The sequence below is a fragment of the Pyrus communis genome, chromosome 14 (assembly GCF_041283825.1).
Source record: "Pyrus communis isolate YQ-2024b chromosome 14, ASM4128382v1, whole genome shotgun sequence".
Taxonomy (NCBI): Eukaryota; Viridiplantae; Streptophyta; class Magnoliopsida; order Rosales; family Rosaceae; genus Pyrus; species Pyrus communis.
In genome coordinates this window covers 26,428,268-26,568,136 of record NC_142578.1, presented here as the reverse complement: position 1 = coordinate 26,568,136, position 139,869 = coordinate 26,428,268, and the positions used below count along the sequence as shown (strand labels likewise).

The 139,869-nt window shown below is 37.2% G+C and overlaps 16 protein-coding genes across 39 annotated transcripts; 10 read left to right on the top strand and 6 right to left on the bottom strand.

Annotated features, from left to right (window-relative positions):
- The first annotated feature begins 34 nt into the window (after window positions 1–34).
- LOC137713265 (uncharacterized) lies at window positions 35–586 on the top strand. Its single transcript, XM_068452555.2, has one exon. The coding sequence runs from the start codon at window positions 35–37 to the stop codon at window positions 584–586; it is 552 nt and encodes a 183-aa protein (XP_068308656.2).
- Window positions 587–2,067: 1,481 nt separating this feature from the next.
- Window positions 2,068–4,409, top strand: LOC137713407 (uncharacterized). Its single transcript, XM_068452701.2, has 4 exons — window positions 2,068–3,115; window positions 3,220–3,342; window positions 3,751–3,979; window positions 4,151–4,409. Coding segments are annotated over exons 1-4 (960 nt in total). The 5' UTR covers window positions 2,068–2,509; the 3' UTR covers window positions 4,153–4,409.
- A 23,199-nt stretch (window positions 4,410–27,608) lies between these two features.
- Window positions 27,609–29,917, top strand: LOC137713784 (NAC domain-containing protein 87-like). The gene is made up of 3 exons (XM_068453135.2): window positions 27,609–28,091; window positions 28,208–28,530; window positions 28,785–29,917. Exons 1-3 carry the CDS (start codon window positions 27,875–27,877, stop codon window positions 29,688–29,690), a joined length of 1,446 nt encoding a protein of 481 aa, XP_068309236.2. The 5' UTR covers window positions 27,609–27,874; the 3' UTR covers window positions 29,691–29,917.
- A 4,515-nt stretch (window positions 29,918–34,432) lies between these two features.
- LOC137711922 (uncharacterized) lies at window positions 34,433–36,192 on the bottom strand. The gene is given in 4 exon segments (XM_088684409.1): window positions 34,433–34,557; window positions 34,768–35,089; window positions 35,092–35,498; window positions 35,500–36,192. Coding segments are annotated over 4 exon segments (1,380 nt in total). The 5' UTR covers window positions 36,060–36,192; the 3' UTR covers window positions 34,433–34,466.
- Window positions 36,193–37,206: 1,014 nt separating this feature from the next.
- LOC137712740 (thioredoxin-like 1-1, chloroplastic) lies at window positions 37,207–40,021 on the top strand. Of its 2 annotated transcripts, none has more exons than XM_068451889.2 (3): window positions 37,207–37,858; window positions 38,797–39,138; window positions 39,434–40,021. In XM_068451889.2, the coding sequence occupies exons 1-3, from the start codon at window positions 37,589–37,591 to the stop codon at window positions 39,683–39,685; spliced, it is 864 nt and encodes a 287-aa protein (XP_068307990.2). In that variant the 5' UTR covers window positions 37,207–37,588; the 3' UTR covers window positions 39,686–40,021. The 2 variants fall into 2 exon arrangements, with proteins under 2 accessions (XP_068307990.2, XP_068307989.2); XM_068451888.2 differs by having other exon boundaries at window positions 37,329–37,858; window positions 38,794–39,138.
- Window positions 40,022–42,819: 2,798 nt separating this feature from the next.
- Window positions 42,820–47,736, bottom strand: LOC137712664 (uncharacterized). Of its 5 annotated transcripts, none has more exons than XM_088684696.1 (9): window positions 47,579–47,726; window positions 47,324–47,425; window positions 47,101–47,215; window positions 46,189–46,455; window positions 45,819–45,998; window positions 45,665–45,716; window positions 45,269–45,327; window positions 43,705–43,750; window positions 42,820–43,117 (listed from the first exon to the last, which is right to left on the bottom strand). In XM_088684696.1, the coding sequence occupies exons 5-9, from the start codon at window positions 45,942–45,944 to the stop codon at window positions 42,990–42,992; spliced, it is 411 nt and encodes a 136-aa protein (XP_088540822.1). In that variant the 5' UTR covers window positions 45,945–45,998; window positions 46,189–46,455; window positions 47,101–47,215; window positions 47,324–47,425; window positions 47,579–47,726; the 3' UTR covers window positions 42,820–42,989. The 5 variants fall into 5 exon arrangements, with proteins under 5 accessions (XP_088540822.1, XP_068307888.2, XP_068307887.2 ...); XM_068451787.2 differs by having other exon boundaries at window positions 47,324–47,354; window positions 47,579–47,716; XM_068451786.2 differs by lacking the exons at window positions 47,101–47,215; window positions 47,324–47,425 and having other exon boundaries at window positions 45,819–46,072; window positions 47,579–47,736.
- A 14,918-nt stretch (window positions 47,737–62,654) lies between these two features.
- LOC137713769 (myb-related protein 2) lies at window positions 62,655–65,131 on the top strand. Its single transcript, XM_068453119.2, has 6 exons — window positions 62,655–63,086; window positions 63,211–63,287; window positions 63,533–63,593; window positions 63,729–63,828; window positions 63,957–64,026; window positions 64,117–65,131. The coding sequence occupies exons 1-6, from the start codon at window positions 62,831–62,833 to the stop codon at window positions 64,888–64,890; spliced, it is 1,338 nt and encodes a 445-aa protein (XP_068309220.2). The 5' UTR covers window positions 62,655–62,830; the 3' UTR covers window positions 64,891–65,131.
- A 591-nt stretch (window positions 65,132–65,722) lies between these two features.
- LOC137713056 (Golgi SNAP receptor complex member 1-1) lies at window positions 65,723–70,331 on the top strand. Of its 7 annotated transcripts, none has more exons than XR_015955938.1 (8): window positions 65,723–66,063; window positions 67,725–67,964; window positions 68,519–68,686; window positions 69,003–69,116; window positions 69,519–69,737; window positions 69,849–69,876; window positions 69,979–70,081; window positions 70,166–70,331. XR_015955938.1 is itself a non-coding variant. In XM_068452293.2 (5 exons), exons 1-5 carry the CDS (start codon window positions 66,025–66,027, stop codon window positions 69,630–69,632), a joined length of 675 nt encoding a protein of 224 aa, XP_068308394.2. In that variant the 5' UTR covers window positions 65,723–66,024; the 3' UTR covers window positions 69,633–69,813. The 7 variants fall into 7 exon arrangements, 1 of the variants encoding a protein (XP_068308394.2); XR_015955937.1 differs by having other exon boundaries at window positions 69,846–69,876; XR_015955936.1 differs by lacking the exon at window positions 69,979–70,081.
- Window positions 70,332–72,446: 2,115 nt separating this feature from the next.
- LOC137712885 (glucan endo-1,3-beta-glucosidase 8) lies at window positions 72,447–75,616 on the top strand. Its single transcript, XM_068452068.2, has 2 exons — window positions 72,447–73,630; window positions 74,313–75,616. Exons 1-2 carry the CDS (start codon window positions 73,302–73,304, stop codon window positions 75,430–75,432), a joined length of 1,449 nt encoding a protein of 482 aa, XP_068308169.2. The 5' UTR covers window positions 72,447–73,301; the 3' UTR covers window positions 75,433–75,616.
- Window positions 75,617–77,002: 1,386 nt separating this feature from the next.
- Window positions 77,003–95,853, top strand: LOC137713680 (protein SWEETIE). Of its 8 annotated transcripts, none has more exons than XR_015955763.1 (48): window positions 77,003–77,412; window positions 77,752–77,959; window positions 78,207–78,313; window positions 78,708–78,944; window positions 79,046–79,135; window positions 79,231–79,318; window positions 79,439–79,500; window positions 79,808–79,912; window positions 80,471–80,560; window positions 80,681–80,761; window positions 81,009–81,077; window positions 81,245–81,370; window positions 82,077–82,180; window positions 82,559–82,691; window positions 82,876–82,982; window positions 83,213–83,323; window positions 83,497–83,664; window positions 83,826–83,912; window positions 84,066–84,159; window positions 84,305–84,373; window positions 84,454–84,576; window positions 84,746–84,814; window positions 84,908–85,012; window positions 85,135–85,223; window positions 85,752–85,908; window positions 86,550–86,699; window positions 86,926–86,975; window positions 87,103–87,202; window positions 87,301–87,357; window positions 87,441–87,508; window positions 87,658–87,751; window positions 88,075–88,274; window positions 88,771–88,915; window positions 89,016–89,084; window positions 89,719–89,775; window positions 89,971–90,057; window positions 90,161–90,289; window positions 90,391–90,594; window positions 90,715–91,176; window positions 91,999–92,064; window positions 92,864–92,961; window positions 93,065–93,155; window positions 93,318–93,404; window positions 93,703–94,013; window positions 94,110–94,244; window positions 94,333–94,497; window positions 94,593–94,718; window positions 94,925–95,853. XR_015955763.1 is itself a non-coding variant. In XM_068453012.2 (48 exons), exons 1-48 carry the CDS (start codon window positions 77,245–77,247, stop codon window positions 95,717–95,719), a joined length of 6,645 nt encoding a protein of 2,214 aa, XP_068309113.2. In that variant the 5' UTR covers window positions 77,003–77,244; the 3' UTR covers window positions 95,720–95,853. The 8 variants fall into 8 exon arrangements, 5 of the variants coding, with proteins under 5 accessions (XP_068309113.2, XP_088540419.1, XP_068309111.2 ...); XR_015955762.1 differs by having other exon boundaries at window positions 93,062–93,155; XR_015955761.1 differs by having other exon boundaries at window positions 93,062–93,164.
- Window positions 95,854–96,368: 515 nt separating this feature from the next.
- Window positions 96,369–100,879, bottom strand: LOC137713681 (TATA-box-binding protein 1). The gene is made up of 9 exons (XM_068453014.2): window positions 100,357–100,879; window positions 99,566–99,653; window positions 99,226–99,297; window positions 98,389–98,439; window positions 98,001–98,045; window positions 97,820–97,912; window positions 96,953–97,054; window positions 96,793–96,866; window positions 96,369–96,651 (listed from the first exon to the last, which is right to left on the bottom strand). Coding segments are annotated over exons 1-9 (606 nt in total). The 5' UTR covers window positions 100,437–100,879; the 3' UTR covers window positions 96,369–96,650.
- A 3,196-nt stretch (window positions 100,880–104,075) lies between these two features.
- LOC137713655 (NADPH-dependent aldehyde reductase-like protein, chloroplastic) lies at window positions 104,076–105,242 on the bottom strand. Its single transcript, XM_068452980.2, has one exon. The coding sequence runs from the start codon at window positions 105,138–105,140 to the stop codon at window positions 104,313–104,315; it is 828 nt and encodes a 275-aa protein (XP_068309081.2). The 5' UTR covers window positions 105,141–105,242; the 3' UTR covers window positions 104,076–104,312.
- Window positions 105,243–106,211: 969 nt separating this feature from the next.
- On the top strand, window positions 106,212–109,160 carry ING2 (PHD finger protein-like protein). Its single transcript, XM_068452645.2, has 7 exons — window positions 106,212–106,386; window positions 106,501–106,572; window positions 106,698–106,903; window positions 107,089–107,152; window positions 107,540–107,796; window positions 107,925–107,963; window positions 108,860–109,160. Exons 1-7 carry the CDS (start codon window positions 106,341–106,343, stop codon window positions 108,971–108,973), a joined length of 798 nt encoding a protein of 265 aa, XP_068308746.2. The 5' UTR covers window positions 106,212–106,340; the 3' UTR covers window positions 108,974–109,160.
- Window positions 109,161–110,586: 1,426 nt separating this feature from the next.
- Window positions 110,587–114,362, top strand: LOC137712979 (ARM repeat superfamily protein). Its single transcript, XM_068452198.2, has 3 exons — window positions 110,587–110,926; window positions 111,446–112,790; window positions 113,521–114,362. Exons 2-3 carry the CDS (start codon window positions 111,453–111,455, stop codon window positions 114,046–114,048), a joined length of 1,866 nt encoding a protein of 621 aa, XP_068308299.2. The 5' UTR covers window positions 110,587–110,926; window positions 111,446–111,452; the 3' UTR covers window positions 114,049–114,362.
- Window positions 114,280–117,268, bottom strand: NDF5 (NDH-dependent cyclic electron flow 5). The gene is made up of 3 exons (XM_068452199.2): window positions 115,720–117,268; window positions 114,835–115,302; window positions 114,280–114,756 (listed from the first exon to the last, which is right to left on the bottom strand). Exons 1-3 carry the CDS (start codon window positions 116,314–116,316, stop codon window positions 114,562–114,564), a joined length of 1,260 nt encoding a protein of 419 aa, XP_068308300.2. The 5' UTR covers window positions 116,317–117,268; the 3' UTR covers window positions 114,280–114,561.
- A 12,804-nt stretch (window positions 117,269–130,072) lies between these two features.
- LOC137713589 (glutamate dehydrogenase 1) lies at window positions 130,073–134,369 on the bottom strand. Of its 6 annotated transcripts, none has more exons than XM_068452906.2 (10): window positions 134,170–134,369; window positions 132,686–132,864; window positions 132,183–132,296; window positions 131,845–132,066; window positions 131,599–131,673; window positions 131,331–131,447; window positions 130,967–131,217; window positions 130,763–130,838; window positions 130,570–130,656; window positions 130,073–130,455 (listed from the first exon to the last, which is right to left on the bottom strand). In XM_068452906.2, the coding sequence occupies exons 2-10, from the start codon at window positions 132,791–132,793 to the stop codon at window positions 130,270–130,272; spliced, it is 1,236 nt and encodes a 411-aa protein (XP_068309007.1). In that variant the 5' UTR covers window positions 132,794–132,864; window positions 134,170–134,369; the 3' UTR covers window positions 130,073–130,269. The 6 variants fall into 6 exon arrangements, with proteins under 6 accessions (XP_068309007.1, XP_088540918.1, XP_088540917.1 ...); XM_088684792.1 differs by having other exon boundaries at window positions 132,686–132,860; XM_088684791.1 differs by having other exon boundaries at window positions 132,686–132,860; window positions 134,166–134,367.
- Window positions 134,370–139,869: the final 5,500 nt, after the last annotated feature.

Here is a 139,869-nt window from a genome sequence, read left to right as displayed (position 1 = left end):
AAACAATGCATTCTCTCAAGATCGGGCAAATGCTATGATCTTTATCTGTTGCCACCTTGATGAAGGACTGAAGAGCAAGTACCTAACGGTTGAAGATCTATTAGCCCTCTGGAAGGCATTGAGAAATAGATACAATTACCAGAAAACGATGATTCTTCTAAGGGCTCGTTATGAGTGGACACACCTAAGGATCCAGGATTTCAAGTCAATTGCTGAGTACAACTCTGCAATGTTCAAAATTAGCTCCCAGATGAAGCTTTGTGGGGAGACTATCATTGAGGAAGATATGCTGGAAAAGTTTTTCAGCACCTTTCATGCCTCCAACGTGCTCCTACAACAGCAGTATAGAGAGCGAGGCTTTATTGAATACAACCACCTGATATCAGTGCTCTTTGTCGCTGAACAAAACAATGAGCTCCTGATGAAAAATCATCAGTCCCGACCTACTGGATTGAAGTCATTCCCAGAAATGAATGTTGATTCCCTTGAAGTGAATACCACATCCTCTCGTGGCAATAATTACAAACGAGGACGTGGCCACATGCAAGGTCGGTGGAACGAGAAAGGCAAGAATCATGGTGTCTAGTTTTACAACCAAGGTCCAAGGCATAATTTAGGCCTGAGCTTCAAAAATGTAAATCGCAAAAAAGGTAAAGGTCATATGAATAACACCCATAGAAATCCTGAAGAAGCCTGCCATAGGTGTGGTGGCATTGGGCACTGGGCACTGGGCACGTATTTGACGTACCTCAAAACATCTGGTGGACTTGTATCAAGCTTCCCTCAAGGAGAAGGGTATCGAAACCAATTTCCTCGACCAAGCTAAACCAATGGATATACTTGATCCAGTGTTCGATTTATCAGGGCAATTGAACACAACCCACCTGGATGTCTCAGACTTCATCGTGAAAAATTTACACCAAAACATGTCTAACAGAACCTGAATGTTCTACTCATTGTGTATGGACAATTGTTTCTCCATTGCACTAACCATAATCTTGTTCCATTTTGTGACATCGACATGTCAAATTTGAACAAACCGACTTTACCCCTATGGAAATCTTTGGAAAAAAAAAATGCCAGAAATGGGTCCAAGATGTGAAGCTCCACTCATTGTAAAAAGTCTTAAGGCTAACATTGAAACTGAGACGGATAACTCGGTTGGCGAATCTGACAAAGCAACCACCATGATCTTCATATGAAGGCATATGTATGATACACTGCAAAAACCAAGTACATCATTGAACAGGATCTAAGAGCTTTATGGCTCACTCTAGAAAAATGTTTTGATCATCAAAAAGATATCTTCTTGCTTGAAGCAAGACATGACTGACAACATTTACGCTTCCAAGACTATAAATATGTGAATAAACACAATTCTGAAGTTTGTCAAATCCGATCATTTCTCAAGTTCTACAAATAAGGCTTAATTGAACAGGATCTCGAGAAGATCTATTCAACTTCTCATGCCACCAGTATTGTCCTACAGCAACAACTTTTCATGGCACGGAAAGTTAGAAATTTTCGAATTTGATCCTTGTCTTATTAAAAATCAATTGTTGATGAAAATCATCAAGTTAGACCTAAAGACTCGACCGCTATGCTTAACGCACATGACAACACAAATCGAGGGCAAAACTAACACTCTAGGCGTGGTAGGCACTACAAGGGTTCAAACCCTAATTCGAAGACCAAGGTCGACAGAGCAATGGCCAATTTAAGGGAGGAAACAAACCTTGAAGTGCGACAACCTTCAAGAATAAAGGTAAAGCACCCGCCACCATGGTAGCAGATATGTGCTACCGTTATGGTTCCAAGAGCCATTGGTTGCGTGTTTGTTGAGCTTTCACTCATGGTGTAGTTAAGTATCATTCACGTGGTCAGAAGATTGAGACCAATTTTGCTCAAGTGGAGAATCCCGAAGATACTATCATGTAGATTTCTAACTTTCAGGATGTATTTGCCCAGTGGAAGATTAGATTTTTAGACATGGGCCCATATGTTGGCCAAATTCTCCCTCTTGGTGAATTCTATATGTTTTTGTGGTTTAAGTTTTGGACAATCTCCTTTGTTTTGATTATTTGTTTGGTGTTTGTTTTAGGTTTTTGGATATTAATTCATAGATATTATTTCGCGAATGATTAATTGAAGGAATAAATTTTACTTTTGTGTTTTTGAACTGTGTTAGTTGAAGTTAAGTTAAGGACATGTATCACTCAATTAGACAAGGCACAAAGAGGTCATAGACAGTTTTGGACGTAAAAGATTTTGACTCAAAATTTTAAATCAAATAACGTGTCATCAATAAAAAATAAACACGTTAATTAACAATTAAATCATAAAAACCACATCATTATTATTTTTTTAATTTAAAATTTTAGTGTTCTTAACATTAAAAAAAAAAAAAAAAAATTATGACTCTCCTCCGCTGCTTGAAAACATGAAGGCAGATCATAAAGGGAGAAGTCCCCCAGAAGATACCCACAGAAAAAAATCAGAGCATTGAGCAATGGAATTCCCAAATCAAAGAAACCACCATCACCGTCATCATGATCAGAGGGACGAGGAAGAAAGAGAGAATTACCCACCACCGGGAACTAGGCTGTCTCCTTTTGATCAACCTCCACCTCCTCCGAGACCTTCCTACTATGGAGAGGATCAACATCCACCACCACCACCTTCCTACTACAGAGAAGATCAACCACCACCGGATTCATACTACGAAGCAGATAGACCACCACCATCCCGTGTGAGCCATGTGTCCCACTCTTCCCATGGTTTTGCACCTCCAAGTCCACCCTCCCAACCCCAAGGCTTTCTCCACCACCCACCACCAGTGCAGAATTACAACTACCCATCGTCACAAGCTACTCCAAGTCCACCGCCTGTTACCGTGCACCATGTTGCTCACCAAGTTCACCATGAATCCCCTGCTGCTCAGTTTGGAACTGAAACCCATCAGACTTCTCATTTGCCCTCTTCCTCTCCCAACAACTCTTACCTCTCGAACAAGCCCACTTTTAGAATCTTCTCAAAGGCCGATCCCAATTTCTCTCTCAGCATCAGAGAGGGCAAGGTCATTCTTGCCCGATCCCAACCAACCGATGACTTCCAGGTCTCTAGCCTCTCTCTCCTTCCCTCCATTTGATTTAATTATTCTCCCTTGCGTGTGAATGTGATTGGATTTGCTAATTCTTGTGGGATTGGATTGGATTGCAGCGGTGGTACAAAGACGAGAAGTACAGTACACAGGTGAAGGACGAAGAGCGCTTTCCTTCCTTTGCTCTCATCAACAAAGCCACTGGCCACGCCCTGAAGCATTCCATCGGAGCCACTCAGCCTGTATGGTTCTTGTTTCCAAAACTCTATAATTTGCTGAATCCGTGTATTTTGTTTGCCATTGCTAATATTAACATTGCAGGTCTAGCAGTTGTTTAATATGTTACAAACTTGGACAGTTGTGGAGTTCAAAGCCTTTCTCTTTAAGTTTTTTCTTGTCCTGCTCAACATTCTTTCTTTGATTGGTATATATGCCTTGCTCTGTGTTTGAGACTTGCAAAAGTACAAATTTCTATGAAAAAACAGAAATTTATAAGCGGTAGAAAAAGACTCTTCACAAATACCCCTAGTCTTGTGCACATGCAAATTATATTCCTTGTGATTCTAAATTTTTCATTGCTTTTTGTGGAGCCTAAAGATGCTATGAGTTTTAAACAATCAATAGTAAATCTGTCTTGTTTCATCTTGCAGGTGCAGTTGAGACCTTATAATCCCGATGATCTTGATGAGTCTCTACTGTGGACTGAGAGTGCAGACTTAGGTGACGGTTTCAGAACTGTTAGGATGGTTAATAACATTCGCCTTAATCTGGATGCTTATCATGGTGACAAGAAATCTGGGGGTGTTCATGATGGCACTACCATAGTTCTGTGGAATAAAAATAAAGGAGATAACCAGAGATGGAAGATTGTACCCAACTGTAAGTTGTCTACATATAACTCGAAAGACCAAGCAATTTCCTTGGAGATTTTTCATTTGCTTACTTCAATCTTTGGATTTCTTAATGGTTTTCCCGAGCAATGTTATCTCCCATTAAGTCATAAGATTCCTAATAACTAATTTCTTTCCCTTTTAATGATGCTAAATGCAGGATCCTTTTGCAGTAATGCTGCTATGAGTTATTGCAACATCACGTGCTTAAAAAAAGTGTTAAAGTTTGGAAGACTCCTAGTTCTCATGGTGAGGGATGTGAGTTTTAAGTTTATCTGTGTGAAACTATTAATGTGTGTTTAAGTGTCAAACTGTCAACTACTACTGCTGTGGCTCATATTTATAATGTGTTATCGAAAATAGAGAGTTAATTATGTATTTATAATCTATCGAAATAATTATCTACTAATTTTCAACAATTTGTGCAATGCCTAAAGTTTTTCGCTGTCATTATTACTTGTTTCTTTACTTAGGATGCTTTTAGTTACACCTCAGAGGTATCAATGATAGAGGCATAGGTTGAGTGTAGCGCGTAAAAGATAAGTATTGAATTCTTGAGGTGCGGTTGCACTTGATTATGGATCACACATTAACAAATGTTCCTTGGGCCCTCCCAAGTGCATGTGCTTAGGTTGCCTAAATCTCTCCTAAACCAATGGTTCCCAAGGTTCGGTTGAACCACAACAACCAAGGTCTTGTGACTGGAACAGTTTGGGTTAGGAGCTCATGCAGGCAGACTATTGAAATTTTCAGCAAATGGGTAGTGAAAGTACGGGGCTCATGAGATTTTATTGAAATTTGATGCTTACCCAATTAGGTTAGTAAATTTTTCTGTTTATGGTTTTAGAGTCTCTAACGTATGAGAAACTATGGTGTTGAATCAAGAAAGATGATCTTTCAATTACTGAGAGTCGGGGTCTGTCCCTTCTTTGAATTCTTTTCCCTTTTGAAGTTAATGTAGTAGAAAATGTCATGAGATGAAACCATGCCCTGGAATGTGTTCGTTCTCTGTTTTACCTGAAAATCTATCTTGGTTACATGGTACTTTTTGAAAAACACTACAAAGCGATCTGCCACTCCTAATTCTTTCTTTTGAATTGGGATAACGTACGGAAGACCGACTGGTGAGCTCTATTGTCATATGATATACATGTAAAAAGCCTCCTACTTGACTAGAGTCGGGTCCAAAGCAATCTTGTTTATTCATAATTTAGCACCCACCATTAGTCCCTGTGTGTGGTTACACTTACAGCTTGGCCAGAGTCGGGTTGAAAGCAATCTTGTTTATTCATAATTTTGCGGCCACCATTAGTCCCTGTGTGCGGTTACACTTACAGCTACGAGCATCATCTATTTGTACATGAATGAATCCCAGAAAAAGATGCCTGAAACGAAAGGATGGATAAGTTGGAGTGTTCGTTTACCCGTTACGAATTCGGACCCATACATGGCATGATCCATATCGGACCTATATATCGGTCGGGATGTGGACTAAGGTTAGAATCGTTAGATATAGTTAAACTTGATGGCATTTGCTATTTCTCTTCTCTTTGTAATGTTGGAACAAGTCGTAAAATGGATTCACCCCTTCCCCACTCACTGAAACGAGCACGCTAGAATTCTAAAGAACTGATGCATTTGTTTCATCCAACTATCTCGGAATCGATTAGCTTTAGAGACTAAGTTATTAGCTTAGCTTGCACTAAGCAAAATAAGAATAATAAAGTGTTTGGTGTAGTTCCAAACTAGAACTTGGACTAAAATGTTTTAGACTCAATAGTTCTGTTAATAGGACAAGAAGATATTAAGAAACAACTGCAACGCCAAATTGAACACGAGATTTTCAAGGCTAACTACTTTGAAATTTCATTAATCATGGCAGCATTCCTCATTGCTAAATCAATCAAGGAGGCCACAAAACAGACAAGCAACTAAAATCAACATAAACACCCCAAAATATTTATTACAAATAGAACAAAGCAATGAAATTACATAAGATATAAGAAAAACAAGGAAAAAATTGCAATCACTAAGAAAATGTAGGAAAATAATAGAGACCAGAATCTCGAACTTTAACCAAGCTCCATAGTTTCCCAATTCTAGGTTTGCAATCGAAAATCCATGTGCTTGATAACAAACTACAGCAAGCACATAACAAACACAAAAGATTCAATCTTCTCTTAGTTTTCCTACCAACCAAACAAAATTAAACAATAAAAAATAGAGGAACTGCTACACTTTAGTTGAGACGTTGAGAATATCACCAAAGATCTCTCAAATTTAAGACAGAGCTCGTGGGTTCTCAAATTGAGGTTTGAATATGAGGTCTCGTTCATGGTTCACGGCGAGGAGAGAGAGTGTGTGGTGGTGGTCTGGCAATGTTATCTCTTTAGAGTTGGTGAGTGTAAGCGATGGTGGTTCTCGATCTTCGTGAGAACAAAGAGCAAAGAAAGGACACGAGCAGACGAAGCGAAGCGAAGGTCTTAACAGTCCCTTGGTTTTTAGATGGTCTTGCTAAGACGTTCTAGCGAGGGAGTTAGTCGATGCGAGTGCCCTTAGATCCCTTTAAACTTAATTCATGCACGTAACAAATATGGGATTACACTAATAAGTAGTCTAGTCCATTTTAGTGAAATTCAGCAAGGCCGAACAAATGCTCCTTAAAGGCTTGCTATACGAGCCCTAGCAGCCCAACCTTATAAGGCAACTCTAATTCACCTGCCCATCTGCCACTAGATATTTGAAATTTTGTTGCTAAGTCGTCGAAACACCTAGAAGGAGGGAACAACAATCCTTCCTCCACTGTTATAAAACAATTGTTGTGGCCTATATTAACTGACAGGGGAAGGGGCCAGCGGCATAGAGAAATAATAGAGAGACATATATGTTTGTAGGGTTGTGTAGAGGAATGTGTGCGTTATTCCCCCTACGCAGTGCCTTTATTTATAGTAATAAGGGAAAGAAGAAATCTTTCATCCCCAAGGAATACAAGTCCATATAAGAAATAATAACTAGAATCAAATCTAATCTATGATTTACACAATCACACTTAAACTAGAAGTTTACAATACTCCCCCTTAAGTGTGTAAATACTCAAGTCGATTTGGCATCATGTAGAGGTTGAGGAAGTCGACTTGTTAGCACTGATTTTGGAAACACGCTATTCTCAATAAGGTAGGAACTTGCATAAGGAAGTAAGTCTCACAAAAAACCCTATGGCTATGGCAAAAACCTTATTAGGGATAAAATCCATAGTCTAAGGTAAAATGCAAGAGAAATGCAAAATCAAATTAAATGTTTACGGGATGTCATCAGGGATATGATCAACCCAAGGTAAAGGTGGGTGCCTCATTAAAACCTAGTTAGGTAGCAAAAAACCAATGGGAAAAATGCTCCTAATGGTATAGAAAAAGAGTTCATTAAGATCAAGCAAGTATTCTTCAGGATACTCCCCCTGAGTTTGACACAATTTCAAATAGAACTAGCAATGTTACAACTCAGAAATTTTACGCATACCAATTCCTTGAACAAGCTTCTGAAACATCGCCTTCAGTAGTGATTTGGTAAATAGGTCGGCCAAATTGTCTTGTGAACAGATTTGCATGACTTCAATCTTCTGATGCTCTTATTGTTGATGTGAGAAGAAGAACATTAGCGCAATGTACTTAGTGTTGTCTCATTTGATGTAACCCTTCTTGAGTTGTTCGATGCATACTGCGTTATCTTCATAGATCGTCGTCGGGACATCAACGACGGGGTAAAGATTGCAGGAGCTTCGAATATGGCCCACAAATGCTCTCAACCAAAAGCATTCCCAAGTTGCTTCATGTAAGGCAAGAATTTCAGCATGGTTTAGTTGACCTCCAAGATATTGCAGTGCCTCCAACGGTAAAAACATAACCCGTTTAAGAGCGCGCCTTATGCGGATCAGATAAATATCATGCATCAGCATAACCAATAAGGTGAGAATGCGTCATCACTCAAGGATCCATAAGGATAAAACAAGCTCAAATCCGTAGTACCCTTAAGGTAACGAAAGATGTCTTTAACACCAATCAAGTGTCTGCGTATTGATGCATTATTGTATCTTGCCAAAAGATTAACAGTGAAGGAGATGTCGGGTCTAGTGCATTGAGCTAAGTACAATAAAGCGCCTATCGCACCTAGATAAGGAACTTTAGGCTCCAAAATCTCTTCACCATTTTCCTTCGAACGGAAGGGATTTCATTTTCCATCCGAACGGAAGGGATCTCGTTTTCTATCCAAACGGTGCTCTATCTCGAGACCGAGATAGTATCAAGTATTTCCTAGATCTTTCATCTCAAATTCTGACTTCAGGTGCGCAGCAGTTCTCGCGAGCTCTTCAGGAGTTCCGATAAGGTTCATTCATCAACATATACTGCAATTATCACAAAACTGGAATATGACTTTTTAATGAACACACAAGGGCATAGTTCGTTGTTCACATATCTTTGGCTTGTCAAATACTCACTCAAGTGGTTATACCACATTCTTCCAAATTGCTTCAAATTGTATAATGAACGCTTCAGCCGAGTTGAGAGTGTGTTCCGGGGTTTGGAAATATTTGATCCAATCAATGTAAGTCATTCGGGAACTTTCATATAATTTTCCATATCAAGATTCCCATAGAGATACGTAGTTACTACATTCATCAGCTGCATACTCAGTTTTTCAGAAACTACTAAATTGATAAAGTAACGAAAAGTAATCACATCCATAACGGATGAATAAGTTTCATCATAGTCAATCCTGGGGCGTTATAAGAAGCCTTGCACAACAAGACAAGCTTTGTAACGCATAATTTCGTTCTTCTCATTACACTTCTAAACGAAAACCCACTTATAGCCAACGAGCTTCACATGTGGAGGAGTGGAAGCTACAGGTCCAAACACCTTACGTTTCGCAAGCAAATCAAGTTCAACTTGGATTACTTGTTTCCAGTTTGACTAATCAGTTCTACATCAACATTCATCAACAGAACAGGGTTCAATGTTATTGTTTAATATGATCTCAGTAGCTACTTCATATGCTAATGCATCATCGACGATCATCTCATTTCTACACCACATATCATCTAAGCTAGCATAATAGACTGAAATCTCACAATTTTCGGGATGTGGGTTCGTCTCTTCAATGACACTTTCATAATCTAGAATTTCCTCATAAGTTGGATAGAATGAGTAAATGACAGTCGGATTCATGGTAGGTTTTTCAGGTGCCTGTGCAGTGGGTTTCCTCTTCCGGGGGTGTGAATCCTTTGAACCAAGAGGTCTATCACGCTTATGTGTAGAGGCAGATGATTGGCTAGCCGCTAATATACGTAGATCGCCAAAGTTGGCATCCCGGGCGTCCAGGAGGGAAGTTCGTCATACATTTGGTACATCCATTTTTGCAGGCACATTCGCAGCTAAAATATGTGATCTTGTCACTCGAGTTAGATCGGTGAAAACATATGACAATCCGCGAAACGAGTTGTAAACAGATCCTCTGTCAAAGGTACTAAGTAATGAATAATCGAAAGAGAATCATATCCGAAATGGATTCTCATCTTTCACTGAGGCCCTGTTTTTGTACGTAAGGACAGTAAAATTAGCACATAGACCGCACAACCAGAAATGTGCAGATGCAATTTGTAGAGTTTGTATCTAGTAGCCAACTGAATGGCTCTATATGGTTGGGTCGCAACAGCCTCAAGCGGACCATTATGGCTGCGTGCAATATTGCATGGCCCCAAGCAGCGATTGGAAGCTTGGAATGTATAACCAACGATCGAATAATCATTTGTAAGCACTTAATGAATGTCTCTGCCAAGTCGTTCTGCGGGTGAACATAGGGTACATGATGTTCAACTTCAACCCCAACCGACATGCAATAGTCATCAAAAGTTTTAAATGTGAATTCTCCAGCATTATCCAATCGAATAGATTTGATCAGGCAATCAGGGTGGTAAGCCATAAGCTTGATAACATGAGTCAATAGATTAAAGAATGCAGCGTTCCTTGTGGACAACAAGCACACAGGTGACCAACATGTGGAAACGCCAACCAAAACCATAAAATATCTAAATGGTCCGCATAGAGGGTGAATCGGTCCACAAATGTCCCCCTGAATCCTTTGTAGAAAAATATAAGAAGGCTTAATAATAAGATTTCCCATGGAACCTTTTTGACATGCGATTCCTTGAATCGAACCTAAACTTCGGGTTAATGGATGCCCATGTGTTGATTCAAGGATACAGCGCATAGTTGTTCATCTAGGGTGTCCCGAACGATCATGCCAAAGGGTAATTTTATGTGTGGTCCCAGAGGTAGGGCTGGCAACATAGTGGCTTTCTATAGGGCATATGGCCATAGTAAACAGACCACTCGGGATACGTTTCATCTTCTCTAGAATACGCTTCTGGCCGTATTCATAGGAAGTTATGCACAAAAATTCAACTCCATTTTCTACATAGATTTCAACGTGATAATTATTATTTTTAATGTCCTTAAAACTCAACAACATTCTTCTGGAACGCGGAGAATAAAGTGCCTCATCAAAGGTCAAAATTGTACCATTGGACAACATTATAGTGTCTTACTGTATCCTTCGATTAGGTTGGATGGGCCTAAGAAGGTTGTCGAAGGTGCATTTCAGGTATAAAGTTAGTGAAATAGATGCGTTCACACAAAACGGTTTGCATGGTTCAGCCATGGTTTTAGGTGCTTTGCCCTTATACTTGAATGAAAATTAATTTGAATCGGTCACATGCATAAAAGTTCTAAAAACCAATATCCATTCAAAATAATTTTAGGTATTCAAAGGACAGTAATTAATTAAAAACTTAATATCCATAAAACAAATCACCAACAAATAATCCAAACATAAAGGAAAAATTGTTCAAAATTAACCAAAAACACATGGAAGGGTTCAGCCATTAGGTGGAATTCGGCCCCAATGTCTAAATTTCAACTAGAAAAATAGAACGTTTAAGATTCTAATCTTCCATAGGAGTAATGGCCTCTTAAAAGTCAGAAACCTCCATCTTGGTACTCTCCGGTTCATCTACTTGCATAAAGTTTGATTCAAACTTCTTACGACGAGAATGATATTCAGCTACAAGCTTCTGGGGAGCTCGGTAAACACAGGACCAATGATCTCTTGAACCATAGCGATAACACATATATGCATCCATGGTTTTAGGTGCTTTGCCCTTATTCTTGAAGTTTGGGGCCTTGGGAGCGAGGTTAGGGTGCTTCTGGGCTTTGTTTCCTCGCTTAGATGGGCTTTGTCTCTATTGATTTTGATGGGGTGGCTTCTGGCCATCCCTACCATACCTATTATGGCGTTTTGGGAGCCTGTTTGTGTTATAGTGTGTTTCAAGGATAGCAGTTGCCCTAGTAGGTAGAGCTTGATGATTCTTCATCAACAGTTGATTCTGCTTTTCAGCGATAAATAAAACAAAGATCAAATCCAAAAACTTAGTGAACTTCTGAGCTCTATATTGCTGTTGCATGACAATATTAGTAGCAAAGAATGTCGAATAGGTCTTCTCTAGGAGATCATCTTCAGTCAAAGTCTTGTTACAAAACTTGAGAAGTGATCGGAATCGACAAGCTTCAAAATTATATTCATTCACAGACTTAAAGTCTTAGAAGCAGAAATGCTGCCAGTCATGTCTTGCTTCAGGCAAGAAGAAGTCATTTTGGTGATCAAAGCGATCAGCCAAAGCGACCTAGAGTACTCGTGGATCTTCCTCAGCAAGGTACTCGGTTTGCAGTGCATCATGAATATGTCTCGGATGAAGATCATGGCAGTGGCTTTCTCAGCTTCACCCACCAGGCTGTCCGTCTCATTTTCAATGGCGGGACGTAAATTCTTTGCAGTGAGGTGGAGCTTCACATCTTGGACCCACTTGAGGTAGTTCATTCCAGAGACCTCCAAAGTGGTAAAGTCAAGTTTGTTCAAATTAGACATATTCCTATCATAAAATAAATGGACAAGATGTGATTAGTGTAATGGAGAAATCAATCCATTCATATAAGAGTAGAACATTTAGGTTCTAATAGATATGTATTGGTTTAAATTTATATGAAAAAGCTTCAGGTTTTCATGGGTGATGTTTTTAAGGAAAACTTTAGGTTTTCAAATAAGGCATGTTTCAAGAAACTTCAGGTTTCGAAATATTTATGAAGTTCAGGTTATATGTTCCTGCAGACAAACACAAAAATATATACATAAATATGCAACAATAAAATATGCAAATGGAACTTTAGGTCTATAATGGTACTTGAATTAATTATTTGGACTTGGGGCCAAATTTAAAGTGTGGGTGAAAAAATTATAAAACCCATAGGGCCTAAAAAAAAAAAGGCATTTAAACTCGGGGCCCAAAAACTTGGACCAAAGCCCATGGGTGGGCTGAGTAAACTGGTGTCGTGAGGTCTAGGCCCAAAGCTGGGCTAGAATGGGAAGATCAGGCCAAAGGGGTTCGGGCCTAAGGCAGCAAACCGGCTACCAAGGAGAAACTGGGCCCAAAATAGGCCCAGGCGAGGTGCAGGTGCACCGATACACCAACTGCAAGTTGGGATCGTGTGCGGCACGGACAGATGAACCCAGGGGGATGCAATCTAGTGCGTCGGGGACACCATAGCCATAGGCTGGTGTTGGATTTGGGCCAAGCGTGGGTTGCAATATGCAAGCCCAAAACCAAAAGTTTGGTTTTAGGTTTGGGCCGAGAGAAACCAAGCCCTAATTAGAGGTGGGTTTAGACCAAAAACACCTCAGTCGGAGCTGGATGAACTCGTTGGGAAAGAAGACCGGCACCGCCGTTTCAAGCGGCCTTGTTTTGGAAGATGGTTCTTGGTGCAAGGTCATGGGTTCGACAGCGAGCCAATTCCTAGTGACGGAGGGAGTACCTCGACATCCGTGCCCGCGCGGGGGGGGGGGAGAAGGAAAAAGGAAACCCATGAAATTCAAACTTGAATTTCAGCCAAATTCGATGGAATTCTTCTGGAATTTTAATGATTTTGGTTCAAAAATCACGACACCATGTCAAATTTTGCCAGAAAATTGCACGGCAAGGTCATGGTCTTGTTGTTGGCGAGTTGGGTTTTCTGGGTTGGACACCATAGGCGTCAGGTTTTAGTCGAGCTTGGTGCTCTATGGGTAGCTCGGGTCACGGGTTCAAAGAACCTTTAAAAATCTCAATCAATTCAATGCATATTTAAACAAATAATTTAATGCGTGAGCATATATTTAATGCAATTCATGGCAATATCAAATTCACATAATTCAACAGTTATGAATATAATGCATACATAATTTATGTAGAATCTAAAATTCGAAAAACGTAAAGTTGGGTCATACATCATGGTGAATGTTCATGCTATTAGAGCTGCAAAAATATCAAGATAAAAACCGTTGTTTTGGAAGAACTTGATTGCGTGATGATATGGATGAACTAGATTAATCCAGAAAACTTCCACGTCAGATTCCTAAGCGCAGCGGTAGGAACGTGCTGATAACGTGTTGTGGCCTATATTTAACTAACAGAGGAAGGGGGCCAGTGGCACAGAGAGAATAGAGAAAGATATGTGTTTGTAAGGTTGTGCAGAGGAATGTGTGTGTTATTCCCCTACACAGTGCTTTTATTTATAGTAATAAGGGAGAGAAGAAATCCTTCATCCATAAGGAATACGGACGCAGATGATATCATCACAACCTCTCTTTTCGTACCGCTAGGGATGCTTAACGTCATATAGGAAAGAATAACTAGAATAAAATCTAATTTAAAATTTACACGATCACACCTAAACTAGAAGTTTTACATCGACGATCATTTTATCTCTAGATAATTAAGAATGAATTTATTGCAACTAGAAAATTTTGTATTTGTCAGTGTTTACTTTGAGTTATTTACTTGCTAATTCCAACAGCCTAATACAAAGACATTTTATTCATCAAATTGATTTCGACTCTGAATCTTTCAACTTAATATTATTGTAAACAAGTGTCTATTTGGCTACGTTTGTTATTTTATCAAATATTGAAACAAATGTAAAACTACCCATACATTTTTTTGTTCTCCAATTATTTGATCCCTAGAGAATATGTATCAATGTGACAACCCTTGTGTATTAATGAAAAATTGTCATCCCTTCTGTAGGGCCAACCCTAAGGGTAATTGATGAGTCAATATTATATTATATATTTTACCTTATTCTAAGTATTAGTTTATTGATTATTTTGGTAGAATTTTGATATTTTGCTTTATATTTTCAACATAGGACATTCAACTTCCTCTGGACCAAAATGTGATTTAAATTGGAGGATGTTCATGTGTCTCTTTCCATCTTCATGTCAAATATTGGGATTTTTCTACCAAGCGATTATTTTCTGGCGATCAAATAAAGAAGCAGTGCGCGTTGCTGAAAAGTGATGTTTCTGGACTTAAACTGAGTTTTTGGAGCCCAAGATGACCTCAGATGGGTTCATGGTCTTCTGGAAGTGTTTAGAATAGTTCAAGCTTTAAACTCAACTATTTTGGGCCAGTTTTGTAGCTGATTTGGGTCCAAAACGTGGCTGTGCAGATTTTTGGGCGAATTTACCAAGTTATTTAGGATTATGTTTCCTATTTTATTTCAATTTATTAGGTTTCCTAGTTTTATTCTAAGACCTTTTACTGGGAGGATTTTAATTAGAGTAGTATAAATAAGGCTTGTTAGCCATTAGGGTTCTCTACACAGCAGAGGAGGAAGAACGCAATACTTTGGCTTTGGAGAGCTTTTAATGATTTAAGTTTATTTTCAAGGTTTTTTCTATCCATATTCTAAATAATATTTTGTTTTATGGTTGTTAGTAACTAGTTTCGTTTGCTAGGACGATGCCTTAAGCCATAGTGTGAATATGTTGTCTTTATTTAATTGCTTATGATATTATACATGCATACTTTGAATTATTAATCATTGTGCTTTAAACTATCTCTATATCTTAATGCTTAGCTACCATTATGATGTGTAGGTAAGTAATTGGATGCAATTCGGTCGGAATGCCATCGGGGATTTGAGTATTGCTTCTTGTGATTGATAGTTGTAATTTCACCAAGGTGAATGCCACGTCTTAGGGGTTGCATGGTTTTTCAAAGGGTTTTCACAAAGCGTAATGAGTCATGCATGTTTATATTTGATCTAAATGGCACAGACGGATTGCATGTTTGATATATGTTCTAATTTGAATGTCACAAGTAGAATATGCATAAGAAAAACCTAACCTTCAAAGTTGCATAGGTAATTCATAAGTAATTGGTAAATTTACATAGGATTGTTAAGGGGACAGCGGAACCCTAGGCTTTTACAATTTGGTTTTCAAAACGTTTTCCTTTGTTTTCTTTACTTTGTTAATTTCTTTATTCATTTTAATTAAATTTGTTTTTATTATTTTTAAATTCAAAATCAACTTTTTCCAATCCTTGTTTTTAAATAATTAACTAAGAATTTGGTTTTGCATAAATTATTCATTTAATCCCTGCGAAAAACGACCTTACCTGAGCTGCTTATACTACAACTACCTTGTTCTCTTGCAGTAATGAAAATAGGCACCAACCTAGAGGCCCCACTCTAGACAGCCCCTAATTTATTTTAAATACATATATAAAATTTTACAATTTAAATTCAATAAAAGTATCAAAACTAATATCATACACAATGATATAATTTTTCAAAAAAATAATTTTAATGTTTTTTTTACCCACATGTAACTATAGTTCTACTATTCCAAATCTAATTAAAATTTAAAAACCAATATGCCAATCCTTTTTCTCGATAAAGCCCCGCACTTTCTCTCTTCATTTACACAAAAACCATCGTTCCTCTCTCGGTCTTCACATGGTGGTGAGCATACTGATATTGATGGCAAAGACTTATTTCTAGAGGTAAGAATCTTGAGTAAAACTTTTACGAAAGAATTAAATCGAGCAATGGAAGTGATGAAATATCTAAGACAAATGAACCGTTCTTTCCCAAACGCATGGGTTGCTTATAGAATTTTGTTAACCATATCAGTTGCAGTTGCCTCTGCAGAAATAAGTTTTTCAAAATTAAAGTTGATCAATTCTTATCTCCAATCAATTATATCAAAAGAAATATTGAATGGTTTAACTATTTTATCAATTGAAAAATAATTGGTTGAAAATTTAAATTATGTAAATTTAATTAGTACATTTGCATTTAAAAACGCAAGACGTGTAATATTCAAGTAATGTTAGTGTACCTTTCTTCTTTTGATATTAATTTTTAATGATATGTAATTTAGAATTAGACCCTTTCATGTAATTAGTGAATTCTTTTTTATACATATCAATGTACAAAGGGTTGGAGGACTGATAACTCTAGAGATTCATTTTGAAGGCTCACCTAGAGCCCCCAAACTCCCAAGGCTGGCATGGGCTTCAGATGAAAAAAAAGTTTGGTAAGACCTCAAAACATTTTATTCACAATATTCCATTTTACATTGCTACCACACATGTTTCAAGATTTTCCTTTTAGAAAATCTTTATTGATTAAACTACCAAATTCAATGTAGATATTTTTTTTTTTTTTGGACAAACAATATTATCTACACTAAGGGGAGGGGGTAGTCTTAGTCTCACAATAGGCTAGCAATAATGTGGTTCAAATTCGCCTTTGGCGATAATGGATCCTAAGATCTCTCATTTACAAGTGAAGAGGAATATCATTAGACCGTAGTACTAAGTGACAATTCAATGTTGATTTTGACAATTCAATGTTGATTTTGAAAAGGAAAAATTATATTTCTTGTTTTTGTTATAATTAACATTGTGTTATTGTGTAAATCCTTGATAGATTTGGTTTAGGATTCCTATATAATATAGTGATTCTTTCTTATTAGGTTTTGTATTACTTGGAGAGTAAGTATCTCTTTCCTCATGCTTTACTAAAATAAAGATGTGGATGCAAATTTCTTCCTTCTTGTTGTTGGATGAAAATGCACTGCAAAAACAACTAACACCTTAAGTTAAGGCCAAGAGCCTCACGCGCCCACGATGAATAAGGGGGGCTTTGGCCGAAGAACCTCCGATGCCAAAGTTAGAATTTCGAGGGAAAAGTATTTGGAGAAGGTAGAGAATTTTGCAAGAGGATTCAACTTAGGTTTCAGAGAAAATGAGGGGCTATATATAGGGGTATGGCCGGCCCTATTATGAGAATGGGGACGGGCCATATGTGGAATTTTTTGGTGTTAATTGTAATCAATTAGCTAATTAATAAATTAATTGAGTAATAAATCAAGTAATTAGCTAATTAATATAATTTGGAAGAAATAATTTGGGAGTTACCTTGTGAGGAAGATTTGATGAGGATGGATGAAATGGGTTTTGAATAAATACCTATTTTGATCACTATTGACCTTGATTGAGCCATGATTATCCATTGCTAGCGCGTAGAAGTTTCAGTATGCCTCGAGGGTCATTTTATCTTTTTACCTTAGAATCCACATGTTGCCTCCATATTTTTCTTAATTATTTTTTGCGCCACAGAAGGCACTGGCATAAGGAAAATACATCTACAACTTTCCTGAGCCATATTTTCTCTTTTTTTTTTCTCTCTCTTTGTTGCCACACGTTTCTCTCCCTTCAGTAAAATAGGGTACAACACGATACCAAACACATTCCTGATGTTGTGCTAAGGAATTTGAAGAGTATTTTTTGCTACGAACTAGTTCACAATCCTCATCACGCAATCCAGATTCTTCTGAATACAGTCTAAATTGTAGACAATTTTTTAGCCTTGATTGCATGAAACATTCAGTGTGGTGCATGAACCCCAAATCTTCTGGGTTTCAAATTTATAATCTACTTAAATTCGCATTATTTTATATAGGATTTATATCACAAATGGTCTCTAAAATTGAAAATCAATCAATGTAGTCCTTGAAAAAATGTGTCATAATTCAATGTGATTCTTCTGTCACAATTTTGTAAAAAATTATGTTATGTGCTGATGTGGTAAATGAGGCGATTTAACAGTTTTTATCAAATGGTTCTTGAAATCAACCCACACGATCAAGATGGCCCTTGAAATTGAAAATCGATCAATATAGTCCCTAAAAATAGTTGTCACAAATTAATGTGGTCATTCCGTCACAATTCTGCTAAAAATTTTGTTATGTGCTAATGTGGGGTTAATAATTAATTTAAAAAGTTGTTAAAAGAAAAAACCTTTTTGCACAATGAGATTATTTCAAGGCAAAGATTGTCGTTTTCTGCATCATCAGGAGAACACGTAACAAGCTCTTCAAGATTAAGATTGTGAGGCTTTCGATTGCCCAAATGTTGTCGTTGAAGTCACAAAAGTTGTCACTAATCCAACCCGTCATAAAAGGTGGTCTCGATCCTGGTCCAATTCGACGAAGGGTGCAAAGATGGGTATCTAGATAATTTTCTTTTTCAAAGAAGAGACGGCGATGAAGGTAGAAGAGCATAGGGTGGGATCGGAGATGATTGTGGGACTGGATTTATGGGTTGATAACTTTTTTAAATAATTATTAAATTATTAGCCCTGTTTCTAATTCTTTTTTATTTAGTTTGACTTGTGGGTCCATTTATGTGTCACATCAGCACATAACAAACTTTTTTACAAAATTATGATGGAATGATCATATTGATTTGAGACATCTATTTTAGGACTACATTGATCAATTTTCAATTTCAGGGATAATCTTGATGGCCTGGGTTAATTTCAGGGACCATTTATGATAATAGAAAAAAAGACTTGTGGACCCATTTATGTGTCACATCAGCATATAACATAATTTTCGACAGAATTATGACGGAATGACCACATTGATTTGCGACACCTATTTCAGGGACTACTTTTATCGATTTTCAATTTCAAGGACCATTTTAATGGTGTGGGTCAATTTCAGGGACCATTTGTGATATAAACCATGTTATATATTGTATTGTGGAGATGATGATTGTCTGAGAACTAAGAAAAATAAGCAAAAAGATTAGGTTTTTTTGCCTTAACTCGAGTGAGCCACAGCTTGAAGTCATTTGAGTCGCTCCGCTCTAACCTGTTGCACTCGCCTAAAACCCTCGAACATAGATGTTTTCACGTCGTCCCTTGTCCTAGGACATAGGCCACTGTTTGAGCTTCGCCAATAGTCGAGCCCAAATCCTTGGTTCACCAATTTCTTGTGACACCTTGTCACTTTGATAACCTATAGTCATCCTCGACGAATGTGGCCGAGATTTCCTGTCAAAATCTCACCTAACTTTTGAAGATTCAACTTCAAATCTTCTATGTTTTAGACCCCCGATGTTGAGAAACCCTTCTCTGTCGCAATTTTAAGGATCTAGTCAAACCCCATGGCTCACCCCGACCATCTCAAATTGAGATCACAACCGCCCGTGGCATTCGTGGTGACTCGTGTTGCTCCTCCTCTCGCGGTGGTTGTGGCCCGAGTGCTGCCATTCCTTGCGGCATGGCGTGGAGCAGTAGTTGTTGCTGGTGTAATCGATTCAACCTTGCAATATAGGCAGCTAAATCCGGTGGTGGTGCCGCCGTTCCGGTGTTTTTTACTTGACGATCTTCGTGTTTCCACCATTCTTGAATTGAAGAAAACATTGAGGAAGGAAGTTTTGTGTTTATGGTTTTGCATTTTCTCAATTGAATGAACAATCGTGAGTGTTTTTCAAGAACTCTCAATGAAAGCACTAATTTGTAGAAGGAGATCTTCGCCTCGGATTGAATTAATGAAACCTACACACACAAAAAGGACAAACGGAGTTAGACTAACACCGGTGTGGTGTTAGCCAAAAGGCCTCTGATGTCTAAGTCAAAAAAATTGTAGGAGGTAATAAGAGTGTGGTGAGAATTCTCGGTTACTGGGATAAAGTGGTTGACCTTGGCTATTTATCGAGAATTGAGGAGTTAACCGTAGCATCCATGTTCATTGAACCTGTTAGCAAAGTGTTACTTAGTCTGCACACTTATGGAGGAATATTCCTCTAAGATTCATGGAATATGCTTCAAAGAGTCTTGCACTGTTAAGAGACTGATAGGCAAGCACATTCCATATCAAAGTAATCTGCATAGGTTGTGTGGCAATCAACTTGGACATTTGGTGATAAACTGGGCCCAGGGGCCAGTTGATTGTGGGCTTCTAGGACCTTCGTAGAGAATGTAGCTTGTTAGCCCATTAAGGTTTGAGTAACGGTTTGCGTATTTTGTCAAGGACAAAGTAATATTTGATAAGTTGTATTCAAGGCGTGCTCACGGTTTGCGTACTTTATCAAGGACAAGTAGTCATATTTGATAACTTGTATTCATGGCGTGTTCATTGCTCGGGATATTTTATGGTTCCACAAACAATGACTATGAATTTAAAGAGCAACTATTTACTTTGCTATTATATAGTCTTTATAAAGTCTCCTAGAGATGAGTTTTTGAGATATGGCTTTTTAAAATACAATTTTAATAGTTTCTCAGCTTCTCTTGGAGCTGCTTTTTAGTCAGATATATTTGGGGCGGTTAGGTGCCATAGGATTTTGTTTTGAGAGAGAAAGAGAGAGAGTTGGGTAGGTTAGCCTATAATATTGACTGCATAAAAAAATAGATACCAACCCAAAGAGAAAAGGAATAGTCAGTATTTTAATTAATTAAACAAAGATACCAACCCAAAGAAAATAAAGAAATAGTGAGTATTTTAATTAAACAAACATGAATGAATCACAAGGCCACACCCAAAGAAAAGAAAGAAATAGTGAGTATTTTAATTAATTAAACATGAATGAATCAAAAGGCCACATTAAATTCTTAATCAGCAACTTATATAATAATGGATCGAATTCCCTTATCTAAATCCAACTATATTATACTATATCCAAAGTTTGTTTTTTTATATTTGTTTCCGGGAAGTATTATTGACACTCTAAAAATCTCATTCTACACTCCTCATAAGTGTATTTTTATTTTTAAACATAGAAATTTTAGAATGTAGAATGAAAATTTTGAAGTGCCAATAACAGTTCTATTGATTCCCTCTCTCAACTCAACTCAATGAGATAGACATAAGTGGATTTGTCATACCATATCTGTCTGAATGAGAGCCTACTGTCTGAGTCCATGAAACAAACGTTTATAATTTAGAAAGATGGCAAAAGCTGATGATGATGGAGCTACGTTTTCATAAGTAATTAAGAATAACTAATAGTCTAGTATTAGGTGATGCTGATGCAGATCCTACTTACCTAATCATACGAAAGAATAATATCAAGGTTTTAGATTCATCATATGGCGTCCAGCATGTGAATTCTCAATTCTCGAGTTTTACATTGCAAAATTACACATTTGTGAATATATATATATATATATAAGGTTAATTCAGTGGGGAAAGGAGACGAACAATGTGGCACATGGGCTAGCATGTATAAGTTTGAGTTATGGTAACATTGTGACTTGGTTTGAGGAACCCCTTGATATAATCATTGATTTTTTCTTTGAGGATAGCAATTCCTAATTAATTATGTTGGTACGGGACAATTTTTTTCCCTTCGACCGGTTTAAAAACCCTGGCAAGGTTTTTATCGAGACTTTGTGTTTGCACCATATCCTCATTAATGTATGTATTTCATTTGTTATTAATGAATATCGTACTTTTTCTAAATAAATAAAAAAAGATCTATTTAGTAGGTTTCCAATGTGAAAACTACATACTCTAATAATTATAACCAATGTTCTAAAAAACGGCCTAAGCGCTAGGCAGTGGTGAATCGAGGCGTTTTCTTGCAAATCGGTTGGAAAAATCAGATGTGCTCTAAGCGGGCTAGGCAGTGCTAGGCGATTTTTTTTTTTTTTTTTTTTGAAATTGAAAAAAAAAATCCTATCTACATTACTATATTTCCTTATTTTCCTCCTATTTTGCATTTTATGTGGTTTTAAATTGTGAATATATTGTACATGTGTCATCCTACAATACTCCTCACTATGGTTATATGGCATGCTTAATTTTGGACTTGTTGGATACTTTTTTTGCATTTTATCATCTTTTTATTATCGTATCTATAGATTTCATACAAATATAATTTTTTGTAAGTGTCAATATGCACTTGTTCATAAGATATATAAAAAATTTATGTAAATCTGCCTAACCAACTGCCCAACTTGCGCCTAACGTTTTTTATTATAACCAACTTAACTAAAATTGTTGGTCATAGAGAGAGAGACAGAGAGAGAGAGAGACAGGCAAACGCAAAACTAGCTTGCCGCACTTTCTCAAGCCTTGTATTCCAATCCAATATATTCGAGGAAATGAGTATTCCCTCCTGCTACTAGTAATAATGTCGCATGGCATGGTTTGGTGGGTCCACGCTTACGCGTTTCTCTTGAACATTTCTTGTTTGGGTATTATTAAAAGGATTGTTTTCTTGAGAAGATTATTAAAGTGATTTAAACTGCCGGGATTACTTCCGTATTTTACGTCTTTCTACGATTTTCTAATCTGATTTAGTACAATTTGGGTTTTTGGGAAGGTGATAACTAATGACTCGATGAGGTGGCAGAGGATGAAACTCAGGCTAAACAGTAAATAGAAACTGTGGGATGTCAATTACGGAATCAATTACTTTTACTTAATTAGGGGAATTGGTTATGATAAAATAAAAATATATACAGCTCAACTTGTGGAAAATTTCAACAGAAGAATGTCAACACGTGGTGTGGGATGGATTTGGTTGGCCCTGGCCCATCGTAACAGCATTCTAATATAAAGCCCAGAAGTTTTTTTAAAATGATTAAAAATGCCTTTAAATGTATATTTTAAGTATTGGCTTGCATTTTCATTGAAATTTGTTTTAAAAATACCTTTATTAAAAATGTTTTAATTATTTTAAAAACACTTCTAAACATGGATTAAAAAAACCATTTCTAAAGAAATATATAACTTCATAATAGTATGGGTAGTGAACGTCCTTGATTAATTTATTGTCAATTGTAGTGGTAATTACTAATAGAGATAATTAAGCAGTCCTTATTTAATGACGTAATTGATTTGAGGCCGGTAATGAGTTGGGGCCTGGGGGCATTTTCGATGCAAGTGCTTATTTTTGATACACGTGCACGATACACCCCAGAAAACGAGGTGATGTTTGGTTTTGCAAAGCCGCTGATTTCTCGGTCGGCGCCCTTCATCTTTACTTTTTTCTCCGTTTTACATTTCATATTTACCAATAGATTTTATAGTAGAATATTAATTTTCTTATAATGTCATAATCACATCCCCTCGTCATTTGATTTATATTGTTTATGTATTTGGTTTAAAAAATTTGTCACATATAATGTGAAAGAAAAAGTCTCACATTGGTGATGGATCAAACTTACAATGACTTATAAGAAGTTAAGTTACTTCTCATATTGTCAATTGATTTTAAGAATGAACCTCAATATTTTTTATAGTACCAGAGCGAGCGCAGGTTAGTTAGTCACCACACTTGCTCCACGTCACTTAATACATTACATAATTTGTGTTATCCACTTATTTGATTTAAAAATTCATCAAACGTGAAGGGACATGTGCGAATGTAAAAAACACTCAGACGTTAACGAGGCACCACAACTTGCACATGAGATTTAAGCCAATGTTTTTCTGACTCTCAGACTTTTAAGCCATATTTGATAAAAATGAGTTTTGAGGCACTTGTCTCTGTTAATTAAGTTCCGTCAGCCACCCATTGTTTTGTTGATGAAAGAAAAAAAACAGCCAAATCCATTTAAAATGTTGCTTATCAGATTTAGTCGGCGAAAATGCATGGCTACTCTGAAGTATTCAGACAAATACATAAAAATAGCATATTGAATTCTATTTATACTAACAGTTGTTCCAATTTAATTCATTTTGCTTTTCTTATAGAGATTTGTACTTTTTTTTTTCTTTTTTTTTTTGCACGTTTTTTCACTCCCTTATGCATTGATTGCTTCTATAATTTTATTGGATCTAAAGCTAACATAATAACAAGAGAATATCTGTAAAAAGAAAAAAAACGAGGATACACAAATCACTTCCCGTTCGATTTCAAGTTTTTGCTACTTCAACGCATACAGTATAGGAGAGATACAAGAAAATTTGACAAACAAAAGAAGAAAAGATTTGAAAGGCTAAAGATTTCACATATATTCATTTCATCATGGTGATTGGTAGATCATGTTCTCCCTAGAATGCCAGCTATTAATAAGCTGGAAAATTATTAGAAAATTCGTTATTTTTGACTTATGGGGGTGAGAGGTATGACGTATGAGCCCCCTAGCTAGATTCGGTCTGTTCTGTTGGGTACTCGTTTTCCTGATTTGCATTTTGTGGAGAATGCATCCATGATCTATTTATTAATTAAGAGAAGTGTTATTGGCATTTCAAAAATCTCTGTAGACATCGAAATTTCAGTAAAACAAATGTTCACCAATGCATTAAAGTTTTGACGTGTCAAGGCATACGCCATGTGTTGTACAAATTGTACACATGGCGTGTGACTCAACAAAATAGGAAGAAATACCCTTGAAGGATTAAACAAGTTTTTCTTCTCATTTTGGGCAATGACAAGGCAAGTACATTTCAATCCATTGAGGATCAAAACAAGTTTTTCTTCTCATGTTGGGCAATGACAAGGCAAGCACACTTCAATCCATTACGGATCAAAGCAAGTTTTTCTCATTTGGGCAATGACAAAGCATACACATTTCAAGTTTAAAATGGTATTAAGTGGGAAATTAGGCCATAAGTTAGACCACTTCAAGTTTAAAATGGTATTAAGTGGAAAATTAGGTCATAAGTTACACCACTTCAATTTCAATATTGCATTAAGTGGGAAAATTAGGCAATGGTGCTTGGAAAGGAAAAAAATATTTTGTGGTGGTGATTCATTCTCAAAGCCTATAAATAGGCTTCTCCATCAAGGTATCAAGCATCAACCAATTCACAAATACATTTCTCTACTCCCAAATTGGAAGAGAATTCCCCAAATCCTTGAAGCTTTGAAACTCCAAAGCTTCCAACCATCCAAATTCCCAAGAAAAGCCAACACACACCAAAACCAATTCACAAATACATTTCTCTACACACCAAAACCTTGAAGCCTTAAAGTTCTAAAGCTCTCAAGAAAATCCCGAAGGATCAAGAAAGCACTCTTTGTTTCTTCGTCAAATCCTTCTTCAAGATTAAGCTCAAAAGCCCTTGAAGAACTCCCACCAACTCAAGATCAAGCCCCGACGGTCCTTGGATCAACAAACAAATCCACACATCTATTCTTCAAGATCAAGCCCAAAAGCCCTTGAAGAAAACTAACTGTTCATTCAAGATCAAGCCTCGACGGCCCTTGAAGAAAACCAACCGTTCTTCAAGATCAAGCCCAAAAGCCCTTGAAGATCCGCTCATCCATCAACATTCAAGATCAAGCCCCGAAGGCCCTTGAAGAAACTTACAACTGTTCATCCAAGATCAAGCCTCGACGGCCCTTGGATCAACAAATCTAGATCTTACGGAGATAGAATCAGAGGACCAAATTTAAGAGAGATCGTAACCCCAAAAAATCATAAACACAAAAATATTATTTTGTACACGTTATTCTGGTTTCTTGTTTCAAGGAATCTTTCGTGTTCACAATCTCATTCTACACTTTTTATAAGTATATTTTTCTTTCCTAATATAGAAAGTTTAGAGTGTAGAATGTGATTTTTGAGATGCTAATAACAATTTTCTTAATTAATTAATTGATTGATTGATTAATTTCATGGTATGCATATATATGATTGTCTGTACACACCACACATTAGAGATCGGGGCATATGTACGGACCGATTGATATTCATACTTAATTTACTTTTTCGAAACTGTATTTGTGTGCGAATGACACATTGATTTACACACTGTTCTAAAAATTCCCACTTAGCGCCATTTAGGTCCCGTCTAGGCGCTAGGCGATTGATTACAACTCCGATTAATGTTTAGGCAATTGAAAATTAAGAAATTGTGCCTAAACCTACTGAGGTGTCTGCCTAGACCGCCTAGGCACTCGCCTAGACCACCCAGACCCGCCTAAATTGCGACTCACTTATACAGAAAATAGATAATTTTCATTTTAAATTTTATTTTTTTGATAAATTGTAAGAGACTTGTTGAATACTTATATGAACATACATTATATGTTTGTTCCCCATATTTTCATTATGTTTCAATACTTCATAATATATATATGTCATTCTATTTTGTAGTTTATGATAAAATTATATATTTTTTAAGTATAAACAGACACTTATTTATATGAATTATAATAAATTTAGTTAAATCCGCTTAGGCGCTAGGTCCTAACCAGCCGTCCGGTTAGTGCATAACGTCTTTTAACATTGGATTTACATGAGTTTTGAAGCAGCCGATGAGCTAGCTAGCCGAGTCAGTGAGTAAGCCACTAATCGAGCACCTACTAAATTAAGTACTAATTTGAATAATTCATAATTGAAGCTGATAAGTAAACGTGTATACGTATATATTCATGAACGTGTCGTATATGTATACATTGTTGTAGAAAAGAAACGAATGAACGAAAAGAGGAAGAAAGATGCGAACCTTTTCCAAAGCTTTCAATAGGGAGAGACTTTTTGGATGGATCGGTTATAACGGATTGGAACATGCAATGCAATTCCAAAAGATGTTACATTCAACTATTCAGTTGAAGCTTCCGATAGAAGCCCCTTTTTTATTTGTTTAATTAAATTAATAGCCAATATGAAAGGCTACTGGGTACTCTGGGAACGTGGGTCCCTCCAACATAGAAAGTTCCTTTTTTTTTTCAAGGAATGTGATATTCACACACCACTTTTTACTTATCTCATATATTTTTGGTTTTCGGCCGTCAGATCAGATAAATTAAAGAAGATCAACGGACAGAAATTAACAAAGAATGTGTGAGAAGTAAAAAAATGTATGTGGATAGCACACCTCTTTTTACAATTCATTAATTTTTGTTCTTATTTCTAATTTAGCCAAAGGATAATACTTAGTTATTTAAAATGAGAATTCACTTTTTTATTTAATCCAATAATATTCTCACACCGTTTTTTATTATTTTAGAAAATAATAGCATGCTAGTAATTCTTTTTTTTTTTAATAAGAAACACGTGATATCTTTTATTGTGCCGAATTAAAAAATAAATACTTAAAGAATAATGTTAAAAAGATCGAAATTTTAAATTAAATTTCGTAAACCAAATGATGTGAATATTGATAGTTAAATTATTACAAATTTTGATTACTGTGTTTATTAATTTTTTGTAACACATTATTTAATTAAAAAATTTGTCTCCATATTACCATCGATATATAGAATACTCACTTTGATTACTCAAGTATTATCTTCGCAAAAAACCAAAACAAACGGTACATAAAATAATGGAGATAAAAATAATAAGAAATAATAAAAAAATTATGTGGCTTCCTCAGTAGGTGCCTTGCGGACCACGGATCTTGATAATATGAGCTGTTTTGAAGAAGAAACCGGTCTCTTCCCTTCCCTATAAAAGCTCTTTTTTTTCCTTTGTTCTATTTTCTTAACTGCTCTCTTACCCTTTCTTTCTTTCTTTCTTTCTTCTTCTCTGACTTGTCTCTCTCCCTCCTTCCTCTTCAATACTAACCTCCCTCTCGATCGATCGGCTAGCTGCAGATTCATTCGTTAATTTTCTTTCTTTTCTTCGGTTTGTAGTTGAAATTAATTGTTGGATTGAGAATACTTTGTATTCTTGAGCTTAGCTGGCTTGCTGGGCAGCCCTTGTATAAAAAGAGAAATTGTCGGCGTACATATACATATAACAAAAGAGGAGAGATGGATCCGTCGATGGAAGCACAAACAGAAACAGGCATGGTGGTGAATAGAGGAATATCAGACGAGCTCAAGGGGTTGCCTCCTGGTTTTCGGTTTCATCCCACGAATGAAGAAATCATAACTAGCTATCTCATAAAGAAGGTCATCAACAGCAGCTTCGAAGCTGTTGCAATCGGCGAAGTTGATTTGAACAAGTGCGAACCTTGGGATTTGCCTAGTAAGTATTACTTGTCTGTCTTCCGGGGGTATTTCGTGTCGTATGTATATAGATATATTTTGAATTACTTGAAATAACTTAGTTTGCATATATGGATATGTATATTCCTTGAGCAGAAGAAGCAAAGATGGGAGAGAAGGAGTGGTACTTCTTTTGCCAGAGAGACAGGAAGTATCCGACGGGGATGAGGACGAATCGAGCGACGGAATCAGGGTACTGGAAGGCCACAGGAAAAGATAAAGAGATATTCAATAAGGTTAAAAAGCAGCAACAGCAGGGCGGCAAAGGTGCAGGAGGAGGGTGCCTGGTTGGGATGAAGAAGACTCTTGTGTTCTACAAAGGGAGAGCCCCTAAAGGAGAGAAGACCAACTGGGTCATGCATGAATACAGGCTTGATGGCAAAATCCCACTCTACAATAACCTCTCCAAGGCTGCAAAGGTAATTAAAAATTTAAAATCATATTCCTACCTATTTTAATACCTATTAAACATCCGTGGCCCCCTTTTGAATTTTGTTATGTTGGTTGGGAGTTTCCTTTCAAGGAGGGGTTTGGGCTTTTAGCTAGCTTTTAATTTTCTCTTCTTTTTTTTTTTTTTTTTTTTTTTTTGGCAAGTCATCAATATTTGAAGATCAATCAATTTTACTTTTAGTTTTAATTTTAATCTTAATTTTGTATATATATGTTGGCGTAGGATGAATGGGTTGTGTGCAGAGTTTTCCACAAGAACATGGGGCTCAAAAGAACCCTTACCCCAACTCGGATGAACTCTTTTGGGAATATTGGGGATCACGATCTCTTGGATTGCTCTTCCCTCCCACCTCTTATGGATCCTACTCTTAATACTTCCAACATCATGACCAACAAACATTCTTCATGCTATGGAGACAATGACTTCAAGCCCGATTCCATTATCACAGCGCCACCCCCATCGGATTATCATGGAATCAACACTAACAGCTACCTCAACTACTTTTCATTGGGGGGAGGCGGCGGCGGTGTTCAAGGCCTCAAGCAGAGTTGCAACTTTCAGCTGCAGCCTAACAATAACTACAACAGTTACCAAGCCAGTAGTCTCAGTAACCCTTCCAACATGTTATATCCTCCACCTCTTCATCATAATCATCAGCATCATCACCAGTTTCAAAATCCTTCTAGTTTCCCAAATTTCCAGCCAAATCAGATGATGAGCGATTCTGATTATTTTCAACAAGGGATGATGAGGGGTACTCAAGGGCAAGGGTCGGTGTTCCAAACAAGTACTATTACTAGTAGTGACCGTGATGACGATGATCAGGCCATTCTAAAAGAAATAGCTGCAGCCAACAACAACAACAAGAGGAAGAATAATAATGAAACATCATCGTCTGGCTTAAGAGGAGGAGGCTTAGACAGGCACTGCAAGGTCGAGCAGTTTTCGTCCAACCAGTCTATGTTTAGCCTCTCCCAAGACACCGGATTGAGCACGGACATGAACACTACCGAGATATCATCATCATTTATTTCAAAGCAAGAATTGGGCAGCACCAACAACTCTTCCTATGATCAAGATCCATCTGTTGTCCCCCTTTCCGACATTGAAGGATTGTGGGACTTTTGACATTCATTCAAAAACAAGTCCTTCTGCTAATTGGGATTATTAAGGGTTTAAATTTTTTCTTTATTTTGGTAGGGAGATTAACTAGTCAGAAATTGATGTTGTTGCATACACGAATACTGTATACTGCTTTCATGGTTTCCGGGGCCATTTTAATTTTCATGATTATTGTGAACTAAACTCATGTAAATTTTCTTTTTTATTATTTAAATTTATTATTACTACGGTTACTGCAATTCTTCATGTTGTAATTTTGATTTGTTAATTTGCTTTCATCCTTTTTCCTGCATTTAAATTTTTTAATTTGTGATTAATTGTGTTTGAATGGAATACACAAGGTGATTATCAATTGAACTGTTATCTTGCATCTGCCAACCCAAAAATTTGTGGCACAACTTTTTTTATATAAGTTTTTGCTGGACTCATTCAGTGATATATTTTAATGATTTGAACCGTTTATCTTTTATAATATAATTCATAGATCATTACTACAAAAAAATGGTGTCACGAATTCTCTCCCGTATATATATGTATGTAGTGTGTGTGCGTGTGTGTAAAGTTAAGTAAAACAAATTCTAAATTAGTATTGGAATGCCAGTACTCCATATATATGTATATAGACCTGGTGCAGAAACCTAGCTCGTTGAAATATTTGAGAGAATTAGTTGAGATGAAAGAAATGGTGATTTAGATATATCCATTATGAATCACGTGCATTGTTCCCTGAATATTTGCTCATGTCATGCAGCAGATGCTCTTGGCCACGAGAAAGGTTTATTCGAATTCGTTTCGTTGAAATAATTGAATTAGCATCAGCCAGCTAACTTGTTCGTAACAATCATTGGTTTCTTGCTTCAAAAACGTACGCCATAGTAAATCTTTTGTCAAACGAAACTCAATTAATTATTACATGTACCTTAATTAAATGACTTGGACTTCGATCTTTCTTCACACATGTTATGCTTGCTTTTTATCGTGAGCTCATCTGTCCATTTAACGTGTTTTTCAGATGTATATTGCTCGTTGGCATGCATGTATGTTGTTGCTAAAGTGATTAATTGTGTATCAAACTCATCATCTAAGTAAATCGAGCTTAAAATCTCATATTTTTTTGAGGCATAAAAATATTAGTAGACCATAATATTTGTGGCATGTATATAAAATTACTTTGTTAATTTGTATGCTTTTTTTAGTATTGGGAATTTTGTGTAATTAAATAGTTAATTAGAATAAAATTGGCTTGATTTGCATGTTGCATATATAACTTGCATGTATGGCGTCATGTATATGCTTTATTTCATCCGGCTAAAAGCTAACAGAAAAGAAAAAAGATAAAGATAGGAGGAAGAGATAGCCCTAACTACTCACTCGTTATATTTTATTTAAATTAAATTTTGTAAACTAAACAATATGTTTATTAATGATTGAGTTATAATTGAAGTGTTGATTAACGTACTTAATTCATACTGGTAACATATCATTTGGTTTAAAAATTTGGTCGACTTAGCATTACCTATGAACTCATTTGGATGTGCTTTTAAAATGACTGAAAGCTCTTTTGGTAAAAATATTTCTAGAACCAATCTTTATAAAAATGTAAGTAAATCCTAGAAAATCACGTAAAGTGCTTCTTGGAATAAGCTTATAACCCAAAAACATTTTTTGTAAAAACGCTTTCAGTCATTTTAAAAACACATCCAAACGAGTCATATATCACTTTGTTGACTTTAACTTTTCAATCCCTAACTGTTCACTTGAACACAAATGCTTTCAACAAAGACAAAGCAAAAAAGAAGAAATTAACTTGCTGATTGAACAAAACGAATTATATTAGCATTACTGAAATCACACTTTTAATCGATATTTAGAAACGGAAGGAGAAATGTTGATGAACGATGAATGCTTTTCATCATGAATGATGCATGATGAAGATTACTTTTCATGTGATCGACATTTATCCAAAACTTATTTATGCAATGGAATTTGCTTTGCCGCTTTTCATCCCGGAAAAAAACTTAACTTTTCATTCAAAGCAAAGCGTCCGTTGGATTTTGATTCTTGCAGGCAACTTAACCGCCCTTTTATAGCTTTCTTCGCTTGTTTGCACTTTACATTTTTAGACAACGATGTGTGTGTCTGTATACACTTACTATTTTTGTTAATTAATTATCTTCCACTACTGAAATAAAATATAGCAAAATTATATTGTGTTGAGCAACAAAATATTTCAAACGAAGAAACTAGCTATTTAGTTTCTAGCAGCAGCAGCAGCGTAGGCTGATTTGTTGCATGAGAACATGGAGATGGGGGTGGCTGGCTGGCCCTCTACAACCAATCCCCCTCCCCTGCAAACTCTTCTTAGTCCTTGCTAGGTCTCTCTTCTATTTCCTATTGGAATATTTTTGCTCTCACCCTTAAGTGATGGTAATGTTCATCATTTTATTTATTATTGTTGAATAAGCTTACTCTGTTTAACAGATAAACACAAATTTCAAAATTGAAATTCATCCCACGATAATAATTAAGATGATGAGTATTACTACCACTTGAGAGTAGTGAGCAAAACTGCACCCATTTCCTATATGTATTGTGAAAACCAACTTCTTAATTGGAAAAGGATCCTCTTCAAATCCTTTTTATGGGGATCCGGGGATCAATCAATCATGTCTATTCATCGTACATCGTGCGGTTAGAAATCATTTTAAATTTTAAATTAAATATAAATAATATCTAACGAAAATTGACTGCACGATATACAATGAACGAACATAATAGATTGATCTCTCGAATTCCCACAAAGAGGATCTAGAGAATATCGTTTTCCTCTTAATTGTGCTACATATTTGGGGTTGACATATAGTATTATTATATTATGCATACTTATAATTTATCATGCCACATGCCTACCCACATCTGCTTATGTCATATCATATGCACCATCACATCATCTTTTCATTTTTACAATCCCACCTACTTTAACATTCATCAGTCTGCTACACTCAACTAATTACTATATTGCTTCAATCGTCCCATAATTTACCGAAATCTAACATACGTTTCTCTTAAGAAATTAACCAGCGACTTGTTCCTAGTTAAAACTGTTACAAACAATGTTCATACACACTTAAATTTGTATACAAAATGCAAGGGACACTAAACTCTGTAAATCACAACTCAATTATCTCTTTATACGCGACTTTGCAGGATTATTAAAGATGGCTGGTGGGATGGGGGGAGAAGTGTTCCACAGAGCTGCAATGGCAGAAGCGGCGGTTATTCGTGCAGCGTTGGTGAAGTGTAGGGACCTGGGTAGCGACAAGGTGGAAGTAGAGCCTGATGCCCTTTCTATTATCCAAATGTTGAGGGGAGAGCGCTCTATTGATGCAAGTTTGGAGTGTTTGCTATTTGATATTAAAGCCTTGGCGTCTCAGATTAGGGAGGTGAAGTTCATGTTTGTTCAGTGGAGTGGTAATCTCGCTACCCATGCCGTGGCTTCATATGCAACCTTGCCTGGTGGCTTTTTCCTATGGAATGTCTATGGCCCTGAATTTCTATATAATATTATTGCAGAAGATGTAAACGTTATTATTACAATTAAATAAAGTTTACCTTTTGGCCACAAAATTAAAAGTTCCAATCCTTAATGATGTATGCTTCGATCCACATGTATCTGTAAAAACCTCATCCATCAAAAATTTAGGAAAACTAACGAAAAGTCCAAAAACTTCTCTTTTAATGAAAAGCCTTTTTTAAAGGTATAGTGAATAGTACAGAGAAAGTTATAAATGTGATTTTTTGTTAAAAGTGAATAGTACTGAGAGTGTTTTGTTAAACATCTCTAAAAATTTTCACAAATAATCTTTATTTGAGGGATTTAGTAGGGGTATTTATAGGTTTGAAACGATTGAAATGTAGCCCATCCGCATCTAACAAACGTACATTGGACTGTTATTTTTACAATTCTGCGATCCAATCCAACCTAATTCAACTTTACATTGGATAAAAAATAATTACTTGATAGGTCTTTTCTTAATAGTCCTTCATCCATGCCATTGGGCTTTTGCCTGCGATTGATGAGATAGGCCCTATCCAGCATCGATCCCTATCCTAGCTAACGCATTTAATTTGTTGGTCCTCTTTCTCTAAGATTTGATAACATTTTGTTATTTAATTGTATCCTCTTTTTTTTTGGGTAACCATTTTAATTTTTATTCTACATTCCTCTACATACTTAGGAAAAACTAGAACACAAAATGCAGAGAATTTGTAGCTCACATGGTTTAACAACTCAACCAAAGTCTTAGGTTTGATTTTCCCGTATTCTCCAATATGAATTGCATCAAACCGGCCCTAATATAATCCACTACCGGCAAGACACGCAGGTTTACGCAGCTAACCTAAGGGATGAGGAGATATATACTCGGGAGAGTCTCAAGCATTCTGCGTTCAGCAATGCTATGCTATGCTTTTGTTAAGAGTATCAGGTTCCTCGACTCCAACTCTTCTTTTTCATGTCTTTTACTTGTCTATGCATAAATATAATCAACCCCGACCCCGAGTGACTACCTCTGCTTCTTTTTTCCACGTGTGTGAGAGTGAGAGGCAAATTACAGATTTGATATGCATAAAAGAAAAACACAAACAGTTTCCGCATCAGTGAGGAACCGACATGCTTATTCAATCAGACAAGTTGAAAATGTTTACCGCGCGCAGGCAGGCCAGGCAGAGGCATGTACTAGAACAAATGAGTTTGTAATTTCTTCAAGTGATTAAATTTAGCTAATGCCAAATCCCCAGAATGACAGCAAATCCAAAGAGGATTGCAAGTGTAGCATTTCCCCCTGGTAAAATGTTGGATGACCTGCACCAACTGCGTAAACCAAAACATTTAAATTAAACATGCACACACATACACTCTCTAGTCACTCGGTACTGTTAGTCTGTTACTGTACAGGGAAAGCATTATCCATGTAACAATTAGCATTATCAGCCATAAGCATAAACAATGTTCATTCCTTATATCCTTTTAATTTAGACCAATTTTGAGTGTCAAATCTCATCTAGGAAACGCTGGCGCTACCTTGATTTCCTCCTCGATTGGTGTATGTAAGCCATTGCTGGAGGGAGGATGCCAAACAGAAAACAGTTTGCATAAAGTCCGGCGAAATCAAGAGCTCTGGAAAAGGTGGAGGGAAAGAAAGATGCTATGAGCACTGGAACGCCGAGCACCAGCGGCATTACTATCATATTAATGCTCGATCCCGGTTTAGAATCAGAAGCATCAATACAACGCCCTGAACCTGAACCGGTGGTAAAAGAAGCCCTCCCTGCATTTCCAATATTATTATCATCATGCCTCATTTTTGAATAAACAGCAAACCCAACTCTTCCAAGACCCCTACTCCTAGTTGTTTATTTTTGAGGTTGATTTTTACAATCAATTCCACAGTATCAAGAAGCTGTTTCGGGAATCTAACAGCGTACCCGATCAAGCTCGTTGCCAAAGCGGAGAAGGCAAATGCTTGCACTGCAGACAGTGCAGATGGATTAACGGAAAGCAGAAGGGATATAGGGTCTCCGGCTGCTGCTGCTGCTGCTGCGGTGTTGGTTCCGGATCCAGAAAGCCCCAACACAATCAAATTCCATGACAAGACCATGGTCAATGGAACAGCCCCACCAATGAGTATGGCCTTGCGAGCGTCGGCTACAGTGTTGCCAGCAATCTTGCAAATGAAAGGGGTGATGACATGGAATCCGAGTGTAAGGACGGGGACCGGAAAGGGGGGCAAAATGGAGGAAAGACGCCACGAGGGAAGTTATGGAGAAAAGCATGAGCAAGCACAGAACACGGTTTGCAGCATCAATGGCATTGCAAGGAAACAAAAGAATGAGCGATCCGGCCGCAAGGGGAAATAAAGCGTGAGCGAGTACAAGATTGATGCGGGGAAAGCACTGGGAGACAATTGAGCCGATGCCGGAGACGCAAGCGACCAACAAGGCAAAGCTCAAAGAGGCATAGACGACAGCAACAAATGCGCCAAAACGACCACCGAATGCTTTGGAAGCAAGGGCGGTAAAGCTAACCTCTTGAAGGGCGTCTTGTTCCATGGCGAAAAAGCTGAGCTCGGCGACGAGGATGACGGAGGAGATGACATAGAGCCAACGGAGGAGGATGGCAAGGGTGGAGGGGAGGGGGCCGGAGCGGATGGTAGCAGCGGGCAAACCGAGCATGCCGGGACCAACGGCAGTGCCGATGATCAGAGTGACAGCACCCCAGATCATTACTATTGGCTGCTGCAGTTGAAGTAGAAGAAGGAGTAACGTTGTGAATGCGGCGGCGGCGGCATTTGAATTTGAAGGTGGTTTTAGCATTGATGAAGTTGCAGTTGTGAATGCGAGTGAGATTGGGATTAGTGGTGTTGGGATCAGTTGGAGTGAGAAGGGGATCGACTATTCTTGCAATTGGAGTTGTGGTGGTAGTAGCAATTGGGTTTGTATTAATGGATGGGTGGGGAGGAAGTCCAGCACGAAGCTGAAGGTGGAGTTGGAGCATATTTGGAGTCGCACCAGGCATCACCACAAACTTACAAATGCACGCACACGAGGGATTCTGCTTTTTGTCCAACGCTCCTCTTTCAGCATCTCATTATGGTGTGGGCTGTGTGCTTCTTACCCACCGGGCTTTAAAATGACACCCCCTTCCCTCCGAAAGAAAATAATGAACGGGCCTCACCTCAGCAAATCGTGTTTGGTGTCCTTCGCCTTTTTTGAATTTTCTCTTCTGCTCAGTACAGACTTGTTTTTACACACTTGTTTCTCACAAAAAAAATTTGAAAAAAAAAAAAAAACACACACACTTGAGTTACACATTTGAATAAGAGTTGTTAAATTATTTTAGGTTAAATGATGTAACAAATCTTATTCATATGTCAAATGCGGACTTTTGATGTGCACTAAAAAACCTTTCTTGTTTAGATGTGTTTTTCCATTGAGAAGTTGTTAAACTTACACACTCAATGATTTAATCAACACACATCCTCCTCAAATATTTTAAAAGGGCATGGTAAGCGGTTATATGTGCTAATTAAAGTTTTAACAAAAAGACCACGATATTGTTCATTTTAATGAAAAACCACATTTTTACACTAAAAAATCAATTCTGATACTATTCACTTTAGCTTCTATTTTATCCTTATCATTAAAACTCAAAATTTTCAAATCATTTTTATTAATTTTCCTTACATTTTACGCCCTCTATAAATCTATATTTTAGAAACCCCTTCAAACCTTGTAAAATATAATTAGCTCTAATCGTTTTTTATACAATATTCCATGATAAAATTGACTCGTGGATTGAGATAGCGAAGAAGCGACCTTGAAAGATATTTATCTCAAAGAATATCCAATTTTCCCTTCAAACTCATTTCCAAAGATGGAGGATTCAAAGGATGAGGCGGTGTGAAGTATCGCCACGTGTTTCAAAGACAAATACAAAGTAATCCTTATCCAACATCTCTGTCTACAATTTTATTTCCGAGTCTACACCACAAGCTACGTTGAACCGCGCACACAGACCACAACTCCTGTTAACGTTTTGTAACCGTCCGATTAAGTAGCGACGACATAACGTACGGTTAAACAAGGATCCAGACAAGAGCGTAGATTTTACTGTTGTTACGTGGAAGGAAGTTCTCCTCCCTTTTCGTTTCTCCTTTTTCCCCTTCCCCTTTGAAAACGCTCTCAAGTTTCCCACCCTTGTGCTCTTTGCTTCAAACTTTGAGCCCTTTCCTTCCTTTCCCTTTTTCGAATCCCAAATTCTCAAATCTCAAGTCAATCAAATCAAAATTCGCTCAATTATTATTTGTTGATTGTTTGTTTGGGGGTTTTGTATCGATCGATCGATGGCAGAGGTTTTGACCAAAACCAGTCTGTTGTCGTCCTGGCATCATCATCAGTATCATCAAAACAATCAAAGCAGCATCTCCGTTTTCCCAAAGAGTTGTAATTACAATAAATCAAGGTCTTTCTCTTGCTCTCTCAAACTGAATCCGGAGATTTCATCACTATCGTTATCGACAAAGAGTGATTTTCACGGCAAAAAGATTGCTTTTCAAGCCACCAGCATCAGGAGTTCCCAACCCCACGCTTCTTCTGCCGTTAATTCCCAGCAGGTTCGTTTATTTCTCCTCATATCCTTGTTCTGGATCTGATTCCCCTGCTCTGCTGGATTTCAGATTTTATTGGTCATGAGTAATGATTTTTCCCCAAATTTAAATCGATTTTCCGATCAAAATTTGATCTTGAAAGTCACGAGGAGATTAATGGTTTTTTTTTTGGAGTATTTATCAAATATAGCAAAAAATTAACCATTAATTTCAAAAATGTCACTTTTTATAAGATCTTTCAAAAATCTAAAATTCCACGTAAACAAACCCAAACTCTCTCAAATTTTAACAATCAAATAAATGAAAGGCTTTTTAGCCAAATAATTCGTGATATTGACATAACTCTTTAATCTAATTCTTAATAATTAAAATTTAATGATAATTAATAATAATGTTATTAAATTTGTTTATTGTGAATTATTTTAGTCTTTCTCTGAATCTGTCTATCATAATCATTTTAGTTTTTTTTTTTAAATATATCAATTGCTTTAATGATGTGATGTCACGTGGATCTCATAGATACAATCATATACCGGCATGTGATTAACTTTGAAAACTATTTTTATATTTAAAATTAAAAATGATATTTGTAAGAAAAAATGCGTTGAAGGCGTGATTGAAATTCAGCTGCTCCCACTTGCGCAATCGCGGCGATGCTTAATGTCAATGATGAGCGGGGTCAAAGGGGATAGGGTTGTGGACTTGTGGTGGTGGAGTGTAGAAGTGAAGGTGAAGAGCTTGAGACGACAGTAACTAAAAATCTTTAATTTTAAGAGTATTTATGTATATTTAAGTAAAATTTTGAATATATTTGAATTTTTTTATAAAAAGTGATATTTTTGAAATTAAGGGTTAATTTTTGGCTATATTTGATAAATATTTGTTGGATAAAGTTAAAAGACCGGTTTGTTTGTTTTTGTTGTGGGGGGAATGGAATTTAGCAGTCTGGACTTCGGATTGGCAAAGCTCTGAAATGGTGGGAGAAGGGGGACCAGCCCAACATGAAAGGGGTGGCATCTGCGGAGGACCTAGTGGAATCCCTTTCAAATGCCGGGGATAAGCTGGTGGTCGTTGATTTCTTCTCTCCTGGCTGCGGTGGCTGCAAAGCTCTTCATCCCAAGATATGTCAGCTGGCAGAGATGAACCCAGATGTTCAATTCCTTCAGGTGAACTACGAGGAACACAAGTCCATGTGTTACAGTCTCAATGTTCATGTCCTGCCCTTCTTCCGCTTTTACAGAGGTGCTCATGGTCGCCTTTGCAGCTTCAGCTGCACCAACGCCACGGTTAGTATTTGTCTTTCCTTCAATTGGTCTCTGTTGAGTTTACTATTGAAAGTTCGAAACCCTATCTATTGGTATTGGGGTGTTTTCCAAATAGCTGAATTCGAATTTAAATGCCACTTCCTCAAGAGCATTTTGTGTGTCTTATTCTATCTTATTTATTGGTTAGCTGTGGTTTTTTCTCTCTCTGGATAATGCTTGTTGGTCGGATGGCATTGGCAAATAATGTGTGTGTTTGTGTTGGTGTTGTTCCCTGAGGGTTGTTGTGATAACATGATGAATGGCATTGACTTGGCAGATCAAGAAGTTTAGAGATGCATTAGCCAAGCACAAACCAGAGCGGTGCAGCCTTGGGCCAACAAAAGGGCTGGAGGAGAAAGAGCTCCTAGCTCTTGCTACCAACAAAGACCTCTCATTTACCTACACTCCTAAACCAACAGAAGATGTGCCTGCCAAGGAGGAAGTGATCGTGGCTGAAGAGGCACCATCTCGTCTTCCTCTTGCGTCGGCAACCTCAAAGTCTGCTCAAGTGGTCACTGCCTGGAGGTAACAGTGGCACATACAAGCAGTTGAGAGTTGAGAGCTGCGGTTCTTTGGAATTGGTTTTTGGGATCCAAGCCTGCGTGCAAAAATCATGTGTTGTAAATTTGAAGAGAGCAACCAATTGTATTTCGGAATGTTGGTCCGCTCTTATCATATCCTGTGTGCAAGTGTGTATGTAATTAAGAGCTTCTTGGTCTTCTTGTTCTATAAGTAGTCTTGAGCCAGTGGGAAGATGGAAGATCCTTGACACTCCTCTCCTCACCTGTTGTTTTTACTGGGGTGTGGCATCATCATATGTATGTATGTATGTATACAAGTTAATATTTGGGATTTGAAGTTTGAATGCAATGTTGACTGCTGATTTTATGCTGCACTGCACCCTTACCTCCGCATTATGCACATACTAAAACTAGAGAGAAGATAATGAATGAATTAGTGAATGCGGTAGATAGACTAGTTCTTGATAAACACACACACACTTGGATTGAATGCAGAGCGGATCAAAGTGTTTGATAAAAACTTTTGTCTGGAAACAGCTGGAATGCAAAGATTGACGCTTGCTCCCTGTTTGCTTTGCAACATTGGATTGGATTGGATCACATCACATGAATACAATTTAAGCTGAATTGGGTGGATAAAGTAATACAGAAACGAAAAAGGGCAAAGGAGAGATGGATGGGATAAGACTTTTTGTGTTAGTGGAGGCATCAACGTGGCCTTTTTTAGTTTATACACACAATGACACAAACACATGAACGAACGAATGAAGGCGGATAATGGTGGGGACGGTGGGTTCCTGCCAGGCTACCCACCGCATAAGCTGACCATAAAGTCATGGTGACTCATTCAACAAAATGCCAAGCAACAGAAAGAGGAGGGAGAATGTGCTTTTTTTCCGTTGGGCTTTATATGTAAGACGTGCCCGGGGCATTTAAAGAGGGCAAGGGATCCTTTCCATCAAGTCCTAAGAATTTAAAAATCTGAACCATTAAAATTTGATCCAACAGTTACAATTATTATAACATTTAAAAAGATTTTCTGTTTGTAGATGTTAGATTAACTTTTAAAATATCGTATCTTCGGATTCTTAGGATTTGATGGAAGAGATCCGGAGGGATCTCTTCCTGAGAGAGAGCGAAATAGCACTTCCATTCGTTGTCATCGAGAGATTTTTCAATGTTCCCGTTATAATAAAAAAAATCTCGTTGTCTCCAAACTTTTAAAAGCAACCCCCGGTTCGCCATCCTGTGTTGTTTTCCCTCCTCTCACGCTGTAATCATTGAACTCTTAACACGTCATATGGTGTCATCATGGAAAACTAAAAATTTCTTCCTCTTCTTTTACGTTTTTTTAGCAGCAGGGGGTGAACCAAAGATTAAGGATCAAATCTACGATTTCTTTACATACAAGGCTATATATTTACATCTCCAATAAACAAACAAAAAAACCAACACGCCAGAGATCCAATCCAACACCTTACCCATGTAATTTACTTCCCCACGTTATTTTAAGTTAATTACATTTTGCACCATGTAACATAAAGCACGAATCAGTTTTGCTGTTCGACGTTCCGTTCCATTTGTCAAACTATCAAAAGCTACAACCGGGACAAGTTACAAGTTTTTACATTAAAAGCAGAGTAGTGATATTCACATTTATTTATTGAATGAATTAAAAAAAATTAATGATCAAAAAATAAAAGTAAACATGTGCGTATTCTTATTTATCTCAAATTGTAATCTTCATTCATTGCCTATAGCCCACAATACAACGCAATCAACTAAACCATAAACCCTAAAGATTTTCATCTGTCCTTGCTGGTGCTGGTGCTGGAGCTGGAGATGCTGCCGCTGGCGGCAGGGCAGACCCACCCAAATTCCTAATCCAAAGCACAACCGGGCAGCAGGGCTGGTGAACAATACAAATTACCAAGGCACACTAAAAAGAAAACAAAACAAAAAAGTAAAGCAAGCAAGGTGCTAATGTATATATGTCAAACAGCACTACCCTACCAAGTAGCAACTCAACCGCCCACATCAACCAAGATACCAAAGTAACATATCATTCATTCAATAATAAGAAATGTAAACCAAGTATCTGAACGAAATTCAACTAAACAACAACCGCACATCCAATATAATCAACACTCAACTTTCATCTCTCATCTCATCCCAATGCATTAATAAACTACCAAAACAATCATAAAATGAACAAATCAAATTAAAATGAAAAATTTAGTTTGGATTGGGATGGGGTAATATCATATCATATGGAATGAATTTTAGAGGGCTCTGACTGCGGGCAGTCTTCACTGCAGGAGGGTTAGGGGCACCAAACCAGCCAGTGAGAGTCCAGAGCCGCCAGCAGCCCTAAAACCCTAAACTACGATGAGAGGCCCAAGGGAGGGTGGCTCGGCCTCAGCCACTCGATTCGATGCCCAGTCCCTGCTCAGAAAAGATCAAGTAGTTGAAGCTCTTAGGGTTTCTCTCCTCCTTTTTTACGTAGTCCTGAAAGGCAGTTGTTTACAGTCGGCCCCTTCTCAACCCACTTTTGGCGGCCCAAAACTAAACGCAGCCCGCGTCTTCCTGTTTAAGCCCATCCTCAATTTTTCATTTTTTTTAACCAACTGAAAATTAAATCAGAAAAGAAACCCAATACCCAACATTGTGGGTGCGGCATTCACATCTCAACCTTGTCGTCTACATTGTCTCCCTCTGCAGCTTGACCATCATCCTATCCCATTATTGGCTCTTAATCCTCCAGTAACTTAATTGTGCTCATTCCTCAAGTCCTAAGGGTACAGACCTCAATTGACAACTAGTTGCTTGGCGTATACGGTACATCTCACTCCTCATCCGGAGTCAAGAGGGGAAGAGAGAAACACCGGGACGGGGAGGGTATTTCCTCAGCCTTGGCCCTTGGCACGATCTCGGTTGAGTGCCATTTAGAATAAATATTAAATTGACAACCTTGTAATTTGTTCCAAGAATAAAATACGAAACCTACGGATACTGTCATTGGGATAAATCCGTGTTCAGCCTTGTATGTATTTCCTGTTTAACAGCACCTACTAGCATTAACATGTACATGAAAGATGGAGAGAAAAGCACCAGCGTTTGAGGAAACTAAAAAGCAATCCAGTATGAAACTGACAATTTTATTGACGGCATAAATAATTATCAAACAATAGTTTGCACACATGTACTTGTGTCTGCCTCAAGCCGACAGAACCTTGATCTGGTGGGCAACTACACAGGTCAAACCTCGATGTTTCTCTCACATGTCTTTTGCGTACATAAAACTATACAACATTACAGAATCGAGGAAGTTCTGGACTTGTGCATCTTCTCATCTTGAGAAGTTGGAGGCAACGAGGATGATGAGACCACTGCATGATAAGATGAAGAAGCAAGTTGGGCCAACGCTGGAACGGCACCCCCTGTAAATTTTCCAAAAGGCATCATTAGATGGCAGTCAAACGGACTTGCAGAACTGTAAGATAAGACCTATGTTTTACATGCATTGGATATTGTCCTTGCCTTTGAGCCAGATAGTTTATACCAGCCATTGCATCACTACTATTGTTTCCTGTTAGACTAGACATTAATTCAAAGTTCAAACCAATCAACATCTGAAAGCACCATCTCAATTTGCACCAGTGACAAGCACTAATTTCAAAACTATGCTGTGGTTCACATAGCTGCAGAACTTTTAGTCTCTTTTGTAAGTTCAGTATTTTTGTTCTGGCATATGTCAGATGTACTAACTCGACCATATAATCCAAGTCCCACATACTACTATCAAGTCACTACCTGAAGATTACATTGCACAACTGGTTCCTCAATAATAAACATGTGGTAACAAAGAGGCATGCTGTCTCAGAAACCTAGACATTTACACATGAAAGGCGTTTTCAAAAAATATTTTCTCTAGCAAAATTTAATCATTAGACATTGGTCAAAGTGAAAACTAACCAAAAAGCTCACATCTCATGAACATAGATAATATAACAAGACAATCACTGACCTGCCAAACCTGCACAAGCTGAAGAGAATACAATCACAGGCGGAGCCTACAGTTGCAAAAGGGAGATCTGTGTTATTCATTCTAGCCATTGAAAAAATTAGCAGATACAAATAGTGCAACAAAGAAACTTCAGAAACAACCCAATCCTTCCAAAGTTTTAGGAGCATAAAACCCAATCCATGTCCAACTGATAAAATATAGTCTTGGCAAAGTCTTATTTGCTTTCCTAACCATGATAAATATTCATCACCTGATAATGTGTGCGTTTGTGCGCAAGCGTATAGTTCTATTTATTATAATATACCAACGCACTTATATGCTAATTAGTAACTTAATACAGTGCTATCCACTCGTTTGGGTCCACTTAACAATTTGGCACCAACTAACACAATGTACTATTTTCTATGTTGACATCAATATATAACCATAAATATTGTAACTATATAAGTTTGGACAGTTCATTTGGTCGACCATAAAACAACAATGTGTACTGAAACTAAGACATCAAAAATAGCCTCTGACAAAAACATTCCTTGATCTGGTCAAAGTGAAAGAAAGAAAAACCTTGAAATGTGACAAATACAATTTGGATGCATTAGTTATATTCTTGTCCACTTGAACACTCATTCCCCACCCCCCACCCCCCTCTCTTCCTCCTCCCTCCTCCCTCCCTCCTCTCTTCTTCTTCTCTCATTGTTTTATTGTGTTTTTTTTTTTTTCAATCAAATAGTATCTTTATCAGACATTACAATTTATATCCTAGCTAACTAAGTGCATACGTTTTGTGGCAAATGTACCAGTCAAGAGGGATATAAGTGCTACCAAACCTACTTCCAAAAATACTTTTGTCATGAAGGTAAAGCGTAATTTTCAATAGAAGCACCAGAAATTGTGTCTATCGACTAGCCTCGAAATTGGGACAAGATGTCCGTGAAATCTAGAAGGTAAACATGGCTTCCTACATTCTAATTACGAACAAGATGATTTTTCTCATAAGGAAATCTAATTTATGACAAAACCAATAGTAAGATCAAACAGGGACTTAAATCAAAAGGAAAATCTCATTGTGATCCAGAAGGACGAAATACACAAGATCGAATGCTAAAGAACACAAATTAGGACTTTTCATTCCCATAAGAAAACCCTCCCAAAGGATAGCATTATATTCACCCATAGAACACCAACAAAAAAAATGTAAGGTCAGAGACTGCAACTAAGAGGCCACCTATTTCTCTTTCAAAATTAAACTTTATCCTCAACCGTTAGTTCTAATGGTTTGGCAAAAAGAAACCACAAGAAAATCATGTCAGCGAGCACACTATTTCACACTCTACATGCATATGTTTATCATGGACGTACAATTTCATGACACTAGCATGTTCATTTGAGGCGTCAACAATTGGTTTAGCATTTCTAAAGTTTAATTTGAAATCTATTTAACAATGAGAAACTTTTGAAGTTTAAATAATCTGAATTACTTTTAGTTCTACTGATACTGGCATTTTCATCCTTAGTTATATGCAGCAGGATAACTTGTAAAATTGTAAAACATTAAAGAACTTACACCAACAAAAAAATGCAACCACATGGGTCCTTTTACCCATCTTCGAACAATAGGCATCACTGCACCAAGAGACAAAATAATAAAGGTATTAGGAAACAAGCTAAGGAGGGAAACAGTTAACGAGGATGATGTCCATCCTATCCTATGCCAACAGAATAAATAAATAAAACACTGTAACTACAGCAAGGTAAGAAGAGAGCAAAGTTATTTTCAACACTCCACCAGGTCTATAAGAGAAGGATGTTTCACATACATTAGAATGAAAAACAGAAACAAAATTATAGACATTGAAGCCTAAGAAGAGGCCAAAAAGCAAAATTTATTGCACAATCCTTGTCAAAGCATTTAAGAAGTTATGCAAATAATCTTTAATAAAGAAAACGAATAATGGATTACCATGGTTGAATCCATAAAAAGCACTTGCTGTGCCACCAACAGCAGAGCCAATCTGTACCGTAAAACCGAAATAAATTTCACTGACAGTCGACAGACCATATATTGAATTTGAGATGAGGGAGGCAGATAAAATTAGAAAAGAAGAAAAGATTACCATGGAAAAGCTATCCCTAATAAGAGGTGCAACAGTCCACTCACTCGTTTCCATCTTCTTAGAAAGAGGACCTGCACAATGGTGGCATCTCATGCCAGTACTAGTTTCAGGTTTGGAATCGACCATCGCTCTTTTTCTCTAATAGACAGACTTCTTGAATTTAAACAGGCACCAGATCTCCTGTAAAAAAGTTCATCATTCACTAAATAAAATATGTTATGTTTCTGCCTCCGTCCATGATGATTCCTTAGGCCCTTCAAACAAAATAAATCAAAGAAATTTGAACCTCAATCCAGCTATTGCTAATTTTCTGTACAAGAATCAAACTATCAGATACAACCAGAAAAGTGACGACATTTGAGATTTCTACCTGCCACTCTGAATAAGGAGTGGGGTCGCCACCGATGCGATCAGATATTCAGATGGCTCCGCTCACGGGGTTGGGTCATGCTGTGCTGTCACGTTTGTTTTACTTTGTGTTTTTTTTTTTTTTTTTTTGCCTTTGCCGAATCGATAATCACAAGGAAGATCACAAGCTCTGCGTTTGGGGTTTCTCCACCTCCAGAGAAAGAATCGACTCTGGAATCGGAATTGTTTGGGTTCACAAGCTCTGCGCACTTCTTTTCATATATAATCTCTGTAAAATTCAATTTGAAAGGTAATAACCATGAATTCGTTCGTAAGAGTCGGACTAAGGACGTTTAATCCCCATAATTATATTCAGAAACAACGCTCCATGGAAAAGGTCGATAGAGATTTATTATCACAAGATTTGTATCATGAATTTCCAAATATGCAAAGAAGCACACAAATGCCCAGGGTGTCACAATTAACATGGAATATGGATACAAAAATGTCCAGAAATCATACTAAAATACAATTCTGCAAAATCTTTCAAAAAGACAGAACCTAGAATTAACATACTAAAAGAAGTTCCCGAAGGTCCTTGCACTCTACACCCAATCCAGCAATGCTGAGAATTAGTTACTATATAACCATCCAACTGACACTCAACTCAACTAACCACTTATCCAAAATGATGGGATCGGTCCTAAACCATTTTTATTCCAATGATTTATCCAGAGGAAATGAACAACCCCATAACATATATGAAAATCGTTTGCTTCCTCGCCAATTAGATCCTTAAGAAACTCAAATCAAATCAACTAGACCTAGGACACAAAACCATCACTTCTTCCCATAACCATTACTATATGGTCTCTATTGCTGCTCATTTAGTCTACTGGATACGATTGATCAAACCCTAAATTAGAAAGCAAACCTGAGCCGGATAACTGATATACTTCAACACTTCGATCCCCATAGCGGGTCCAATCGTATTAGTAATTCCGGCATAGGTGCGCCTCCAGCATTACTGCTAGACCAAAGCTTTAACACTACTCAGAGAAAACCACATGACAATATTATCGCTCAATTCATTTTTTCAGCTCAAATCAATCCACATTACAAGAAATTCAAGATTTTTCAGAAAGATTGGAACTTACTTATATATGACCAGATTAGACAAACCACATTCTGAGCCAGGTTCAGGAACGCAAACCACAAACAGACCACTTATCAAATACAATTCCCAAGCACAAGTTCAACTAGTGAAACCAAGAAAACTAACTTATTTTCTCATAATCATCCTATTTTCCCAGAAAATTGAAAATTTCCATGGAAAAATCAAGAAAACGAAAAAGTAAAACCCAAACAAAAAAAAATAAAAAATCAAAGATCTACAGAGAGCAAGATCGAACCTGAAACCTGGAGATGCAGAGCTTTGAGTTCCACTCCGTGGGGAAGAGAAAACAGAGGCCACGGGAGAGGACGAGGAGGAAGGTTGCGAGAGAACTGGGAGAAAGAAGGCAGCGGCAGAGAAGATGGAAAGAACATTAGGTAGAATTTTAGGGTTTGTTTTAAGATTTTGATAGTGTAAATATTAATAAAGATGAGGGGTATTTTTGTCTTAAAATTTTATAATGGTGTTCCTCCGGGTGGAACGAGTCGTTCCAGGGGAAAAGGTGGAACGGAAAAAGGTTCAAATTTCGTTCCGTGGGATAGCGCATCCCATTGTCTTTGGCGCACCAAATGTGGGACGAACATGTTCCGTCCCACTGTGTTCTGCCACATCCCACGTATCAAACAGTATCATAGGGACAGATGTCAACCAATTAGGCTTGTGAAGTTGGAGGTGGATTGTCTGCCCTCCCATTTCCATACTCTCCCCATGCCCTCCTGTTTGTGTGGTCACGGTTAAGCCACATCAACATTTTATATTCCTATTACTTTTTGTTTTATTATTTCTATAAAAAAAATTAATATAAAATGTTGACGTCGCTTAACCGTGACGACACATCATAGGAGAGCATCGGGAGAGTATGGAAATGGGAGGGCAGACAATCCACCTCCTGTGAAGTTGGTCGCGGCAGAATTGAACTCGACTGGGACAAGGCCGGGCCTTGAGTATTTCAGTGAGCTGGCTAGGACTGGGCTTTGAGTTCTTGTATGGTTGGTACAACACTTTAGGGAAAAACTTTACAGAGAAATTTTTCCAATAATCAGTATTCAAGCGAGTACTTTATTTGTTATAAAATAAGTGGAGCAACATAGAAAAATTACCTCCTCTTGTATTATGACATGTGAAATACCACTTAAATTCCTAGTACTTGAAAAAATCCTTCATTTTTATGACCCTTTGATGATTTTTAGCTCCTTTTTTGGGATCGTGAAAGCATTGAGTTGAAATATCATCCCCTTTTTTAGGGATCATGAAAACGTTAGTTGAGTTCAAGTATTGTTTGGGGACTGAAGTTGTTAGATCATATAATATGACAACGTTTTATCTCAAGAGAAGAAGTAGGCCCTAGATTTGTCAAGAAAAATTGCTATGTTGGACTACAAGTACTCCAGTTGATCCTAAATACAAATTGGCATGTGGGGAGATTCATCTATCTGTGTCATACCTAGTCTGATAATGGCTTATGCAGCTAGTGTGATGACTAAACGACCATCGTTCCAAATGAATTTTTTTGTAGTGAATTTTTAAATGATGATAAGAAAATAAATGTCTGCAATTATGTAATTTTGTAGAGTGAAAATACAATAATCGTCAAAGATAAATAATGTGGAGTCAAAAATATTCACAAGGCGACACGTGAATTTTTGGATGAAGAAGACAAAAATACCATTGGGGTGTATCAAGATTCCTTCGCGCGAGTAGCAGACAATCATCCTCAACCAAGTCAGAAATGCCCAAAATAGGTAACAATTCAAAACATATTTCATTCCATATATTTCTTACCTCTTTTTCCCTCTTTTAGCTAATCAATTAGCTATCATTACATAACCTTCAAAATATTAATTCCAAAAATATGTTAATTGACTAATTAATGGATTAATTACCTAATTAATCCATTAAATGTCAATTAAGTCACCCAATTAACCACAAAATATACCCCAAAATCCCAAAAGGCCGGCCACCCTTGTTGATCTCATCATATTTACCTATTTAATCATACTAATTAGCTAGTTAATTTGGCAATAATTCTATTTGCTAAATTAACTAGTCAATTATTCCCATAATTCCTAAATTCAACCTAAATCAAGAACCTAGCCCACAAAAGAAGTTAGGTGGCCGGTCCTCTCTCACCCAAAGAGGCCGACCATTCACCTATAAAAAGCTTTCCATACTCTCCCAAAAAGCACCTTCCAATTCTCTTGCTAAAATTCTCTAAAATTCTCAAATACTCTCTCTAAATTCTAACATTGGCATCTGAGGTTCTTCGGCCAAAGCCCCCCCCCCCAATTTATCGTGGGCGCGTGAGGCTCTTGGCCTTGACCAAAGGTGTTAATTGTTTTTTAGATGCAATTTTGTCCAAGATCAAATATGAAGAAATTTGTATCTACAAATAAATGGCTTGCCAATAGGTTGAATGTAAGTATCATCCTTAATTAGTTGTTTCTTTCTAACTGAAGTGGACATAATACCTTTAATTTGTACTTACCATATATACACATCAGCTCTTTTGTAAAAGATGAAAGAAAAAAGAAAAAAGAAAAAAGAAAAAAGAAAAAGGTAAAAGAAAGATAGATGCGGTTGGACCAAAAGCCAAAATCAACAACTTGGTTTGCCCCAACAGGTGAAAATATTGTAGAGAATATATGCAAGAAATGGACATCTTGACTCAATGGATCAAATAAAAGAGAAAGTGTCAATTAAACTTTATACTATGATTCTGCACCTTATTCCGATATATAGAACCATTTTTAATTAGGAATGGAGCAAGAGTACCAACCATATATCCAACCATTTGCACGTATATGGTTTTGGAGTTAACTTTTGGCTGAAGTACCAAAAACTGAATAATTAATTAGCGTGCTGCTCTATGCATACATGAATATCATCATGACGAACACATGCAGGGTTTGTGTGTGTGTGTGTGGCATGGTGCGCTCGTATTCTAACTAGATAGATAAAATGTAAAAGTGTTTAGTATTGGTTTGGTAATGATGCACTTTTATAAAAAGTGGGTATCAAAAAAAGCTGAGCTCAAAAAAATGTTTGGTAAACACTTAAAAACAACTTATTTTCATAAATTTGGATGAAAAAAAACTGAAAACATGAAGCAGCAAAAATGAGCTTATTCTCACAGCACAACAGAAGCAGTTTTTTTTTTTTTTTCAAAGCACAACAATATCAAGCTAGCCCTTAGTGTTACAAAGAAGTCCTAGCTAACAATAACGAAATCCCTACTTATACCCGAATTACAATAATACATTAAATATAAAGTTGCTGACTCACGTCAACATTCTCTCTCAAGTTGGTGCGTAGTTATCTCATAAACCCAACTCGTTGAGTGAATCATGAAAAGCCTTCACAAACACCACATGTCAAAACATATGTGAATTACTCTTCCGACTTCACATAAGGTATGTGACTCATATTCACTTTCAACTTTTCTTGGATGAAGTGTTGATCCACCTCAACATGCTTAGTACAATCATATTGAATTGGATTGTTCGTAATTTCTGAGCTGCCTGGTTATCACAATAAAGCTGCTTGAAAGCTAAGTATTCATGAAGTCTCTTAATTTCCTATGTATCATCACATGTAACAACCATATCATCCACATATCTAATTAGCAAGGTTGCCTTACCATCCTTGCGTTTGATAAACAGGGTATGATCAAAGTTTGCTCGTCAATGACCCTACTTCCTCATGGCTTGTGTAAACCTCCCAAATCAAGCTCTCAATGACTGATTCAGGCCATAAAGCACTTTACGAAGTCGACACGTCTTCCCAAAGGTATCCTACCCTCCATATTCAGGCGAAATATTCATGTACACATCTTCCTCTAAATCTCCATGTCTAAAAATAAATAAATAAATATTAAACATCAAACTATCTCAATGGCCAATTGAAATTAGCTGACAAAGATAACAAAACTCGGATGTTATTCATTTTTGCAACTGGTGCAAACGTTTCTTGATATATGTCATAGGTTTGTGTATACCCCTTGACAACCAACCTCACTTTATATCGATGAATGGTCTCATCTGCTTTGTGTTTGACAGTAAATACCCACTTGCATCTCACTGTTTTCTTCTCCTTTGTCAGTGATACAATATTCCAAGTCTCATTTTGCTGCAGTGCTTCCATCTCTACCTGCATAACGTATTTCCGCTTCTAATCCTTCAAAGCTTCTTCAACTTTTGTCGAGGATTTTATTCCTTTCATTTGATTCACCATGGATTGGTAATGTGGCGAAAGTCTCTAGGTGGATACATAATTTGCAATATCATACTTATAACCGTCCCTTTATGGAGAAAATCTTACCGGTGATTTCCCTTGATTCCAGGCAACTGATAAGCACGCTCAACAACATCAAAATTAGATAATGTTCTAGTTCCGAAATACTTACATCGGGGATATCCATGGAATCGCGAGCCGGTACAAGCTGGTCAGAATGGGAAGTTAACGCAAGAGCTGATTGTTCGGCAGATATAAGGAATTGATCAAGTTGTTGTTCGACAGAATGCTGCTATTCTGTCGACTGTTGTTTGGCCGGCTGTTGTTCGGTAGTTGTTCCTTCTAACCCCGATGATGCATACCAAATCGTTCATTCATAAGTTGTCTTCTCTTGAAGGACATGATTTGGTTCATCAAAAGAAAAATAAATAAATAAATAAATAAAATCTCTGATTGAGAGAATGTAGCATCTATTGTTACAAAGAGTCTACTAAATGAATGATAGTAGCACCGGCATGCTTCTGTTGTGGAGCAAAGCCTTAAAACGCGCATTTCACTGCACAAGGATTTGGAGCGTTGATTCTTGTGTAGCGCACATACGCCTCACGCCTAAAAATGTGAAGGGTGAAACTGAGAGAAAATATAAATGAAACATGATCTGCTAACACCGTCAGAGGAGTGCGAAAATCAAGCACTTTGGAAGCCATTTGGTTGATCAGGTAAACGACATATGTAACTGCATTGGCCTAGTAAGATTGTAGAGCAGTCGATTCAATGAGAAGTGTCATTTCCGTATTAAGAATATGTCAATTCTTCCGTTCAGCCATCCTATTTTGTTAGGAAGTTTAAGGACAAGTAGTTTCATGTTGGATATCTTGCTCTTCAAAAAGGTGAGACAATTCAGTATTATCATATCACCCCTATTATCGGAGTGAATCACCTTAATAGTAAGTGAAAACTAAATTTGAATCATCTAGTGAAAATTCTTGACAATAGTAATAACATCGTTCTTGTGTTTCATTGTATAAAACCAAGTCATCCTACTATAGTCATCCACAATAATACAAACCATCAAATTCCTTGCCGGGTTGAAACAAGAGAAAGACCTCACAAATCAGAATGTATGTGCTAATTCAAAATGAACAGTTCTTTTAGTGGAACTCAAAGGATAAATATTTCTGTGACTCTTTGCTAGAGTACTGAGTACATACATGACACTATAAATCAAAGCCATAACAAAATATTCTTAACTTTGTAACCATTTCCACTACGCACTTGATTGACCCTGCCCAATGCCAGATTGTAGACATAATACAACCCTCTTCTCTTAGTACCCCAATTATCTTTGAGTCTGAATATCTTGAAGTAAGCAAAAAAATGTTAACATTAGTACAATACAAATTCAGTAACTTGACTGACTGATAAATACCATGAGCCATGTCTATATACCATGAAGAAAGTTGGGGTTCCACAATAAAATCAATTTGTGATAGGGGGCGTAGCCTAATTACTTTATTCGATATGGGATTCATACTCTCAACACGCCCACGTGTGATGAATTTTCAAGTCTAATACATGATAACACAAATCGGATGACATAGAACACGCGTGATTTGACTTCACACGCAGGGCAACCGACTATGATACCAAAATAAAATGTAAAAGTGTTTAAAGAGTTTGAATAATTGTATTGTATTCTTCTCTCAGGGAGAGAATATATATACAAGTTACATAGTTGAATAGGGTTACAAAGAAATTCCTAACAATAAGGAAGTTTCTACTAATACGAGATCTGCAATAATCCATTAAATATAAAACTGCCAACAGATTTAATATGCAAGGAAGATGAGTTGTACTGTCTCAAATTCTTAGTTCACATAATTGTAATCGTAGGCCACTTTTCTGTTTTGGATATACGTGTTTATACACACACAAATTCTATGCGCAAGTGCAACATTATTGTATTAATTGATTTTTTTTTTTTTTTTGAAGAACATTATTGTATTAATTGATTGACGACAACGGAGATGCGCATCAGCGCATGCAACAAAAATCGGAATCCGCTTAATAAATTAAGTTTGTTAATCAACAAAGGTGCACAATTGCAAACCTATCTCCAGCAAGCCCATCAGCAGTCTTTTGGTTGGAATCATATTCTTAATCTGCAACGATCGATATTTTTGTCTTCCAACACGAATAGGATAGTTTTGTTGGAAGATACAATCGAATAAAGCCAACTTCAAAAGTACTAGATATTGAAGCAAAAGAAAGAAGTTTGAAGAGAACTCCAATTATATGTAATTCAGACTCGGATAAGATGTAAGACAATAAGCTTTCCCTTATTTCTATAAATAACAGGGAGGTGTTGTTTGACACACCCCGATCCCGATATCCTCCAAACACTAGGATGGGCACATGTTGGTTGACACCCGATAGCCATTTTAACATGCATGCAAGTTATGAAGAAAGAACACAAGTAAAATATGTAAATTTAAATATAATGAAATATGCAAATAAGGGAATGTGTTCAGGGCATACAACTAATCAAGAATATTGTGAAAGGAATATTATAAAAATGTACGATTGCAACGAAAGGAGTCCTACATTGAGAGGACTTGAAGATACTGATATGGGAGTGCCTCAACGCAGAGAACGTACGCCTTGATTCTAAGTCCTGAAGGATACGCAAAACAAAGTATGAGTGGACCAATTTAATATAAATAATAATTAAACCCACTTTTCTTTCAAACATGCTAACCCTTTGTTTTGAAAACACTATATAGCATAATATGTAATAGGTTTTTCGAAAACCCTAGCATGCCATAAAACATTCGTAAGACATGTATACATAAAACAATGCTCAGTAATAGTAACATAGTCGCTCGAAGGCAAATCCATTAAACCTTCATAAATCAAAAAATAATGTACTTAACTGGGGTATCATAGTGGCTAGAAGGCATATCCATCACTCGAGGGTGAAGCTGTACGACACTGGCTTACGCCAGTGAAGAAACATGGTAAGCCCCATTACCCGAAGGTGAAGTTGTACGACTCCGGGTTACGCCAGAAAAGAAAATGTACATAACACACCAACACTAGTTGTGGCTAGTAAAGTTGTCCGACACTGGTTTCTCCAATGAATCTGGGAGTATGTCATAAAATATCTCACTACGCATCAACTGTGTCCTATGACCATAGACAGATACACTCTCATGTTGTGTGTATGTGTTGTATGATTAAAAACTAAATAAGCACAGAAAACATAAATCACATTTTTTTCATATCAAATCCTTGGAGCTCAAAAGCTCAAAGCATCATATCATAAACCAAATCTTTTGCATCAATCATCGGAGGCCAAAAGCTCGAAACATAATATCATAAAACCATAGGAGCATTCTAGCTCAAATCATTATCATAAACTATATTCACGAATCCATAATATTTCATAAAGCGTAAATCCAATAATTCATAACGTTTCATAAAACATCATAAATATATTTCATGAAACGTAAAATCATATGAAATCATGCTTTTCATGAATGCAAGCCAAGTATTTTTAATAAAATCATGCAATTTGAGAAGGGGTCCACTCATAGATACTTCATCGTCGAAGAGCCGTGCAAACTAGAGAGGACGGTGACGCCACTTGTCACATCCTGACCCGGGGCGGATCACTTCCCGGGTCCGTTCCACAACATTGTCCGCTTTGGGCTTACCGTTCCCTCACGGTTTTGTTTTTGGGAACTCACGAGCAACTTCCCAGTGGGTCACCCATCATGGGATTGCTTTCGCGCGCTACTCGCTTAACTTCGGAGTTCCCATAGAACCCGAAGCCAGTGAGCTCCCAAAAGGCCTCGTTCTAAGTAGGGATGGGAATATACATATAAGGATCACTCCCCTGGGCGATGTGGGATCTTACAATCCACCCCCCTTAGGGGCCCGACGTCCTCGTCGGCACACCACGACCAGGGTTAGGCTCTGATACCAAATTGTCACATCCCGGCCCGGGACGGATCACTTCCCGGGCCCGTTCCACCACCGTAACACGATATTGTCCGCTTTGGACTTACCATTCCCTCATGGTTTTGTTTTTGGGAACTCACGAGCAACTTCCCAGTGGGTCACCTATCATGGGATTACTCTCGCGCTACTCGCTTAACTTCGGAGTTCCCATGGAACCTGAAGCCAGTGAGCTCCCAAAAGGCCTCGTGCTAGGTAAGGATGGGAATATACATCTAAGAATCACTCCCTTGGGCGATGTGGGATCTTACACCACTAACAAACGTACCTAAGCACATAAAAGGACCAATTAGTAAAACTTTACTAAAACGATGGAATTTGAGAAAACGGACGTCGTATTCGAATTCGCGATGTAAAAAAACCTAAAGAGGGACCTCAGTTTCCCCTACGCACCTCCACAGAATGGCGGCCTAGGAGGCCACTCGCCGCCACACGTCGAGTTGAGTCGCCAGAAAGTTGACCAGAAAAGTTGCCACGGCAGCAGAGCATAGTACTTCTGAAGAGGCGCGCACACCAAGCACTACTGCACCACGTGCAACCTCATGCGCCCACAAGTACAGGCGTACTCACCTTCCTCGCGAGGCTTAAAATTGGCTGATTTCTGGGCTCGACTTCCAGAGCTTCATTCGAGTTTGTTTCTCAACCATTTTCGAATATTCAAAAACCAAAATGAAGCTTGACACGAGGGAAAGAGATTGTACCAAAAAAAGACCGAGTCATGGCCGAAGTTGGTCAGAAAATGCCTGCAAAAAGAGGTCCCCTCACTGAAAAACTGGGAAAGGCTTTCCCTAAGGAATTTTTGTGTCCAAAAGCCACCAAACTTCTCAAAACTACTCTAAACATTCACCAAAACACGATCTACTAGGTTTCAAAAGATTTTTGAGGCTTACCTTTGTCGAAAACGACGATGATTCACCAAATAAAACCTTAAATAGTGACGGTTTCACTATGCAGCGAGAGAAAGGGAATAAGGGACCTCAGCCTGTCTAGGTTCACGATGGGAAGGTTATGAGGGTGGTGGTGTTTGTCGGAGTAAGAACCAGTAATGGTGGAGGTGTTGTTGTTGTTGTTGTGTGTGTGTGCGCGCGTTGAGTCCACAGAGAGAGTTGCAGGGAGAGATAAAGAAGGGAGAGATAAAGAAGGGAGAGGAAGAGAGTCATGGGGAAAGGGGGTCTGGGGAACAAGGAAACATATGTGGGCCCTAGTGGCTCACATAACAAGGCCAAAAGAGACGAAACTGGAAATATCCTGCGAAACGTAAAATCACCGAAATACCCATAACGTTTCAAATTTCGTAAAAACGTCGTCCTAACTCCACATTTAATTTTGTTCACGCCTACGCATTCATAACAATGAGTATTAAAAGGATACGCTAACATAATAGGTTATACATCTCACGATACGAGGGTCAACGAAAGTCTACGATTTCACCTCTAAGGGAATTTTCGTAAATTCACACTTTTAAATTTAATAAAACCGTAAAATTTGGGACGGGTTGTTACATTGTTGGTACTTTTTTTATTTGACAAATGATGAGATATTTTATATAAGATTTATCTAAATTAATGAAAAGAGATTCAAACTTAGGTGCAAAGAAAAAAACATATTACTTTAGCTAATTTATCTATGCTCAAATCAACGAATTGTACATAGACCAAAAAAAGTACTTCAAGATAGTCATCATGCACTTTAGCAGACTCCCTCTAGATATATATAGACCAAAAAGTACTTAATCAACAAAACCGCTAAGAGCAAGACAATTTTACTACAGGGTAAATAGTTAACTCACTGTTTAAATTAAAAACATACAGTTCATGTTTTACTTCTAAAGTCCTACGTAGTTATCATTCGTAAAAATATTTGGCATGTGACATCCCACATCGCCCAGGGAAGTGATCCTTAAATGTATATTCTCATCCCTACCTAGCACGAGGCCTTTTGGGAGCTCACTAGCTTCGGGTTCCGTAGGAACTCCGAAGTTAAGCGAGAAGGGGGCTAGAGCAATCCCATGATGGGTGACCCACTGGGAAGTTGCTCGTGAGTTCCCAAAAAACAAAACCGTGAGGGAATGGTAAGCCCAAAACGGACAATATCGTGCTACGGTGGTGGAGCGGGCTCGGGAAGTGATTCGCCCCGGGCTGGGATGTGACATGGCACGAGTTTAAGAACGGGTTGAAGAATTTTTTTTGCATTTGACGGTAACTATGGTGTTACTAATTTTCACGCTATATAATATGGATAAACTCAACATTGTATGTCATAGACTTAGACTACATTATAGTGTAAATAAATGAATTCACGTGTTACAATATGAATGTATTGGTAATGCCACATCATTGTGACAAACACATTGAAAAAACATAGCTAGTAATTAATAATGTTGACGAACATTATAATGACAATTAATTCGTTATACACTGTTATAATAGATTTAGTTAATTCGAAACCTTCATTGTAATTATAAGAAAGTAATTTTATAGTGTAATTATTTTAGATTCCTTCCACGTATGGATTTTGTTAAACGCTATGTATATATATTGTAAACGTTGCACCATATTATATATAGGGTTTAACATGGCACCATATTAAAAGAATGAGTCATATTTTTACATATTCTAATTAATGATAATGATAATAACGAGTACCACAATATATAGGGATATGAACTTGCAAGTAGAAAAACAATCTAATCAAATTCAGAAAACTTAAGCAAGCTCTAACGTTAATGGAAATATTCTCTTCTCTTACAATGACAATTAGTAAATTAATTACTATCGTAATTAAGACTAGTTAGGTACGTGCATGCATGGACGTTATACACAACACAGATGTGTATAGTATGATATCAGATTAGTGTTGAAACAGCACAGCTGGGTGGGAAGTGGGGAGTGGGAAGTCGGAAGTGGGAATTAGTGGGAATTAGGAACCCATTTTTTGTGGTTTTGGTGAGAGAAGAATAACCGCATTCTTGACTTGAGAATATATAATATGACCTTAGTTATACTTCCTCCCTTCCTTGGCTTTAGTTGAGTTTAGATTCCACATTCCCATTCCCTAGAATCTTTTTTTATAAAAAACTTTTTACTTTCTTCCGCAAGGAATATCATTCCGTGGTCATTTCTCTGATCACTTTCTTTCTATGCCCTTTCAGTTGCAGCCAATGGCATCTCAGATATGTATGTCATGCACTGAGCATTCCATGGTCAACAACTCACAACCAAGAAGCTTCTACGCTCTTTCAGTTTCAGCCCGGCCATATGATATAACTACTACAATTAATTTGATTCCCTTCCACTATACATATTTTTATATAATCTTCGACCCGTCCAAACTCCAAAATAAAGTATTACTATTATCAAATCCCGTAAAACAAAAAGGAAATATGCAAGTACAATCAACAACATACTTCTTGCTTTTCTACAGCAACGAATAACATTCATTTCCTGCTTGAGGAGAATATTATTCTTCTGTTTTTGAGATTGGAATAATTAATTACATAGCTACTTATAGCCGCAGTTAGGGTTAATTACATTTATGATTTATCTGCGTACTGATAAATTATAAATCTTACATACTTCTACCTATTTTAACAGATGTCGCAATGCCTAACATACATGAAAACGATTGTTCAGAAGAAAAAAAAAAAAAACATACACGAAAACGAGAACTTGTTTCATATTTCTACACGATATTGTTTAGGCCTATACGAAATAATTATATAACAAGTCTTAATAATTATTAAGACTCGTGAATGCATGCGTATTAACCTGGTTTTTTTTTTTTTTTTTTTTTCCTTCTGAAATTATGCCGCTTCTTTTTCAAAAGAAAAGAAAAATCTCTAAATTGATGAGCTTTTATTGTACATATTCTAAATGTATTAATTTGAGCAAGTCCTTGTGTTAAGTATTCCGTATTCCAAATGTTTATCATAGTCATAGCTAGCTTAGCTAGGCAATAAATAAATTTATTAATTGTGATGTATAGTGTGGGTTTAATGGTGGTTTTACAGAGATCTAGTCTCCATAACTTAATTATATACTTACGAATTTATTCCTGATCAATAGCTGTTGATCATATAACTAGCCAATATTCTTTCTTGTATATTTTTATAATGTAGCGTTTAATTACAGATCGATGATCACCAGACCTAATTCCTTGAGCACCATCAAATAAAAACAGCATAAGCATAATTCACATACACTTGACACATATGAGCATAGCTTTTTTTTTTTTTTTTTTTTCTAAAAAAGAAAAAGAAAAAGGAATTGGTGGGTGGCGAAGCCACGACAGTCCATTCTTCTGGGGATCGCAAAGACTTATGGAAGTATTTTAGTCACTCTTTAACCACCATATCGTGTGATTTACCAACATTATAATTAATGACAAAAAAAACCATATAGAATACGGGCTTATAATCCACCACAACCACTACGCCATTATGTGGTGGTTTATCTTCATGGCCTGTTAATTGTATATAACTCTCATGAATAAGAAAATCAGAAAATATTATACTGCATTTAGGCAGTTAATAAAATATCTTCAATTGTTTCAACGAAGTGGGGCACATAATTTGCTGCATGCATGCATGCGTATACTAGTGGATGTATATTAAATATTGTGTACGCACGTACGTGTTATATGGCGGTGAATAATTATGAGTTCATATAAATTCGTTGGCTCGTTGTGCAGTATAATGTTTAAAGAACAACCACATTGCGTAGGAAAACCAGATATGGCCGAAATATTAATGTATCCTTCGGAGAGGATCATGGAAAACATTTGGAATGGACTCAACAATCTGATTCTCAAGTTTAAGTCATCAAATTCATCGGTTATAAATTAAACATTGTAAAGGAAAAAATAAAATAAAATAAACAATATTTTGACGCGCGATGTAGAAATATTTTCACAATGTTCATTGTGCGTTTGTTGTCGCATTTTATTTTCCTTGGGGTGAGAATAGGCAAAATTTGAATCATTTTAATTTGTAGATTTTTATAGTTTTGACCACTCAAATGAGGTTTATTGATAAAGACTTACGTACGATTGCTTGATGGTTTACGAAGATTTGATTGATGATTACAACAACTGAGTTGGGGAAGAAAAAGGTTACTTAGAAGAAAAAGATGCCTAAATTACAGTAATGAAAGGAGAAGATGTTATAATTGTGAAAGTGCCTAGCTAATGATGATCTAAATCAATTTGGGGCTGATCACCTGCGGGTGGGTGTGGATTGTGGAAGTGAGAAATGAAATCGACTCTTTTGATTTGAATCAGAGTCCATCCAGATGAGAATGCAAGTAAAAGAAATCTTTTCTTTCTTTCCTTGTTTCCTATTTGTCGGTCCCGGTTGCTTAGGATTCTTCGCCGAGGGGCCCGCTGTTTTATGCCATTGTCAATTGGAGGCAGTTTGTTTGTCTTCTCGTTTGGGTGCCTTTTTTGTCTTATTCTATTTTATGCGGTCACGGTTAAACTACGTTAACATTTTATATTAATTTTTTTATAGAGATAAAAAGATAAAAAACAATAAGAATATAAAATATTGACGTGGCTTAACAGTGATCACATAAATAGTAAAGAACGGAAAAAACATCCAAACAGGAAGGTAGCCAATCCGCCAATTGAAGAAATAAGCTAGGGAATTTGGGTTGGCTTGGGGTGGGTCCCACCTCATATTTTATTTTATACTAATGTACGTCGTGGGCTGCTCTGCTGAATAAGTGCCAAACTTACTCAGGGAGACAAAATGGAATGTATTCATTAATTTATTCCATTCCTTGCCTGCCTGCCTGCCTTCCAGTGAAAAATGGAGATCTCCGTGCACGGACGCACGCACACTCCAAGCCCAAGCAGGGCAGCATCTCAATATCTCTAACTTCTCTCCCAATTTTTTCCTTTTTGTCGTTGTTAGCTAGCTAGATCATATATAGGTGCTCCAGTCAACAGAATCTGCCTCTCCAAAATACTCCAGAAATAATTACCAAAACCTTGTTTGATTTGTCTCAAGTAATAGTATTTATATAACATGCTGATCCATCACAGCGCCAAGTAATAGTATTTATATATCATACACACATTCACAACGGGAGAAACAAACTCCTCTTCAAGTGACGAGTCCTAAAAATAACACGCACGCCGCTCACACAAACAAAAACTACCCCCAAGAGTCAAGAGCAGTCAAGGCAAATGACGCAATATTGGTGAAGGATCGATTACAAGTATCTGTACTACTAAAGATATGGAAATTCTAAGAACCTTCCGGTTGAGGACTTGAGAGGTGAAGGGGGGCCCTTGAAGGCCATGTATAGTGGGATTGGATTCTCCTCATCTCTAAAAGGAGGGAATGAGATTCCCAGCAGCTTTGGCATTGCCAGCACGAGCACGAGAATGGATACGAATACGGAATACCCCCCGCGCGGGCGCGCACAAAGAAAATATAGATAAATAAAGAAATGGTGGATGATCAATATATTTTGGTATACACGTACTTAAATCATCTAATAATACAAATTAAGCATTACGATTTTCATATAACTAAGGGATAATACAAATTAAGCATTACGATTTTCATATAACTAAGGGAGAGTGATTAACTAAGGGAGAGTGATTAAGTTAAGTTACTCGTAGTCTAAGAAAATGGAAATAATTAATGTTAGGTTGTAAAGAAAGTTGAAGTTCAACCATAAAACTAATATTGCCAATGTAAGAAGTAGTTCAATTACTTATAAACACATACAAGATTTATCCTTTTATCAATGTGGGACTCTTTTAACTTCATATCCTCACATGCCCCTTGCGTGGATCATGAATTGAATGACGTAGAACATGTGTGGCTGTTGAACTTTACATGTGGGGCAATCTACTGTGGTACTATCAAGAAATTCAAATGGGTACATACATTGCATGGTCCACACTCACACTTCCCACACAATTATAAGCATAAAAAAGGAAAGGAAAAAGTTGCTGGATGTGGCTGTGAATATTTGATTGGTTGATGAGTTAGTTTTCACTTGAGATTCTTCTTGTATGCCATATATATCATATTGCCATGCCATTCCCCTCATATCATTCATACCCCACAAACCAATTTCGCTTGCCTTATAAAAGCCATCTTCACCACACCCTTTGTTCTGTGAGAAACACACAGATAAATATATCCAGGAGATCGAAGAAAGAAGAAGCAAAAAGAGAGACTAAGTTTTGATTGTTGAAGGCAGAATAATATTTTTTATATATACAAATGATGTACCATCATCAGCAGCAGCACCAACACCAACACCAAGGAAAGAAGATCATCCACTCTGCTTCTTCAAGCAGAATATCGATGCCTAACATCCCTTCTGAAAGGCATTTGTTTCTACAGCAAGGTGACCAAAATAGCCCTGCAGGAGATTCAGGCCTTGTCCTCTCAACCGATGCCAAGCCTAGACTCAAATGGACCCCCGATCTCCACGAGCGATTTATCGAGGCAGTTAACCAGCTTGGAGGAGCAGATAGTGAGTACTACTCTATTTACTTACTAATACTAGGTAGCTCCCAGCTGAGAGCTGAGAGCTGAGCTGATCATTATATTAATTCCACTTAATTAATAAAGTTATGATGATTTCCAATGTTATGCAGAGGCTACTCCAAAAACAGTTATGAAACTTATGGGGATTCCCGGCCTGACATTATACCACTTAAAGAGTCATCTTCAGGTACTTTACTTCAATGTTTTTCTACCACCATTAAGTTCAACTGATTTCAAAATCTCCATTTAGTTCTAATTAATTAGATTGCAATTTAATCGGCCATTTTAAAAAGGAAAATGCCACAATCAAGTATTCAAGCATTAGTTTCATTTTCTTCAGCTCCAAGCAACAAAGTGAAACTAATTTTAATCCAGCCATTATTAATTGAAATCAATTTTAAGCCAGTCATTTTTTTGGTTTTTGTCAAACAGAAGTACAGGCTTAGCAAGAATCTGCATGGAGGGCACGTTACTAGTAGCCTCACCAAAATTGGTAAGCAGAGGAGACTAATCATTTGTTCAATTCCTCCTCTTAAGATATATATACATTGATTCGTTTGCACTTAATTTACAGCCAGTTTAATTTAACATTGTTAATAGTTTGGACCATGATATTGTATATGTACAGGTCCAGTTCCAGTTTCAGTGGCAGGAGAAAGATTAATATCTGAAGCAAATGGAAGTCAGATGAGCACTACGAGCACTGGCATTGCACCCCAATCAAACAAGTAAGCTGGCTGCTGCCACTCATTTACCCGCTTGATCATCTGTTAATTTTTCATTTATTTATCATCTTATAATTACCTCAATATGTATGAGATTTAGGCTCACAATGGCAATTCTCATTTAATTCCAGAGGCTTACATATAACTGAAACACTGGAGATGCAAATTGAAGTCCAGAGAAGGCTACATGAGCAACTTGAGGTAAGGGCGTGCTCTTGGCACTCAGTAGAGCAAAAACTCCTTCCCATTATAGCAGCGTTATTCTTACAATTTGTTCTGACCGAAAACCAGGTTCAGCGGCACTTGCAACTTCGTATAGAGTCTCAAGGAAAATACCTGCAGTCTGTGCTGGAGAAAGCCCAGGAGACGCTAGGACGACAAAACTTAGGTACAGTAGGACTTGAAGCTGCCCAAGTTCAACTCTCTGAGCTGGTGTCCAAAGTATCCACCCAATGCTTGAACTCTTCCTTCACAGAGCTCAAAGAATTACAGGGATTGTGCCCTCAGCAAACGCAAACGAACCAGCAGCCCACCGATTGCTCAATGGACAGCTGCCTAACTTTTTGCGAAGGATCGAAAAAGGACCAAGATCAGATACACAGCAGTGGAGTGCCTCTAAGACCAAATTACAATGGCAGGGTGACAGCAGTCCTGGAACAAAAAGATACAGAACGAGCGCAGCCGCCAATGCTCCAAAACACTAGTCAACTTAATTGGTGTGAAGATATGAAGGAGAATAACATGTTTATTTCCTCCATAAGTAAAGATGCAGAAAAAAGAATGTTCCCTGCTGCAGAAACAAGGTCTAGTGACTTATCCATGAGCATTGGACTACAAGGAGAAAGATGGAATCTCGATAGCAAGGGAAGAGACTCAGATGGCAGCTTTTTAGAACGAACAAACAGCAGCAGGGCCGATTCAGCTAAAGTCAAGGGTGCGAAAGTTTCTCAAGGATACAGATCAGCGCCTTACTTTGCAGCAAAGCTAGACCTAAATGCTCATGATGATAATGATGCTTCTTCAAGTTGCAGACAGTTTGACTTGAATGGCTTCAGCTGGAGCTAAGTAGGCTTACAGTGGGTGAATCAAAGGGATAAAAACACTGCAATTTCAGCTTCATACCAAAGGATAGACAGAGCATGATAGCGTGCTGCAAACGTATTGTTCAATCGAGCTGAAAGGAATAAGTTGCAGCACAAAGATATTCACACCTAGCTATTAATTTAGATCAATTACATAACAAGTAGCTCAGGCAAGCAGGATGTAATATCTTTTTATATATGATTGAGAGTTCCAGGACTAGAAAGCAGAATATGTCTTGATCTCACGTTCGTTCAGTAAACTCTAATGTTAATCCACCCAATCTCCCCTAGGCTCCGAACACGGTTGTCGATCACATTAAAGCCTGTACCGTTATCATAAACAAAGTCGTCTTAATCTCGTGTGGTATGGGGCTCTATTTCATGATAGGAATAGACTATGAATGCAAAAGAATGAACTGTATAAAAGATTAAGGTCATCTCTAAATAGACAGAAATGACGGAGGATGACAAAATGTAACGTATGACAAATTTTGAGATGATCAAATTCATGAATCAAAATGCCAATGGAAGTATAATTCAGAAAACAGTTGCTATAAAGTTTATACCATATAAAACAGTATAAACCCTTTCTAATAAACATTGGCAAGGTATTTAGCATTTTTTTTTTGTTTTTTGGGGTCAATTGCTCATTGAATTCTTTTTCCCTATAATTCTGGCACGTACAACGGTCTGTGTGCAGCTTGGATTGGATTGGATTGGAGTGGAGTGGGCCTCTGCTCGCATTGGTCTTTTGGTAATGGACCAACCACCACCGTCCAGTCTTTTAACATTCTTCGTTTGGACCTTTTCTCCCCACGCCATTTTATTTTTGGAAGATAATTAATTCTTCGTTTCGAACGCATCTGAAATATCGTGAGGAGGAGGCCACGGCCAAACAACAAACTGCCGTTGAAAATTGAAAGCAGACCGCCTGTCTCCGTCTCCATACAACCCCACTTCCCCAACCCTCTCAAAATCTGAATCAAGCGACCAAGAAGAAGGAGAAACCTTTGGTTCTGTTTGTGGTGAAACGTAAACGACAAGTGATTTGATTTTCAATTTTGGAAGATCGGCCTCTGTGTTTTTGTTTGTGTTTGTATTTGTGGTGTCGGTGGAGATGGAGGTGCCGAGCTCATGGGACGCTCTTCGCAAACAGGTACTCCTTTTTCCTCTTCAGCGATGATCAATACTTTCAGTATGATTTCCTCCTTCGCAATTCTCAACTTTCTCGGGTAACTGACGATTTCCTGAATCCTGTTTGGTTTGCCTTAGATATTATCCATTTCGATAACAGCTTTGAATTCTGCAACTAGACTAGTGCTTATTGCTTTTGCCTTTTCTTTTAGTTCAAGGTGTCGGTAGGTTGTATTGTTTGAGATCAGTTTGCGTTTTTTTCTTCAAACTTTTATCGTCAATTTGGATTTGTTTGTGATTGGTGAGTTAAATTGATAAATTCCCTTTCTTCTAGCAACAAATTGTTAAATTTTAGCTTCGATCAGAACTGTAATTGCTAAGTGGAGAAATTTGATTGAAGAAAAGAATATGGAAAGTTACAAGACTTGTAATTGAATCATGCTCAATTGCCTGCGGCATATAGTTCTGTTTGGTTAACAAAAACGAATTAAAAGAAATTCTAGTAAAAATTTCAAATCGGATTCTATTGGAAGATTAATGTACCTTAGCTAGGCATAGGATCAAAATTTAACTTCAACTAGCAATTTTGAATAGGGCCCCATTGTTGTATGGGACTCAAAGTCCCTATAGCATTCCTCTTCTGCCGCCTGTGTCATTACTTAAATGAGAACTACGATTAGATCTGTGCAGTAATAGATGACCCTCTTCTTGACATACTCTCTGCATATGACAATTCAAAATAATGATTTTCCTCTATGGACATCATATAAGAACATCTTCCTCAAAGCATAGGCCCAAAGTGAAAAAGAGCTACTTTGGTACGGGCCTGTGAATGCCAAACAGACCTAGAAAGCCAACACCCTCCCCTCCTTTAAAACCCTGGTAGTAATGTCTAACATGAAATCACTACTATGATTCCACCACCACCTCAATTTTCGTTCGTGCACACTCTAACGAAAATAGTAGATCATTGGACGTCAGCATCATCCTGATGAGCAATGATATAATCCTCAGCTAAAGAAATATTAAATATGTGCAATTTGAAAAAGTCTGGGCCGGGTCATTCTTCACTTCTGTTACAAGGGAGACCGAAAGATGAAAAAAGAACAAGGTTGAGCTGTGGTAACAATCTACTCATCCAGGGATTCTTATTATTAAGCTTCTCATCTAAATCATGATACTATTTTCAAGAATGCTAAAGACTTCGTGGTGAATATTTCAAGATTCAGTTAGTGCATCTCTTTTTTTCCTATATGTTTCTTGAACTTATGAATTTTACTCCCTGATTGTGTTGAAAGGTTGAACATTTTGCTATCACGAAGGTACTAGTATTAGGTGAAGCACGAATTTTCACTTGGCCTTCTGATTCCCAGTGTCACTTTTTGAGCATGAATTTTGAATATTTGGTTTAAGCTACTGATTTTTTCTGAATCTTTTAAGCGAAGGTACTTCAGTAAGACATCGAGTTTGTTTACATATCATATAATATAATCACATTGGCTCAACCTAAATGGAAATATTAATTCCGTTTGTCTGTAAAGTGCATGATCACGGATGTGCTATGCTAATTTTTTTCATTTGTTTCCTCTTCCATGTAGTTCCCTTCATACTAAATCTAGATAACTGGGAATTTTGCTTTCTTAAAATGATTTTTTTTTTTTTTTTATCTATTTGTAATTTCAGGCAAGGAAACTTGAAGCGCAGTTGGATGAGCAGATGAATTCTTATCGTAAGTTTGTCTCTGCAAAGGGTTCTGCAAAAGTTGGTACTGCCGAGAATGATCTTGAATCTGGGATTGATCGACTATTAAAGCAACTCCAACAAGTAAATTCACAAATGCAAGCATGGGTATCATCAGGAGGATCAGAAATGGTTTCTCATACCTTGACTAGACATCAAGAAATTTTCCAAGATCTCACTCAGGTATTCTGGCAATCTGGCCTCTTAAATATGCTAAGGTGAACATGGGATGGCAGTTTTGTTTTTTTTGAACGATATGTTGCTAAGGTGTCTTGAATGTGCTGTGGGTTGATCCATAGTCCAACCGGCATGAATGACGTGTTCTATGAGCTCTCATGCCACCTTATAAATCTCTTGAAGTCAAGACCCTTATGTTTTTAAGAAGGAATTTGTATTACTGGTCATTATCCAATCCCTTGTTTTTCGTTTTTCATTAGTGTTCCGAGTTCTATCTGGAGTTGAAATTGAGAGTTTGAACAGTCAAAATGTGGATGATCATTCTGAGCTGAGCTCTAAGTTACAGATCTATTATTACTATTCGTTTTTCAGCAAGATAGCTTGAGATTTGGCCTCATGCTATATGCTGGTGAAGCAACTAATATCCTGAATTTTATTCAATTTTGTTTGTACATTCTTTGAATCATTTGTGCTGTCTTTGCTATAAAACATATAATTCCTAAGATTGAACCCAGCAGATTTCAATTTTTTGTTAGACGTGAATCATGATTGAAGTGCAGGAGTTCTATCGTCTCCGCAACAGCCTTAGAGCTAAGCAAGAGCATGCTTCACTCCTTGAGGATTTTAGGGAGTTTGATCGAACAAGAGTAGACTTGGAAGATGGTGTTGGTTCTGCTGAAAACGCTCTCCTCAAAGAGCATGCTGCTGTTAGCCGAAGTACAGGACAGGTACGGAAATTAAAGTGACACATTTTTTTATCTGTACAGATTAAGTTGGGTGGTGATCCGTTTTATTAGGACCCAGTGTTAATGATTGTTTTAGTAAAGACCTAAAGATATATATCATATGGCTTTGACGGAAGAGAAATGGACGTCTTCATAGTTAGGAAGTGAAACAGAATTTTATTGTGCAGGGTAGCACTTCTCTTAGCTGATGGTGGTTTAGAGTCCTTGGATTGATTTTACATCCCGTATCTGGGGTTTGGCAAATGAAGCATTCAAATTGTGATTTATATTGAATTCCCAATCTATTCTGTTACTGCAGGTGGATAATGTGATCTCTCAAGCTCAAGCAACCCTCGGTTCACTTGTCCTTCAACGCTCCACTTTTGGTGGTATTAATTCGAAGCTCAGCACTATTGGCAGCCGCCTTCCAACGGTATAAAACCAGTAATTGTGGTCCTTGATGTGTTAGTTATTTCTTTGGCGTTTTGTTGTTACATAGTTCCCTCATGAAACAGAATCAAAATGTTTCTCTTGCATTCTATGAATAAGAGTTAATGCATGCAATAGGTTAATTGCAGAAAGTATTTCACCACTACAAAGTTAACTGAATTTTTTGATACCAAAACTAGATTTGATGAATCCTAATAGCGAGTAGGCTAAGAAAGTGCCTGGTCTGAAATTATTGCGTAATAAAAGGATGACTTGTTTGAAGGGCAACGCAAAAATGAAGTAAAGAAATTATGGATTTTAATCCCTTGAAATGTGTATATCTGTCATTTATTATTTCTGTACTCTTTAGTTCTCTTGATTGACGCTCAAAGATGTGATGGTGCAGGTAAATCAAATGCTGTCCGCTATAAAGCGTAAAAAGTCTATGGATACCATCATTCTTTCTCTCATTGCGTCCGTATGCACATTTCTCATATTTATCTACTGGTTGTCAAAGTGAGGATCTATGAGGATCAGGCATTTGTGTGGGGGGACCATCTGTGAGTGAGAAAGAGAAAAAGATACCATTTTTTCCTTGAGTTTTCTCGAACGAATCTGTATTACTGTAAGTGATTTGTTTCTTAGGAGTACAAAATACAATGGATGCAGGCATTCCGTGTTATTTCATGTTCTTTCATTGAGCTTGAGTGTCGATTTAATTTCTGATTTTCAGCAGGGTTACAGCGTGCCACCAGCGTAATGATGTAAGTGACTCTGATGTATTAGTACATAGTTTGTTTTAGATGGAAACAAACAACATACTTATATCAACTTTTGTTAAATATGTTTCTCGTCACTTGATTAAGATATTTCGTGATTAATGATGGTGTGCAAAAGAAGGCCTTAGGCCACCAAAATACTAGAAGTGAATTACAGGCACGGGAAGTTTGATACCATTGTTTGTAATATGTTAGTTCCTCTTGTCAATGTTTTCTTTTGTTCAGAAATTACTAATCTATGCCTATCTATTATCTGATTTCTTTTGCTCCACAGGAGAGTGCCCCTCTTTGGGTTCTGCAACCATGGCAGCGACCACACCACCCGCCATCTCTAGTTAAGGTCACACATTTACTTACTGAAATAAATGAAACTTGTGTCTTTGAAATATTTTCTGGATTTGGTTTTCAAGGTTTATAGACAATTCCCCCGATCATACCCACGGATAGAGTTTGAGTATGAATGCTATTCATCTCTTGTTCAGCATGTAGGATTAACGGGGAATCGAACTAACTCCGCCCACCCCTTTACGAATGCTTACCTGCCATTATTCCACATGGTTCAGGCAGGCGCTTCTTTGTTTATCAGGCTCAGGCAACCGGCCTTGGCTTGGCTCTCAACTACTGCCAAAACGTTAAATTAACAATAACAGTAAAAAAGATAACAATAATGTTTTCTAACGGAAAAGTCAAATATGATGTGACTTGACTTGGAATAACATCTCTCTCCTTTGCTGACATAGGGCTTTCATTTTTTTTTAATAATATTAAATACTTTTTATTAATTTTTTATTGGTTTAAAGCATCGTCTTTTTGTTTTTTTTTTTCAATTACCAATGCAATATTTAAATACTTTTATACCTATTAATTCATTTTTTTCCATTCTCAATGCAAAGAAATTAAATATGAATTTTTATTTTATATTTAAATTTAGCATATTAAATGAAAACCAAAATATCCAAATTTAAATTTTAAGTCTAAAATTTAACACCTCCTAGCCTGTCTGTGTTTCTTTCCCAATTTCAAAAAATTGGATCGGATCTTATTATCGCAAGGCGACCGACCAAAGATCATTTAAAGTGAAGGGGGCCACCCACTTCCTTCAACTTCACAGTCACTTTTTGAAATGACAGTGCCATCCTCCATATTCAACGTTGGGGCTTTTTAGTCACTAGTACTACGATCTTGTGATATTTTTTTTCATTTAGAAGTGAGAAGTTTTATGTTCAAATCTTGTGAATGGTAAATTTGATACTAATTTAAATTGTCTATTATGTGATTTAGCTGAATTCTCTATCATCTTATCTTAGTGTAAAAATATTAATGTATTAAAAAAAAAAAAACACGTTGGAACTTTGCCTTTTTGCCTTGCCCATGAGAAATAGTAGTGGGAAAAAAACGTGGTATGTCGAGCGGAGTTAGGGGTTAGTGGGCCACACCGAGCCATAACCTAACTTTTAGATTTTCCATACATGTTAATTTAATTGACGTTTTTTTTATCATTGCTTCCGACTGAATAAACAAAAAAACCACGGAACTTGTTCGGATTCTAGCTTGGAATCCAAAAGCCAAAAGAAAGAGAAAAAGACAAGTGCTTTGTTCTGATGATACATCAAAGGGTGACTTTGCACATCGGAATCGAATCGGAAGCAAAGAAAGCAATCCAACCCAACCGAGCCTAAGAGACAGACGCACACTTGGCATTTCACTGTTATTCCCTTCCCCAATTTTTCAAAATTTACTTTTAAAAATATAAAAAACTAAATTTTAATCCTTAAATAAGCTGAAGTTTAGAAAAATATCTTATACAAGATTAAAAATTGATTTTAGTTCCTAGACTCTATTTAATGACAACATATTAAATGTCTTTCTTTATTATTTATAATTTTATGTTGTTCATAAATTAAATTTTAATTCTCATTATGGTAAGTATCTTATAAATTTTAATTCTCATTATGGTAAGTATCTTATATAAGAAAAATTTTTATAAAAATTTTTCGGTACACATGTTTTTGCATGTTTTCTTATGTGCCACTAATTCATTACAATATATTTAGGTACGAACATTTCGGTACATTAGGTTAGTATAATATGTTTAGATACGGATATTTCGGTACACTAGTTTATTATAATATATTTAGGTACTAACATTTCGGTATACTAGTTTGGTATCATATATTTTGGTACAGACGTTTCGGTATTAGTAAAATATATTATGATACGAATGTTTAGGTATACTAATTAGATAGAGTAAAATAAATATAATGAATTAAAATGTGTAAAATAATAAAAAAATTTAATTTTAATGTAACGACATTAAATAAGGTATCTATTAAATATTAAAACAAAAATATAATATAAATTCAAATTAAGTACATATAAGAGGACTAAAATCAATATCCCAAACCATATTTTTATTAAATTTTAATATTTTTCAAGGATTAAAGTTCAAAAACCCCTTAAAAATATTCGTTACTGGTAAATTTTATTATAGTGCTCAGAAAGTCTGAGGAGTAGATATTATTATTATTATTATTAGGGGGAGGTTTTCAAAACTCAAACTGCGCGTGACAAAATCAATTTCTAGCCGTTAGAGTTGAGGAGCTCCCTCTTTTCCCCTTCCCCTCGATTTGAAAATTGAAAAGTCTGTGACAGACAGACAGACAGACAGACAGACACTCTCCAGGAGCCCAGAACCAGAAATTGGGTTTTTACCTTGTCGTTTCATCATTTGGATTTTTATCCTCCTTTACAAAATTCTTGGAATTTCTGACCATTTTATTTATGCGGGTTTTGGGGTTTTGAATTTGATCAGATTCATATATATATATATATATATATTGATTGCGATACTTGCATCTGCATAAGGAGAGAGAGTATAACGTCGGTCTTTGAGTGAGGGTTGTCTATCAGCCAGACAAGCCAAAGCCAGGTGGTTGTGTGTGTTCTCACTACTCTGGATTGGATGTCACTTTACTAAAACGTGTGGAGTGGTAACTTCCCCCTATACACCCTCCCTCCCTCCCCCACTAACCCATCTTCTTCTTTCCTATTATTATTATTATTATTATTATTATTCTCATTCCTCTTCAGCTTTCCCTTTTTCCCCTTCCTAATATTGGGGATTGGATTGGATCGGATCGGATCGGATCGATCGCCCTCTTTCTCCACTACCCCCATCTCAGTTTTCGTGGGAAAAATAAAATCACTGGAATATCGCCGATTCTCCGACCCACCTGCAACTTTTCCCTCTTTTTTCTCTTCAGTTAGCATAAAGGAAACTTCTTTTTTCCCTCTTAATCTTTCATCTCTTATTTATCTTCCTATTTACGCTATAAAGCCTTTTGCTTTTGTTCCCTTCCCTCCTCCCCTGCCTTTTCGATAAACCCAGAATTTTCCCGTCAAAAGAAAACATGGAAAGGATGATGTGGGTTTTGGTTGTGGTGGCTGTGTTGTGTGTTTGCAGTGGTGTGGAAGGTCTTGGTGTGAATTGGGGAACGATGGCAACCCACAAGTTGCCGCCGGAGACGGTTGTTCAGATGCTAAAGGACAATGGGATTCAGAAAGTGAAGCTTTTCGATGCAGAGGAGTCGACCATGAGTGCCTTGGCTGGCAGTGGTCTTGAGGTCATGGTTGCCATTCCTAATGATCAGCTTGCTGTCATGACCAGCTACAAACGTGCCAAAGAATGGGTCCGCCGCAACGTCACCCGCTACAATTTCAACGGAGGAGTTAACATCAAGTATGACTTCAGTTTGCTATCGATCCCTTTATAGTCCTGATTGATTTCATTGTTATTGCTATTTTGCTATAGAATTTGCTTTTGTGACCAATGCTTACATGATATGATTGTCCTACTCTATTTTTAGATATATTATTTATCACATCACCTAGAACTACTTTGGAATTGCTTGTTGTTGGCTTGAAATTTATGATTATGATTTGTTCATGGGCCCTTTTGATTTTCTTTTCATAAATTTCTCTGGAAATCCGATCCGGTATCCGGTTAGGTTAGTTGATTCGTCTTTCTGTTTCAGTCCAGTTTGTAGTTTTTCTTTTTTCTTGTCTGCTGTTATGGAGTACATGCACTTCCTTAAGTATCAGTCTCAGAATGATAGATGAAATTTGTTAGGCATGTATCCCTTCTTGGAGGCAAATTCCCCGGAACTACTAACACGGCACAATAATTTAGCAGTAACTTTTTTCAAAGATCTAAGGAGTCAAACATGGAAATTGTTGTTTTATGTTCTCTTCTTCTTCTCTGCATTACTATGTCATTAGAGTAAGGAATTATCATACTGATATGCTGTATCTATGTCCTTATTAATGTGTGAGCGGGCTTTATTTCAAGGTTGCGGCTTTTTTGAAAACAAAGTCCTGCTACAAACTCTTCAGTTTTCTTATCATTTTTGCTATTTTTTCAGATATGTAGCAGTTGGGAATGAGCCTTTCCTCACATCGTACAATGGTTCATTCCTGAATGTTACGTTCCCAGCACTTCAGAACATTCAAAATGCCCTTAACGAAGCCGGAGTTGGAGATTCGGTAAAGGCTACTGTGCCCTTAAATGCTGATGTCTACAACTCACCAGAAAACAACCCCGTGCCATCTGCAGGAAGGTTCCGGACTGATATTCTTCAACTAATGACCAATATTGTCCAGTTCCTAGACAAAAATCAAGCGCCTTTCACAATAAACATCTACCCTTTCCTGAGTTTATATGGGAATGACGACTTCCCATTCAACTATGCCTTCTTTGATGGGGATACCAATCCCATTGTTGATACAGGCACTGGGATTCAATACACCAATGTTTTCGATGCTAATTTTGATACCTTGGTCTCTTCCCTGAAAGCAGTGGGATTTGGGAATATGCCCATTGTGGTTGGGGAGGTGGGATGGCCAACAGACGGGGACAAGAATGCCAATGCAGGTAATGCTTTGAGATTTTATAATGGGCTTCTAACAAGACTTGGAACCAACAGAGGCACCCCACTGCGACCTGGATATATTGAAGTTTACTTGTTTGGACTTATTGATGAGGATGCAAAGAGCATCGCTCCAGGAAGTTTTGAGCGTCACTGGGGAATTTTCGGTTATGATGGACAGCCCAAGTTCCCGGTCGATCTTTCTGGTCAGGGTCAGAACAAGTTACTAGTGCCTGCAAAGAATGTGCAGTATCTTTCAAAAAAATGGTGCATGTTTAACCCGAACGCCAAAGATGTGAGCAAACTGGCAGATAACATAAACTATGCTTGCACCTTTTCGGATTGCACGGCATTGGAATATGGTTCTTCTTGCAACAATTTGGATGCAAACGGGAATGCTTCGTATGCGTTTAATATGTACTACCAGGTTCAGAATCAGGATGATCTGTCGTGTAACTTCCAAGGTTTGGCTACGTTGACGACACAGAACATCTCACAAGGGAATTGCAATTTCATAATTCAGATAGCAACTTCATCTGCATTTTCTCTAACACCGTCCTCCTCCTTATTGGTAGCATTGCTAGCTATGTTACTGTCCGCTTTGCTGTTGCTGTAGGATTTTGTAGATGGCTCAGATGTACTATTTTGTTTTTCTTTTGCCTGGTGCATTCTTCTGTGGCCTTGTGGGATTATTTTGGTTTCACGGATCAATTTAAAAAAAATTGATATCTTAAAGCTTCAAATTCCGCCTTGTATTTCCAGACCCATAATAATGCATATTGTTATCGGATTTTCTGTTATCTTCCCTCGTTTTCACAAATACACTTTTGTTTAGGCCCCTTGTTAAACCAACAAAACAAATACAAGGTTTAGTGACTAGCACCACTTCCATTGCCTTCGCGATTTTCGTCATTCACGACAACGGATTTCATGTATTTGGGGAGGGAATTCTAGGAGACTCAAGGATTGAGATGTTGACTGATAAACACCTAATTTACAATATTGGGTGTAATCAACAAGTGAAGTGGGCAATTATTGACAAATTCAGTTTTACCAATTTGCCTCTTGAATTTTACGATCACTTCAAACTTGTGTCCTAAATTAATTCGTTGAACATTTTGGGACATGAACTATTATAATTAGCCACACTTCATTGTCAAATTTTGCACATTTAGTCCAATTTTACGTTTTATTTTATTTAATATTTTTTTTCAGCTAGTTTTATGTTAATGGTCACTTTTGAGCATGTGATATGTTTTTGGAAGCAATCTTATATTTTTACTACAAAAAGGTTAATTTTATTTAATATTCGTGTAGAATTTGATTTTTATGGCTCAAATTGGTATGAAAAAGGTTAATTTGTCCTCTTAAGTGTCAAATGTGTCGAACACTTGACATTGTTATATAGAAAATTAGATGAAATGCGTAGAAATTAACAAGAAGAGGAAATTTGGCTAATTAAAATAGTTCAAATCTCAAATATTTCAAAAATTCGTTCAAAACATAAAATTAACAGTTGCAATTAAGGGTAGGCATCATAATCGACCAATCCAACTGTTTTGGTCGGTTTGGTTTGATTTTGACTAAGATGAAAATCAAACAATTTAAAGACCAAATTGAATCCATTTATTTTGATTTTGTTCGGGTTTGATAATTTTGAAACTGGCCAAAACCAAACCGAGTCGACCTTATGTTTTTTAATTATTAATTTAATTTATTTCACATGTCACCATATTATAGGTTATTCGGTGATTATTATAAGTTGTAATAACAATTAACAATTATGATATTTGTTTGTGTTTTTTGCTTAGATTGTAGCTAATAAGTTGTTTCAAACATGAGATTTTGTTTAATTGAAACTTAAGTTTCATAAAACTTAATTTTTCAATCGAATTGGAATGTGCGAAATGTGTGGATGTTTGTAAAATTAAACTCTTAGAATTTTGGACCTTTTTCATTGATATGTTGGAATAGGCATAAACTGGCCAAATCAAACTGTGGTTTAAATCACGATACTAATCAAAACCGAACCAGAACAGTTAAATACTAATTGACTGGGTAATATATTGAGTGCCAAACCAAATTAAACCGAACTACACCGTTTAGGAGGGCAAGTTAGAAGATTCGGCAATAGATTTGGGGTGAAATTGGAAAGGTGAAAAAGCTAGTCTCTCACCCCATTGATCACTTTTTGGTCCCAAACAAATGAACTTCCTCTCTGCTCACCTCTCTCGCTCCACCACCACCTGCGTCGCGCACGGCCCCCGTACCTCCTCAACCAGACTGCACTGACCCCACAGCCACCCTGACGGTGAAGAGTCATCGTCCCAGTCCAAATACCAGGGTTCCAGTGTTTTTTATTTACTGTATTACTTGAGTTTTCTCAATCTTGTCCGTCTTCCTTGATCATTCTACTGCCGCTTCCACAATGGCGAAGAAGTATGTGACAACAGAGAATGCGCCCCTCTCTCAGTTCGGTGTATTGGTAGCGCAATTGGAGTCCATAGTCGCCTCAGCATCCCATAAACCTCAGGAGCCACTTCTATGTTTCGATCTCCTCTCCGATCTCATATCCGCCATTAACGAAGAGCCCAAGGTCCCTCTCACTCCATTCTCTTTCCACTTTTACTCAGTTTTTAGTACATTCTATTCTGCATCCGAATTGGGATTTGATTTGGTATATATCTACTAAGTAGAGCTTCCGTGGTATTTTCCTTCCTTATTTGCCCATAGTGTTGGCGACTGATGAGTGCGCATCTTGATTTGATTGATCCTGAATTCTTGTAAATAGTTTTCAAATTGTAGGGGCTGAGTTATACATATCACCACTTGGATGGATTAGATCTTCAGTACATTATAGTATTTGTTGTGAGTGATGGATGAATTTCTGTACGTGTAAACTGTTAACGGTCGGTGTTGAATTGATGACTTGCAGGAATCCATTTTGTTGTGGCAAAGAAGATGCGAGGACGCATTATATTCCTTGCTTACTCTTGGTGCTCGGCGACCTGTCCGCCATCTGGCTTCAGTTGCTATGGCGAGGGTTATATCCAAGGGAGATGGCATTTCTATATACTCTCGAGCGAGCAGTCTCCAAGGCTTTCTTTCTGATGGAAGGAGGAATGAACCACAAAAAGTTGCTGGTTAGTCCAAATGACCGGACCTATTAATGTGTTCCACTTTTATGTGCATTTTGTGTGAACTGGTAATGTAGCTCTTCGGTATGTAGGTTATATGGTCTAGCTCCTAACCACTGTTTCTATTTGTTTATATATAGTTTAACTCAGTCATTTTCCTGATTTAGTGCACTTAACATTTTCCGTTTTCTGTTTTTTGTGTGTGCGCTTTGTTTTAACATTAATAATTATCATTTCAAATACTATGATGTAGGTGCTGCACAGTGCTTAGGAGAATTATATAGACATTTTGGGAGGCGAATCACATCGGGTTTACTTGAAACGACTATCATTGCCACGAAACTTTTCAAGTTTAATGAGGTAGTTTCATCGTATCTGTAATTTTTGCCCTAATATTTTTAGCTTTTTTCCTTTTATTGGTATAAAATTTTCAGTAAACTTTCATTATGAAAGAAGTGGAAAGGGATGAAGTGTCTTTGTCATTTTCTGCACCGAGTGAACAATGCTGCTTTTGGGAACTCTATGTTCACACTGACATTTTTACTGCTTCAACTAGTAAGGGACCCTATGGTCATCCCTAAATAGTTGGGAAGTACTAGTCAAGACTCAAAATACTTTGAAATAAAGCATTCTCCCCCAAGTATTCCGTAGGCTTGCCATATGATTGAATATTGAATATATTTTATGTTTTCATTTTTGGGTTCTTGATTTTTCTTGTGTGTTGGGCCTCTAAGTTGAACTGCATGTAACTCAGGAATTTGTGAGACAAGAAGCTTTATATATGCTTCAAAATGCTTTGGAAGGCTCTGGTGGAAACGCAGCAGCTTCAGCATATACAGAGGCATTTCGTCTCATCATGCGGTTTGCAGTTGGTGATAAATCATTTCTTGTTAGAATTGCTGCTGCAAGATGTCTGAAGGCATTTGCCATTATTGGAGGACCTAGTCTAGGGGTGGGAGAGCTAGACAGTTCAGCTTCTTATTGTGTCAAGGTAGATGCTTTTCATTGCCAAGTTTTTCTGGTTGGTCTTGTACTTTTGAGTGTTTCATATTTCAGTCTTAAACTTACCCATTTGGCCGGTGCTTATAGTAGGCCCTTGAGGATCCTGTTTCTTCTGTCCGTGATGCATTTGCTGAAGCATTGGGTTCGTTGCTTGCTCTTGGAATGAATCCTCATGCACAGGTTTGCATATGTTTCTGTGATATTTTTCCTTATCTATACGAAGTTTCATCTAACTAGGTCAACAATCTAACCGTAATATGTTATATTGCTCCTAGGTTCAACCAAGGGGGAAAGGACCTTTCCCTCCAGCAAAGAAACTGGAAGGTGGTTTGCATAGACATTTAGCATTGCCTTTCACAAAAGGTATTTTTGTAGTTTTCCTGCTAGTGTGGGTGCCCTTACATTAAGACTTTTCCTGCTACTGAATTTGAAAGATGTTCATAATTCATGGGATTAGTGAAACTAAAATTTTCCAATGTGTAGTTGGAGCTCGGTCAAAGGATGTGCGAGTTGGCATAACCTTGTCTTGGGTATTCTTTTTACAGGTAGATGCTGATATTGACTTCCTCTCCTTTTTCGTTCCCCTCTCCTTTTGTTGTTCTGGTGAATCCTTAGTTGAATTCCATGGACCAAAACCATCTTGAATACGGATAATTTATTTGACAAGAAAGTGTTATCCATTTAACAATATTTCTGCCGTTAATTTGGTTTCACTGCATTTAATGTCTGTTTTGTATGGTGTTCCCTAAACCAGTCTGCTCTCTGACAGCCCTAGGTTGGAAAGGAGCATGCAGTTATTTTACATTTTGCCTGAGTAGCAGTGCTTATTTATTATTGGATTGTATATTGCAGGCGATTCGTCTAAAATACATGCATCCAGATAGTGAGCTACAAAACTATGCAATTCAGGTTATGGAAATGCTTTGTTCCGATAATTCTGTTGATGCCCATGCACTGGTATTCTTCTACAAATTCATGGCCTTCAACTCTTTAATATAATGTATATTCTCTTTTAAGCTCTGTCTTTGTAAAAAGAATTGATAAATTTTAGTTTCTCCAAAAAAAAAAAAAAAAAAAAAAAAAAAAAAAAACAAAGCTTAGAGGCTACATTCTTTGCACGAGTTCAATTACAGGTTGCTTTATGCCACCAGCATGAACAATGTGATATATTTTCTTTAGCACTTTTGAGAAATAAATACTGGTGCATGTCTAGATATTCTGGAATTTGAAGGATGAAAGTATACTCAGATTCCAAGGCTGTGATGCTATTTTTTCTTTAGTTGCTGAATAAGGATGAACTTATCAGTATATGAAGAAGTACAAGTTTGATGCATCATGCATTAAAAATAAGACGGTTGCTCCACTATGTACATGACCAAGCTTTTTGTTACCTAAATCTGATGGATCCATAATATGAGTTACTGTAACAACTTCATTGATTGCTAATGTTGTCATGAATCTTCTTGTTCTTTAATTTAAAGAACTGACCATTATCCCTCATTTGCTTTACTCAAGGCTTGTGTGCTCTATATCCTTCGTGTTGGTGTTACTGATCAAATGGCAGAGCCTACGCAAAGGAGTTTTTTGGGTTTTCTTGGGAATCAGGTTATCTAAATTATTTCCTGTTTTGTTGTCATGGAGGTGTTCTTTCAATTAAATCTTCTGATGGTTACATGTTGTTCTGTGCTATCCTTTGGTAATTGAATGTTTTTATGAAACTTGCAGCTTATGTCTCGAGATGCCAGTCCTTCCATGAAAATTGCCGCTCTACGTACTGCATCATATACCCTGAAAACGCTGGGAGAGGTAAGTGTCTCTTCAATGATATAATAATCAATTCTTATTTTTAACTTTTGTATGGTTGTAATGTTATTTACATACTGATCTCCTGAGGAATTATTCCATATAAATATTAATATGGTATGTTCACATTATCAGTTATATCTTGAACATTTTTCTTGCTGATTGACATCATAGAATGGAAGAACACCGTGATGTTAGTTGTTCCTCTTGTAGTTAATTCGGAAGTTGTGTTTGCTCCATCAATTTGCAGGTTCCAGTTGATTTCAAGGAAGTTCTTGACAACACTGTTGTTGCAGCAGTATCTCATTCTTCACAACTCGTAAGCTCTGATTTCTTTCTTACTTGAAGGCAAAGGTCTTTACAACAACAACAACCAAGCCTTATCCCACTAAGTGGGGTCGGGTGTTTGATAGATTAAAATTTATTATGCTCCTTTCATCGATATGATATCTCTTAGTTGAAGTTTAATTGATAATCTTTCGTCAGGTTCGAATTGAGGCTGCTTTGACATTACGTGCCCTGGCTGAGGTTGATCCCACCTGTGTTGGTGGTTTAATTTCTTATGGAGTGACCATGCTAAATGCTTTGAGAGAAAATGTGGCATATGAGAAGGTGCAATGCGATGTTGACTGTTATGTCTTTTCGACTTCATTTTATTGATTTCTGGTCAATTTATTTGTCTTATGATAATGTATGTAGCTTGTTTATTCATTTGCAAGTTCTGAAAGTTTTTCTTGGTGGTAGTAGTAGCTATTGTTGCTTGTTTGTTTTGTTTTGTTTTGTTCTGTTCTGTTCTGTTTTTGTTTGTTCTTTCACCTGCATGCCTATGTCAGTCATAGTGCCTTATCAAACTATTCCTGTTTATTTTGATGGTAACTGCCTGGAGTTTCTCTTCCTGTTTTCTGCTTTCCGGTCGTGGCTTCATATTCTAGCTGTTACATGTTCTTTTTGCCTATGCCACAGTATTTCATACCACAGTGTTTCATATTCTAGCTGGTTAGTCAGCTGAGCTGGTGGTACCTCTTTCAGTTGACGCTTCTACATATAGTCTCCCACATAAATCACTTGTTGCCATGTTTTATTGGTCCTTCTCATGAAGCATCCAACTTTTTGCAATTTCTTTTTTGAAGTATCAATGTTTTCAGAGCACAGTTTAAAGTTAGCAAACCACTTTTAGGAATCTTGGGCCAGTGTAATAATGACAAACTTTTCATTGTCATATTCTGTTTGTTGATTGTAAGCATTCTTTGGAATGTGTCCTATAATCCTATTAACTATGGCATCTGTTAAGTAAATTGCTCTTATTTATGTTTCTCAGGGGAGTACTTTGCAATTAGAGCTTGATTCTTTGCATGGTCAAGCTACTGTCTTGGCAGCTCTGGTGTCCATTTCCCCAAAATTACCTCTCGGTTTTCCTGCCAGGTAAAGATGTCATCTTATTTTGTGTGTCCACAAGGAACAAATAAGAATTAGATATCTATAGGAGATACCAGTCATTGGTTCTGTGGCGTAGCTGTAATAGAAGCCTTCTTATTCCCAAGAAACAGAAGTAGATATGTTGGCTATTTATCACCTTTTTTCTTAGCATCAATTGTTGGAGCAGTTTCATCCTTTTTGTTTCCTTATCTTTAATTTGTTTTCTTCATGTCATATATACTGATGGGGGCCTTTGAATTCCACCGTTTTATATTTGGCGTAGATTTTTATTGTTATGGTCATTGTTACATTCAACCTGTTTTTTTTCCTGTCACTGTGAACTGTTGGTTTTTTAAAGCTAGTTTTTACGTGTTGCTATTACAGATTGCCCAGGTCAATCCTTGAAGTTACAAAGAAGATGCTGAATGAATCTAGTCGGAACCCAATGGCAGCTACAATTGAAAAAGAAGCTGGGTGGTTACTTTTGTCATCCCTGTTAGCTTCTATGCCAAAGGAGGTAGAAGATCATCGCTGTATCTTTTAATTTTCTTCACTAGGCAATATTCAGTTCAGTCCTGGCATCGATTCCATTAGATATCCTAATCTACTTTTACCTTTCAAGTCACAGGTTAAGGAGCTTGTATTATTGAACTAAAAGATATACTATATGTACGTTAAGGGGATTTTCTTCATGCATGCAGGAACTTGAAGACCAGGTTTTTGATATTCTTTCCTTGTGGGCTTCCCTCTTTACTGGAAATCTAGACGATGAAACTAACCAAACTGGAGATTTGACGAGTAGGATACGGTTAGTATGTATTGTATAATTTCTATATACTGGCTTATGTCCTCATATTCCTCAAACTCTCTCAGTTTACTGCACTTTCCTGCTTCTGTCTTTAAACTTTTGAGATTCTCAAGGTATTTAATGCATTAGCCATTGCAGTACGATTGAACTATCTGATACACGTTAGGGCTAGGGCGTACATGACTAATTTCTTTTTCAGCGGTTAACAATTTCATCTTGTTGCCTTGTAGAATGTGGTCTGCTGCAGTTGATGCACTTACTGCATTTTTAAGATGCTTTCTTTCTCCTAATGATGGGAATAACGGGATTTTGCTTCAACCTGTACTTGTATACCTGAGTAGGTAAGTTCGTTTTATCTCAATTTTGTTCTCTAATTTGTCCAATTTATGGTTGGTTCTGGTCACTGCATGTCTTGCTGTTACAAGGACAAGTTTCATATGCTCAGTTTAAATCAGAAGCTGTGTTACTTTTAGATCATGCTCAAAACTATTTTCTGAGATGAGATGGAATGCAGGGCTTTATCGTATATATCGCTGATAGCGGCCAAGCAACTGCCAAATGTGAAGCCTGCTTTGGATATATTTATCATCCGGACATTAATAGCTTACCAGTCTCTTCCTGATCCAACAGCATATAAGAATGACCACGCCATGGTTCTTCAAATTTGCACAAGCCCATTCATGTATGCTGCCTATTATACTGTCGCATTACCTTGCATTTGACTTCTTTTTTTCTTTCTGTCGTAAATAAAAGGGCATTAGCTCAACTGCCAAGACCTATTTAAAAATTTAAATGTTATTTTGTGTCTGACTTGGATTTTTTTCCTTGTTGCTGACATAAAAGAGAGGCTTCTGGATGTGAAGAAAGTACATGCTTGAGGTTTCTGTTAGACAAAAGAGATGCATGGTTGGGTCCCTGGATTCCTGGAAGGTGTCTACCTTTCCACTGGCTTTGTCTTAAACTACTACTGAGCATTGTAATTTAATTTTGTCAGAGCTTCAGAGCTTCAGAGCTTTCAGTCGTTTTCTTTGCTTCTTTTTCAGTTCAGGTGATATTTGTTTATTGTTAATTGTGTTTACTTAGAGATTGGTTTGAAGATGAACTTCGTGCTTTTCAAGGTGGCAAAAACGGCCTTATTCCTTGTGTCTGGGAGAATGAAGTTTGTAGCTTTCCTCAGGTACAGTTTTTAAACTGTTGTAAGTCAGATTTGTTTATTTTAGCTTTGCTATGTTGAAGCTATTGAAGTCAGCTCCTGTACTTAATGTTTATAGAGACATGCTTCTGTCAATACTGATAGTTACTTTTTAAACTTGCTTATGAAGCCGGAACCAGTAAACAAGATATTGGTGAACCAGATGCTCCTCTGCTTTGGCGTCTTGTTTGCCTCTCAGGTAGGGAAACTTTGTCATATTTGGACTTCTCTTACAAGTGACTGGTTGGTCGTTGACATCAGTTGGAACTAACATCCCAGGATAGTGGGGGGATGCTGTCACTTCTTGGAATGATTGAGCAGTGCCTGAAAGCTGGAAAAAAGCAACCATGGCATGCAGCGAGCATAACCAATATATGTGTGGGGTTACTTTCAGGATTTAAGGTGCTGGTTTTACTTTTCTTATCTACTATATCTTGTTTTGCGCAGCGAGCATAAGCAATATATGTGTGGTTACTTTCAGGATTTAAGGTGCTGGTTTTACTTTTCTTATCTACTATATCTTGTTTTGCAATGTCTGGCATTAAAATTAATGTTTAAATGCTTTCGTCAGGCTTTGCTTTCCTTGCGTCCCCAGCCATTATCACTTGAGATACTAAATTCCGCACAGGCGATATTTCAGGTGCCTAATTTAATAAAGATGGATATGTTATTGGTCAGGAAGTGTGGTACTCACACACCAACTGTACTGACATGTGTTGTCCTAATTTAACAGAGCATTCTGGCAGAGGGAGACATCTGTCCATCACAACGTAGGGCTTCATCAGAATGTCTTGGTCTTTTAGCTCGTCTTGGAAATGATATCTTTACAGCAAGAATGGTCAGTTTTGTTCTTTGAATTTCTGTCATGTTGCTGACCGTGCAGCTTTCCTTTTCTCTCTCTCTCTCCCTCTGCCCACATCTTTCCTTCCCACTCTGATTCATTGTTTGGGTGTCAAACAGACTAGATCTCTGCTTGGTGACCTAACTGGGGCAACAGATTCAAACTATGCTGGATCAATTGCTTTTGCTCTTGGCTGCATTCATCGCAGGTGACATTGAAATTCCTTTTAAGTTCGTTTTATGAATATTTACAGGAATATTCTGAGTGGTACTCTTAAATATTAAGTCTTAATCTTAAGTAGCATATAGAAAAGTCTATTCTATCGCTTTCTTTTGCAACCTCTTTCTATGTAGCAGATACATGAAGGTAGGTGTCGTTGTATCACACTTGCATTGCACCTCCCTTGGTGCTATTAAATTTTAAAGTTTCCTCAGAATGCGAGTCACAACTCATGAGCCATTTGCAGTTGATATATAGTTCATATCCGGGGGAGACAATTGTGATCACTTGAGTTAGGTCTATATATACTAAAACTATTGTTTGTTTATCACATCACATGCAGATTTTAGGATGAGTTGTTCACTCGTGGAGTCCTACTATTACCTGATATCTTTGCCAATCCTTTTTTTTTCTTTTGATTTTTAAATTTTCAATAAGTGATCCTTTTGATGATGAACTAGATATCTTAAGTAGAAGTTATACTTTTTCTCACTGTCCTTACATATTATGCCTGCAGTGCAGGAGGCATGGCATTGTCAACTTTAGTGCCTTCAACTGTGAGCTCAATCTCGTTGCTTTCTAAAAGTTCAATAGCTGGTTTACAGATATGGTCTTTGCATGGGTTGCTGTTGACCATTGAAGCTGCTGGCTTGTCCTTTGTATCTCAAGTCCAGGTAACTCATGTTTTTAATGGTTGTATGTGTTAAAGTAATGCTATTTACATTGGCATAAACTGAATACAATTTTGGCAATAGAAGGAAAGAAATTTGCAACTGTTGTGGTATCTTTTTATGTTAGATTCTGTTCAGTGCTCTCTTGAGATGGTAGTATTTTTGTTACTAATTGTTTCGTTAACTTGGATAAGTATATTGTTGTTTATTTAGACCTCGAAGTGATTTTACAGAAACTTTTGGCATGCTTTGACCTTTGTATCTCTGAGGCAACGTGATACTTCGTATTAAAAGTCAGACCCTATGACTGATTAACGGTTTGTAAACTATCAAGGGTATTGATGGTGAATAAATGACATTTGTTTGAATTGCTCTGCTGCCTTGTTTAAATGATACATTTGTGAGTAGTATCGATATCTCTTGTATTGTGTACTGAAAAGTGATTGCCCTTATATGAAGTAGCTTAACTGATAGGGTTTTCTTAATCAGTGATAACTGATAGCCTCTAAGTTCTAACTATGTGTATTTTTTGTTAGGTTTTGTTGTTAGAGCAGACTGTCATCTTAGATTTTTACCTCTTAGCAGACGAATTTTTAGTTTGTACTTGACTCAACATGTTCTCTTGTCACATTTCTTCTCTGCAGGCAACACTTGGTCTTGCTCTGGAAATTCTTTTGTCCGAGGAGAATGGATGGGTTGCACTTCAGCAAGGTGTTGGTCGTCTTATAAATGCTATTGTTGCTGTTCTTGGTCCTGAACTTGCCCCTGGCAGTATTTTCTTTTCACGTTGCCAGGTATTATTTTATTATCATAGTTTTCCACTACCTCTGAGCTTCTGCTGTAATACTAATATGTTTTATCATGTTTGGAATTGGCATATTTCAGAATATACTGATTAAGTTTTATTTTATTTTTCTTGGTGAAATTTCAACAGACTTAACTATCATCTCTTTCCATTCATATTATAGTTAATGACTGATGTCCATTTGTTGATTTTTTTTTCAATTTTTATTTTTGTAGTCTGTTGTTTCAGAGATAAGCTCTGGGCAAGAAACAGCAACGATGCTCGAGTATGTATTCCAATTTGTTCAAGCCTTATTTAGTTTTCATGTAATATGTTCTCTTCTGCAATTGTTTTTTTTGGTTTTGTGTTAGAGAATAGAAATTGGCTCCATTCAAAAGCTATTATTGTTGCAGGAGTGTACGCTTTACCCAGCAACTTGTTCTTTTTGCACCACAAGCTGTTTCCGTGCACACCCATGTGCAAACTCTTCTACCTACTTTGTCCTCAAGACAGGTTTTGTTTCTGTGGCTGGTAAAATTCATATGCTTATATATTTCTGCTTCTTTCCATAATATGAAGATTTACCCTTTTTCCTCTCCTATTTCAAACAGCCAGCATTAAGGCATCTAGCTGTTTCCACTCTACGACATCTGATTGAAAAAGATCCAGTACGCCCTCATGTTATTTTCTGTCTTCAAATACAAGTCTCATCACGATAAATCATATCATTCATTGATTCTCCATTATACAGGTCTCCATTGTTGTTGAGCAAATAGAGGAGAAGTTATTTCACATGCTGGATGAAGAAACAGATTCTGAGTATTTACTTCACTTTTAGCCTGGTTTCTTGTATTGTGTTCTTCCCCCATCCCCCCGTTTTTTGTGACATTCATTTTTAAATTTTATAGAGAGAGAGAGAGAGAGAGAGAAGCAAAATAACGTATCTCCCCTTATTTTTATCCTTGTAGGATAGGGGATCTGGTGCGCACCACAATCATGCGATTGCTCTATGCATCATGCCCTTCCTGTCCATCTCATTGGATATCAATTTGTCGTAATGTGGTAAGCTCCTTTAGTCTGTTTCTTTTAATCCAGAGTGTTACACGGATAATAACATTTTGGATGTAAATTTTGAAAGAAAAAAAAAAAAAGAGAGACGAAAACTATTTGGAATACCTTTATACTTCTATTCATTGAGCTTGGTTTCTTCTTGTTAATAGAAGTATGGTACTTTGTAAATCACTTTATCCCCAATTTTCTTGATTGATAAGCGTTTTCTTTTTCTTGATGGAAGAAGGCTTTGTATATGCTTATTTATACGCAGTAACTGTCTTGTCTTGGAAAGTATAATTACTAATTCAGTGAATTGTCAAAATCTTTCTCAGATTCTTGCCACATCAACGCGAAGAAATGCTGATAGTAGTAGCAGCTTAGAAAATGATTCTTCAAAGGGTATGGAGGGTGACCCAAGTGTAAATTTTGGAGAAGCTGATGAGAACATGGTTTCTAGCACCACAGGTGTGCTCCATGGTATTCTGAACAGAGATAAACACCTCAGATACCGAACCAGAGTTTTTGCTGCTGAGTATGTGATGATATTTTCCATGCACTGTCTGAATTTATGCATTAAATCTACTGCACAGAGGCGCACCCCCAAATGTGGCCAAAGTTCACACATGTTGAAGGCTGCAGCCCGAGTTTGTGTCGGGCATGATTCCACAAGGCAAAAACAGATATTGTATGAAAAAGAAACAAGCAAGTGCAGCAGAAGTGCCTATGATTATTATGTCAAGGACCTCAAGAAAAGAATAATCAACGAAGTTTGTGATTGATTTTAAAGTAGCAATTGAAATATCAGATGAAAGAAATTTCATTTAGCATAAAATTAATTTTAGTCTGCATACTGTACGAGCCAGAAGAAAGGTGTAAATGTGCATAGCCCATGCCTTTAGATACCCTCTTGTGTTTGACACTTACCAAGGCACAAACCCCCTTTTCCCTTTCAAAGAACTAGTCATGAACTTTTGTCTTAACTTATGCTATTCTTCGTTTAATTGATTTAGTAATTTGTTGCTTTGTAGGTGTTTGAGTTACCTACCTAGAGCTGTTGGAAAGAATCCAGCTCATTTTGATCTCTGTACTGCTAGGAGCCAACCTACTAATAGACAGGCCTCTAGTGATTGGCTCGTCCTCCATATACAAGAACTTATAGCTCTTGCATACCAGGTGTGGATGTGAAGTTTGTTTTTTCTTTTAAATTTTTATTATGTCATATCAAATGCCTGAAATACATGTTAGAGCTGACGTTTCTTGTTAATTTTCTTAGATAAGCACGATCCAGTTGGAAAACATGCAGCCAATTGGTGTGGGGCTTCTGAGTACCATTACAGATAAGGTGAATTTGTATAAGACATGCTATTCTACTAGTTTATATGCTATCACAGCAGCACCACTTGGTTGGGTAGATTTAGGACTTCTTTGGATATTTTATCTTATTTTTCAGTTGTTCATTATGTTTCTTAATTACTAATTGAGGAAATATCACCTCAGTCCTTTCAACCCTGTAGGAATATAGAAATTTGCAAATACAGTCCTGAGTCATGCTTGGGCTCCTAAAATCCAAGCCTCGCCTGTACTTTGTTTGGCTTTGTCTTGTTCCTCAATATTAAAGAAAATAGTTCTTATATGTAATTGAATATGATATGTTTCATATATAGTTCTTAATACCTCTTCTTCACATCATATTTTCTGATACATACTTGACTTCTATTTTTATTTTCCCTAAATCTTTGAAATGGAAGTAGTTTCTATTAATTACTACTCCCCTTTCCTGTCTTACTGTCTTTTAATTTATACCCCCATTGGGCTGAGACGGGAGAGCATCCTATTTTCCATTCTGTACCGTAGCGTATATGTCACTGCTATCTAGTCAGGCAAATTCCTTTGTATAATTTAAATATTTTTTTTATTCTTATATCATGTAGTTTGTTTTGTTCATAAAAATGTCTGTCCTGTGATGCTGGGAACAGTTTGAAAAGACACCTGACCCAGAGCTTCCAGGGCATCTCCTACTAGAACAGTATCAGGTATGTCAGAAGTGTTTGTGCTTTTCTTTCACTTGCTTCTATTGGATTTCCTGGACATAGATTTTAAATTGCAAAAAGATGTTCATTATCTCTGTGATAGCTCCTTGGAGGGATTTGACAGAGTTTCAGTTTCCGTTTCTCTTTTATTGGGGGAAATGGGAGGGGTGTTTATAATTGAGGCTGTATGAAATTCAGGCCCAGCTCGTATCTGCTGTCCGCACTGCCTTAGACTCGTCCTCTGGCCCTATTCTATTGGAAGCAGGCTTCCAGCTCGCTACGAAGGTTCTCGATAAAGACAAATCTAATTTTATCTTTTCCTAGGTTTCTTCCTATTTATTTATTTGTTTTTGTGTAACTGACAATGTGAAATCAATTGTCATTACAGATACTGACTAGTGGAATAATTAAGGGCGATCAAATTGCTGTTAAACGCGTATATTCATTAATTTCACGACCATTGAATGAATTTAAGGACCTGTATTATCCTTCATTTGCAGAATGGGTCTCATGCAAGGTATATAAATTTCATTGTTCAACTTTGTTTTTATGTTTTCTTGATTGAAGGAATCCATTTTACGTTTTAAAGGGTAAACTAATTTATTAATTGTAATGTAGATCAAGATAAGACTTCTTGCTGCTCATGCCTCTCTCAAATGTTATACATATGCGTTCTTGAGGAGACACCATAGTGGGGTTCCCGATGAATATCTAGCATTGTTACCATTATTTTCAAAGAGTTCAAGTATGCTTGGGAAGTACTGGATTAGTGTTTTGAAGGATTACAGTTATGTATTCTTGTGCTTGCATCTTAAGACAAAGGTCAGCTAAATGATAGGAAAACTGCTAGCTTTCCTCCTTTGCATTTGTGCTTTGTTTTCACTAATATGAATTTTTTTAATGTTTTTGTGGCTACCATCTTATATTTCTTTCTTCTTACAGTGGAATCCATTTCTTGATGGAATTCAGTCACCTCTGGTATCGTCAAAGTTGCAACCTTGCTTAGAAGAATCGTGGCCAGTAATATTGCAGGCAATTGCATTGGATGCAGTTCCTGTGAATATTGAAGAGAACGAGTATTCAAACTCCACTACTCAAAATATATCAAGCAATAACTTATTGTCTGGACATCACATGGTTAAATTGGAATCCGAAGAATATCAATTTCTTTGGGGATTTGCTCTACTTGTCTTATTTCAGGGCCAATATTCTACCCTTGGTGAACTGAAAAGTCCACTTTATTTCATTAAAGCTAGTAACGGTGGAGATTCAGCTAGTGAAGAGTTATCTTTCCCAGGAATTAAGTTATATGAAATTGCATTACCGGTTTTCCAGTTTCTGTCGACCAAAAGGTTTGCCAGTGCGGGATTTCTCACTCTGGACATATGCAGAGAACTGCTACAGGTGGCTATCCGTTTCCTTTTCTCTTTCTCTTATTAACTCCTAAAAGATCTAATGTGTGCATAGGCATCCTGTGAAAAGACCCACATGTTCTCATATGCAGTTTTATGTAGGAAGTGATCATCTTCAATCCAGAAGCGTCTGAATGACTCATTTTACTGCATTGCAATGATCAAAAGACATTGAAAAAAAGGATTGTCACAGATAAATTATTAATTAATCTCTTCAAATTCTTGGATCCTTATAGTTCTGCTCATTATTGTTTTCTTTCCTTCTAAAGTGATCATCAAATGTTATTCTGTTTATCAGTTACGATGCAAGGGAGTTAATGAGTTTGCAAGTCAAACAGAATAAGTTGTATTCTCAGCAATAGAAAATCTAGTGCAGCACACATACATTGTACAACTCACATCTTTTAATCAAAAGTCCACCTCCCTTTATATGTTTATAATTAGTAAACATTTCCTAAAGATGCAGCGTTACAATGTTGTCAGTGTGGTGCAATATGGTAGATTGATTTAAGAGTTAATTGATTTCTTTTCATTATTTGTGCTGTTGGGTTACTCATGAAGCCATATGCTTCTTAACAATGAAATGAGTTTTTGTTAAGAGAAAGTAGACACCAACTCTGTGTCATCGTTGCAAATTCTATAATTAAGAAAAGTTCTGGAATATGACAGTGGTATCTGACATGTCACTTACGTGTTCCCTGTCTGTTTCTTTTGAATTGTGCAGTCTCCGGTTTTGGTCTTCTAATATTACACAGGGCACCTGTTAACTTTGATATTTGTGTAGTAATTCTTTTTTCATATTTGACTGATCCAGGTTTTCTCATATTCTATGTGCATGGATAATTCCTGGGATAGTCTTTCAGTGTCTGTAATATCACAGGTAATAAAAAAAAAAAGTCTTCTTAGATAATTTAAGGCCTTTTTAGTATTATGATGAGTATCTATGCTGCTTCACATGTTGATTTTTCATATTCTAAGACAATACACGTGAAGAAGTTCTTACCAATTAATTGAGGCTGAATTATCTTTGGATTGTGAGTTGTTACTTTCAGAATCTTATGATGTATTTGTTCAATTACTACTTACCATTCCAGTTCCTTGGGTACCATCCACCTGCAGGCTGCAACAGCCAACATGCCTTTTTACACTCGTACTGATATGTCTAAGAACCATTTGCACTTTGCTAAACTTAAGCTCTTTCTATAAAAGTGTGTATGTGGATCTGCAGAACAATAAGTTGATCTGCAGAATAGTAAGTTGCTTTTTATTTACTTTTATATATATATATATATATATATATTTTTTTTTTTTTTGAAATTTTAGTGCGCTGGCTTGGTAGGAATCATATCCTTTAATAAAGTTGGCTGCATATTTATATGTTTAGAAAATTGTGGCCAGAGATTCCTAGTTGTAATGTCAAAAAGATTTCTGTATGTAAAGACCTTATAAGAGACTAGTTCTCTGTGTGTAATGTGTCAGTCACAGATTCTGAATTTTGGTTTTATTTTGATTCTTTCAAATGTGAAGAACTTCCCTGAATCTTTTCATGAAGTGGGCAACTTTACTTATTTGGCCAGGGAACCTTCCATTTACAGAGACCGTATAAGAGATTAGTTCTGTGTGTGTATTGTCTTTGTCACAGATTCTGAATTGGTGTTTTATTTTAATTCTTTCAATAGATTTTGAAGAACTGCCTTGAATCTTTTTATGAAGTGGACAACTTTGCTTATTTGGCAATGGAACTTTGTTTGGCTTATCTTTACAAAGTGTTTCAAAGGTACTGGAATCTGTCAATCTACGCACTTATTTTTACTTTTTATTTTTAAACTTCTGATATCACTCTCAATCAGCTGAATGTTCATCCCTTTTGTGTTCAGTAGTAAGGCAATTTCTCTGGACAAACTGTCGGAGGATTTGATAACCACATTATTTATCACTGCAGAAACACTTGTGAACTGTTTTCAACCAAGGGTCAGTAAGGTGTATCCATTGTTATAAGTTCGAATGGGAATGATTTCTAAGTTCTACAATTGCCGTGCACTTTTTCATAACTGTGTTTTTTATAGAATTCTTAACAACTGTGTTAATCACTAATTTTCATCTTTTCACTGAACTGCATGTTTTGGCTCACAGACACAACTAGTCTCTGCGGCATTGGCGTTTCTTTTAATTGGCTACAAGGGAATCAGAGAAGCCTCGACTGAGTTTTATTTCTCCAAGGTGGACAATTTTTTCAAGTGCACAAGTCTATTATTGAAAAGATTTATTGATGGTGAGCATTGTAACAATGAAACTGATCTGACCAGTCTATTTATCTAATCTGATCAAAAACCAAAACTCTTCCATAGCCTCCATTTTCTTTGTTGTCAATTTACTTTCCAACATAATTCCTACACATCTACCTCCATTTGAGGCCTTTTTTCCTTCTATATTCATGTCAAAGATTATGCCAGTTTTTTTTAATAAAACAGTGGCTTCTTGATTAATAAAGTTAGGCTAAACAGAATTCATTTCGCAGATAAATCCGGTGTTGGTGAAGATGGTCTTGTTCATATGCGAAAGTTATTGGGAACTTGTCTGAATGTGATGACTGATTTGACCGAGGATTGCATTAAGTCCATTCATCTGCAGGAAAATGAGAGATCCGACTTGCACATACTACTGCAAACAAAGCTTGCTTTCTCTCTTGAACAAACTATATCATTTGCCAAGTTGGGTTATGAAATGGATTATCTTGATGAGAATAGAGATGGTGACTCCGTCTATTATCCTATGTTTAAATACTGCACAAAATGTGTTCAAACTGTACTTAGCGATTCAAATGTTCAGGTACATTCATATGCATTCTTTGTACTTTTATGGTCATTTTTTCCAAGAATGTCAAAACTTCATATAATTTTTTATTTTTTTTTCTATTGTGCACAGGTTCAATCAATTGGGTTACAAGTGGTAAAAAGTTTGGTACAGAAAACCCCAAATGCGGAAGGCAACAATTTTTTAATGCTTTTTGTTGGGGAGCTTACAGCAGATTTTTTTGTGATAATCCAGAATGCTTTAAAGGTGTTTCAGACTATCCTTTTAGATAATTATAACCCCGTTTCCCATTTAGTCTCTGGTATTTGTTGTTCTGAAGGTCTTTTGTTGACAGAAACCTGTAACTGAAAAATCAGCAACTGTTGCTGGCGAATGCTTAAGACTCTTAGTAGTGCTGCAAACACTTTCAAAACCTAGTGAATGTCAGAGAGGTTTTATGAATTTACTCCTGGAAGCCGTAGTCGTGGTTTTCAAGGCTTCAGAAGAAGGTTCTTCACTGGTAATAAAATAAGCAGCCTCTACAGCCTCTAAAATTCAAACTGCCTTTTTATCACTTGTTTGACTGATGGTTTTCCAATCATGCATCATTGGCAGGAAGTCAATACATTAAGAAGCACTGCTGTAAGGCTTGTTTCTCATCTTGCTCAGCTTCCTTCCTCAGCAGTTCACTTCAAGGATGTATTGCTGTCTATGCCTGTAACACATCGACAGCAACTTCAGGTGTCTTTTCCTTTTCCTTTTCTTTGTTGGGTGCACTTGCTAGTGTAGATTGGAGAACGGTATTCTATGCCGTTGTATTGGATATGTCTTGCAAAAGTACTTTGCTATTGTGTTGGAACTAACTGGAAGAATTGGGAGTTGTAGGCTCAACTTTTTATGGACACTTACAAACAGAATTTAAATGGAATCCCTTTGTGTCTTTTCAGGGGTTCATCCGTGCGTCTGTGACTCAAGAGCATAATGCAACACAGCTGAAGCCCACAACTCCGTGCTTAGAGATAAAATTACCAGTTCCAACAGAGGCAAGCAAAGAGAAACCTCTGCCATCAGCCACCACAGCGCATTCTCTTTCTGATGACCAAGAAATCGAAGAGGAAGAAGAGGATGAAGATGATTGGGATGCTTTCCAGTCCTTTCCTGCCGCTTTAAATGCAGCTGAAAGTGAAGCAAAAATAGAAAGCACAGTGGAAGAACCTGACTTGGAAGTGAATACGCAGAGTGATTACACTCATGGAGAATCTATTCTGCATCCTCCCAACAACGTGGATGCAGTCAACTATACAGACCATCAGGAGGCTGGTGAAAGGGAGGTGATATCAGATGGCCTAAAATCCCCACAGGGTAACCCACCAACCAACAATACCGAGGCAGAAGAACCACGTGATCTCCAAACTAATAGCGGTATTATCGGGCCAAACGATGATCAGCATTTCATGAGAGACGAGGAAGTGGTTTCCAGACAAGAGGGAATGGCAGCAGGGTTGAACCAAGTGAGGACTGAGCATGTGGCATCTGAACTTGATGATCCTAGTGAAGATGCTGAAGCATCAGTTGAGATGAATTTAGGGCATCATGTGCAGGAGAAAAAAGAGAAGGGTGATGATAAAGCAGGGCAGGTATCATCAGATCCTGTGCCACTTGATGAGGAAGTGTCTGATAAAAGAGAGGACAAGGAAGAAGCAGCTTCCGAAAAGTCTCGCCTCAAGCACAACCTAGACTGATGGCGCTACGTTAAATTGAGAATTGTGTTACTCTTTAAGTTAACAACAGTATTGATATTATAGTCACTTGTATGAATCATAGAAACAAAAAATATGGTATGATGAGTGAAATCAGAACCCTACCCTTCTCACAAGTTACAACACTATTGCCTTTATCACCTTCAAGAGATATAGAAAAAATACACAAGTTTGCTTTTTTATTCATATTTTTCGGTCAAGATGACAACTCTACATTTTCCATTGGAGATGGAAATAACCAATGGAATTATCAAGGGTCGCTCGTTAGTTTCAATAAATAAGAATCCTTGCAATTAATTGCCACATATTTAATATTTTTGCATTTTTCTTTCCTATTCCTTCAATATCTTCTTCCATTCTGGGCCTGAATGAAATTGACGAATCTGCCCTTGTATTATTATTTCATTTCCCTTCTGGGTCTTAAATCTTAATCAAACAGTGATTTCCTCATAACCGTCTGGCCATCTTACCAGTAATCTCCACAAGAACAAACTCCAAACTGCAAGCAGCTCCTACTATGATGGTATTGAATCATCAGCGACTCAAAAGTCGTTAGCTAGATTGACACTAACTGACAATCGGACCAAAAAACACATTTATCATATGAGATTCAATCAAAACGCTTCTACCATCAAAACTCAAAACTGCAACCGTTTTATTTATAACTTTCTCCAACATCACAATCCCATCAACCCTGCCCTGGCGCATCATCTTGCCGCACCAAGTTACCAACAACAACAACAAAGCTATTCCTGTTACATATTCACACCTAAGTGCTAACCCCCCTTCGCCACCAAACCAGAAATAACCAAAAATATCTTGCAGCAGCAGCAGCAGGAGGCATTGCCTACGACAGCACTGCAAGCTACGTTCGGATGTGTCTGCCAGCCAACGCCGTCTGGTATAAGCAGGATCTAAAACAAGATAAAAGAGAAATCAATTAGCAATATGCTGCCGTTGAGAGAAACAAACATCCAAAATTAAGAATTCATCGAGCAACAGATTATGCTTTCTTTGTGGTATGTGGAGAGTTATGGAGGGAAGGGAGGGCGCACCATTGCTGGACCTTCCTGAACTCTGTAAGGACAGGGTATATGTTTTCAAAGGCCTTGTATGTGTCATCCCTCACCTATGACATCAAATTAAACAAAACGTTAGCAGATCGTCCAAACGCAAAAGCAGGAGTTATTAAAATTAGATAAAACAACAAATCACCTTTGCACCCGTAATAACAATTTTCCCTGACACAAATATAAGAAGAACAATCTTCGGCTGCTTCATTCGATATATCAGCCCCGGGAAAAGCTCTGGCTCATACTGCACCCAAATAACACAAGATAATACTAGTTCTTCCTAAGACCACTACGAAGCATACACTTCCAGCCACTACGACGTTTTCATAAGTCAATTAAAAACAAAAGCAAGAGGACATATTCCATACAAGGCCTTACTTTGTACACCAAACTAAAGCATCAGAACTGCTGGATTTTGGTAATGCACTCATACCCAAAGTAAAATTATAATCTAAATGAGCTTGATATTTTAGCCTGCAACAATCTGTTTGACCCCATATGATTCATGTACTGAGTATATACATTGTCTTATTGATACAAAGTAAGTCTTCAGTCTACAACTATTGGGTATATACGGTCCTTGTACTGGTCCAATGCATGTGGGTTCATTGTATTGGTTAAATGAATGTGAGTCCATTGTACGTCTGGAGTCGTGAAGAAAGCAATACACCCAGTTTCAGCAAACTTTCTATGAATTTCGCTTTGCGTTTTAAATATTTACAAGAGTGTTTTAAGCAATGCATTCCTAGTTTCATAAAACTTTCTTCGGACTTCGGAGGCATGTAAAATACGTGGATCTCATTGATTATAACCCTTAAAATGAAAAAGGCCCACATAAGAAGATAACTTGATCGTAAAAACATTGGCATCAAATCATAAAGGCAATCTAAAATCAATAGACAAATTATGAAACAAAAACAAAAAACATGAAAAAAGAAACCTATAAATCATATCGAATCATATTGGTGTTATGAATTGCTAAAGCCTGGGACAGATGGTTCTCACTTACACTTGAAAAGGCACCATGGGAGTAGGCAAGACCCTCAAGTCTTATCGGGAATTTAACATCACAGGAGCCAACAATATTTTGAATCTTGAAATCCTGATGCTCAGACAAGCATGTATTAAAAGAAGTAATTAAAAAATATAATATACTCTTAAAAGGTTGAATGCATGAGAGAGAGAGAGACCTTGAACTTAGCATTAAACCCAAGCTTCTGGATGATTCGGGCATACTGGGAACCAAAAATATCAAATCAGATAAAAGAACTCTGACACTATTCCTTGCAACCTAATAAGATTCACTCTTCCAACTAAATGAAAAGATAAATTATGAAAAAATAACCATCGATTCTAAAACCACTTCCACTCCTGACAGCGACCAATAACAAATGAAAAAATATTCAAAGTTGCAATACTTAAGGCTGACGCTCCATGCTCCAAAGCATGGGTAAAAGTCCACTGTCACTATACGCCAGACTTAAAATGCCTAAAATCGGGTCAAAACTTACAAAAACTCACATATATCACTATGTTTTTTGCTATGTTAATACCAATCTGTAAGCATTCAACAGATACCTTCCTCGCTGCCAGTTTTGATTGCTGTTCACTTTTTGCACCGGTGCATACCTGAAGTACCATAAAGATTAAAATTTAAATCTATTAACCATAGGCATCCAAGGTATGATGGGTGCATAACTCAAGAATCAAGATTTAAAATCATAAATAAGGGAGAGCAGGGAAAGGAGAGGGTGTATATCAAGTTGAAAAGGGTCGACAAAATGCAATGCAGTAGTTACCAGGGTTGTGACATGAGTAAACTTAAAGCCAAATTTATTACCATAGAAGTTTAGTAAATAAACATACTCATAAAAGGATCAGTCCATCACCAAATATATATCTTAAGCATCAAAATTTAGGAATTTAAGCATCAACATACCATACATTTTCGACAAGACATGCAATCCAGAAGGACCGTAACCAATCAAACATACACTTTAATTCAGATGCAATAGTCAAAATTAGCAACCAAAAAATGCTCCCCTGTTAAGGATATTCTCTGAATTAAGCAATATCATTTGACTGCAGCCAAAAATTGACACACTCATCATGTAGGATTCCAAACACATTCCGACAAGTACATAATCATCTTTGAATTTGATGCAACACATCAACAGGTAATAGCGCAATCAGTTGGGGTACGATTCAAGTAATATAAACTGTTTTATCAGATCTCACTAACAGGCAAAGATTTAAAGAACAAAGACACTTTCCACAAAAGAAGGAACTGAACAGGAGCAAAAAGATTCAAAAGCAAATCACTTCCAATAATGATATTACAACAATATGAACAGCTGAAATGAAATCATATTGTTGTTAGCAAATACAATCCTAAAAGTTTTTGGGAGGGCTCACCATCTTCCCAGAGGCAAAAATCAAAGCTGTAGTTTTAGGCTCCCTTATTCTCATAATTACAGCAGCAAAACGCTGAAAGACCATTGAATTAAAAATAAGTTAGTATTCACCACTCCAAAATGTCTAAAGAGCCAGAAAATATGCTAACAAAACCAGACTTTACTGTAGGTATAGTTTCAGGTATAAACAATTGCACACACAAGACTATTTCGGTAAAGTGAGCTAGCACCACTAAGGACCCTCTATAAAGTATTTTAGTTAAGTGAGCAAGCACCACTAAGATTATCAACATACCACTGGAACGAATTATACAGCCAAACTTACAAAAACCCTTGCATACCTTGGGGTTGTACTCTGCATTTCGAGCTTGCAACGCAATTTGCTTAAGATCCAATTTACAATCCAAGTTAACTGTAGATACGATATTCCTACAAACACAACCATGGGCAAGAATAAATCATCACTATTCTTCTTCAGAAATAAAGAACTTTGTTGATCACAGAAGGGAGGCCTATAGGGTTGAGGTTGATTAAAAAACATTGATTATGCAGGGGTATAGTCCAAGTCTTAATTTTCTTCGAAAAAATAGAACTTTACTGCTAACAAACAATAGAACTGCAAAAAGAAGAAGTGATCAAGAAGGCCACTACAGAACAAACAGAATGCAAAGACTATCAATCAGCAGCTTCTGATGACAAGTGCTAGCCACAGCTTCATTTCCAATAACAGAGACTAATATTGAAGGAAAGGTTTCTTTGGCAGATAAAATTCAAGTCCTACAAGCTTTAGACAAAGGACATAAACACACACAACAAAAAATTCATGTGGGTTGGGTAAAAAAGTCAACTTCCACCACAAAAATGGGAAAATTTCCAACTTTTCAAAAACACAAAGCATCTCACGGATACAAATGAAACAGTAGAACCCATAATTTTGCATCTCCGTTTCCCTGCTGAAACCCACCATAACCCCGTAAACTCCGAACAGAAGCTCGCGAAACCAATCAGATCGAAACAAACCCACAACGCAAAACTCGATTCAGAAGCCATGTACATGGATATTGGATCGAGAAAATGAAACTAGAAACTTCAAACGAGAGAGAGAGAGAGAGAGAGAGAGAGAGAGACTTACTGAAGAGTGGGAACGATGCCAGAGGGGTGAATGGAAAGATCCACAGGTTGGCTCTCTTCTAATCCACCTTGATCCCCCATTCCCAGTATCCCACTTCAAGGCTTTGTCGATTTTCCAAAAATACTACTTTACGGTAAAGAAATAAATCAAATCAAAGTTTAATTCTTTAAATTTTCTTCTGGATTCCAAGCAATTAGTCTATTGATCGTCCTCAATCAGATCTGCACAACCTCCTTTTTCCACAATTTCTGAGCTTTCAATAATCTAGGGTTTCGACAATAATCGGGAAAGAAAATGAGAAGTTGAGAAATTGAAATCGGAGAGAATTCGCGGGAAATTTGGGAAATGGGGGTGGGAAATTTTCAAAAAAGATGTTCTTTTATAGGTTTTGATGTAAGAAATTGGAGAGATATGGGGGTGAGGGGGTGAAAGGGGTGGGTTTTGTATCTCAGCGGAGGAAATGCGAACGAGGATTATATGAGACTTGCGAGCAGGGCCTTTCGCTTTTGTTGCCTGGCTTGGCTTCGCCGCTTTGTCGTTTTTCTATATATATAGGCCCACCGGCTTATTCCCACCTAGCCAGTCATTCCCTTGCAATTACCGGATATTGCCGGTTTGGTCTTGTGATTTTAAATCTCCTACGCTCTTGTATTTATCTCATTTGTTGACACTTGATCACTCATTTAAACTTCACTTTACAATGATAACCCTTCAATTTATATTTTCAATTTAAAAAATGACATGTGTCACTCGAGTAAATATCTCATTTTAATTGCAGAAATTTTAAACTCTGTGTTTGTCCGAGCAGGATAAAGGGTGGCAATTGGAGTTCACAAGTTGAATTGTGTCAACAACATGATTAAACTCAATTTCAATATCACAAGATTATTTTGTTCAAACAAAACATCACAAGATTATTTTGTTCAAACAAAACATCACAAGATTATTAATTGAGTGATTTTTCCTACAACATAATTATTGTATGTGTTACTCGATTAACTCCTTCAATGTTCGTAAATCCATAATTATTAATTAAATATACTAAGCTTCTTATCAAATTCAATGTTAGTTCTTAACGAATCAACCAATAAAAGGTTGTTTCGAACTTGGCATCTATCATAAATATATTTGGTACTTTATAGCTTCTATAGTCTATTCCGTAATAGTTGAATATAAACTTATTCATATACCTCGTGTACATATTGACGATTGATTTTATAGTTAAATCTCAACTTATTCATATTATTAACAATTTAACACGAGCAACATACACATGATATGCATGTGTGAGAGGCTATAAGGAGTTGTAGATTATAGAAAAATTAGGACACCGGATGACGCATTAAAGAAGTAAGGGTTAATAGAATGAACGAGGGGATATATACTTGGGAATCACTCAATCTGGGGACAACGAACTCGCTCAACGCCGTTAATCATAGATTCACTCAACACGATCAAACCTAACACTTGATTTAAGAAAGGAGAAAACTCTCTCTTCTTAGATTACTTTTTTAATTCACTAATTGGCTGATTTTTTAGTATATAAGGATCCAAGGAGATTACAATAATTGATAGGATAAATATTCAACACTAAAGATTATAGTTTCTAGACATCTAACTAAAACATGGCTTTAAAAGATGAAAAACCACCAAAATCCACATTTACTGTAGGGATCATACTTCTTGTAGTACCTACATCAGCGTGAGTTGTAAATTGAAATAACCTTAACGCCCTTAGTTTTATGAGCAATTGTTAAAAATCATTATTACGTTAAAGGCAAATTTGAGATTTTATCCTCTTTGATTGACGAAGAAAGTTCTCTTAATAATAGTGTGTGTGTTTATATACTGTATTTATTTCTCAAATATTAGTTTCTCAATTGTACCCAACAAGACTTATCGTGATTTGAAAAAATCTCTTTAGGTTCGCAAAATCAAACTAACACCATTGAGGTTTAGATCATTACCACATTACACCATTCGTTAAAATTTCTGACTGGCTAGGTTTGGATAAGAAGATTAACTAGCTAGGTTTGGTAATACGAGGAAGAAGCAGTGTTCAAAATATCGGTATCGTGGGTTTCAGCTTACAAGTTACAAAGAAGGAAAGAAAGGTGGTGCTAGTTCTGGACGAAATGGGACATCCGGGCGACTTGTGAGCAACCTCAGCTTACAAGTTCTCCAAGTGACATTTATCACGCGGAGGAAGTACGCTGCCAAAAGCTGGATCTAAAATTTTATCACATGCACTGCTTATTTATCAGCGGATTGGGTTACGAGTACCGCCCTCGGAAAGATCTCCACCTTGGCAGTCCATAAAGCATTACTGCTTATGCATTTGAGGACAACAAGCTGCAACCAAATCTCTTTGCTTGCAAATTGCTATGCCGATGTGTCTGGCTGGAATTATGAAATACGCAGAGAACTTGGATGCTCGGGTCTGCATGCACATGGAAATTCAAGTATAAGAAACCAAATGCAAGTCGAGTTGTGCATATTGGTGCCAAAGATGGTTACCTACGCAAAGGCATTAAAGCTATTCAAGGTGTTAAATGTCTTCTTTTATTTTCTATGCAAGTAACACCCTTAATTATTATAGATTGAGATTTTATTTTAGTTCTGCAAGGAACGATTCTGTGGAAGATGTAGATTAATATGCTTTGTTTGCTACATGTTGACCCTTGTTTTATTTGGTCTAGTCATTGATAAGTATTTTTATTCCGCCATATATGTAACTCTTACGGTTATGAAATGAGTGCGAATGTCCACATAAAGTAAGCATGTGGAAGATGAAAGAATGAAAGTCAAGATTATAAACTTAATAGTGGAAGTTTGGTTCGCACTATTTTTGAATGTAAATGTTATTCATATGTTTAAAGAAGCGTCAGATGAAAACCTCTATATATAGAGATGTATGCTTGTATCCTCAGTACAACACATAAAGATCAATAAGAGAAAGTGAACCAATCTCTCTTTCCTCTCTTCACTTGCATTCATTGTGTGATATAGTTAAAAAAATTAAACAATAGGATACATCGCTTCCGTTCCACTTCGATCTCTAGGAGATGTTCCCTTTCTTTTGACTGTTTATAACACTTGCCTATTTGTTGTGTGTTGGGGCTACTTTGCTTGAGCCATGTGACTTTATTGGACTAGCTTTCACGGACCGAACCTTGTATGGGTTGACCAACGAATATTACTGGCTAGCCTACCCCATTCATCGTGGAGCCAAAGGTGGCCTGAGACCATGGGACAATTTAATGTCATAAACTTCAAACTAAAAGGGCATCCCCGAAGTCGACGGCTCCTTGACATATCAACTTATGTGGGTTATATAGTCAAAATCATCGTACATACGTTGCAACTTACCCCACCCATCGAGTATTGTCTTCCCCCAACCAGAGAATTCGTGGGTGTTCTTTTGGTTTGAAGTTTATGACATCAAATTGTCCAACGAACTTCGGTTCGTTTAAAAATGCTTTTAGAATGACTGAAAACACTTTTATTGAAAATGTTCTTGAAACCATTCTTTAGTAAAAATCTAAGTGGATATTGGAAAAACACTTTAAGCACTTATTCTAAGAAGCACATATCTGATACTTCTTTCAAACTTAAAGTGCTTTTGGAACCAAAAATTAATTTCATTAAAAGTGTTTTCAACAATTTTAAAAATATTTTCAAACAAGTCATTAGATTCCTTTCAGTTCCAAAAAGACCAATACACAACTGATCCCAAGTTGGGGCGAATTTTTTTATAATTTTAGGAACGTTATTTCACATACAGGTATTATAGTTTAGGACTCCTAAAAAATTTACAACTTATGTACGACCCCCCGTCAACATCGATACAAATTTAAAATAGCGTGTGTCTAAATCGGAATCAAAGCAACGAATCTGATTCCGAAATTTTGAAATCACAAGACAAACAGCAAATACACACAAAATGCTAGAGTTGATCAAATGACAAATCCACCGTTGATCCGTATGACCTGGCCGTTGACCCACTCCCCAGCATCCGCCGCTAAAAACCCCACAATCCCACACACATCCTTGGGCTCGCCCAATCGACCCAGAGGGCAAGCATCCATAATCCCCTTAACCGTCTCCTCACTTTTCCCGGCAAAGAACATCTCCGTCGCCACCGGCCCCGGCGCAACGCAATTGGCAGTTATTCCGGTGCCCTTGAGCTCCTTGGCCAAAATCTTTACCATTGTCTCCACCGCCGTCTTGGAGGCCGCATAGACTGCGTACCCAGGCGGAAGCCGCCCGACGACGGACGACGTAATCATAATAATTCTCCCACCGCCGCCGCGCGCAACCCTATTCGCCGCTTCCCTAGAAACCAAAAACGCCCCCTTGGTGTTTACATTGAATGTGTTATCCCAGTCCTCCACCGCCGTATTGGCCACGCTAGGATATTTGGGATCCAAAACGCCCGCGCTGTTCACGACGATGTGGAGTTGGGTCCCGAATTCTTGCTCGGCTTTGTCGAAGAGCTGCTTCACCTGGTCCGGGTCCGAGACGTCTGCTCGGACCGCAATCGCTTGCGATTTTGGGGTTGTCTGGTTGAGCTCGGACACTAATTGATCTGCTTGGGCTGAGTTTGATGAAGCGTAATTGACGACGACCCTTGCGCCGAGGGAGTGGAGGTGAGCTGCAATGGCACGGCCGATGCCGCGCGAACCGCCGGTTACGATGGCTACGCGGCCGTTGAGGGGCAGGAAAGGGGAAGGGGAAGAGGAAGAGTAGTGTTCAGCTTCGCTGGTAGTAGTTTGTGCAGCCATGACTTGATGGATCGGAGGTCTGGGGTGGTGCTCATGGAGATATATTATTATTCGGTGAGGAATGATGCGTCAGCACTTACATAAGCATCACTAAAACAAAATTTTCTGAATACTCGAAATACCGAAGTTAGACATCTCAAATATTAATATGTTGATGTACGTGACAGTGACAGTGACAGAGACGAATCATATATGGTGGTGACGTGTGCTAATTACTCAAGAATATGTTAAAATCTATCTCACTCAGTGTATTTTTACAATAACTCTTGAGATAACACGCCACGTAAAGTGTTTTATAATCACAAAATGAGATTTAGTATCACAAATTTTCTACACAAATACAGTTAGTAATTAGTTCACCAAAACTCATAATTACGATTCGAATCGTACTATTATATTGTGAAAATCATATATGTAAAAAACTAATAAAAATAGAAATCGTTTAATTAACATATAATCGGTATTGAAATATTACAAGCGGTTCATTTATTTGCTACTATTTGACTAACTAAATAATCTTAATTTTAATTTAACTTTTGCAAAGATTGTTATTTATGCTTTGTTATTTCATTTTGTTTTTGTGGTGCCTTTGGTACACGAAAACAAAATTCATGGAAAATAAAGTTCCATGCTTTTCCTTAGAGAGTGGGAAATATATATTTCTATTACCATATTACCATGCTTGGTAAAAATGTGGGAAATATATATATATATATATATATATTCCTATTACCATATTACCATGCTTGGTAAAAATGTGGGAAATATATATATATATATATATATATATATATATATATATATATTCCTATTACCATATTACCATGCTTGGTAAAAATGTGGGAAATATATATATATATATATATATATATATATATATTCCTATTACCATATTACCATGCTTGGCAAAGATGAGACAATAAATATGAAATAAAGGGACAAATTAGTATTTTTATTTTTTAATAGAGATAAAATTGGAAAAAAGAGTCAAATATGAAAAGTTACTAATAGTATAACTAATTTTTCAATATATAGGGAGGAGGGTAAGAGAGGAAAAACAAACCCTCCATCCTATGGATCTCCCACGTGCCAAACGCATCCTTAACGTTTTAACCAAAACGAAGCGGCTTGAGCATTTTATCCCGTAGAACAAGAATTTTGAGAGAAACCCTAGATAGAAAAAATCCCCAACTTGCAGCGATGGCAATTGCAAGGACCGGAGTGTACGTCGACGACTATCTTGAATGTAAGCTTATGTTTCGATCCCTCAATTGGGTTTTGGTTAATTTGACTTGAATTTGAAATAAGTTCGAATTGAATCTCGTGTAAATTTGAATTTTGGGAATTTTGGTTTCCAAAGACGCAAACACATTGCCTGCTGAGCTCCAGAGGCTCCTCAACACCATCCGAGAACTCGATGAACGCTCTCAATGTAAGGCCACGCTTCTTCAATTCGACCAACGCCTTCAGTTTTTGAATTTTTAGGGTTTTTGGTTTTGGCGCTTTTACGATTCAAAGTTCTGATAAGTGGATGAAATTTTTGTGTTCGGAAAAAAGCCATGATACACCAGACGAGGCAGCAGACTAAGTACTGTCTGGGATTGTCTTCACAGAGCTCAAAGAAATGGAACAATAATTATAACAACATTGAAGAAGATGAAGCCGCTATTGAGAAAATGCGGAAAGAAATCGAATCGAATCAGGATAGTGCGTTGAGTCTATGTACTGAGAAGGTTTTGTTGGCACAACAAGCTTATGACCTGGTAAGCTGAGCCTTTTCTTTTACCATATTGTAGTTGAAGTAGTCAAATGGGCTGCTGTTAACATATGGGATTTTAATTGGTGTAACTGTATTATGGGATTTTAATTGCAGGTTCAAATGTTTTGGAATTTTTGAACCTTTTATGATTGGAACTTACAGAAATTTGACATCTTTTGTTTGCATCAGATAGATAGTCATGTAAAACGATTGGATGAGGATCTGAATCACTTTGCAGAAGATTTGAAGCAAGGTACAGTAGTTTGTCAAAGTCTAGTGTGCATTATATTTGGAAGGTATTCTGAACCATTTAACGAATTTTTTGAACAAGAGTATTTAAGTCCATGGATGAAGACAATGGGTAGAAATGTTAACAAAAATCAAAGCTTAACTGAGTTTTAAGCCTTACTATCTGCTCGACTATAGTTAGTCGATGAGCGTAAACTTCAAAGTCAAACCCCTCCCCAAAACCTGACTGGCAAATTCAAGACTGCCAAATATCTTAATATTTGTTTTTGGTCATGATATCAGCCAATTAAGGCAGCACTTATGCTGTTTTGAGGATGCATACTTTGAAATCAATGAATCATAACATTTATTAACTACTTCTACTAAATTATGTGTTTTCTGATTCTCTCAGAAGGTAAAATAGCACCAGATGAACCAGCAGTCCTTCCTCCATTACCTATTGTTCCTAAAAACGAAAAACGCAAGCCTGTTTATGTAACACCTCAATCAAAAAGGCTTGATTATAGGGATAGGGACTGGGATCGAGAGCGCGATAGGGACTTTGAGCTCATGCCTCCCCCAGGGAGCCATAAAAAGGATTATGCTGTCCCCATTGATGCTGAGCAACCCATTGATCCAAACGAACCTACCTACTGCGTTTGCCATCAGGTTATGCCTGAAATTTTGTTATTTTCAATTTGAGCTACTCTTTGGCACCTCATTTTTACAGTTTCTTCAGTTATTTTAAAAATGTCTGCTGCATATTTTGAACTAAAGGAATTATCATCATTCTTCAGGTCTCTTTTGGAGATATGATTGCCTGTGACAATGAAAATGTAAGTCCTTATGGCTTCATTTTTGTTTAATTTCTTCTTCCCTCTCATTATCAGGTCAATTACCTTTTATGTGCTTCTTTTGGATGGAATGCATCTGTTCATTAAATTAGAAGTTCTATAGTAGAATCATCTGCAGCAACAAATATTAGCAATAGACTACAAAATATCAATAGTAGGATCCTTTGCATTAATTTTCTCAAGATTCTTCCTTTCATGAGTGTAAATTTAAGGGAACTTAGTGTATGTTTGGGTAAGGAACTTCCAAATTGCAAGGACTTAGGCATATTGAGGAAGAACTGGAGCACAAATATTTGGATAGGAGGGATTAGAAACGTACATGAGCATTACAAAAGGTAATGTGAGAGGGATTTGCAAATCCCTCTTACAGGTCTTTGTAATGCTCATGTGGGGGGAATTTTCTAATTCCTCTTGTCTAACTTTTTGTGATCCATTTCTTCTTCATTTGACTAAATGCTTAGGAATTAGAAGTCCTTCACCCAAACATTAAGTGAGCGGGTTGAGTTTTGTGCCTATGTAATAGCATAATAATAAATGAGCTGGAATTCATATGCACTCTTAAAGAATCATAGTGCATAGAGAACCCTGAAAATTCGGGGTGGCAGATTCGCTCATAGTTGTAACACTTTCAGCAGTATCTTTGTAATCACTTTCTAATGTTTTTTGTGGAAAAAAGACGACGGTAAATCCATAACAGTTAAGTATCCACTTGATAGATTTAGAACTTGTAACTACGAGAAATCTGGTTTTTGTTTTGCTAGTTGCATAACCTTTACAAGTTTGACTAAAAGACAGTATTGGTTCTCATTGGATGTAGAAAAATAAATATGTGCAAGGTTAATCGTATGAAGTTTGCTATTTATTGTGTTTATTGACAGTGCCAAGGAGGTGAATGGTTCCATTACGCATGTGTTGGGTTGACACCCGAGACAAGATTCAAGGGAAAGTGGTACTGTCCAACATGCAGACTACAACCACAGAGTCAACAGTGATCTCTCTCGCACGGCCTAAGTTGCTTATAATGAATTATACATGGTTGTTGTTTCAGTATCATTTAGCCTGGAAAGAGCGGGGAGAAGGTTATGAGTCTATGACTATAATCCGTAAGGTTGGTGAGGATTGTAATAGAGAGATGATGGTGAGCTACTCAGATTCTTACACGTATCTATTTCTTTGCCATCCTTGTCTAACAACTTCCCCTCTACTCTCCTCCTTTGAAGCTCAAATTTTATTGCTTTTTATTGGGTAAAGATTATAACTATTTGGAAATCGAAATCTGAGTGAAAACACAGAATTTTCCACCGTTGAAAAAACGATGCCAGATTTAGATTCTGAAAAAACTGCAAATTCTTTCTTCTTTATTTGGAGAGATGACTTCCTCAACGAAGTATTTCTCGTATCCATGAGCTCTACTTTTATCCTGAGGTTGTAAACTACTATTCTAGTATTTTAGATATATATGATAATTAGTTTTTGCTGGGCCAGGCTGCTATCTACGATAAACTAGTGTTTAAGGATCTATGGTCTATCATTTTTCCACTTGATTGTGAATATTAAAAGTGCAATTTATGTGATATGGGTATACGGTTATCGTGATATTCATTCTTATTAATACAATGCTACGGGGATAAAAATTTACACATATCTTTGTATCGTTAGCAATTTGGCACGTGATTTAATTCATTTTCGGACGACGGGGTATTAGAGTCATTCCAATATTGAGAGGGAAAGCAGAGCGGGAAATGACCCATTTGGTATGATCTAAAAAATACAGGAGTTTCCCGCCATGATTTCCGGATAAAGTTGAATGCGAATGACCAAATCAGCCTTGGGACTTCCATGATTGGATGGGGATTGTCTGCCCTCTACTTACCATCTCTTTTTCATCTTTTTCCATTTGAGCGGTCACGGTTAAGTCACATCAACATTTTATATTAATTTTTTTTATAGAGATAATAAGACAGAAAGCAATATGAATATAAAATATTAACGTAGTTTAACCACGACCGTTCAAATAGGAGGGGACGGGAAGGGGATGATAAGTGGAGGGCAGACAATCCCCATCCTCCATGATTTCTTCCATCTATCTCGGTCCTCGAATGCTGAAACTCTAGATCTTATTTATTAATTACATCCTTGTAACATGTAATTTGAACATATCTACGTGTCTGCCTAGAAGACAAAAGAACAATTCGACCAAAGAAAAAGGACAGGAGAAGAGAACAAATGAATGATATTATTTTGACTCCTTTACCTTATTTGAGTCATATTTTCATTTTTTTGATGTCAAATGACACAGAATCATGAATTTATATGATTCATATTAATTAATAGAAAAAAAACAAAAATATCTTATGCATGCATATTTTATAAATGTTACGCTTTAAATTTTCATCTCTTTATTAAAAATACTTTTTTAAATATTTATTTTCTTACTTTATTTTTGAAGTCGAATATCCATTCCTAATAATAAATAACAACAAAAAAAAAAAGTTCAAAAGTTAAGTAGATTCAAAACCAAGGGTGGATATTTGACCACCACTCATTATCAAATTCAAAGGGTTTATTGTATAGAAAAGGGGCAATCCAATTCCCAAGGCAACCTGAAGGCCTTTGTAAAAAGTCTATTACGACGAGGGGCATTTTCGTCTAAAAGGAAAGTTTCATTGTGTGATCCAGTGGAGAAGGGAGAGCGGTGGAATTTACAAGGAAGATTTGAAATTCTGGCCTCTCTCTCTAAAATGTGTACTGCCAGAAAGGGAAAGCTCATCAATACATACAGCCCTCCCTATAATACGCTTGTGTATTACACGAATTCTTATTCAACCCCTCAAATTACAGATTCTCAAGTTCCAAACCTCTCTCTCTCTCTCTCTCTCTCTCTCAGAAACCTCCGTTTCAGCTCAGAATCAAAACCCAAGCATCAGGAGAGAGCAGCTTTGAAGGTATTTCTCAGTTCTTGATGTTAAAGGCACTAGCACTACTTTCTTCTTAAATTTCACTTCTTTTTTTTTGATCTTTTATGTTTGTTAATGTTAAATCTGAGAAACCCATTTGCTATGTTGAGTTCTTGTGCTGCTTTGCCCTATCAATTTTATCTACAAAATATATTACCTTTTATCGTTTTCTGCAGCGAACGAGTATTTATCTGTTTGATTTCTATGCAAAATGTGAGGAAAGAAACCAACTTTTGTCCTCAATTTTGGAATTTTTGACATTTACGACTAAGAGATGCAGGAAAGTTTTGACATTTGTGGTTATTATTGCCGTCCAAATGCTCAAAACCTCATATTTTTCCAATTCTTGTGATTTGGGAAAGTTCCAAACATTTCCAAACTCTTGGACTTTCATGGTTGTGCGTTCGATTCTGCGTTTCTCTTGCAAAGCTTGAAAAACCCATCTCATGAAACCATTTTGTTAGGCATTAATCATTTCAATGAACTCTTTTCTTGAATTGGATGCAGGCCAACAATGGGTAGAAGTTTAAGCCCAATACTGCGGCGTGAGTTGGAAAATCTTGATAAAGATGCTGATAGTCGTAGATCAGCAATGAAAGCACTCAAATCCTATGTGAAAGATTTGGACTCCAAGGCAATCCCCATGTTTCTTGCTCAAGTTTCTCAGACTAAAGAAACTGGTTCTTTGTCGGGAGAATGCACTATTTCGCTCTACGAAGTTCTTGCTCGTGTTCATGGTGTCAAAATAGTCCCTCTAATAAACAGCATCATGGCCACCATAATCAAGACCTTGGCTTCGAGTGCGGGGTCTTTCCCTCTTCAACAGGCATGCTCAAAGGTCGTCCCAGCTATTGCTCGATATGGGATTGACCCAACCACCCCTGAAGACAAGAAGAGGCACATTATTCATTCACTCTGCACCCCTCTCTCAGATTCCCTCTTGGGTTCTCAAGAGAGCTTGACTTCTGGAGCTGCCCTTTGCTTAAGGGCTCTTGTTGACTCAGATAATTGGCGTTTTGCTTCTGATGAGATGGTCAATAGGGTCTGTCAGAATGTTTCTGGAGCTTTGGAGGAGAAGTCCACTCAGACAAATGCACACATGGGTCTGGTTATGGCTCTTGCAAAGCGTAATGCATTAATTGTTGAACCATATGCTAGGTTGTTGATACAAGCTGGAATCCGGATATTGAATACTGGTGTAGTGGAGGGGAATTCTCAGAAACGGTTGTCAGCTATTCAAATGGTGAATTTCTTGATGAAGTGTCTGGATCCTTGGAGCATTATCTCTGAGATTGAGTTGATAATTGAAGAAATGGAGAAGTGTCAATCTGATCAGATGGCTTATGTCTCAGGGGCTGCCTTTGAAGCTCTGCAAACTGCAAGGAGAATAGCTGCAGATAAAGGTTCAAAACTTGAAAAGGCTCCTGGTTCAGCCTGTGGGTCAAATTTTAGTAGGAGAGACCATAGCAGGAGGCGAAACTTATCAAGTGCCGGTGATCAGTCTCCTGCATCAGTGTCACCTGAATCACAGACTCTGGATTCCTTTGTTGAATATGACTTTGTTGAGTCACCCGTAACAATGAGTAGTCAGGCTACCCGAAACTCAATTTATGATTGTAGGAGTGTAAACCGGAAGCTCTGGAGTCATGAGAATGGAGGAGTCGATGTGTCTCTCAAGGATGGTTTATTCTCGGAGATTGCTCAGGGTAGTGCCTTTGCGAATGGATTTCCAGGTAACTCTGGGAGTAATGAATTCATGAAATGCGATGGAGATTGCAATGAGGAATTTACAGGGTTCCAGCAAAGAAATCCTAGAAATGGAGTATCAAGAAGCACCACAACTAGTCCTCGGGTAAGTTTCACATGTACTGTTGTATATATGGTAGAATTCTGTTGTTTTTTCTTCTTTTTATTTTGAAGTTGCAATTGCTGATTTGATTGTGACGGTGGTAAAAGTAGTTATCCAACTAAATTTGGGAGCATGGGTCAAAACTTTAACTGAAAGTAATGCAGCAACAAAGTGAATAAATTGCTTGCTGGACTGTAATTGTAGTACTGATTGCCCAAAGTACTCACCATGTCTAACTCTTCGGGAAATTGTCTCTGCTGAAAAGCTTAGCATTCCATAAAAGAGTGTCAATCTTGGAATGGCATGATATGTAATAGTCGATAAAGTTTGTTGCATTATCAATATCCCAAAAACTTAAGCCAAGGACATGAACATACACTTGTTTTATGTTCTAACACTCCTCACATGTGGTTCCCTCCTCACCATTAGAGCCCTACATGTGGAATTCAACTTATGTTGAGAGGAGGAATTGTAGGGATTCAAACTCATAATATCCTGCTCTGATTCCATAATGAAATTGGTTGGTTACTTCCAAACAGCTTAAGTTGTTTGTCCAGTGAATCTCTTATAATCTCCTGCTTCCTGCTCTGATTTCTTACTTTTGCTGTCTACTGAACTTTTATTAAAATCTGCCAATCTTATGATTTTCTTTGATGTTGTTAATCTTGGGATGGTATTGGTATTGCATATTATGGTATTGAAGTTGACTAATATTGCCTCTCCTGTGCTTCAGAGATCTCGCACTCCAATCAATGTGGACAGCATCATCTTCAATACTCCAAGAAGACTTGTTCACTCTCTTCAGGAACCAAATAATGCCAACTCAAAGTTCTCCGAAAAACTAGCTAGAAGATTTAGAAGTTTATCCATGACCGAATGTGATTGGAGCCCAAATGTCAGATATGATCAAGATGGTTATTCACATGGTGCAAACTATGATGACAGGGAACATGGTAGCTTCTATGGTGGCAGTGAGCAGTTCGAAGGTGGTCCTGAATCAGTATCATCAACAGATGGCATTCCAGGGGATGCTGATGTTCAGGTGCCTCATGAGGTGGTTCCAGAAAATGAAATATCTCATGAGGTGGTTCCAGAAAACCAAACACAAGCTCAAAAGGCTGGCATAAAAAATCCCTATCGAAAGGCTGCTGTTAAGTTGTTTTGTGGTCTTTCTTTCACACTACTTGCAGTAGCTATGCCACTACTTTGGATTAATGACCACGGCGAAGGGCATGAAGGTTATTATCTAGTTCCAACTTAATGTACTCGCTCCCATGTTAGTCTTCTCATTCTGATGGATCAATTTCTTTTGATAAAGTGAACAATGGTAGTAGACAGTAGCATCTCTCTGTATGTTCTGTAGCACTAGAATTTAACCATCACAACCAGTTGTGATTGGTTGATGTACTGAAGAGAATCGAACAATTTGTGTTCTTGAGGAAATGTTTATCCTTGCTTTTGAAATTGTGGTTTTTTAAAACGAGCATGTATCTTTGTGGCAAGCAATGTCTTTCATGTTTGAAAGTTGTAATCTTTCACATGCGGAGATGAATTGGAGTTTCAAAGTTCAAACAACATACTCAAGAGCTACTTTTATCATTTTTGTACACAATCTCATATCATAAAAGTCATTCTTTTGTATGCTTGGTACACCGAAGCTTAGACGATAAGAGCTGAGTCATGTGTTGAGAAATTAGAGATTGGGGTTGTATAAGCGCTGTCCGCCCCTCCATTATTCATTAGGACACACAATTATTGGTTTTAGGACGCACAATTAGAGATTGGGGTTGTATAAGCGCTGTCCGCCCCTCCACGATTCATTAGGACGCACAATTATTGGTTTTAGCACGGCAGATTGGCCAACACATATATAAGCATACTTGCCATAGTCTTCATGGCTCGAGCCAGGACTGAACATGTATAGTTCATCAAACCCATCTCTTCCTACTACCACTGAGTTTCTTCTACCCTGTTCCATCACAATTCACAAATATCTGAATTTGCTACCAAAACCTGAATCTGTAAGTGAAATATAGGAGGAAAGTACCCTGTCAATGATTGTGAAGTCGGTAGGGGCACTGGTGTATATTCGGCTCATTTGCTCTCTTAAATGCTTATAGTTGTCATCTTCTTCACCCACCATTTCTTCTTCGTTATTTCCTCTCTGATTTGTATCTGCTTGTTTGCCATCATTTTGATTATTTGGGCCCCAGCCAGCCATTTGCTGCCATAGTTTGCTGATCTGAGCTTCATTTTTCATGCCAAAGTCGGGAGGAATGATACCAAAACTTGACAAAATTGGCAACCTGGTAAAGAAATCTGATCTTTCCAAACCAATAGCATAAGTTGCATCCGGTGAGCTTACTGTCAGATGACTTAAAATAGAGCCGGTTAGTTGGAGAGACGAAGATGTAGAGTTAGAGACTACAATCTCTGAGATTAAGACATCTTGTTTGAGAGTGATAATGTATTTGATTTCAACCATGTCCTCTGAATCTGTGCTAATCAGTTCTACCTGAAATCAAATACTTGATTGATCAGGAAATTAGAATTAACTACTAGCAACTCCTCTATAGGCAGATTGTCTCATTCTCAATTACTTAGTTTCAAGCAAATGGTATATGGTGATCCAATGCATTTTGTTCTAAATATACATTATAAATTTTCTTTTGCTAGAATCTTCCGTAATATAAGATGTTTATGTTGCAAACTGTGAATTTGCGCAATTGACCAAGTTCGATTATTGTCTGAATATGTGGTCTAGAGTCTCTAGACTAGATTTTATCTTGGTTCAATTTAAGCATGTGTCCGGCAACACAACTTTGATAAGAGAACATTACTTTAAGTAGTACGACGACCTTATCCGCTACAATGTGATTAATTTTGCTACTAGCTAGTACTGTTAAAAGAAAAATAATTCAGAAAAAGGAACCTGAATGTGATCCTGAGGATTTCCTGTAATTTGATGAAGAGCCCAGTTCGTCGGCGACCAAGGAACTTGCTGACCCACCTCACGCGAACAGTCAAAGGCTAAAGACACCCCTCCTTGAATGGCTATGGCGGCAGCGGCACCGCCGGCACCATTCTCCTCCGATTCGGAGACTGAAGACTGCAGCAGCTCGACAGTGCCGCCATGCCACATGGAAGCCTTGTAGGAGGTGATAAGGCCACTTGGGAGCATCATGATGGCTTTACTTCCATTGTCCAGTTCCATCTTAGCCACACAGCTGTCGCCAATGGCCTTGAATACTACTCCATGGCCGCTGAACTCTTGCTCCAAGTAGTCCACGTTGACAGGTGGTTGGTAGGGGAATGAAATTGAACTTGAAGCGGCCACTGATGCAACTGGGAATTCTCTCTTCTTGCTGTTGTTACTAGTACTAGTGGTAGTAGTTTTGTACAAGTGCTGCTGCAGCAACCTACTCAAACAAGAAGAAGATGAATGGTAGTCTGTGTGTTTAGCAGTACCAGAGAGAGGAGTGAAACTGTTGGGTGACAAAAATGGACTGAAAGCCGCCATGCTACTCATCACCTTCTTCTTCTGTGTTTTTCCCACCAGAGGATAAAGTGGCTTATCCCTGCCGTGCTGTTGGTTGGGATATTTTCGCTACAAGACAATTCTTATATATCTCATTCATTTCGTCCCTTTAATTGCTTTTGCCTCAGCGACATGCTAAAAAAAATCGGTAGCGACATTACTACAATCGTGATAGACCAAATCTACCCTAACCCTAACTTGCTGAGATTTATCAGAGACAAGAACAAGAATTGGCTTTTGACTTTTGAGCAAGCTCTGCTTAAACACCAGAAGATCGACTCTAACTAATTGCCAACCAACCGGCAATTGAATGGCTCTGTAGCTTCAACTTGTAAGCTACACGTCCCACTTTGGCAATAATCTCAAATGATCCATAAAATTGAGGATGTAGCTTATGAGGATGAAGAGCCAAGAATTTTTGTTGATAAGGTACCAATTCGGTGTTGGTAAGCACGTACTGCTACGATTTATGTGTCTGCTTTCAACCTGACAATTCATTTTGAGAAGAAATGACAGAACCAACAGCCGACAATTCTTGTTACCATTACAATTATATGTAAATCTGTACATATAACAAAGCGTTACACTCAATATAAATCAATACAAATCAAGCTTTCTTTAATTCTCTAGATGGTATCATCCTTCCAGAAGAGCTAGCGCTCACCTTTCAATTCTGTACCTTACTTCTGCGTTTTCTTTCCCGCTTTTCCCTTGTCATGGCCACCTCAACCCTTCCCGCATCCTTCAATATCTCCAATATGATCACCACTCCTATGGGTCGCAACAATTACCTTAGTTGGCGGTCTAAATTTCAAGATGTTCTTGAAATTCACAGCCTCGAAGACATTGTGCCCTCTGATTCTAAACCGTTCAAGAAGTTATGATACCATATAGAGAGTTAAAAGAACCACTGGTGCTCAATCAAATTCAATCCCATACTTCCTTGTCTGTATCATTGTACATTTTTTTTATAATTATTTACTTATCCTATTTGGCTATAAAAGTAACACGTAAATCTTTAGCAAATACACTCAATACAAATCAAGCTTTCTTTAATTCTCTATGGGAGAAGCACTAGTCTCTGCACCTATTGCACAAGAAGGTCAACCGAAGAAGCAACAATAATCCCAGTAATCCCAACACCTACATTACCAGGAGTTCACATAACAACAAGCAGTGCACAAAAATAGGTGTAGGAAGACCCGGAAGAAGAAGACTAAGAAGGCACTTGTTGACCCTAAAAACTATCAAGCCTACGTTGCACGCAGGTTGAGTAATCAATAAGCTAACTACGTCCTTCGGTTGTGTGCGGACGTTCCAACTCGTCGGCCGAGCTCAGCTGGGGAGTAAAATGTGTTGATGTCACGTTGGGCGCGCTGCTGACTTCTTGATCTTGCGATTGCGGCCGAGGAAGGAACACATCTCGGCCTTCGGGTTCTAGAGCCTGAAGACAAGGCTGCTAGTCTTGTAAAGTTCACGGGTCGTCGGCGTCGGATTCAGTCACGGTGGTTATATTCGTAAGAGTATAAGCACGCCGAACCGACACCAAACTATACGGACACAAGTACCCAAAAAAGATGTATGTCTTGATGGTGAATGTGGTTCGGCCGTCAGAATGCCGAACTCTAAAACTTAGTCGTGAATACCCAATCATAAAACAACTCGGCGTTCAATGTGCCGAGCCCAGTAATCTGTAACACCTCACTTCGCCGAGAAGGCTAATAAGATGATCTCTGCCAATAAGGATTCGAAAATCCTTCTCGACCGAGACTTGGATAGGTAATCAATCGGCCGAGAAGCAGTGCTGTTTATCCAAACTGAAGGTGCTCCTTAATCGGCTGATTCTACGGCTCCAGTGCTGTTTATCCAAACTGAAGGTGTCGCTGATTTCCTTCACACTGTTGTTTATCCAAACTGAAGGTGTGTCGGCGGAAAAAGAAAATAAAAATCTCAAGGTTGTTGAGAGGTTTCGTGTAGAGCGAGAGTTTGCGCAGGGTAGTTTGTGTGTTGAATTGGGGGGTTCATTTGTTGCAATGCACCTTGTATTTATAGCATTAATATCTTCTACTTGATACGGCCAGACAATTTTGTAGAGTCTAACTGCAACTCTAACTCGCGGAACTAAAATTAATCTGTGTCAAATGTCAAGGCATATCTTTCAGATTTCGTGACTTTCAAACAAAATAAAGCATAGGCTTTATCACATCACATCAAAAACCTAGCCCACCTAGGCTTCTTATCTCATCAAAAACTCCATCAGAAGCCTTTAAACTCATCTGATAACTTTCATCACCATGCAAATAGGGCCTAGCGTACCTAGGCTTCTTATCTCATCATTATCCAAGACCATCAAATCTTAGACTTATCACATCACCACCAAAAGCCATGCCTATCCTGATCAAAACGAATTTCAAATTCATTTTTAGCTTCCAAGTGCTGTCAAACATCCCAAATCAATTCGAACTATACTGCTTGCTTGGGATAAAATTCACATCCTATTTATCTGGTTTAAAAAGATGCAGATAATACATATTAAAAAATAATTATTATGATAAAAACCATAATATTGTCCTTTAATAATAACAAAATTATCTTCACTTTTCTATCCGATAGTTGGGAGCTATGCTCACTCAACAACCTTGATTGCACGGGCCGATGGTGTATATTTGGGTCCAAACATTGCCCTCCAGTTTCCTTGATTTTCGGCTCGTAAGCCGAATGGTTAAGGAAATTAATTGTTCGTAGCCAACAAAATCTCGTTGTATCGCTGAAAATGAAACTTTGTTCCTTGGCAATAACATGTCTGTTTTGCTAACACTGAGGTCTTCCTCGATTGCCACAATTCTATACAAGGCTCGGCGACTTCGCTAGAAAAACCTTCTAATTACTTCGACCATCCAACTCATACGGTCGAATTGCAAATAGGGCCAAGAAAAATCGGGCTGAGAAGAACCTGATTCTTGGTAGCTCGACTTGTCACCCATCATGAATGTTGCAATTACTTTTCTGAAACAATCATATGTGGACAACTCGGCCAAGTTTAGCCTATCATTCAGCCATCCATCCTCACCATTATTATACACACACACACACACACACACACACACACACACACACACACACATATATATATATATATAACACGAAGGCCTTAAAAAACAAAATCAAATCTTGGCCTATTAGCCTATTCTGTCTAACTTGGAATGATGTTGTCAGCCATGCATATTTCTATCACATTTTATTCTTTTTTGACTCCCAGCTTCACCAAATAGTCTCTGCTAAACTCACCAAATAACATCCTTATTTAGTTGATGCTTTTTAAGTCCAAAAACTTGAAGAAATTCTGGGAAAACCAAAACAAGTGTCTCCGTTGAGATTGGGGGCTGAGACAAACCACTATTGGTAACTTGGCGTGTCATCAATCAAAGTCAGCAACACAGCAATCATGACAGAACACATTACATAAACACTTTTTCATGTAAGCTCATTTGATTGTATGCAAGGTGTGCCAACTCATCGGCCGAGCTCTGTCGGGGAGTAAAATGTGTTGATGTCGCGTTGGGCGCGCTGCTGACTTCTTGATCTTGCAATTGTGGCCGAGGAAGGAACACGTCTCGGCCTTCGGGTTTTAGAGCCTAAAGATAAGGCTGCTATTCTTGTAAAGTTCACGGGTCGTCGGTGCTGGGTTCAGTCACGGTGATTATATTCGTAAGACCGACACCAATTATACGGACACAAGTACTTAAAATAGACGTATGTCTTGATGGTGAATGTGGTTCAGCCGTCAGAATGCTGAACTCTAAAACTTACTTGTGAATACCAAATCATAAAACAACTCGACATTCAATGTGCTGAGCCCAATAATCTGTAACACCTCACTTCGCCGAGAAGGCTAATGAGATGACCTTTGCCAATAAGGATTCGAAAATCCTTCTCGACCGAGACTTGGATAGGTAATCAGTCGGTCGAGAAGTAGTGCTATTTATCCAAATTGAAGGTGTTCCTTAATCGGCTGATTTTACGGCTTTAGTGCTGTTTATCCAAACTGAAGGTGTCGCCAGTTGCCTTCACAGTATTGTTTATCCAAACTGAAGGTGTGTCGGTGGAAAAAGAAAACAAAAATCTCAAGGTTGTTGAAAGGTTTCGTGTAGAGCGAGAGTTTGCGCAAAGTAGTTTGTGTGTTGAATTGGAGGGCTCATTTGTTGCAACGCACCTTGTATTTATAGCATTCATATCTTCTACTTAATATGACCAGATAATTTTGTAAATTGCAACTGCAACTCTAACTCGCGGAACTAAAATTGATATGTGTCAAATGCCTAGACATATCCTTCAGATTTCGTGACTTTCAAACAAATAAAGCCTAGGCTTTATCACATCACATCAGAAACCTAGCCCACATAGGCTTCTTATCTCATCAAAAACTCCATCAGAAGCCTTTAAACTCATCTGATAACTTTCATCACCATGCAAACAGGGCCTAGCCTTCCTAGGCTTCTTATCTCATCATTATCCAAGACCATCAAATCTTAGACTTATCACATCACCACCAAAAACCATGCCTATCCTGATCAAAATGAATTTCAAATTCATTTTTAGCTTCCAAGTGCTGTCAGACATCCCAAATCAATTCGAACTGTACTGCTTGCTTGGCATATAATTCGCATCCTATTTATCTGGTTTAAGAAGATGCAGATAATACATATTAAAAAATAATTATTATGATAAAAACCATAATACTATCCTTTAACAATAACAAAATTATCTTCACTTTTCTATTCGACAATTGGGAGCTATGCTCACTCAACGGCCTTGATTGCACGGGCCGATGGTGTAAATTTGGGTCCAAACATTGCCCCCCAGTTTCCTTGATTTTCGGCTCGTAAGCTGAATGGTTAAGGAAATTAATTGTTTGCAGCCAACAAAATCCCGTCGTATCACTAAAAAAGAAAATTTGTTCCTTGGCAATAACATATCTGTTTTGCTAACGCTGTGGTCTTCCTCGACTGCCACAATTCTATACAAGGCTCGGCGACTTTGCCAGAAAAACCTTCTAATTACTTCGAACATCCAACTCATACGATCAAATTGCAAATGGGGCCGAGAAGAACCTGATTCTTGGTAGCTCGGCTTGTCACCCATCATGAATGTTGCAATCACTTTTCTGAAACAATCACATGTGGACAGCTCGGCCAAGTTTGGCCTGTCATTCAGCCATCCACTCCTCATCATTATTGTGTGTGTGTGTGTGTGTGTAACCAAGGTCATAAAAAACAAAATAAAATCTTGGCCTATTGGCCTATTCTGTCCAACTTGGAATGATGTTGTCAGCGATGCATATTTCTATCACATTTTATTCTTTTCTGACTCCCAGCTTCACCAAATAGTCTTTGCTACACTCACCGAATAACATCTTTATTTATTTGATGCTTTTTAAGTCCAAAAACTTGAAGAAATTCTGGGAAAACCAAAACAAGTGTCTCCATTGAGATTGAGGGCTGAGACAAACCACTCTTGGCAGCTCGGCCTGTCATTAATCAAAGTCAGCAACGCAACAATCATGACAACACTCATTACACAAACACTTTTTCATGTAAGCATATATATTTACTGCATGCCGAATGACCTTATGGTAACTTGTGCCGTACACCAGCTCATGCTTGCCGAGTTCGGCAAACAGTTGGCTATACACACACACACACACACACACACACACACACACACACACACACACACATACACATATACTAGAGATCAAGTCCTTGATATCCATTGAACTGTGGCGATTTCCTTCTGAACCAAATTAAAGTTACCAGTCTGAACTAAAAATGTTGACAATTCCACTAAAAGCAATGCGACTTGAACCGAAGCCACACAATAAAATCCTTTGAATAACAACCCTCACTGATTGGCCAAGATTATGCACGTATGGCCTACCACAAATGGGTGGCCTATAACCTGATTATCTTATGCTTTTCTTTTCTCCCTCTGACCAATAATCTTGTCTGACTAATAATTGGGCAAACCAAATACCTGCGGATATTAACCACCAAATGCCCATCCCACAAGGTGAATTGGCTAGGCCACGCGGAGACCTACTACAACACAGGTGGCCCTTCTTGTTGCACACAGCATATCGACAAATAATCTTTCTCGACGAGACTAAAAAACTTAACTGTCGATTATACCACATCTTGCCCCTTTATTTTCTTACGTATAGGCCTGAAAAGCCGAATGGTTAAGAAAATAATTTTATTTTATTTTATTTTTTTATAGACGAAAATAAAAGTGGCTGAATTATAATTAGGAGGAGGCCAACGATGCTTTATTCCAAGCCGAGATCTTTTTACATCAAAATTCTCAATTTGATTTCGCTCTAGGCCGAATAAAAAATCATCTCCAAATACTTTTGACTTGACGAAATATTTTTCATTATCAGCCGCCGAATGTGTTGGACGAGTATTAAACCCCCCATGCATAGTTACTTTGTTAACTTCAACTTTTAACTCAAATAACATGGCTGAACAAGATTTCTCCATATCGGCTTTATCACCAATAATCATATTAATTGGCGTAACTTCGGCGTCTAAGACCATGTCTCGACCATATTCGCCATTGGAGAATTCTGATGAATCATTTTCTAAGTAGATTTTTGGCTCAGAGACTTGAACTTTTTCTTCTAGGCCTACCACACTTTCAGTCTCAACTGAAAAAATAGGTGGCCCAGGTTCTTCTTCGACAGTCTCGACAATTTTCTGACGCCAGATTTTGATTGTGGTTGAAGCAAAAAATTGCACCCCCGGTCTTTTGATCCAACCATTCTTCAAATGGAATTGATTTGAACCCAAGACAAAAAGGCGTTTTCTTATCGAGCCACTCATAAAATTGAGCTCTATCTTCATTTAACCATTGATCTTGTAAGCTGTGATGAATCTTTACCTTTATCATTTGAGAGAAAGATTTTTGCCTTTCTTCATGTGCTTCAAGGATCCGGTCAAGGAGTTTTTGTTGCTTCTCGACATTTTCCTTTAATAGGCGCCAAATCTCACCTTGATTGAGATCTTGATATATCATGCGAACTTTGTAGTTTTAGCACTAGATCCCACTGGGGGTGCCAAAATGTTGACCCTAAAAACTATTAAACCTACGTGTCATGCAGGCCGAGTAATCAATAAGCTAACTACGTCATTCGGTTGTGTGCGAGGCATGCCAACTCGTTGGCCATGCTCGGCCGGGGAGTAAAATGCGTTGATGTTGCGTTGAGCGCGTTGCTGACTTCTTGATCTTGTGATTGTGGCCGAGGAAGGAATACATCTCGACTTTCGGGTTCTAGAGCTTGAAGACAAGGCTGCTAGTCTTGCGAAGTTCACGGGTCGTCGGCACCGAGTTCAATCACGGTGATTATATTCGTAAGAGTATAAGCACGCCGAATCGGTACCAAACTATACGGACACAAGTACTCAAAAGAGATGTATGTCTTGATGGTGAATATGGTTTGGTCGTTAGAATGCCGAGCTCTAAAACTTACTTATAAATACCCAATCATAAAATAACTCGGCATTCAATGTGCCGAGCCTAGTAATATGTAACACCTCACTTCGCCGAGAAGGCTAATGAGATGACCTCTGCCAATAAGTATTCGAAAATCCTTCTCGACCGACTTGGATAGGTAATCAGTCGGTCGAGAAGCAATGTTGTTTATCTAAATTGAAGGTGATCCTTAATTGGCTGATTCTACGACTTCAATGTTATTTATCCAAACTGAAGGTGTCGCCGGTTGCCTTCATAGTGCTGTTTATCCAAACTGAATGTATGTCGGCGGAAAAAGAAAATAAAAATCTCAAGGTTGTTGAGAGGTTTCGCGTAGAGCGAGAGTTTGCGCATGGCAGTTTGTGTGTTGAATTGATGGGGCTCATTTGTTGCAACGCACCTTGTATTTATAGCATTCATATCTTCTGCTTGATACGGCCATATAATTTTGTAGAGTCCAACCCTAACTCGCGGAACTAAAATTGATCTGTGTCAAATGCCAAGACATATCCTTCATATTTTGTGACTTTCAAACAAATAAAGCCTAGGCTTTATCATATCATATCAGAAACCTAGCCCACCTAGGCTTCTTATCTCATCAAAAACTCCATCAAAGGCCTTTAAACTCATCTTATAACTTCCATCACCATGCAAACAGGGCCTAGCCTACCTAGGCTTCTTATCTCATCATTATCCAAGACCATCAAATCTTAGACTTATCACATCACCACCAAAAGCCATGCCTATCCTGATCAAAATGAATTTGAAATTCATTTTTAGCTTCCAAGTGTCTTCAGACATCCCAAATCAATTCGAACTGTACTACTTGCTTGGGATATAATTCGCATCCTATTTATCTGGTTTAGGAAGATGCAGATAATTCATATTAAAAAATAATTATTATGATAAAAACCATAATATTTTCCTTTAACAATAACAAAATTATCTTCACTTTTCTATCTGACAGTTGGGAGCTATGCTCACTCAACGGTCTTGATTGCACGGGCTGATGGTGTATATTTGGGTCCAAACAGCACTGTAAGACTAAACTTATCAAAACATAAGTTAAGAGATTAAGCTCATGAATCACAAATTTATACGATTATTGAAATCACAATTCAATAAATGCAATAACAACGAGTATTGAAATCACAATTCAATAAACGCAATAACAAACTAACCTGTAGAAGCAGTAAAAGAAAAGCCAAAGCAGACTTCTAAATAATGCACCTTCTCCTCTCTTGCAAAACCAATAGTACTCAAACTAACAATAGGTCTTGGTTCAATATTGAGAGTACATTTGGTGACATTTAGGCATAAAAAATGTGGGTGCTTTGGTTTAATTTGCTTTGCTTTGGATATGGTATCGTGTTAATTTGTGATTTAGGCATCAAAAATGGGATTTTGTTTCCTAAAGAGAAAAGATGGGGGTGATGATTGTTTCCCAAATGATCAGAGCTGAAATAACTCAGCCGATTATATTGTGTTAACAGGGACACCAAGCCACATCGATACAAATACGTACAAATTATCAAGAATTAGTACTTATTCTAATTACAGTGAAAATATGTACAAATTATCAAGAATTAGTATAGGTTTAGACATCGATAGAAATACAACAAGAATGAAAGTAAAGAAAATTTTGAATGTAATGAATGATAACTTAGTGTGTCTGAATGCATGATGCACATATTGTAAGGTAATGCCTTTCGTTGTTATTTGGTTGCATTTGTCTGCGGTTGCTTTTGCAGCTCCTTGCCGATTAATTTATATAGTTTTAGGTGACGATCACTTTTTATATTCATATTTAGTATTTCATGGTTTATAGATGTGGTTTGATTTTGATTGCTGGACGAGGAAATCAAGCATGTCTATGACTTGATTTTGGTTGTTTTAAAATATATGCTAGCGTGCCTGTTTATGTAGTTATATGTCTGTTTTTTGTTTTAACAAAGTTATTTTCTTTGTCCGTATTTGTTTCTCCTCACTTTGTCGCTGCATCTGTGTACTTTGTTTGTTTACGTGGCTTGCACTGTTTGTTTGCCGCTGGTTTTGGTTTGGTCATTGGCAAAAAAGCCTCTACATCCATCTATGTCTTGATGTCATTGGCAAAAAAGCCTCTACATCCATCCATCTATGTCTTGATGTATGCGGGAAACTCCTGTCTTGATCTATGTTGGGTTTATGCATGTTTTTTCAGTGATTTTGATGCTGTCAAACTTATCTTAATGTATCACTTCTGACATTTTATTCTGCTTCCTCTGGTAATTGTACTTAATTAATAGAATTTTAGATGTTTTCATTTTCGGTTCATTTAGTTAATCAAGGTATTAATCTTCTGCAGATTACGACATCATTTTGTTGTTCATCTGGTTTTTTTTCCCTATTTATAACATGTCATGATCAGTGGCTCCCAAGCTTAATTGAAAGGGATTGGCATTTTAATTAGCTAGGATCTAATTTGAAAATTACGTTTTATACACCAGTATTCCAAATATATTGCAATTTATTTCATTTCTGTTCGTTTTTTTGTTAGGCAAGCGAACACCGATGTACAAAGGTGATTACTCGAGTGCCAGAATATACCAGGCATTTTCTTAGGCAACTTGAAATTATGCAGGTAAATGCAAAGTTCAATGCCTTTATACAGCGTATTCTCAACTTTTAATGCATTTTCAATCTGCTCTTTAATTTGTTTTAATTAGGCTCGTGAAGTTTGATTACACTCTTCATTTTCAATTGTACCAATTAGGTTCATAAAGTGGTTCAAAGAGCTCCAAGAGCTTTGTTCACCCATTTTATACTTTTCATGTAAAACTTCTTTCAAAAAGCTAAAACATCTTTCATTGTAAATCAATTAACCATAGGTAACAATCTTTTATCCCTTCTTTTGTTTTTTTGCTGCATTGTTTAAGTGGTGAATTGCGTGGAAAATGGGGGAGGGGTACAATTTATTTAATTTGAGCAAAATAGTAGCATTTAAGCTTAGTTGGTTAGTGAGGATTAGAGTCAATAAGGCGTCCTCTGTCTATATCTGAAATCTGAAATCATTGAATGATGAATGAGGTTGTAATGAGAGAAATTGAGAAAGTCAAGAAAAGACGATAGATGAAGCTACAAATATACGACAAACAATAATAATAGATAAATTCATCTACGTTGGTTTATTAAACTTCGTCAAGCAGGCCCTTTGCCTTAGTTGGGATTTCGTTTGGTACTTTCATACTAATTTCCATTGTTTATAATAGTTAACCAACTAAAAGTGCTTTCTTTTGATTATTTTCCAATATGTTTTAGCTAGTTGACAATCCTAACAGATTTACTTAGGCACCCATCAAATTGTGTATTATTTATACATGTACCTAAGATATAATGCTAGATATATTTTTATAGTTGTCTCATATTATATAAAAAAATTATAAGTACTCTCTCTACATGAAAACTATCCATTTCATCATGCATTTTTTAGTTAAGCTACTATGTTTTTGTAATTGTTTTGACCGAGGAGGAGGAACAGAGGCTAAAGTACCTCCAATTTGTTCAAGAGGAACCTCATGCCGTAGTTTGCTTCACAAACCTTTACGGTTAGCTTCTATACAGTATGTTGTATGTTTGGGGATATCTCTACATCTTAATTTCTGCTCTCAGGTTGCTAAAAGTTTGTAATTTTACTTGCTACTTGATTATAAAAATGTAAAACAAAATCTGTACGTGATTTACAAAATTTTAGACGTTTTTCCAGTGTAAGGCATATGTTGCACATGCATGAAAACAGTGCAAGTTGATTTGGTTTTGGACACTAAACTTTTGAGTTTTACAACCCTTGCAAGGGGATTGTGACTTGAACAAATTTAGTGTTAAGGGGATACAGTTTGGTTCTCTTTAATACATAATATAACAAAGGCCTAGAAATTTTCCTTCAAGGAATATGCAAATTTTTTTTGCGCATCTTGGCCTGCAGTGTGTATGAAGGGGCATTAATGTGTGTTATTTGCATTGGTGCATTTGAGGGTGTGATTCCGTTCTTACCGCCTTTTTAGTGCATCTTTTTGTGCATGCCTGTTGTGATTAATACATTCAATATTCGCAACGAAGCGCATACACATTTTCTAGTATGCTTTCATAAAAAGATCTTTCATCTTCCATTTTATTTAATTTCCTCCAATACCTCGCCCACTATCAAAAGGTAGATATTTTGAAATCTTTAGTGGACGAATGGTTTGAATTCAATATACCATTAGGTTGGCTCACCACACCATTAAATAGAACTCTGAAAAGAGTTGAAATCAATAACATAATTGTGATTTTGGTGAGTTCTTTTTTTCATGACTAAAGCGTTTGACGGAAGAAAAAAAAAAGTGAATACTTTTTGGTCAAAAGGAAATTTGCTGTTAGTGCTCTCCAAAGTTGTGAGAAATTTCTATATAGGAAATCAAGCACATTTTTTTTAGTCTCTCAATCTTCTGTTATAATGTCCGTTATTTTCGTTTAATTTATTTAATTTATTGTTAGAAATAAAAAGAGATGTGTGAAATTCATTTCTTTTATAAAATACCCTTCTTCATAGGAGTAACTTGCATTAAACGAATTCATTGTCACTGCAATATCTCAATCCAATAATATAATGTCATGCTTTTAACATTTTAAATGATTAATGTGAATTACTTAAACAAGTAAACAACAACCACAAAGTGTACTCTTATTTACAGGCTTTGCCATTGTTTTCCCTGACAACACCAATCCCTCTCCCCTCCACCGCATACGCGGCTACGCCTCTTGCTAACAATCCCTCACTTCTTTGACCGTAAGGCCTCGTTTGATAAGGAGGACTAAATGGGATATGACAATTCACTACAATGAATATATTTTAAAGGAAAAAATGGATGAAAACCTCTATATTTTGTTCAAGTTGAAAGTTACTCATGAATAAAAGATATACTATTAGTTCCCATAAAAATGGTTTAAAAGAGAGAATTTTTCTTCAATTGGACAAAATAAAGAAGTTGTCATTCATTTCTTTCTTTAAAGTATCTTCAAATGAGGCCTGAAAATGTCGTTTGTTCGTAATTAGGGCCTTAATATTCACCCATTTCATGGAAATGAAATCTACTGCTTAATTGTTCCTTAGCAAATACTTTTGTTCCTTATATATATAAAGAAGCCAAGACAATAATTCTCTCAAACAATCAGAACACAAGTACAAAGAAAAGGCCTTCTTAACTTTTAATTCATCGACTCTTTTCTTTGTCAAGGGATTTTCCAACCCTTGGACCATAAACCTTTCATCCCATACCAATCTCAATCTCAATCTTAGAGCAATCCGATGGCATTTCACACTTGATCAATATAGTTTTATTTGCTCATGTATTTACTTGATTGTAAGTTTCCAGTCCAGTTTATACATATTTCTTTTTGTGCAAGCTGTGTTTTCTTCGTTTATCTCCAAGCATTTCAATTGAATATAACCACTTTATATTCAATTCATATTCCAACAATTTTGTCATTTTTATAATATCTGCATGAGAAAAGTCACAAAGCAAAGAAAGAACCTAAACTTGAGTCTCTCTCAATCAATGACACAATCTTTTGGTTAGAAGTTAAATAGCGGAATTTCCATCACACATATCGTCTATTAGTGGAAACTAGTAGTGGCACGCTCGCTATCTTGAAATCCATGTTTATATAAATTTCCGGCCTACATGCAAGGCATATGCATGTGCAATTTATTTGTAGGCAATGTTCTAAAAAACGGCCTAGGCCTTGGGCGGTGGTGAGCCGAGGCGTTTTCTTGCAAATCGGTAGGAAAAATTGGATGGGTTCTAGGCGGCTTTTTTTATTTATTTTTATTTTTATTTTTTATTAATGAAATTGAAAAAAAAAAAAAATCCTATCTAAGTCTAAGTGGTTTAAAATTGTGAACTTGTTGTACATGTGTCATCCTACAATACTCTTCACTATGGTTATATGACATATATGCTTAATGTGTTTTTTAATTTTGGACTTGTTGGATACTCTTTTTGCATTTTATCATTCTTTTATTATCTTAATTTATCCATGTATTTCATACAAGTATAATTTTTTGTAAGTGTCAATATGCACTTATTTACAAGATATACAAAAAATTTACCCAAATCCGCCCGGACCGCCTAGGCGCTAGGCGGCAGCCCGCTGTCCAACTAGCACCTAGTGTTTTTTAGAACCTTGTTTGTAGGTGAAATTTATTTGTCGAACAAATACATATCTCATGATAAAGGTTCGAAGGGAAACATATTCATGCAACACAGAAATACTACGAAACTAGTTGTGCTGAAGTTATTTCCATGCATCGTACGTACGGTAGCAAAATACCAAATCAGTAAAAACGAAATGGAGTCTCATGAGAGAGCCATCATCTTTATTCAAAGTGTCTCAGGCTCAGGCTTCCCACCCTCTGAGGACAGTCGCCCTTGCAACGCGGTTAACTCCGAGCGTGAAGGCTCCCATCCGGAGATCGCAGTTATGGGTTTTGCACATCTCCTTCACACCTTTGAAGCCTTTGGTCATGTAAGTCCTGAGCTCATTGTTCACCTTCTCTTCATCCCACAAGAATCCTTGAATGTTCTGCAATTTATGCACCACCAATTTAGTAGCATGAGATTAAAATAATAAACGTGGCTATTGTATTGTAAAGTTAAAATGTATTGACAATATGTATGTGGTGTATATGATATATACCTGCACCCACTCAAGGTAACTAACAGTAACTCCTCCAGAGTTTGCATATATATCAGGAAGAATTACAACACCTTTCTTTGACAGGATCTGCAAAATAGAGGAAAGAATGTTCATTTTAACTAATTAAACATTACTGGTGTTTTAATTGTCCCCTTTCTAAATCTAATTGTCAAGCAATTAACGAAGCACCAACCTCATCAGCCTCAGGGTCAGTAGGATGATTAGCCGCTTCGATTATAAATTTAGCTTTTATGTCATTTGCGTTTTCCCTACATTCAAAAACAACAGTTGGATCATCATGGCTAGCCATATTAATTTCAGGATTTTCATTATGTTTCGAAAATCTTGATGTAGTTTTTGTACTGCTTATTAGAAATTAGAATTATGTAGTACGTACTTGTTGATGACACCTCCGAGGGCTGCTGGAATGAGAATGTCACAATCTTCAACCAAGATTGAGCTGGGTTCTATTGGATCCCCACCATGGAAGCCCTTGACTCCCCTGTTGTCTTTGACATGCTTGAGCAGGCTTGGAATGTCAAGTCCTTCGCTGTTCTTTAGGGCTCCAGTGATGTCACTCACTGCAACTATTTTGCCACCACCCTCATGGATTAGCTGGGCCGCCCACGAGCCTACATTCCCAAAACCCTGAAATCGATTTAGTTTAGCTTAGACAACAAGTTAAATCAATTGAAATCTAATCCAGGCTCAAGTCTCAGACTCTCAACCATATAAACTTTTTGTGTTCGGTAAAAGTCCACCTGTATAACAAACTGTTGTCCGGAGATGCTCTTTCCATACTCATTGAGTAATGCCTCTGTTGCAAAAAGTACTCCTCTTCCCGTTGCTGCATCTCTTCCTAGTGATCCACCAAGATCCTGATTAAAAAAAAAAAATTACAGAATGTTACGCAATAAAAACAAACAAAATTTGTAGCACAGGTATGAACTATTGCAAGACAAGACTGCCATGAATCGAATAAAGGAGGACAATTTAACTGAAGTAACTTTTTTATTATGATTTACTTACAATAGGCTTTCCAGTCACTACTGCAGGTGAGTAGCCATGAAACTTTGAGTACTCATCTAGTATCCACGCCATGGTCTGTTTAAACCAAAAAAAAAAAAAAAAAGGGAAAAAGATTGAGAGAAAAAAATGCTAAAATTCAGTCCAAAGTTTAGAAGACATTCAAGCTGATCAACTTGATTAATTAGCAGCTTCAGCTAGTGATCAAATCTCATGTAAAGAATTAATGAAAAATGTGCCATGCTCAACCTGTGGACCTGTCCCCATATCTGGTGCTGGAACATCGGTGTGGATTCCGATAAGATCGTGTATCTTTTGTGTGAATACTCTGGTAAGTCGTTCTAGTTCAGAAATACTCAACTTCCCTGGATCACATCCTATACCCCCTTTGGCACCACCATACGGGATGTTGGCTACCGCGGTCTTCCATGTCATGAGCTGTGCTAAAGCATTCACCTCATCTGGATCAACCTACATTTTCCGTAGATGGATCCATAACAGTTAGAGACACTTTTATGGCAACGAGTCTTGATACATGACAACCATTTGCATTTGTCGAAGTGAAACGTAACAAAGGATGCATATACCTCTGGGTGATATCTGATTCCTCCCTTCATAGGGCCTCTAGCATTGTCATGTTGAACCCTGAAGCCAACGAATGAAGCCAAACTGCCATCGTCTTTTGGTATAGTACATTCAACCTGCACCGAAATATATAGTTCCAAAATCAATGAAAAGAGAAAACTCAAACTCTGTAAATAATCTTCTATATCCTCAAATTGTATCCTAGAATTAAAAATGCAGTTACACATGTGAAATATCTTCTGAAAATGCTGCAATTGAAACTGAAATATTCATGGCTAAAGCGTAAATGAAAATAGACGAACAGTTGGGAAATTTCTTTTAGTTTGATAAGAAATTTGGTGACAAGTTTGAGTCAACTATGTATTAAGGTTTAAACAAAAACAATCCATGAATGTTCTTGATGTTTCCCTGGATGTAAGAAAAATAACCACTTTAATTTTAGAGTGAAATCTACTAATAATTAAGACCAAGGGGTATACAGAAGGGAGATTATATGCATAATTACCTTGATTTCCCTAAATGGTATCAGTAAACTTTTCTCAAGCTTGGAGTCCAATCCCAAAAGCCGAGCAGCCAACTTAAAATTTCTGTTGGTTGCCACTAATGCATTCATCTTTGTTCCTTCTTCAACTGTCTGTCTCAGAAGCTAAAAGCTCAGCTATTTCAATCCGCTTCTCTAGCTAGCTATTATTAAGAATTATACGTCAATTTGCACTCTATAACAATTTTTCAAAGTAAATGACCATTAATGATAACATTTCAGTAACTTCAACCCCAGTCTGCATATTATATTATGTATAAAACAAACTTACCAAAAAAATAAAAATTGTGCCAGTACTTGCTGACGATTTGCTCTTACGAACATAGAACTGGTTCTCCAAACACACTCTGATTATTACAACATTTTATATATGTGTTGATTTCGGTGAAGAATTGTTTTGAAGTTCATGAAACTTAGCCAAGTAGTTATATTTTTCTGAAGAGATTAAAGTAATTGATTATTAAGGTTACTATTTTCACAGTTTCAACGATTTACAGTACATAATTAACTTTAAGTTTCTCACACTCATAATACTTGATTATGATCAATTGCACTAGGTATCTATAATTAAACAGCAGCACTAGTACAGTAAAGTGTCTAACCCACATTTGTCTTCACCTTTTTTGCCAATCTCCCGTATTCTAATTAAGCAACATCAATCATGCATTTATAACATATTGGCAATTATGTGCACGCCACGACACAATGCACAAGTACAAGTACAATATCTTTTCATTTTCCAAAAGTAAATAGTGACAAATCAAACAAAACAATGTGATAGACAAATTCATGTGGTGTAGACGACCTACCTGCGAATGTTTGCATATTGGAAAGTAAGTGCCTTACTGATAATCACCTAAAAAGCATGATTCCATGCTCAGAAACTTCGAAGATCACTTTTATCTCCAAAGAAAAGAAAGAACACAAAGGAAAGATGAAAGAAATGGTTCTGAGATTTGCGGAAACAGAAGGATCAACAAGCCATATAACAGCAAGGTCACCCTTCAGCTTTTCAAGTGTGCAGTTCAACCAAACTTTATACCTAGATATTTCTTCGTATATAATAAATAAATACTAGGTACGTATTCAGGACATGTGAATTAGCTTCTTAACACGTAATTCTCTAGCATGTGAATTAGCTTCAGTGTTTTCCTTTTCAACTTTTATTTTCCATTTCCATTTTCTTTGTTCAAGAAAAGGTGCATGTCCCTTTTTTTATACGTCGACTCATTTGTTACGTGCTTGCAAGAAATATTACCCTTAAGCAAATTCAGTACGAAATTGGTATTGATGATGATAAAATCACGAGGGTTCCAAAACCAATACAGATCAACAGCCAAAGAATTGTAGTGGACTTTAGAGAGACAAGGAAGAATATATGTGTATGTGTAGATATATATACATATAGACACTGACTAATTGAGAGAGAGAGAGGGAGAGAGACCAACAGGAGGAACCCGAAATGCAGCGGCAGCCAACACTGATCAATCGAGCTTATATGTTGTAGTTAAATGACTACTGAGAGAGTTGAATTTGAAGTGTGGATATAAATATATATAGATGTCGATAATGCATATATGAGTAAAACCGAGGGAATTGCGGCAAAAGTAGAATCCAATTCTCTAGCTATTGCTACTATGGAATTCTTGAGAGTTGAGACTTATGTGCGCACATATATATATATATATATATATATATATATATATATATATATATATATAGAGACACACACACACACGTGTGTGTGTAATTGTATATACAAAGAAGATAGTCATATCATTCTGAAAAGTGTAAGAGCTCGTTTGGAATTGTTTTTTGTGAAATTAATTTTGGGTTCCAAAAACACTTTAAATGCTTTTTGGAAGAAGCACCTTAAATGCTTTGTGGAATAAGCACTTTAAATGCTTTATGGAATAAGCACTAGATATGTACTACTTGAAGGAAACACGAGATATGTACTTTTTGAAGGAAGCACTTAAATGCTTTTCCAAGGCACTTGGATTTTACTAAGGATTAATTTCAAAAATATTGTCACTAAAAATGTCACATCCCGGCCTTCCTCCTTGAAGATATTGTCCGCTTTGGCATTCCCTCTGGACTATGTCGCAGCAGAGCTACCGCACGGTTTTGTTCTTGTGGCCGAGTGTTAGTCCGCAGACCACATCTCCCACCACAAAAGGCCTCTTCAAAGTTGAAGCACCAGGCATGGACATATAAGGCCCAAAGACCACACCCTCACGGGCGATGTGGGATACTACAAAAAACGCTTTCAATCATTTTAAAAGTACCTCCAAACGAGTTTTAAAGTGATGATGATGATGATTAATTCCATCTCACATGACAGGAATACGAATATATACGATACTCCTACCCCTGTGGGATTTTGTACCACTTAGATTCCCACACACGATCACACTTGACACTGCCACCTTCCCATTCATATCCACACATTATTCTTAAATATTCAGTATTACTCTAAGCGGGGTATAAAACAATGATGTGTGCATGAGGGGAGAGAGAGAGAGAGATGAGAAGTGAAATTACAGGAGGCAAAGGGCGCATGCATATGCATCTATATATACGTGAAACTGAAAACTTGTTACAGGATGTTTTAGTTGGACTACTAATTAATTAAAAGCTCCCAAATTGACGAGCAATTAATTAGTGGCCCTTCGTAGTATTGCCCTCAGTCTGGTTCCGCACATGGTAGTGTTTGTAGTGCTCGGGTTTGAGACCGCCTAAAGAGATGCTAAAGAGACGCCTCTTAATTTGTGGGTGACTAGTGAAAACTGTTAGAGGATGAATTTCATATTAATTCCAACGGCCACACGTGTTCAATCTTATGTAAGGGGTATGTTGAAAATGAATCTCATGTTAGTGGGTGCAACGATTTTACATGTGCTTATGAGTCATTGGGCTACTTCCCTTATTGCCAATTAGTTTTATAGTGGAAGCCAAATTTTTTCTTTTTCATATTACTAGAGTAGGTTGTCCAACATGCGAAGCCCAATGGCCACACGTGCTCCACCTCATGTGAGATGACATATTGAGAATGAATCCCACATTAATGGGGGAAGGGACTTTACATGTACTTATAAGTAATTGGACTATTCCGTTTATTGCCAATTAATTTTACGGTGAAACCCTAACTTTTTTTAAAATCATTTAAGCATGTTGATGTGGTCGCATTACATATTAATAGCAACATTATACGTGTTATATATAACTTGTGTAGGTTCAACATGCATACAACATTGCCACTCAGTACTACGGTCGGGTGATATTTCTCTTTACTTTTAAGTGAGAGGTTTTAGGTTTAAATCTCGTGGATGACGAATTTGATACCAAATTAGATTGCCCATTATGTGGTTTAACCGAACTCCTTATCTTCTTAATGTAAAATATATCATTGTACTAAAAAAGAAACATGCACATACCATTATTGGTATGCTACGTGGTGAGAGTGAGAGAGATTGATTTTCTTAAATCTTTGATTTTTCAGGTAATGTCAGCTGAAAGATACAAAACAAGGCAAGTTTCAAGCAATAAAGGAAACCATGATGCACATTATTCAAATCACGACAATTTAATGATCAAAAGAATCCCCTTCAAGTTGTTGGTCTAACCAATCAATTTCTTTTAGTTAACAATGACCTTATGTAACTTTATTAATAATACTAACAATTTATTTCGACAAACAAAATTAAGACATATAATTATCAATGTTTTCAAGTATCAAATAGAGGTGAAGCTTACATAAAAATGTGCATCGTACCATTATATATAGATCCGCCTATATTAAAAAATATGTCAACAAAGATATGATAATGTTGAGTGTCTAAATAAATTCACATTCATCATAATTTAGGTTAAAGTCATACAAGAGAAAAGAAATTTAATTGATCGACGTCTCATGGTGATGTTTGCTCGAATTTACGCCACGTTAACTGATTCCGCACCGTGGCATGGATTGGAGTTTCCCTTTGATTGAAATGTCTTCATCCCATATCATCAAGCAATGTCCGTCGTTATGTACTTAATCCCAACCTCTTCCTTTTCCTCCTATATCCAAAGAAAAGTGTTATTTACACACTCATTTTTGTCTTTTACACACTCATTTTTGTCTTGCACACATTCTTGGTAATTTTTGTCTATTGATCTTCTTCAATTCATTTGATCTGATGATCGAAAATTGAGAGGAGTGTATGAAAAGTAAACATATATGGGTGTGTAGATAACACTATCCTGCTCAAATTAGGGTTCATTACCCGCATGCATGCATGCAAGATACATCTTCCCAAAATTTCCTTTCATGTATTTCTCCATGATTCATGTGGTGACGAATGAAACCCGATCGAATGGTTAATGTCGTACACGAACATGTAGCGATTGATGGATTTTATTGGCTTCACCTATCATACTGGCACGTACCTTTATGATATAGGATGTAAATATCATAAACATCAAGTTTTTAACTATCTAGAGAGCGTAGATGGACTAGTATGCTGCTTATGGAAATAGAGATTGATGTTTCATACACATGACATGACGACAGATTAGGTTGAACGAGTTGGTATTTGACCTTATTTCATGCATGCACATGGCGTGAAATGGACATGTCTTGAAATTAATAAGAAAAATAAAAGGGGGAACACATTTTTATAATTTATTTTTAAATAATTGATATTATCTACATTAAGGGGTAGAGTAGTGAACTAAACTTCACAATGAGCTAGTCATAATTTGATTCAAATTCGCCTTTGGTTGCAAGAATCAAATCTACGACCTCTTACTTATAATGCGAAGAAGAATATTAATAGACTGTAGTACAAAAGCTTTCACAATAAATTTAACCCATAGATTAAGAACATAATAGAATCTTCAAAGGCTTTTTTTTGATACAAAATTAAATCTTTGGAGTTCAATCCATATATACTTGAAACTTTGGGACACACATTCAAATATATGTATGCAATTTTTTTTCAACAACACAACAAACTTTCGTAAATGAGATTTGAGTGTAGAATCTCTGTTAACAAGGTAGAGATATAGGCCACAAGGCTGAATATAATCATTGGCCAAAAGTTACTATACCAGATATTTGAATAGCTAAACTTCCGTTACTTCGAAATAGAATCTTGTTTTTCTCCTTTTATTTGTATATTTCAAAATGAACGGTGCTAGATGTGTTAATAATTATTTCAAAAAGTGAAGAAAAATAAAGTACTTGTTAAGGTTTTTTGTCGATTCTTTTCCTATGTTGAGTGGCTATTTTTTATTAATAGTCAATTAGCTTTAGAGTGAAATTTCAACTTTCATCATATGTATGTATTATTATTACAATATATTAACTCATATGTTGAGCCCAAATAGCTAAGGTATGTGCTCTCACGTCACCCAAATACGTGTGACTTTCTATTTTAAAATCCTAAATAAAAACAAAACAAAATGTTCGAACTAGGAAGACTAGACTAATTGCACTTAGTCGTTTGATTGATAATATAGATTAAAAGGGCATCAAAATGTTTGATTGTATGAGAAAGATTAGGTTTACCGCTAAGCTTACATGACACACCCTACGTTCCACAGGTCGGTCACAAATAACAAATGATTTGTATATAACTAGTTAGAGCTAAATATGACTCCTATTTAGATATAATTATATATATATAAGATAGTTTACTTAAACTAGAGAGTTTTAACGAAACACTTTTGGCATTGTTCATTTTTAATGAAAAAACATATTTTTACCCTTCTCTGGTACTATTCACTACACTTTTATTTGTCATTTTTTTTATTAAAACTAAAGTTTTTTTAGATTTTTCTTTAATTTTCCTAACCAAAAATTGTAAGGAGCGAATTCTACTCGATTGTGTGCATAACCCGTGTTCTAAAAAACAGCCTAGGTAGCGCCTAGCGGCGGTAACTCGAGGCGTTTTCTTGCAAATTGGTTGGAAAAATCAGCTGCGGGCTAGGCAGTTTTTTTTTTTTTTTTTTTTTTTTTTTTTTTGAAATTAAAAAAAAAATCCTATGTACATTACTATATTTCCTTATTTTCCTCCTATTTTGCATTTTATGTGGTTTTAAATTGTGAACTTATTGTACATGTGTCATCCTACAATACTCCTCACTATGGTTATATGGCATATATGCTTAATGTGTTTTTAAATTTTGGACTTGTTGGATACTCTTTTTGCATTTTATCATTCTTTTATTATCTTATCCATGGATTTCATACAAGTATAATTTTTTGTAAGTGTCAATATGCACTTATTTACAAGATATACAAGAAATTTACCTAAATCCGCCTAGGCTGCCTAGGCGCTAGGTGCCAGCCTGCTGCCCGACTAGCGCCTAATGTTTTTTAGAACCTTGTGCATAACAAGGAGCACATCCGTTCTAACAAATGCGACTACTCCCACGACTGACCTAGGCAGAATTTAAACTTGAGACTTTATGCTAACCAAATTATAATTTTGTTGGGTTTTTTCCGCTCTTATTTCGATCCCCTCTTGATTGTCATAGATTATTAGTATGGATATCTCATTTCATTACAGAATTAACAAAGAAAAAGAGTATTTATTTATTTTTATTTTTTTGAACAAATGATATTATCTACAATTAGGGGAGGAGAGTGAGCTTAGCCTTACAATAAGCTAGCAATAATGTGGTTCAAATTCGCCCTTGGTGAGAATCAAACCTAAGATCTCTCACTTATAAGTGAATAAGAATACCATTAGACTGTAGTCTTATTTTGTTCTTAATATATTATGGACAAGTCAAAAAGCTAAAGTGGTTGTTGTTATACTGGGGTATAATAGAGCATTAGGATGAGGGGAATGAAGTGCTTTTGTTTTTGCTTACAAAGAAGGCATGAAATTAAGTGAAGCCAATAGAATGGAGGCCGAGGGTCAAAAGGTTGGATTCCATCATTCCACTACGTAACGTAATACGCCAAAGAGATAAAAACAAGACACAAAAGAAGCATTGCATTACCATTCCCACTAAGCCCTGTAACCCTACCTGGCTTTATCTCTACATCCAAAGAAGCTTGCTGCTTACGTAAATTCTGTGTAGTGGAGCCTGTGCATTTATTCGTAATTAGTTCTATCATGCGCATAAAAAGTGATCACTCTCCGATGTTACGG

Excerpts from the sequence above, each read along its gene's own strand:
- LOC137713265 (XM_068452555.2), top strand. The coding sequence starts at position 35 with ATGATCTTTATCTGTTGCCACCTTGATGAAGGACTGAAGAGCAAGTAC.
- LOC137713407 (XM_068452701.2), top strand. The coding sequence starts at position 2,510 with ATGGAATTCCCAAATCAAAGAAACCACCATCACCGTCATCATGATCAG. Across the intron at positions 3,116-3,219 it reads AACCAACCGATGACTTCCAG|CGGTGGTACAAAGACGAGAA; the intron begins GTCTCTAGCCTC and ends ATTGGATTGCAG. Across the intron at positions 3,343-3,750 it reads CCATCGGAGCCACTCAGCCT|GTGCAGTTGAGACCTTATAA; the intron begins GTATGGTTCTTG and ends TTCATCTTGCAG.
- LOC137713784 (XM_068453135.2), top strand. The coding sequence starts at position 27,875 with ATGGATCCGTCGATGGAAGCACAAACAGAAACAGGCATGGTGGTGAAT. Across the intron at positions 28,092-28,207 it reads CGAACCTTGGGATTTGCCTA|AAGAAGCAAAGATGGGAGAG; the intron begins GTAAGTATTACT and ends TTCCTTGAGCAG. Across the intron at positions 28,531-28,784 it reads ACCTCTCCAAGGCTGCAAAG|GATGAATGGGTTGTGTGCAG; the intron begins GTAATTAAAAAT and ends ATGTTGGCGTAG.
- LOC137712740 (XM_068451888.2), top strand. The coding sequence starts at position 37,589 with ATGGCAGAGGTTTTGACCAAAACCAGTCTGTTGTCGTCCTGGCATCAT. Across the intron at positions 37,859-38,793 it reads CTGCCGTTAATTCCCAGCAG|CAGTCTGGACTTCGGATTGG; the intron begins GTTCGTTTATTT and ends AATGGAATTTAG. Across the intron at positions 39,139-39,433 it reads TCAGCTGCACCAACGCCACG|ATCAAGAAGTTTAGAGATGC; the intron begins GTTAGTATTTGT and ends TTGACTTGGCAG.
- LOC137712664 (XM_068451786.2), bottom strand. The coding sequence starts at position 45,944 with ATGGTCGATTCCAAACCTGAAACTAGTACTGGCATGAGATGCCACCAT. Across the intron at positions 45,717-45,818 it reads TTAGGGATAGCTTTTCCATG|ATTGGCTCTGCTGTTGGTGG; the intron begins GTAATCTTTTCT and ends TTTACGGTACAG. Across the intron at positions 43,118-43,704 it reads AGCTTGTGCAGGTTTGGCAG|GGGGTGCCGTTCCAGCGTTG; the intron begins GTCAGTGATTGT and ends GAAAATTTACAG.
- LOC137713769 (XM_068453119.2), top strand. The coding sequence starts at position 62,831 with ATGATGTACCATCATCAGCAGCAGCACCAACACCAACACCAAGGAAAG. Across the intron at positions 63,288-63,532 it reads ACTTAAAGAGTCATCTTCAG|AAGTACAGGCTTAGCAAGAA; the intron begins GTACTTTACTTC and ends TTTGTCAAACAG. Across the intron at positions 63,829-63,956 it reads ATTGCACCCCAATCAAACAA|AGGCTTACATATAACTGAAA; the intron begins GTAAGCTGGCTG and ends ATTTAATTCCAG.
- LOC137713056 (XM_068452293.2), top strand. The coding sequence starts at position 66,025 with ATGGAGGTGCCGAGCTCATGGGACGCTCTTCGCAAACAG. Across the intron at positions 67,965-68,518 it reads TTTTCCAAGATCTCACTCAG|GAGTTCTATCGTCTCCGCAA; the intron begins GTATTCTGGCAA and ends ATTGAAGTGCAG. Across the intron at positions 68,687-69,002 it reads TTAGCCGAAGTACAGGACAG|GTGGATAATGTGATCTCTCA; the intron begins GTACGGAAATTA and ends CTGTTACTGCAG.
- LOC137712885 (XM_068452068.2), top strand. The coding sequence starts at position 73,302 with ATGGAAAGGATGATGTGGGTTTTGGTTGTGGTGGCTGTGTTGTGTGTT. Across the intron at positions 73,631-74,312 it reads AACGGAGGAGTTAACATCAA|ATATGTAGCAGTTGGGAATG; the intron begins GTATGACTTCAG and ends CTATTTTTTCAG.
- LOC137713680 (XM_088684292.1), top strand. The coding sequence starts at position 77,245 with ATGGCGAAGAAGTATGTGACAACAGAGAATGCGCCCCTCTCTCAGTTC. Across the intron at positions 81,371-82,076 it reads AAAATGTGGCATATGAGAAG|GGGAGTACTTTGCAATTAGA; the intron begins GTGCAATGCGAT and ends TATGTTTCTCAG. Across the intron at positions 94,014-94,109 it reads TTAGCGATTCAAATGTTCAG|GTTCAATCAATTGGGTTACA; the intron begins GTACATTCATAT and ends TATTGTGCACAG.
- LOC137713681 (XM_068453014.2), bottom strand. The coding sequence starts at position 100,436 with ATGGGGGATCAAGGTGGATTAGAAGAGAGCCAACCTGTGGATCTTTCC. Across the intron at positions 98,046-98,388 it reads CAAAACTGGCAGCGAGGAAG|TATGCCCGAATCATCCAGAA; the intron begins GTATCTGTTGAA and ends TTTGGTTCCCAG. Across the intron at positions 96,867-96,952 it reads TTGTTATTACGGGTGCAAAG|GTGAGGGATGACACATACAA; the intron begins GTGATTTGTTGT and ends TTGATGTCATAG.
- LOC137713655 (XM_068452980.2), bottom strand. The coding sequence starts at position 105,140 with ATGGCTGCACAAACTACTACCAGCGAAGCTGAACACTACTCTTCCTCT.
- ING2 (XM_068452645.2), top strand. The coding sequence starts at position 106,341 with ATGGCAATTGCAAGGACCGGAGTGTACGTCGACGACTATCTTGAAT. Across the intron at positions 106,573-106,697 it reads ACTCGATGAACGCTCTCAAT|CCATGATACACCAGACGAGG; the intron begins GTAAGGCCACGC and ends TTCGGAAAAAAG. Across the intron at positions 107,964-108,859 it reads TTGCCTGTGACAATGAAAAT|TGCCAAGGAGGTGAATGGTT; the intron begins GTAAGTCCTTAT and ends GTTTATTGACAG.
- LOC137712979 (XM_068452198.2), top strand. The coding sequence starts at position 111,453 with ATGGGTAGAAGTTTAAGCCCAATACTGCGGCGTGAGTTGGAAAATCTT. Across the intron at positions 112,791-113,520 it reads GCACCACAACTAGTCCTCGG|AGATCTCGCACTCCAATCAA; the intron begins GTAAGTTTCACA and ends CCTGTGCTTCAG.
- NDF5 (XM_068452199.2), bottom strand. The coding sequence starts at position 116,316 with ATGAGTAGCATGGCGGCTTTCAGTCCATTTTTGTCACCCAACAGTTTC. Across the intron at positions 115,303-115,719 it reads ATCCTCAGGATCACATTCAG|GTAGAACTGATTAGCACAGA; the intron begins GTTCCTTTTTCT and ends ATTTGATTTCAG. Across the intron at positions 114,757-114,834 it reads ACTTCACAATCATTGACAGG|GGTAGAAGAAACTCAGTGGT; the intron begins GTACTTTCCTCC and ends GTGATGGAACAG.
- LOC137713589 (XM_068452906.2), bottom strand. The coding sequence starts at position 132,793 with ATGAATGCATTAGTGGCAACCAACAGAAATTTTAAGTTGGCTGCTCGG. Across the intron at positions 131,218-131,330 it reads GACAACAGTTTGTTATACAG|GGTTTTGGGAATGTAGGCTC; the intron begins GTGGACTTTTAC and ends AATCGATTTCAG. Across the intron at positions 130,839-130,966 it reads CTCGGAGGTGTCATCAACAA|GGAAAACGCAAATGACATAA; the intron begins GTACGTACTACA and ends TTTTGAATGTAG.